Genomic DNA, 144,179 nt, shown 5'->3' with positions numbered 1-144,179 from the left:
ACAGATGTAAGCTGTGCTGATTGCATTAAAATATGCAAAGGAAATTAAAAGTATTACCAAGTGATGTTCTGAAAACAGTTCTTCCTTGCTAGCTGTGAAGACTTCCTTTTGGGAAGAGAAAAGCAAAGGAAATTAATGATTATACTATAATGCCAACCACTGAGTTACAAATAACCCATCTACATGGATAATAAGTATTGAGCCTGCAATTTTTTGTTTCTGGACTGTGTTATATAACTAATAAAAACTTAATAGACACGAGCTCTATAATATGCTAAAATATGATATTAAAAGGGTGAGATCCAGAAGGGAAGCTCCAGCACTGGGTTTCTGCTCCTGCAGTACTTCTGAAGATGCCCTGCATTAAACTTTGGCACAAACACTCTGCTGTGCCACCTGTGAAGCTCAGTTCAATACCTGGATGATTCCCAGCAGAGTTCTGTGGCCATCATCTACCTCACAGTCCTCACATTTCAACTAAAAATTGAAATAAGTGTTTTCCAATTTTACATACAGAATTAATTTTCATTCAAGTTAATTCTTCATTAATATTTATTTTATTAAATTTAAGGTTATATATTTCCTCACTGCTTTTCCCACCGACCATTCAAGTGCCCCATAAGAGAGGCAGAAGTAGAAAATACAGTGAAAATTTTAGATTTTCCACTGTGCTTTATATTAGTCTGAGAAATGGAGGGGAAATATACAACAGTAATATTCAATAAGGTTCACCTTACAATTAATTATACAGACAACTCCTTTCTGTGACTGAATTTGGAAAGGAAGGTGAAGCCAGAGCTGGAAGTTTGAGTCTGCTAGTTTATTATTTAAATATTCCAACCGATTTTAGAATGGTTGCTCATGGAGCAACATTGTATTCCTCAAATTAAATCCCAATTTCAATGAGGAAAAAAGCACAAAATGCATGAAGGTATCCAAGACATGTTTCTAGTTTGAAGATTTATATTTCAGTGTAACCTGAAGCACAGCCCTTCCCCTGCAGCCTTGTCAGTCCCACTGCACACAGATGTGCTCATCCCTTCTTTGGGAAAATAAAAAGGAATTGCAGTTTGCAGGCAAACTGGGGTGACTGTGATAGCACTTTACACACAGTGAGGACAGCTAAAATCTGACAGTAAAACTAACAGCTTTAATGTCCTTTGTTCTGCTCAAGCAATCCTAGAGCATTTTTTTAAGTAACTCAATAAACAAATACATGCATAGACTTTCTAATTGCTTCTACAAGTTCTTCTGATGTCTAATATTGTATTAAACCATGGTAGTAGGATTTCAGTTACTTATGCAAAAATCACATCTGCAATTGATAGAAATATTTATCAGTGTATTCACTAAAATGAAAAAGCATTGAAGCAAGTAATAACATTTAAAACAAGCAGGAAAGCACAAATGAGAATGAAGCATCTGAATAATTACACAATATACAGTGCAGAAAAAATGATATCAAAATTCCACTTCTGTTTCAAATCAATAACACTGAAATGTGACAGGAACTTGATGATGGTGTGTAACTAAAAATTTAATCCAGTCAAAATATCTTTGCAACACACTCATAGACAATCAAATCCTTGCAATTGTTTCTTAATGAAAAGCAATTGGTTTCTGGAAATAATTAGCTTATTTTTATAGCCACAATCAAAGAACATATGGAACTAGACAAGAGTCTTGTTCCCAAGTTAAACATTTCAATTTACAATGTAAAGAGAAATAGAGCACATAGTATTTTATAATCAATTCTTATCAGGTTTAATTTGTGAGTGAATGTGGTGATAAAGTCCTAAAGGTTATTTGCTAAAAGTGCAGAAAAAGGAAATTTAATAATGTGAAATAAAGACCACGTGCACAGCAGGATAATGCTAAGACAGGAAGAATGACTACCGAGAACAATTCTAAAAGAAAGTTTTTTTGTTCCTAAGCCATATTAAAAATGAATGTTAGTGTCCCATCAACTGAAAATCCCTGAGAGAGAATAAGAGATGTTGAAAGGTAGTTCTGTGTTGAATGTTTTGTTCCTGAAAAACATGGAGTGTCATCACCTCACACATTATGTCCTAATGTATAAAGCTGTATTTCCTGCTGACATCAGTTGTGACAATTTCTGTAAAGTTGCCATAAAACCCAAGTGGGAAAACTTTGATTTAGTTCATTACAATCTACAAATCCTGACTAGACTGTCTTGTGTGTTTTTGGAGGAGGAGTGTTTGATTTTTTTTGGTTTTTTTTGTTTTGTTTTGTTTTTGGTGTGGGTTTGCTCTTGTGGGTTTTTTTTTGGTTAAGTTTTACCACTTTCAGGAAGATATGGAAAGAATAAAAGGAAAAACTTTTCAGAGGCAAAGAACCTTTATCTCAGAAAGCAGTGGCAAGACATTAAAAAGAGAGCAAATTTAGGTTAGATACAGAGATACAGCATTTAATTCATATGAGCACACTGGAAATCAGCTCCTGTAGATAATTTAAGAAAGAAAGATTCACATAAGCTGAAGGATAAGCAGGTTTTAAAGATACCATTTATCTGCTCATAGCTCAGATACAGGCACTGCAACTTGCTGCCAAACTCTTGAATGTTCATCTGGGATGGTTTTGGTTGATTTTTTTTTTTTTGGTTGGTTTTTGTTGGTTTTGATTTTGGGATTTTTTTTTGCTAAACCAGATTAAAAATCATGATTGGTAGCAAGACAATGAGTAAACATCATGAATGCATATTTTAGAAGTAACTCTGCCAACAAACACCAAACATTAAGAAACATTTCTCTGTGAGGAAATAACAGTGACATGCTATTGCTGAGAGTTTCTGATGTAGAGAAGTCATGCATAGGAAGCACAGAGGCAGAGATCCCTTGCAGAAGAGAACGAGTTTTTTGATTATTTCTGGCTCACTTGTCTTCTTGATTTTATCTTTAATTCTCTTTCAGAGCCCTACCCTGCGTTTATTATTACTTATGCTGTCCCTGTCAAGATGAAACCCACTCAGATGAAAAAAAAATCCCAAAAAGAAATCTTTCAAAGTATTGCATCTTAACTTCAAATCTCACTCCAACTCTCATGGTTTAATTTTTTCTTCTTCATGAGGAATTGTCAAAGCACTTGACTGGTAGAATCCCTGGTAGAATCTACCATTTGACTGGTAGAACCCGGGGTGGAATTTCAGAGTCACATAGTTGCTCAGATGACTGAAGTCAAGAATTTTATTCAGGAAGACTCCATACCAGAGACTATTCTACAGTGTCAAAGCAAGTAATATTGACAGACTAGTGTTACCTAACTGCTACTGCACCTGCACATCCTCTGAAGTGTGACAGTCATCCATAAGCATATATTCATTCTTTTATGGTATGAATTAAGACAAATATCTGCAATTTATTTCTTTGCAGATGACATTGAATTACTTCATTCTTACCCTGGGCTCAGAATGTTAATTTGAAAATTTACCTTCGAACAGGAGGTGCAAGATAAGTTCCTGGGCATCAAAACTTAATCATATCACTTTTTCCTGAAGGCAACAGAGTCAGAATGAATCTTAAAGGATCTTCCAAGTGATCTTCTCAGTTTGGGCCTCTCTGTTACTAAACTGCTGCTTTTGCTGTGGTGTGGGCAAAGCACAAACGTTCAGGGAGCTCCCTGAAAGCATTTTGTAAAGATTTTTTAAAATGTCTACTGGCTGAACATTTCCTCCTCTTCTAAAAAATGCAGCAACAGGGTGGCAATATGGTGATTAGTTCTACCTTTCTATTTTACAGTAATGATTTATGAAGGGCATTTACTTAACAAGCTCCTTTTGAAGATTTTGTACATGATTGCAAATGACATGTGTGACGTCCAGCAGTCCTTTCTTTTGCATAATGGTCACAGATTATACTAAGGAAGAGTAACATGGAGGTAAAGTGACAGCTCCAGTCTCTTAATGAGAAGTTTATTAAGAAACTAGGACTGATTATCAGTTGCAAATTAACCATAATGTGAGTAATCAGCAGAGACGTCACATTGGTGCAAGAAAAACGATAAACAGAGGAATGTTCATCCCCATGCTAATCAAAAAATACCTACAGCTCATTACAGAATGTCATTCCTAGTAACCTGGGGACACAGGGTTTGAGAAATGTGGTTTTGGAAATTGTAGTTGGCAATATTACTGTGTGTACCTTTAGACTGAATTTATCATGTCAAAGGAATGTGGCTTTTTTTTCTAAAATAGAGATTAAAGATGTCTATGATAAAGCTAGAACTGCGATACATAAGAGCTTGATTTTATTTTTGAACCACTAGACTAGACTAAGATTTTGAAACAGTGAGAGAAAAAAATTGCATTTATTTAAAAAAATCATTTTGCAAGTTTTTTAAGGCAATGGTAAAATGGATGCAAAATTCAAGCCACAGTAATCAGTCACATCATTTGTTCTGAAAAAGATTATAATATTACTTTTAAGTACTATGACTAGTATTTACAAACTGCATACTGGGGCTCAAGCCTCAAACCTGCAAGGAAAATGCCAGTCTAGGAAATAAAGAGTTTGCAATTTTGTATTATCCAAAACACAGCAATAGATATGAACATAATAACAACACAGGTATTGTTATCTGTATGGCAATGTGCCAGCAGCAGGAATTTTGGCACAGACATCTTGGTTTGTTTGCATTGCTCCGCAAGTACACTTTGTTCTGCCATAGGTAATTTCATTACTTTGACTCCAGTCCCCCAGCTCATCTCCTTCTGTATAAATCTTGATTCTCTTTTTCTCTGGCACTGCCCACATCATCTGAAAACACCAGAGGTATCCCTTGATCGCTTTTCTATCCTTTTGCCAGGTTCATTACTGAAAAAGGAGCTCAAACTTCCCTCTCCTAGAGAAACTTTTCCTATTTAACACAGCTCTTTGCCAACACTTCTCCCAGATTTTATTTTCATAACAGGATTCTGCTGAACAAAACTGCTTGACTAACAAATTTTCCTGTGACACATATCCAATAAATGTTTTGGTGGTTTTTTTGAGGCCTTTGGTTTTGTCTTTGCTTTGGGGAGAGGGCTGTTTTTTGCAGTTTGTTTATTTTAGATCACTTTTATTTAGTCACTAATGTATTTAAGATAACAGAATCATATGGCACAACTTATCTTTGGTAAAACTCTCATAATTTTATCCCATTTTTTGTCTGCAGGCATATCTTTATCAATCTTTCCCTCAGAGTTTGTTCCAAAGGCAAAATCAGTGACTGGATCCTGTGTTTTGTAATAGAAATGTTTCAGTTGGATTTTCCATATATGTATATTGAAAAAAAAAATATATATATATACTGTGTTACTTGGAAATACTTTTCACTTCTTTATGTGAAATACTTTTCACTTTTTTTTAATGTTTCTGAGTTTGATAGGGAATAATTTACTGTGTCTTCAGGACCTTTATACAAGCCTCTTTGTGCCAACCATCCAAAATCAAATAACAGATATCCTGAGCATTTCTGCAAGATTAATATCACTAAATAACCTCAAGATTTTTTTCAAAGAGCTTAACTCTGAAGACATGTTTCTGCATTGGCCTACTTTAAATGTCATAATTATTTCAAGTCTGCCTAGGATTTCCATTGTTATCTTTGTTAAAGGGAAATGAACTTTTCCTCTGAAATGACAGCTGTTTGCTCCACAAAGAAATATCAAAATAATATTTTTTCCCAATTGAGGCCAGATGTTTCTGTAAGACACTTAAAAATAAATTTTTAATCCATAAAACAATTTGTCCATGCATATTTCATCCCATTCTAGCTCCAAATCTGCTCATTTTAATCAGTGTTCATCTGTATGATGTTAAGAACATTCAACAGACCCAATATGTGACTTGTATGTGGGACAGATCATTCTTAAAACATAGATGTGAGAGTCTCCAGTGAGTGGAGATCTGATAGGCAGAAAAACATGCAGCTAGCCCTAGGCACTGAAACCAGCTAGATACATGAAATATTTACTGTTTCTTTTTCTATGATGTCTTAATAAATAAAGTGCATTTTAATTGTTGCAAGGTTTTAATTTCGCGATTCTCTTTTGCGTCAGGAATCAGCTGCACTGGCAGCTCTGTGCCAGTGACTCACATTCCCACGTTTGGTGAACCAACTGGGATCAGGAGGAGCTGCCTTGATCCAGAGGTCTCAGGAAAGCAGGAAAACACAAGAGGGAAGCTGGGACACATAACCCACAGGGAGCTTGCAGCCTGTGGACACAGCTGTCCACCATGGGAATCCAAAAGGGCCAAAGGAGCAAGGAGCCAACAGCACTGGGAATATTGCAGAAGGAGTAACTCAGCCAAAAAATTGAGCAAATTTAGTAAGTGTTTCAGTGAGAAAAAAAAATAGCAGTTTACAAATTGTAATACCAAATGTATGGTGATAAAGTGATCTAACATCATGTAGAGATTTTTGTACCAAAAGGTAAGGAGGAATTGGAACATGGGATTCCTTTTAAGGCCTTTGAAGGAATACTATTTTCATTTTCCATAAATAAGGCAGTGCTACAAGTTCCTGCATGCAGAAGGGAGAGAAACCTTGAATTCTCATTCTGTCTGATACCATCCCATCAGAGACTGGTCCAAGCTCAAAGGAGATCCCTTGTGCTCTCCCTCATCCTATGAACATTTCTGAAAATCAAAGTGCAAATTAAACTCAAAGAACAAAGTAAACATAACAGCATTAATGTTAGAAGCCAATGTTTCCTCCATGTCAGGGGTAAACACAGTTCCAGCTTAACTGGTGGCTCTATGAAGGCAAAAAATTTCAAATGACACAGATGCTGATGTTACACCAGGAAGAACTGTTAATGTTTCTAGCAAATTCCTTCAAAGCCTTCTAATATTTTTGCAAACTGATGTAATGTGGATGGCCTGCCACAAGAAAACAGAATTGTCCTATTCAGTGATCTTAATGAGATGTCAAAGGGTTAATAAGAAAATTAATTTATCCTTTTAAGCACAAGAAGTAATTAAAGTCTAAGGGAAATCTGTATCATAATTGAAAATGAGTAAGGAGCAAGTGGGATGTGGAGGAAAAATGAGTTTGGTAATTAAGACAGGAAGTTCAGTATAACAAGAAGGAATAATATATTTGTCACCTATGGCACAATTATATCATGCTGATAAGAAGTGGGAAAGCTTAAGCTGAAGCAGAACAATGGAGTTGGTGAATGAGGAGGTATTAGACAGTGACACTGCATCCTCAGCTAAGGAAACTACTTCAGGGAACAAGAGTAGGTAGGCTCCTGATAGCATCAGGGCTTTCAAATTAATGGAACTAGAATGCATTAAAAGGGATTAAATAGTAATTGTATTAGAACTTATATTAAAGATCCTGAAGTTATTAGTTCTTTGAACTTTAAAAAAAAGGTTCCTGAACTACTCACCAGGAACACCTTGGCCTGATATTTTAATAGGATGGGCCAAAGTTGGCCCTGATATCTTTCCCTCAAAGTCAATAGAGACCCCAGTGGTGGATCTGGATTATTACTTCCTATGTTCCTTATCTGAATTTTTATTCTGAAAGTCTGAACACTTGAAAAGCATCATATCTCTAGAGGCATCCATGAGGTTATAGCCATTCAGAAGGTACTAAAACCTTTTGTATCCTTCCCTTTCCATGGAAATTGATGCCAATGACGCAATAAAGACATGAAAGATATTAATAGGACTGAATTCTAAAGGAAATTCTTGTGTTCAAACACCCAATATTTTTTACTTTGTTTCTTAGGAAGATATACTTAAGTCTTATATAACAAACCTAGAATTAGATCTGCAAGCACTCTTTTGCAGGCAAGGCATTGTTAAAAGAATAAAAATGCAGCAGCATACAATAAAGCCAAGAGGATGTTGCCAGCTATCAGTTTTCTTGCAAATATGAGAGCTGTTGTCCTTTTAGAAATGAGAACATGGTAAGTAGCACTGAAGACCAACACTGTGATAAAGTGTTTGTATATGTTCAAGTCCATTCTCCAAGCTTTTTATTTATATGCATACAATCTACAGATACAATGACCACACTTTTCAGAGGCTTTGGGAAAGTTTTGCATTAGGACTTGTAATCCAGATTTAGTTATTTATAAAGACAGAGAACTTTATTTAACCAGTTGATCACTTTGGAGCGTCTTCCCCTCTATGAAATGTACTGCTGCTGCTTTTGAAATCTGCAGATGCTCTGGGTACACACCTTGTGCCCTACACTGCTCTGCTCAAGGAACATGTAGTATTGCCTCCAAGTTTACTCATGACATGTATTTTGGCTGGGAAGATCAAACTTCATCTTTCCTAAGAGCTGAGGGGTGATTTAGTCTTCTTGACTCTTCTCTGCCCTTATTCTGAGAAAGGAAAGTGCCTCAGGAAAAAGATGCCCATTCTGCCTTTCAAAGATAAACAGGAATAACAAAATAAGAAATGGACTGCTGCTTCTCTGTTTGAGAGCTTGCAGGAGCATCTAAATTAAACACCTCACGTTTCTAAGGAAAACAAGGGCAGCCTTGCCATTCACACTGACACTCATCACCATCAGAGTCCTCTTTCACAAGCATGCACAGCAGGCCAGACTGAGCTGCTGCTGAAGAAAAAAGTGCAGGTACATGAGGAAGAAAGCCTTTGTGATGATATTGTATTTGGCAGAGTTTTTGCTGAGGATAAAACCTTGTTTTCTTCACAGCCTAATTGCATGAAAATTCTTTGTCAGGAATATGCAAAGAATTTCCTGTTCATTTCTCAATCAACTATCTGACTCTGGAACCAAGCACCAACATCCCTCAATTTTGTCTCTTGAATTATCCACCTGATACTACATTCTGTTGATTTTAATGAGAGTAATTTTGAGTTAGCAAAGGTAAATTTGATACAACAGAGAACATGTAGCATGGGTTACTGCCCCTTGTATTGTCACAGAGCAGCTCAAGCATTGGTGCTTGGCTTTATTATCCCTTTTCCTGGCTTTACATTTAAAGCAACTTCTTGCCAAAGGCACTCCAGTCACACGGAACTCTGTGGTGTTTAGAACACCCTATATCATGCTGAATGGAACTACACAAATTTAAAAAAAAAAAAAACAAAACAAAAAAAACCCCACCAAAATCCCCAAAGAGAAACTGAGTCGGTCCCCAAGGGGAATAAAAAGGAAAGACAAAGCAAAAAATGTTCTTGATCTCAGAAGGTAAAACTAAAAACCCAGCACATTATTGGGGAAATAAAGTCTTAAAGTAACCCAAATAATCATTTATTTGACTACAGGAAAGAAAAGGAAAAAAATATATGTGATTAATGCCTCTAGCACTGTCAGTGTGAAATTCATGGTTTGCTGACTACCTAAATTGCCTGGCACACTGCTAACCCTGATCTCAGCTTTATCTAGGCAAGCACTTGTCATTAAAGGGGCAATTAATCTACTATTCTAATTTCAAATGAGGCAATGACAGAAGGAAAAATGAGATGTGTCATTTAAGTGCTTTCACATTCTAAACCAAGCAAATGCCATGATTTCACAATAACAGTAACAGAAAAACTCATAGCAGGCAAATATTCATATTAAAATAGAGGGTCTGTCTTAAATGTGACACACAGACTAGACTGTAAAATAACAGACACCTACTCATTGCTTTAATCATTAAAATGGAGAAAATGGTCTTTGAACAGAAAATATCATCAGGTTTGGGCAGGAACACTGTTTTCCTAATGGCAAAATGTCTCTGGATGTAAAGCTTGCAGTAACTAACTCCAGTCTTACTGGGAAATCTTTATACTTCATTTATGACTGATTAAGATGGGGTGGGAATCTGCTATATAACAGAAAGAAAATTCTGGACAGTCTTTTCCAATTTCATAGAATTTTTGTAATACTATCAGGAAGCAATAATGTTCAAATACAGTCATGGCTTAGTAAAGATGAGGAAATCTGACTTCCATGTCTGGTCCTAAAGGCACTCAGCCAGAGCAAGGAAATGATTTATGATATGTCAATAATTTTTATTAGTTAAAGCAAAAATCAGATAGCAAAAGGTTACTCCTTTCAAAAAGTGTACTTTTTTGCTATAAGTACTATGAAATTTTAGTGGGTGGAAATTTGTGATATAATTCAATACTATTCCTAATAATGGAAATAAAGAATGTATGTTTAGTAAAAGAAAGAAGATTCTATTTTTTTTTTGTAATGGTAAATTTACAAGTGGTCTTTAGTGACAACAGCAGATTACACATTTAAAGCATTTTAGAAAGAGATCACTGTGATTATCTGAGTGTGTCAAAATGATCCAGCTTCTCCCTGACACCACTCTGAGTAGTCACAGAGCAACTTCTGCTGAGAAACCACCAGAAATCAACCTCAGTCCTCTCTTCCTCTCCTCAGGTCTGTGATTTTTTTTCCTGTTGCTCCTCAGTTTGTTCACAGAACTCTCAGCACAGCCATATGTGAACCATAGTGCTTCAACAAACTTAGACTGCAACTTGGTTATGTTTTCCTAATATGCCACTTAAAACTTTAGAAATTAAATTTAGGAGGCATGCTTTCAATAAAACAATTCTGTTCTTTGCGTTATCTTGAAATGCACACGGAAATGAGGAAAGTTAATTTAAATCTTTACGTACATCCATGAAGTTTTGAGATTGTGTCAGGACAGGAGGTGAGGGGATGGCTGCTTTTATCTGGACAAGGGTGGGCAGGATGAGATGTTATCCATGCAAGGTTGTAAGAGCAGAGATTTTATTCTGCCTAGAGGAAATTCTGAACATCCTGGAACAACCTCATTCTGAGCTCTAAAAACTGCTTCAACAAACCACAAAGTCTCTGTTTCAGACAGAAGACAGATCTTTTACCAAGAATCTCATTGACACAGAGGTTGTAACACCTGAGTCCTTAAAAAGACAAACCACAGCCAGGGCCATGCCCAGCTGTGCTCTGGGTTAGGGCTGGAGTTTGCTGCAGTGATGCAGACAGGATATTTGTGTGTGAGAGAAAGGCAGGAAGTCAGAGCATGGTGCTCTCATGCATTAACTGAAAGAACACAAAAAATTGTCTACAAGCTGGAAAAAAAAAACAACATTTGTATGGGAGAGAATTTGAAAAAGAGGACATAAGAGTTCTGTAGATTTGCCCTTAACCCCAATAAAATGGAATGGAAAATTCAATGGGACTTATGCCCTTTACCCTCATTGCTCTTTTAAATTTTCTATCATAGGAAAAAAGGGTACTGCCCAAGATACCCTAAGGAATAACAATTATAAGCACAAATATAGATTTAATTTCATATCTTAAAAGATGCCTAGCTAAAGCAAATCCTCATTTTTAAGTAGATAAACACATTGATTTCATGCTCTGCTTTAAAGGAAAGATAAACTAATCCTTCTGTAGGACATTATATTTGGCAAATCCTCACTTGATCTTTATTTTGTTTCCTGAACAAAATGAGTCATGTGTGTGTAAATGACTCTCAGTTTTAGTTGTTGTTTATCTAAAAGTAAGTCTCTGCAACTTGTTTTTGTTTAGTAAATGATCAATTTTAGTACCCAAGGAGTTCATGGCATCTGAAAAGTGGAACTGTGAGGAGTGATGTACAAATGCAGATGAAGAAACACTCAGGGACAGAAAGGTCTCATCACACTTTATTGCTACTCTGTCTGAATCATAGGATCTGCAAAATTATTTTTTGAACAGTTCTAATAAGTAGTTAGGATACAAAATTATAAGGAAATATTGATAATTATGATTTAATACTGAAACATAAGTAAATTTGGAAAAAATATTTTTAAAGGAGATGGAGCTATATCAGCAACATGCACAAATGCATACATATATGTGTGTCTGTACATGCATATGAACACATATGTGTGTGTATGCACATAAATCCATATCCATGTATGTATATATACAAACAGAGACACACACATTAAGTGGAAAATACGTATTATATGTAAATATACATTTCCTAATGGAAATCCTTTCCTACCATTACAGAATAGAAATTGATATTGCTTTAGCTGGAGTTTTCCGTGTAAGAAAATAATATATTGCATGCACTTTCTTTTATGTTATTCCAGGCTTCCTTCACTACCATCTCTCCTTTCTCTGTCTGAGAGGAAAAAATAATGGCTGTGAGGAAACCACAAATAACAAATGTACAACATGTATTTTCTTCTAGAAAATGGGCAAAAGTGACTGTAAATAAAAGAACAATGTACATACTTAGATATATAGCAGTACTTATTCCCACAATGTGATCTTCCCAAATTTATTATTTCTGCGAGAAAATATGACAGGAGGAAGCCAGCTAGAAATAGATAATGGACTATCTTCAAAGAGGATTCTTTTATTCCTCATAAAAGTAGGTGATAAATGCTTCCAATGTCATTGCTTACTATTTTTCTGCTTTTAGTTTTTCCTTCCAGCATATCTCAAATTAGAGACTAATAGCTCCCCAGGATAAGATACCTTGACACAGCTTCTTTCCATCTCCGGTGCCTGAAGCCATCAAACACCCATTGCCAATATGAAACGGGGAAGGATGTAGATATTTTGCTCCTTGAAAAGGATTGCAATTTTATTTTTAGATTATTAAAAAGAAGGTACTCTTATAATGATATTTTTCTCAGAAATATCTGTTTGTTGTGGTCTCTTGCTTACAAGAATATTTCCTTGCTGGCTCTGGAGCTGCTCTGCTGAACCTCAGAAAATGGAACAGGCAAAAAGTCTGTGTAGGTCTTGCTTGAGGACGAGGATCCACAGGGTTGTAGCAACCTAAGTTTTACTTCCAGAGATGCCAAGTGAACAACTCTCGTCCTGAATTTTCATTTGAAATTAGTAATTAACATGTCATTCTAGTGTTATCCTACATTTTGGAGAATTTTTAACCATGAGCAAAACCTCTTCACAGTGAACAGAGGGAAGGCACACCTGCTTGAAAGTCATTATTAAAGTTTGCACACTGTTCAAAGTCTGTGTTGTCTCTGATGATTCAGATAAATAGGGAAAATGTGCTGTTGAGAGTAAAACTGTATTTCATTGCAGAACTCAATTGCTATGAATCTGCAGGCAAATGTATCTGCAGGCAAATTTACTTGCAATTTTTTTCTCTGTTCCCTGAGTGTTAGATGGGAGCAGGGTTTCTTGCTTTGTAGTATTTTTGCACAGACAAAATTTGTGACTTTGATGTTCATGATGTCATATTTTAAGTCTGCATTTTTTAAGGGCATGAATACACAGAGCCAAAGTATGCAGCAATTATTTTTCCTAGTGATGCCTAAACATTTTTAGTTTATTCATACTTTTTTTTAGCTTTGTAGATTTTTAATAAATAATTGTACGTAGTTTCTAGTACTTTTCCTCACATTTTAGAATAACAACTCTTTCTAACAGGTTCTTGAAATTCTGTTCAGTCTTATTCTTAAGAAGAGAATTTCTGACTAGGACATCTTGTTTTCCAACAGAACTGAAGAGACTTTACAAAAAATAGGGCAAGGAAGCTCCTGGGCCAACTCCAAGGAACTGACCCAAGAGTGGGTTACTGGGGCAACTGATGTCCTATTTGATATACCTGTTAGATAAACTAATTTATTAACCTTATTAAAAATTGTAGCAATCCTGTATCGCACATGCACATCTACCCATATTTGTGCACCTGAATGCTTTCATTAAATAATTGCTTTTTACCTCATCACTCTTAAAATTGTTCAGAAAGTTTTGACTTTTGATTCCAGGCAACACAAGGATTAAATTTTAATACCAAATTCTATTAGAAAATTAAACAGGTGAATAATGTTATGTAAGTGAGCAGGGAACAAGAAGAGAATGAGTGAATGATTATATTTTGTTTCTCTGGGAACTACTGAGTGTTGATTGAAATTTTACTCAAAAGGAAGAGAATCAGGAAATACTGTAGTAAATCCAAAATCATACATCCTTAGACTTCAGGCTTTTTAGAAACAAATGATTCATTAGAAATCTATTTCCAAAGCTCCATGAAGATGCTGCTTTAGGTTACAGGTGGGACAGTTTTGGATTGGTAGGCGGCACCCTTTCCAAGAGCACTTTAAAAAAATGAACACAACCTTTCTTTAATCCAAAACCTTTCTTAAATCCTATAAACTCCAGGAACTTTCAATTGAATAATACATTACTTTTGATAGAAAAGGGTTGTTTTTCTATAGTTGAGACTACGTATGACAAGGGAACTGTGCTCAGATTCCTTGAAAATAAAGATCTGGACTCCAAGGAAGGGTCAACAAAAGCATTCACCTACCAATCACTGACAAGAACTTCAAGTAATAATTAACTATTTTTAAAAACTCCAAAACTGAGTCAAGTTGTGTTTACCATGCTGCCAGAGAGCAGTGTTTTCCTTCTTTGGATGGTTCATCACCATGGAAATCTGTAATTTTGCGCTGCACAATATTGATCACGGGTGACTGATGTCTTCTATACCAGGGCCAGCATGCACCATGATATGGCATCTGCTGCTTTTGATCTCAGAATAAAATATGAGGTTTTTTTTCATAACAGGCACTCTTGCCATCTGCAGTTCTATAGGGAGGTAGTCAGTCTGAATTTCTAGTTTAATTATACCCTTTTAAGAAGATATGATATTTTGAAGGGGAATAAAGAAATTATTCCCACAATCTTTATATTCTACTAGCAATTGGCTTTCTTGATACCTGCTTTCAAGTTATTTCTTCTCCAGGAAAATTTTGATTAATTTCTTTCTTATGACAAAATTTACCTCTCATTCCCTGAGCAGATTTTTAAAAATTCTCCCTGATCAGCTACAGAAAGTTTGTCAAAAGGTTCACAGCATGGTTTGTGTTGGAAGGGACTTTAAGGATCATCTACTTCCATCCACTTCCACTAGACCAAGCTACTGAAAGCCCCATCCAGCCTGACCTTAAACACTTCCAGGAATGAGAATTCACAAATTCTCTGGGCAACCTGTTCCAGCACCTGCCATGTAACTGTTGATTATGGTGACAACTTGAATGAAATCTGGCCTTTATGAAACACATAACTGGAAATAAACTTAAACCAGCCACATCTCTTATAAAAGTAGTCATCCCTCTTTAAACATAAGATCATCAGTAAAGGCAAACACACTTTATGCTTTGAGATGGGAGCCTTACTAAGGATGTAATTCTCTGTAACTTTGATGCCATGTGGCAGCTGGACTAGTGAATTATAAACTTCAAAGGGTTCAGTGTTGCATCCATGCCTAAGCTCCATACACACAGGTTGAAGTGTAATTCTAACATTTCTTTATACATCACTACAAACAATGCTACATGCAGGTAAATCAGGCCTATTCTATTCTGTAATTCACCTTTTAAAATACTTCCAGTCTATTATGTTTTAATGTAAAAAGCTCAAGTAAATTCTACAGATTCCAAAATTTTAAAATATATGTTTCATAAGTTATGGTGATAATGGGGAGATTTGTTTGTTTGTTTGCTTGCTTAGTATTTTTCTATTACAAAGAATGAGAATATCCTAAGATGATTTCTTTGCTTCTTTTTGTTATCTTTACAGAGCCACTTGAGAACAAAATATTTAATGGAACAGCAAGGAAATTTTGCTCTGGAGTAGTAAAAAAGACGTCTGTGACTGTCTTTTCTACTGGAGCATCAGCTTCTGTGTTTACACTTGCTCCCAGGATCTGCAGCTTGGTGATGTGTGCTGCTCAGAAACAGACACATTCTGTTGTTTTTATTGATAGCACTTGAATACTTTTCCACTTCCATATGGCCAAAACACATCACAGATTTCCAGATCCTGCTGAGTGCACTAGGTTGTAGACCTAGCTCTGATTTTGTTTTCCTCATGTCTAAAGCAGCCCAAGCACATTCTCCACATGAATCACGCTGTCCGGGTTGCCTGGCTGAGTTGGAGTGTGACACAGTGTATATATCAAATGCAATTTAGATTCTGTGCTTTGATATGTCATTGGCACTGCAGCTAAGAACAATAGAATTTCCATAACAGGACAGAGGCAATGGGCCATCCAGTCCAGCATCCTGCCTGAGGCAGTGGCTGCACGCTCCAGAGGAAAGCATGTGGCCTTGGCATGCACACAGAATTTAACCATGGGAGGAAATTGCTTTTTGATTCTGTCTGTTGCTCAACTAACGCTACAGAGCATGAGCATTACTTGTCCCTGTAATTGTTATCCTAGTCAGTGGAACTGTGCATGATAGTCTAATTTATAAATGTCTGATTTTTTTTTTTGGAAATGTGCCACACTAAGTTTTGAGGGTTATTGTGAACATGTATGCAGTGTTGCTGAAATGAAGATTAACATTTTGTTTCCATTTATTTATTTTTTAAATGATAAAATATCTATTAGCAGGTGGTGTTGTTGCAGAGACCTGTTTTAGTTCCATGCAACCCAACATATGGGCAATTAATTCTTTAAAGGATGGTTTACTGTCAGGTGCAATCAGTCCCTTTGGTTTAATGAAGCCAATACCAGAAGAGTTGACTCCCTTTCTTAATGATGCATAATTTATAGATTTTTATTTCTTAGTTTTAGCTGCTACTTTTGTTCAATTCCCATGAGTTATCAAGTGTTACTAGCAAAAATGTGAAGTTATGGATGTCATGTGGCAGTTATTTTTCTATGTCAAAGTGGGTGAATTGAAAATTTGTGTTCAACAGACTAATCAATATTTTGCTACACATAGGAATGAACAATAGAACTCTAAACAGAAAGGTTTATTCATCAACTTGTGCTTTCTGACCCATTCCTGTTCTGGAGAAATTAAAAACCATAGAATACTATTATCAGAGCTACAATAATCTTTAGGTTGTACCTATTTTCATCTGCCGTTCCTTTCCTCTGTGAGAGGCTGACTCCTCATCTTGCTGTGTTCTCCCTCTAAAGTCAACACAAGGAAACATCTTCTCTTCCCGCCCCAATTCACTTAGTGATCGAAAGTCACCAGTGGATTGATTTGAAATCAGCACTTGAATGAAAAATGTCATTCCCTTGTGCAGATACCACCATGTAACAACTTTGTGGACAGGTATGGGGCAGGTTGATACCTCCTGAACAGCAGAGCACCTGCAAGAGCACCATGTCGTCCTGGGGCTCACTTTTATTTCAAGAAAAACACTTGTTTGAATAGCAATCTGTTGCAATAGGATTAAAATCCAGCTGTTGGGCTACAACATAAAATATAAACCCAAAATATTTGCAATAAGTCCTCTTTGTATTTAAAAGAGCCATGGAGATGCCAAATTATTTTTCTGCATCAAGTTGAAAGATTGGCAAGAAAAAAAATTACTAATCAAAATGTATGCCAGCAGTTATATCGACACAGGTTAACAAAACAGAGACATGTAAAAAATTAGTGGTTTACTATCTGCCTTAATTCATGCAACTCACAACTGTGAAAATAATTATTATCAATTTCCCTGTGCATTTAGAATTTATAGTTTTCAAGATGATCTAGCATTTAGTAGCATCAATATTTAAATTAATAGAAGAATCAGAGTAATTAAGCTATGTGAAAAACTAAGTTTACAGAACTCATACAAAATATTTGAATTTCATAATCTGCAATAATGGATGTCAGATTGAGTTTATTCTTTCTTTTCTGTCAGTGTCTGGATCAATCTGAATGTCTACCAAATCTTCACAAGACACAGGTTCTCATCAAATGTTGATTTCATGTCATATTTAACAGATAATTTATCAGAATAGAACTGGTGGGGGAGACAAATGATTTGTAGATCTGGTTTGGCCAAGTGTAGGGTAGACATAACTTGGTATATCTAAAGGGATCTTGTTACATGGGAGACACACAAAACTTGTTAGATCTTCTTAAACTGATCACTTCACAAGAAAAAGATGTTTTGTACTACCTTCATAAACAGTAAGGTTTTTGTTAAATTTAGGCTAAATTCTTTGTATCTGTAATAACTTTCATTTAGTTTTTCCTTCTCCTCACTCCTCCCCACAAACTACACAAAGTAAGGTGTGTATCTCGCTTGATCCTTTAAACACACACATGTGTTCCACAAAAAACATATTCAGTTTCACTTACAGCCATTTTTAGGCATAACAAAACTTTATGGGAATATCACTTTTGGAGAAAAATGCACTCTTTCTAATCCTTTTTTAATTATTTATTTCCTTCACCTAATAAATATTAAAAATCTTAGATAATCACTTCAAATGTAGAGTCCCTCCCATGCAATGATGAATTTTCTAGAATCTTTACATTGTAGAGTGGATACACGTGTGATGACATTAGAATATTAGGAAAAGACCATTAAAGGAAGCCCCACATTTCATTTTTTGCTAATGTCATAAATGAGGAGTAGTTCAGAACATGTCAGTAATTTTTTTTATTACTGTTCTTCATAAGATCTCTGAATTTTTGATTACATATTTGCAGGAAAGGCAGAAGTTTATGTGAACAGATATGATGCTTTCAAAGAAAAAGGTATAATTTTTTGATTAATTTTATTCTCATGAAGGGTTATCACTGATCTGAATTACAGTTTAGTTTAAACTTCAGTCTTCTGATATTTACAGAGATGCAGATAATAGACAGTTATCCCCCAGGGTATCACTCTGATTAAATTGTACATTTTTTTATTAGCTTACCCAATGTCAGATTGCATTATAGCAAAACTCTTTGTATATCTGAAGTTAGGTGGTCCCCTGGCTTGAGGCAATTTTGATATTCCACACTTATGGTGCAGAAATAATTTAACCATCAGAGGTTTATTAAAATTTTGTTTTGACCCCATCCCCTTAAACCATATGGAATATCTGTTTTCACAGACAATATTTCAGAGCTGGCATTTTTTATTGCTGCTCTGTGGTATGAAATTTGACTTATGACTTAACATTGAGGGTTTAATGTGATATTTATGGAAGGATCAAACCGTCACATTACTGTTACAATGACCGATTCTGCTTTTTAACAGCTTTCAGACAGTGAAATGTGGCTTTTTTAGTGCAATGTTGACAAAGGGAGCTTCCAGTGAAGCTCATCTAATCTTTAGAGAAGCTCTGAAGTTGCCAGAATTCAAGTGCCATAACTACTTGGACGTTCCACTTCCCCTCTTAGCAGCCATGCTAAAGCTGACCCTCACCACTGACTTGCTCAACAGATAAAATATTTTATTGCCACAATTCATTTCAATATATGTTAGCAGTCATTGTCCACCTCCTTCATCTCCCTCATTCCTCCTTCAACATTCAGAAGGTAAAAATTCTGACCACTGATGGGATTGAGATTGTGTCTTGCCAAATCACCTTCCTCATCATCTCTTCTCTTTCCATTTGGAAGACTTTGAATTCATAACCAGTTTTCAAAAAGGAAAAAAGAAAAAGTAGAAAGGAAAGGATTCGTATGTTCCATGCAACAATGGCATGAGACAACTTTCAATGATCAAACTCTCTCCATGATATTCAGTGGCAATACCCAAGAATCACAATAATCATTAGTGATGTCTTTATTTCAGTGTGGCTAGATTTGTCCATACAATATTTTAAAGCATGGCAAGGAAAATTCTGGCTTCTATGGGTCAGAAAAATGATTTATTTAAATTTGTCTTATTAGCTTTCACAATCATGCTTTGCTCCTGGGTAACAGATTTATTTCATAAACATACTCTACTGTAACACAAACCCTGCCCACCCTGGACTGGTAAATCTCTGAATTTATACTCTCATCAAAGTTCCTTTATTGGTTTAAGGAAAAAAGATTCAGGTATTAAAAATAAAGAAAAATTGTTTTGCCTGTTTTTAAATGTAAGGTTCTGCCACATTTGAAACAGGAGCATCTAAGCATCTCACTGGTCCCCTTTGGTTTTTTTACTTTTATTGTATTCACCCACACTTCCACATGCAATCACAGGTGATCTCACTCTTATTTTTCTACGTTATTGAAAATGGAAAGTTGCTTTAATCTTCAAGTTTAAAACAAAATTATTTTTAGTATAAATTGTATGCACAAAATTCTTTGATCCTCCATGACATCTCTTCATGGAGCATTAACATAACAAAGAATAAAAGCAGCTGGAAGAGAACGGTTCAGAATTTCTTTGCTGGAGAATTTGAAATGAGGCAACTATAGATTCCCAAAGACATGAGAGTGTCATTTACTTTCACAGTTATTAAAATGTCTTTGGATAAGAAGAGAGAAGAGAGGAGAAGAGTATCAGTCTTTCCAGAGGTGGACAGAAGGCAGGTTCCGTGTGTTGTAATTCTGCAATGACATTTTATATTTGCTACCGTCTTACTCTTGACTACTTTAACATATATAGTGATGATTTTTTTTTATTTCTAAGTGGTCTACAGCAGAAAAATATCTCATGTTTTTGTTCTACGTGCAGAAAGTTTCTCAGGAGTCCTGTTCAGTTGCATAGTTTAAAAATGCTAATACAATCTCCTCAGCTTAGCAGCCTTAGTGGCAGAGATATGATGAATAAGGAATCAATAAACAAGTTTGATTTGGTTTCAGATCTTTAGAACAATATTTAGAAGACTTTTAGGACAATGTTTCTGTCTCAATTGTCAGGGTTTTTTCCATTTTTATTCATGGGGTATATCTCAGGTAAATTTATTTTAAAGTTCATCTACAATGAAAATGTGATTTTCCTGTCATTATGTGGTGTATTGAACATGTTGTAAAATGCCTCTATAGTGCAAAAGGTCCTAGTTTTATAATCAAGTGACCTTCAGGAGACCAATATACAAACAATGGATGTGTTGCAAGACAGGTATTTAAGATAGCCAATGAATATTATATTTGAGAAATGGTTATCATAGCAGAATGATAAACTGTACATTTGTATTGGTTTATTATGCATATAGAGCTATGATTATACTTTGGTGTATAGCAAGTCTTATAAATATGCTAAAATGAATATGCTATTTAAATGAATAAATACATTTTTTTGCAGTTGCAGGCTAACCTATTACTAGATACAGTTTATGAATACTGAGTATGTGAGTTTGGACTTAAGGGGAAAGTATGCTAAAGAGTCCAATAGAACATTGCTCTTTCCTGATTTCAGATGTCTAGTCTTTGCTGCCCATTTCATGTTTTACTGATCCCTTTTCTATAATGAGTGAACCTTAGGGTCATTTGGAGGTTAAAACTCACATCTCTAATATAATAAACAAATAAAATACTTTGCAATTTATTCTTCTGTCTCCTGTATGTCTGCATTGAAGCTCACCACACTGTGTTAAAGTGCAGGATTTTCACATCATCAGAGGTAAGGCAAGTAAACTTCATTAAATTTTTCAGTTGAATTTAATATTTGTATATTACAGAAATTCAGGAATATAACCAAGTCATTGCTGTACATCCAGGCAAGATACTTTTAAAACACAGTTTTCTGGGCAGTAAGTGGTATTAAAATAATACTTCTTTTTTTTTTGCTTGAAATAGCCAAATATTTACAAGGGAAGGAGAAAAGGACTTTTCTATGCTCTAGCACAAGCAAGAATCTCTTTGTAGCTAGAATTTCCTATTCTTCTATAAAATGTGTGCATGCAGTTAGTTTTAACACCTCAGTATCTCATTGGAAAACATCTGAGGGGGACAGATGATGATAAGAAAGCAGGTAGGGATGTTTCAGGGAGTTGGCAGGGAAATAGTGTAGTTTTGATGAACTCTGGCATTTCTGACAGTACAGAATTCTTGTGCCTGATGTCAGCCCTTTGCTCTCTGCCATGCAAAAATGCTCCAGGGTGCATGGTGCAGATAAGTTTACTTCTGTGCAGAGGGGAGAATGTTGAATGAATGTAAAGAAAATATGCTCCATGGAAGAGAGATTTCATGCTTTTCCCAATCAAGCTACTCAATAAAACCAATGTAGAAATGGTCAAATTAAATTTCATTTTTTTAAGAATTGAGTTCCAAGCTGTATAAAATAGGATCTTTGGTAGTTTGGACTTAAAGGAGCTTCGTCATCCTAGGACTCTGGGTTCCACACAACATATCCTGCTGTGTTAATGCAAACTGAAACCAATGGCATTTTAATTTAATGTGACAGAATGCAACTTATGATGGCTAAGGAATGGACAAACTGCCATTTGTGATGCTTCTGTGAGGGGATGGCTACCTCTGGCCTAAGTACAGAATGGACAGGTGAAAACAATTTCTGTCATTGCCTATCACAGGGAAATCCAAGAAGGACCATCAGTTTGAATATCTACAGTGAATAAATGTACTTGACCTAGACTACAGTGAACTTTCTTAGAATTTTGTTGAACCTAGCACATTTCATGAGAAAAGGAAAGCACACATCCCATAATGCCTCCTGTACTATTTTTTTCCTTTCACAGGCCATTAACTTAAGGTTTCAACCATGTGAAATTTCATATCAAGATTCTTTGTGAGAAAATACAAAAGAGATTACAGAGTGTAATGTGTTACTTGCAGAGAGAGTTACTGCTCCTACAAAGCACAGTTCAAAGTTCAAATCATCTTTTCTGCAGCTTTCAGGACTTGAGCAGAGAGAAAACCAGTGCCAGGTGGTTTAAATTTGCAATTAGCTGAGGCACCTGCATGTTTGAAATGAGAAAGACCCACATGAGCATGATTTAAATAAGCATAGGTGCCCATGTTTCCCTCTCCAATAAAACTTGCCTCCCTGATCCATAATATATTTTTATCTTTCCTCTGCATAATAGGAAACAGTGTTTCAGAGATTAACAAACTGAATCACTGCAGACAAGGAGTAAATATTTATTTGTACTTAACATTTACACAACCCCTCTCATCCACAATGCAAAAAGATTTTATTATGTTAGATAAGCATTACTACTCTGATGCTGTGAAAAAACAAAGTACCAGTTGTTCACAATAATAATCACAGTAAATAATGGAGCTCAGGTCGTCTGATTTCCCATCCAATCTATAAATACTGAAGGCTTCAGCTATTTCTATATGCTATTATTGCATCCTGAATCCACCAGAGCTTTGTGTCCCAGCTCTCTGGCCTGAGTAGAAACACATAAGAAGATTCCTTCCAAGGAGAGCTAACTGATCAAAAGAAAACACTGAGCTTCTGTAGTAGTTCTTGCTTCTGATTAAGCTTGCAGCAAGAAATCTAATATATTTTTAGTGATACATAGTACCCTTTACCAAGTTCTAAATTAAAAAAAAAAAAAAATTATGTGAATGCACTGGTGCAATAAAATCTCATGTATAGCAACATATTAGGAAATGTATTTTACCAGAGATTCCTGTGTAAAAATCACCTTGATTGTATGAGCTTGAATTACATTCCAAAATAGACGGTTTCCTCTGTTTTTGATGAAATGGAAACAATATATTTTATGCTTGTAAAGTATTTTACAATACACTCTGGTTTGTAAAAAGGCAGAGATGCATAAATGATGAGGTCACAAAACATGCTTAATATCAGAGGGAATATCTGTAAAGGTCTCAACCTGACTTAAAATGATGTAACTGAAAACATTTTAAAACTGAAGCTGTCACATTCATATTTGCAAATACTGCTGAAAGGTGCAAATTAAGTCATTCCACAATGAACAGCTTAATAGGCATACTAATATCAATTTTATACATAGCTATAAAATTTGTACATAGACAAGGCTAAAGTGATCAATATTTGATATGCTGACAAAAGATTTCAGGCAAGACTTTTAAAGGTGAAAATACCTCATTAAAGAGAATTGGGTCACTGATTTATGGTCTTGCTAACAGTGATAAACATCTAGGTTCCATCCTTCTTCAGTACTGGGAAACATATGGTCTATTTTATATTTTGTGTCATTTTTCCTTTGTTCTCTCTTCTGATGCCGAGTAATTACTTTTTTATTTTCAGCCTTTCTTACATCAAGTCCTGATATCCAAGCTACATGAGGCACTAACTATTCATGATTAATCAAAAATGTAGCAAAATTACATATTCAAATGTGGCAAATCACCAGGATCAGCATTTAACCAAACTCAAGGGTCAGATTCAGTTTTGATGACAGTGGATGTGCTGTCCCCAGATTTATGCTGTTACCATTCCCTTTTCTAAAGATATTTTTTAATGTGTCACAAACAAATAAACAGCAAACAAGTTATTTTACTATGAAATCATAGTAATCATTTCATAGGCTATTACCTAGCCTATGAAATCACTAACATCTGGAATAAAGAAACCAAAATATCCACAAATAAAAAAATGGAAAAAGGAAGCATGAAAATAAAAAATGCATTACATAAGCTAATATAATGTGTAAGTTGCATTTTAAGTGAAGCATAGATTTAAACTCCTAGGAAGACATAGGTCTCCTGGAAACTTGTAATGCCCTTCTGAGAAATAAGTGAACAAAAGCTGGAATATGGTGCCCCTCTGCCCAAACAGGAAAGTTTACCACAAGCCAAATACCCCTTCCATTTGTCTTTATAGCCTGCCTGCATTTTGACTTTTGATGCAGGCAAAAACCTCACAATTCCCACAATTATCAAACAAACTTTTTGTTTGCTTCTCCATCTATTTGTTTATGGTATGTCACAATGTTGATCTATAAGAGACTTCTTAGTCACTTCTTAGCTCACTGCTAAACCCAAATTTAAAGTGTGTCAAAAAGCAACAAGGCTGGAGAAAATAATTGTTGCTTAGCCCTGTTGTTCAGGGCTTAGAGGACTCTCTTCCAGTAGTGAAAGCAAAACACAGCAAAGATTAATGTTCACAATGTCTCTAAAATAACCCTGTGTTCTGAGATGTTGTTAAGAATGTGGCAGGTTTCATGTCCTATGAATATTTCTCATAACAGAGCTGGTGTTTTTGGCAATATTTGTCCACACTGGCATAAATGTGAAGCCCTATTGTAGCAAGCCTTGTGCTACTCAGGGCAAAGTTCCTGCAGGTCCATTGTGGTGTGTTCAAAACAAAAATCAGCCCTAGCAGGTGCTCCTAAACAAGGACCTGTGTGCTGAGGAAAAAACCAAAAACGAGGAGAGGAGAGGAGAGGAGAGGAGAGGAGAGGAGAGGAGAGGAGAGGAGAGGAGAGGAGAGGAGAGGAGAGGAGAGGAGAGGAGAGGAGAGGAGAGGAGAGGAGAGGAGAGGAGAGGAGAGGAGAGGAGAGGAGAGGAGAGGAGAGGAGAGGAGAGGAGAGGAGAGGAGAGGAGAGGAGAGGAGAGGAGAGGAGAGGAGAGGAGAGGAGAGGAGAGGAGAGGAGAGGAGAGGAGAGGAGAGGAGAGGAGAGGAGAGGAGAGGAGAGGAGAGGAGAGGAGAGGAGAGGAGAGGAGAGGAGAGGAGAGGAGAGGAGAGGAGAGGAGAGGAGAGGAGAGGAGAGGAGAGGAGAGGAGAGGAGAGGAGAGGAGAGGAGAGGAGAGGAGAGGAGAGGAGAGGAGAGGAATTCTGTATTTTAGTTTAACATTCCAGTTTTGTCACAAAATCACTGTGGTTTCTTCTCAAACATGTGCCATAGATCCTGGGCTTTCTACTACATGAATAAGTATTTCTATCTCTCTCAGCTAAGCCTCACAGATATAAATTTCTAAGCCTGAAAGGCATTCTCATTACACCAGTGTGATACCACTCCTGAGCTAATTACCTCTGCTTTTGGTAGGACCAGTTATTTTGACCAGTTATTAAGATCAATATACATATAATGTTTCTGTTTCTCAGACTAAAATTACTAGTTTCACAATATTTTCCCAAAGTAGACATGTCCTGGATGACTTTGAGCAGATCACAAAGCTAATACAGGAGGAATAAAAGGCCTAGAAAAAAAAACTAACAAGAGATAATCTTTGACATCTGTATGAATGACGCATTGGATGCAATGCAACCAAGTTAGTCTTTTCATTCCTTTCTATTTATCATCATATTAATCCCTTCTTACATGTGTGTGACAGCAATGTGCATAAAAGGAGTAAAATTGAGTCCATGCAACCTGTTTCCTCTGCATGTACAGGGGACACCATGATTTGTGCACTGGCATGGACCAATTATTAGGCAGATCCTGAACTGATGGAGCCAAAGTCTCTGCTCTTGAATGTCCTGCTCCACAATAAGGGCCTGCCAGGGCAGTAAATGTGCATTCTTACCCACCAAAATCATTGAATTTATATATGCAGGGAGAAGAATCTTCATTCACCCATGGTTTTCCTGGGGCCATATCAAGCATTTAGCTGAACACTTGAGTCCCTGTCATGGTGCTGAACCTGGAGTAGAGGAGAAGACAAGGCATCTGCTATCATATTTTTAAGACTGCCTGACATCTCTCCTTGTTGCAAGCCAAGAGTCACTACTTCCAGTGGAAATACCAGCAAATGAAAAAAAGACTTATGGAGAGCCTGCTGCAATGGGGGTGTTGTGGTTTTGTTGTGCTTGAAAGGTTGTAAAACAAGTCATAACCCCTTTGTCAAGGCCAGGATGGCATTTTCTATGTTTGTTCCTGATACCTCAGTGCCAGAGATAAACCCTCTTCAATGCGGACTTGTTAAAGCACTTGTAAGGCCTTAGGGCAACAATCAAGTCTGAGACAGATTGTCAAACACAATTTCTTTCCAAACACTTGTTGATGCCAGACAAACACCAAAGAATAGTCTAAAGTTCTTATTTCTCTTTAATGTCTGAGTACCAACATCTAAAAAACATTCCAAGTAAGCATTTAAGTAATCTTGTGTACCAAGGATGGGATCATCTGCAATTTTACTGGAATTTGTCTATCCTACACACTATGATTATTAGTGAAGTTTTTTCTGAATGTGTTTGACAGCAAAACAAAAAGCAAAATCAAATCTGTTCCGTTAGTTCATATCCTGCCACAAACTTTTTAAATTTACATGTGGGTGGTTGTGCCTATGAGGGTTTAAGGTCTTTCCCTTGGGTGGGGGGTTATATGTACTGTCTTACACATCCTACAGACTCTGTATACTTGTAAATGCAGAGTTTGAAAGCAATGCCTGCCCATCACTCATCAGAACCATTAGCCCTGTGTGACAAGCCCATAAATATACTTGTTTGAAGATAGATATACCCTTTTAGTTCCTAAAACATACTAATAAAAACTACCTCTAACACTGCAAGCCCGTGTTGACACAAAAAATGTGCTGAAAACACAGTGGAATCAAAATCCCAGTGAGAGTCTGAGAAACTTCCATTGACACTTTTACCTTTTATTGCTTTGACTTCATAATGGTAATAAATAGTTTCCAATGTTTTTCCTGAGTTTTGCAGTAGACTTCCAAATAAGGAAGAATAAATATGCCTAAAGACTCCTAAGAGAGCTCTTTAGAAAGGACAAGCCATTGATCCTGTTATGTTTTCATTATTTAGACATTGATCAGAAAAACAAGTGTTCTCACATTTAGATACAAACTGGTGCATAATTCCCACAAATTTATGTAGCGTTCTAGACAGCAAGGCAGAATAAATAAAGATGGTCAAAATGTAAAAGATGGGAAAAATGTAAAAGCTTTTGAATTTTAGATTCTAGATTGCTTTTTGTTACTACTTTAATAAAATTATCTTAATAAAATAATTATGCACATTATTTAGTCATTCTTATTTCTTCAAGAGATACTCACTGTAAAGTTCTTGAAGATTACTTGAAAGGATAGAAAGAATAGTTTTGTTAAAGTGGAAAAGAGAATTATTAGTTATTTTCATGACTTCCAGCTAAAATTAAAATTAATTTTTATAGCAAGAATTTAAATCCCCAGAAATATTTATATCTTTTAGCAGCAGTATGTGATACTTCAGAGATTCACCCAATGTCTTGTAGAAGACTGAGGTTTGATTTACAGAAGGGGTGTGGAGTTAAACTCCCCTTGATATCTGGGTCTCACTGATCAGTGAATGCCTGCATGACATGTTTGTTCTCAGGTGTGCTTATTGCATCATGAGTTCTGGTGAAGCAAAAAGGGCTGAATTCTTCCTCTTTACTGAGCAGACAAAGTGGAAGAAAGAAGAGTTTTGTCCCTGTCAGTTGTCTAAATGTAGAGGCAAATTGTAGATCATAAATGAGCTGTTGTGTTACAGGAAATGATAAGTTCCAATTTTGGTGGCTGGCAACTATGACATCTAATACTAAATTCTAAAAAGAGAAATCAATGTTATTTTAATCAATTGTATTTCCTTTCACATTATCTTATTAAACCACCAATTTTTCAAATAATTTAATTTTCAATTCAATAAAAAAAGTGATTTGTGTCACTAGCTCACGAAGTCATTGATATTAAGAAGAAAATTGTGAAATAGCTGCTATTAGTTAAGTACAGATTTGAAACCAGCTTGAAATTTCATAACATGTTTTGGAATGTTGTGAATATTACTTAATTTTTAACAAGTTGGAATAATGATTTTCTTTTCATCTAAATTGGATCTGCACTGTTTTAAAATCTTAATGGAGGAAAATGATGCAACTTACATTCACTGTTGTACTTATTGCAACACAAATTGTAACAATTGTAAAAATGGATCTAAATTGCAAAATTACAATACCTTCTAACCAATCAATCAGAGTAGGCTGATAAAGATAAATCCAAAATTAGTCAACACAGAAGATAGAAGAATGCTACACTCAGAGTACTGAAGAAATCTTTACTGGTTTTAAAATCTTTGAGAGGAGATATTCAATGACAGAGAGGTGGAGGAAAGTCCAGGTTGACTTCATAGCTGCATAAGCTCTGCCTTTCATATTTCCCATTTAAACTTTTTCCTGCCTTTAGAACAGGTCAAGCTCTGTTCCCTTTGATCTGATAGATACATGAGCACCTAAAGTAATGGTGACTATAACCTTCATTTATCATCACAATAGTTTGCACTTACTGTTATAAAGACATTTTAAAGATTAAGGTTTTTTTCATTTCTGTACATTTTTGTCCCTTATCTTTCATTCAAAAATTCCTATCAAACTTGCAGAAAGAAGTCCTAAAGTCCACCATAGACAAATTGGCAGAAAAAGATCAGAGATACAGACGGATTATTGATATAACCTGTAGAGTAGACACAACTGTATTTTCTGTTTCTAGAGGAAGAAAATTTATTTCATGTTCTTTTACTCAGAATGTTTTACTTCCTTTGTTCCAGGCTATGTAAACTTGTCCTAAGCAAAAAGCCATGGGTGGGTGGAGGTACTGAAACATTTGTTGGTTGGGCACGTTTCTTTTACTTTCTGAAACAGAGACACTTCATTTTGTCTTTGTCTCTGTGCTTTCCAACAACAAAAAAGGCTGATCCTGTCCCTTGTAATCACTGGTATTAATGAATGACCTTCTTTTCATCAGAAACATCTCCCTTCTTATTGAGCACACAGCTGTGAAAGCAAAACACTGACATTTAAAACATGTAAATGTAGGGTGGAGTGAAGCATGGTTTTATCCTAAACCACTTATGTTCAGTTCCAATCTGGTTTAGAGTATTGAAAGTGATTAAAACTGATTATAAATGAGAAGCTTCTACTTCATTCAATCCACCTAATGTAATAGCCTCTATTACACAGGATTTGTACTTTTCAACAATTCCTCATTTTAAATCACCTTGCACATGCTTTTTTGTACAAAGAAGAAAAGAAATGACAAGTCTCCATTTTGCAAAAGGACCTTAGGTTCAGAGATGTCACATGCTCATTTTGCATATAGCTCACATATAAATTTGTGTGACCTAATCTTCCCCATGTATTTACCCTTTGTCATAGGAGAAGATAAAAACCAAGGGTAAAAAGGATCAAACTGGCAGATATTTTTAGCAGTTTGTAAATGGTTTAGAATCAGGCTGTCCTTCTGAGCTCAGGGTCCTAGAAAAAAGGGTGGCACATCTGGTTGTGGCTCACTTGTTCCAAGGGCAGCCTTATGCAGAGCACTGACTACACTTTAGTGGACTATCAGAAAACAGAACAGAAGTCTAGCTTTAGTTTCCTTGTCATTTATTTTCTTCCATGGAATAAAATGACAATGCACTGAATCCTTCAGCTGCAGATCATCAGAAACTTCTTAACTTCAATAAAAGAATTCTCAAGTCACTAAGGCCTTTCATTTTCTCTTTAGTAAATAGCAGGTACAATCAATTTTGGTCCCCATCAAAAACATAATCTCCTAAAATAAAGTAGCTCAAAAATCAGAATCTCAAACCATTTTGTTAGAGATAGCATCATGTTTCCCTTGGGTTTACTGCCATGTCCACTTTCAGTAGTTGATCCCCTGACTTTATCCTCCATGTCATGGTAGTCACAGACTCTTAGATTTCTGCTGTCTCTTTCCAGCATTCCCAAAGCAAATCTAAGGCTTTAGCTCAGAATATATTTTACTATAGGTAATAGAATTTGTATGCTGCAATTCAATGTTTGTTCAGGCTTTTTTTCCAGAATTTTATCTCTTGACCAGAATCCAGATACTTCTGAAGTTTCTGGTGCTTCTTTGTTTCAGATTCAAAGCTGGTATATCTTTCACTGGTATCATCATACAGTCTTTGAATTTCAAAGGGTAAAGGGTCAGCAAATAAAAGAAATTATATGGAGTTTCAAATATGAAAATTAATGTCTGCATATGATCAGTACTAGTTTATATAACTAGTACTGATTATAGTACTAGTTACTATAAATATGTAAAAAAATAATGCATAAATAATTTATGTGTTTTGGAACACAGCAGGTAAATCAGACATGAGTTGGCAGGTGCCTGGAAGACATAGTTAAAAATATCTGCAATAATTGCTTTAGACCCCCAAAAGGGGCACTTTCCTTGTATGTGCTGCCCCTCAGAGAGATGCACATGCTCATACCTGCTGCAAGCTGCAGTCATCATCCACGGCTGAATAATTCACAGGTATAATAAATACGTGTACAATTTCCAGTCCCTGAGAAGCAGGTGCATCTCAAACAGATCTGTGGTGCATCTGTTTGGAGGCAGATGAATCAGTGAGACAGTGCCTCTTGGGCAGGTAACTGCTCTGACCTGCTTGGGAAGGAGGGCACTGCCCAGGGTGCCCGCAGGCAGGGTCTGTTCAGCCTCCAAAGCTGGTGGCGTGGCAGGTTTGTCTAAAATGAGCTACCAGGCATGCAACTGGACTCAGGACTGCAGGGTGCAAACTGGTTCAGGCAACCAGTCAAATCAGACCCTCTTAAAGGTCACAGAGGCTCTATAATAACAAATACCTCATTGCCAAACTGCATAATTCCTTTCCATTTTGCTCTCTTATTTATTTTGTCTGCTTTAGTCTTTCTTCTCACTGCTTCTTTTCCCAACAGTGAATCAAGGCCTGAGCTTAGATAACCTCAGATAGGTCCCCTGTTAGGAAGCCACAGTTTTTTATAGTTTAAACCTATTCTTTCTTCAGTGCCTGGTGCAGAACAGGTCCCAACCCAGGGCCACTGGGACAGGCTCTGAGCTGGTTGCTCGGTGCTGGGGGTCTCTGCCACTTGAGTCCATGGCAGAGAAAAAAAGCACTCCAGAACCCAGGGCATTTCCCTCTTGCCTCCACACATTCAATTGGTATGGCTGGGGACAGAGGGCTGGCACAGGGCTAAATAAATTGGCCTGTGGCTGAAGGGCTCCCCTACATCTGACTTGAAGCCTGTATTTTCTCAATGAATTGCCATAAGCAGAACAAAAGGATTAGCACAAGAGCCGTGTTACGATTTACTCATGACAGGGCCAAGCACAAGATATGACATGGGGTTCCTTGGTGGGTGGCAATCTGACATTAGACATTGCAGAATCAGCAACAAAATTGCATTAAATTTACTCTGCTGGTAAAAGAGTTACCATGTCTGCACCCAGTGAAATGCAAAGCAGCACCCACAATCAAACTTTTAGTGTAAAGTTCCATGTTTTGTTGCTGCATGTATATAGCCCAGTGCCTTTTATTCACTCCTTGTTAAAAGTCAGGAGTGGCTATCTCTCTGCAGCTGATTCCTCATGGTTTATAGACCAGACCAGGAGAAGACTTCATGGATTCCAACTGCATACTGGATCCACTGAGAAAAATTACAGTATGTTATAGTTATTTACATATATATGTGTTTATATATTAAAAAACATTATGTAATGAACCCTTAAAATTTCAAGTTTGACAAATTTAAAAGTTGGTAAATGTTCCTTATGACAAAAATGTTCTTAAAGTGGAAATTGTCAAAGAAAAAGATCAGGTTCACATAGTAACAAAGAAAAGCAAATTATAGAGTTACTGAGTTTCTGTTAGAATTCAGAGAACCATAGAATGGCTTCTAAACTATTTTCCAGCTATAATTTAATGTCTTTGAATTTAAAGAGAAAGCTCTAAGGAAATATTTCAAAATTATTTGTATTAAATATTTAAAATGCTTCAGTCTGAATTTTTGGGTTGAATGGCTCACTCATGGAAATTAAAGAAAAAATAGAATGGCAAAATTTGGATGGTGATCAAGGACAGAAAATCCACCAGGTTTAATTTTCCCAGATTTCTTCCATGAGTTGCCATAAGTACCACTCAGTGGAGGAAGTCACTTGAGAGGCAGGTGAGTGAGATATTTCTCTGTCTGTCCCTCTTGTACTTCTGCATCTGCTCTCCGGGTTTCAGGCCACCTTCAAGTTTTGCATCTGCTCCTGGTGTGGTGCCAGCTCACCTAGCTGGCAGGCCAAAGCTGGTTGTCTTGCGTAGTTTCTCCATGGCAGATTTATTTGGACAAACTGGTGCTTCACAAGTCAAACACATTTTGTTGCGAGGTGGTGGAACACAGAGCAGACTTCCCCTTGCGGAGGTGCAGGTACCAAAGCAAGCCCATCTGCTGTGCCACTGCTCCTGGCTGTGTGTGATTTCAGTCACTCTCCCTCCAAACACTGGCCTGAATACAAATTCATTTTTCACTTCCAGTGGGTTGCAAATGTTCAGAGACCAGTAACTCTAAATTTTTATGGCGTACTGACTTGAAAATGGTGAGGTACCACTGCCTGACAGGAAATTATTTGGGTTGCTTTCTTGTCATTTATGCTTTTATCATATTTTTTCCTTGCATAAACTAGGCATTTAGTTAAAAAAGTTTAGTCTTTCCATACAGAAGCAGCCCCCTCTGTATTTATTTTCACCTGTACCTGCCCCCAGAAGCTAGCAAGCAGAAGGAATATATTATACAGCCAACAGGAAAGGCTTCCAATCAGCTGACAATTTCCTAACACAAAAAGTCCCTCAAATAAAACTCTGATGCAATTTTAATTCAGAGATCCTATGATTTTATTCACACATATTGTGGCATATACCATGCCATGAGTCAGAAGCAGTGTGGCACTTCAAGAGCAGGCAGTAACATGTGCCACTTTTTGACCTCAGCTGCAAAACTTTGTATATAATTCCCCTACACACTTGTATTCTGCATGACAGAATTAATGAATACAAGAATAATAGGCCTCCAAGGTGATTTACATGCATTGATTAAATGTCAGCATTGAAATGCAGTAGTTCTATTGCTACAGATGCTGAGAACAAAGACAGGAGATTGTAACCATTGGTTAAACAAGCTGCTTATCAATTCCTTTTAGCATATAATTACATTTTCTTGCTTTACCAAAAGGAAACTAAAATAATGAAACATTTTGAAAGTAGTGCATAAAGTTATTTAGGTTTGAACTTGCAACACATTATTAATTATTTTACTGTATGCTAATATGTACAATACAGTAAAGGTGGGGAAAATACTCTTGCAACGTAAGAGACAATTCAAGATGTTCATGGGATAACAAGTGATGTATATTGGAGGAAATAAAATTAGAACCTTGCCTCAGTAAAACTGAATAGACAGACTGTAAAAGTGATTATGGCATGGAAAGATTGTGCAATTAAATCCCAGTGAAAAAAGTTAATTTTCTGTGATTATTAATACACATTAAATATCCATCCTAACTATAACAGCACCACATTTAATATTAAAATCTCCCATGAGACTTCACCACCCATGAGTGACAAAAATCCCTCCACAAAGAATTAAAGGGAAAAAAATAATCAATGACTCAAAATGTCAAAATTACTTCACTATGGTGCTACCTCCAAATTTCAGCCCAATGTGTGCACAGTGCATCATATCTTGAATTATCTACATGTGACAAGTTAAGTACAGGTTAAATAGTTCTGCACTATAATGGCCAGACCAACCAGCTTGATCAATGGTAGCAATGAAGTTCTGGGACACCATGGTGTTTATCTGAATCACTCAGGTGAATTCAAAATTATGATTGACACAAGTACATCTGAAAGGATGAAGCTTTGGAATATTCATAGATATACATACAAATGCACTATTCATGGTTTTCTCTAAGTGGTAACATTTAACATTTACAGAGTCAGCAACGTATTTTTTCCTCTATTCACTCTGACTAAATCAGACATTGAGGAGCTTTAATGGATTCTTCCTGTTGCTACAATTACCTTGTTTTGATCAAAGTCAAAATGACAGTATGTCACATCACAAGTCGCAATGACACGGAATACTGAATAGCTGAGACCTACAGGGAACTGAACAAGACAAGCAATGGGTAGAGATACCAAAGGTCTCTGAACCAGCAGAGAAACAGGTGTTAAAACTCTAAGTTTACTTGTAGCACAAAAAGAAGTATATTTGCTCTGGGGGAAAAAAAAAACTACTGGGATTTAAGACAGAGATAACAGATGTGCACATTTTAAAAAGGGAAGGTACACAACACCATTAAAAATGACTCTCTACATTGGTAAAGATTAAGACTCTCTATATTGGTAAAGATTTTCTCTCCAACCTAATACACAATTATTAAAGATCTCCAGCAAGTTATTATGTGATTGAATGTATGTACAACTGAAAATCATAACAGTATGACAGTACTCATGTGTAGAGGATGAAATGTATTCCCATGTATCAGTATTAGAGAAGTTATTCCTGAGTCACTTCAGAAATCGTTCTGTCCCCTGTGCTCCTTCAGATCCTAACATTTCTGAATGATTTTTCTGTTGTTCATCACACTGTGGTGATGAATGACAATGAGAACAAGGGACTGGGAGTTACATCTCCTGTAATATTCAGTAATTTCCTCCTTCAGGATCAAGAAGGGGCCCTGATCCCCAGTTATGAGCGCATTACCAAACCAGACATTTCTTTCTAGTGTCATCAAAACTGTTGGGGGGTTGAGAAGGTGATGGAAAAAGACAGCTTATAAAGACATCAAATAGTTAATTTCCAGTTCTTTGGAAAAAAGAGAGGCTCTCTGAGGCTTATACTGCAACTTCGTATTTATTGAACTTTAAGCTACAACCAACAGGCTGGTTAATAACAATTCATGCAGCTGTCAATCTTTTTGACCAATGTCATCAATATTTCATGCTGCCAAATAACAACAATTAAGAACCAGGGCTGGAAGAAGCGCTTAGGGCAAAAGTGTTTCTTACACTATAATGAAATCGACGTTGTAGGACAGACATTTCCTATGGGCATTCAGAGAAAGGCTTTTCTGTATTTTTCTTTTCAAAACAGCAAGAATCAATGTTCTTTATTACACACTCAAAGTAATCGTGCACTGGACAAATTTACTAATGCTAACTCATAAAACTCAAAGCAGAATATTTTTTTGAATGCATATTAGTTAAGAAAATGAGATTTTTTTAACCTGAAAGTAACGTCTATATTGTTATAAAAAAACTCTTTTTGCAAGAAATTGTACAAACTCTTTTTTCAATGTTCATATTTCATATTAAATGAATCATACCAAAATTTCTGCTTCCAATCATAAACATAATTTTGGAAAAATACCATGACTCCAAATATTCTCCCTTGCTCCTTCTCCCCCAGCTCTTATTGCTGAGCATGACACCACATGGTGTGGGACATCCCTTTCTTTCAAGTGGAGTTGGCTGTGTCCCTGCCCAGCTGTCCTGGCTGTGTCCCCTCCCAACCTCTTGTGTACCTGAACATCCTCACTGACACAGTGGAGTGAGAAGCACAAGAGGCCTTGATACGGTGTCAGAACTTTTCAGCAATAGCTAAAACATCAGTGCGTGTTATCAACACTGTTTTGTCACAAATCCAAAGCCCAGCACCCTAAAAATTGCCACAAAGAAAATCAACTCTATCCCAGTCCAAACCAGAACAGCAGAGACATGGTTCTTTTAATGAAAGTGTGGGTCATGACTGCTGAAAAATCTTCTCTCCCATCTTTCAAATTTGAACTATAAAAAAAGGAGCTATCTGTATTACTGTATGTGGACAGCACAACACTTCAAATATTGTGTTAAGCTTCCAGTTAATAAATACTTGCCAGGTGATTTTATCTCTGAGGAAAGTAAAACCAAAAAATAAAAGGGTATTAAGATCCCTAAGGTGTTCCTGGATAATGAATCCCTGTGTTTATGCTGAAATGAGTTAAGATGATTCGATGTGGCTGAAAACAACAATGTTCCAAATTGGTATCACTGCATATTGTATCTTCTACTAAAGAAAAAAAAAATATGGAGAAAGAACATGAACATTTGGTAGGCTAGCATATAGTTTAGACTGCAAAGCCAAGCTTTTTCACTAATGCTATGTACATTTTGATAAGTGTGCAATTTGTACTTCCTTTCTTTCTGCAGAAAATATCAACATTTCAGGATCATTCTTGGACTATTTTACATCAAGAAAACACACATTGCATGGTACATTAAACTGAAATGTTGGTGCATTGACTCAGCAAAATGCATGATTTGCTCTCTGGACTGGAAGAATAAAACATAAACTTACCAGCACTGTGTGGAACAAGTTTCATACAAAATATTTTGTTATTGGTTGTGGGGTAGAAGAGGGTTTCTCTGTATGTACAGAATTTCTTAGAACATTAAAGGTAATTTAATCTTCTAAGATTAAACACAGACTTGCAATTCAATAGAAATTACATCTTATCTTCTCATTGTGGAGGAGCCAGAGTTCGAGGAAGGGAATGCCAACAAAGCAGTTTTCTTATATAGCAGAATACAATGATCTCAGCACATTCAGAGAATATATATTAAGAATATTTTCTTAACATTCTTTAGATTTGAAAAGATTTGAAAAAGCTTTAGATTTGAAACCCCATTATTAAAAAATGTGCTGGGTCTGAAAAATATGTACATTTGTAAACAGAAAATCTGCCAAAATAAACCTACCAATTTGTAATTAGAAGTGGAACTGAGCGTTTTCAACTCCTGGGGTTTTTTTAAATAAAAGCAATCTCAAAAAGATTATTTTGTTGTTGCATGTAAAGTAGAGGCTGATTTGTGTTTGCTTAAATTGTTTTAAATTCATAAATTATGCCAAGAGCAAAGTCATCTGTAAAAGCTAAAATGACAGTTTCTGAAAGACTAAAAAAACCAAAAACATTAAGGATTCCCCCAGCCTGGGGAAATACATTCTGGCATATTTGAGATGAATTAAGATTAAGATTAAGATTAAGATTAAGATTAAGATTAAGAATTAAGATTTTAAATCCTTTTCTATTTTATCTCAGTCTCCCATAGATTTTTTTCTGATCAATATGTAATTTTAGTCTCCTTGAGAAGTTTAAAACATAGACACCAGTTATTCAGATTTTCAATATAATTAAGATCTGAAGTTGCCTACTACTTTGAGCATGTCAGGAATGTTGTCCTTTAGCTCAAATGTAATTTTTTATTACTTGTTTGTGGAAAATCTAGGAATTATTTAACTGACAGATCTTTCAGATACAGATGAGGCCCCATTCCTGTAGCAATGAAAAAGTGATCAAGGTAATTCATACAATTAAAAATAAAGGCACAGACTGGTTCTGGAATGTGCAGTTTGCAAAACAGTGTCTCCAGGTCACAGGACCATAGTGACAGAGGCAAGCTGTGCCATGTACTGCGCAGTGCAATGTCTCTAATTAAAAAAATAAAACACTCGAGGGTACAAGGTCAGGTACCGAAGAGCTCTTTGGATCTTCCCAGTCACAAGGTGAATCAGCTCTGAGCAATAAGCTCCACTCTGTCTCCTGCTAAGTTCAAACCTTAAGGAGGATCCTGATCTTCTGAAATTGTTGGCAGTGTCCCATTCACACCAACATGCCTGAGATTTTATTTGTGCATTATGAGTTGGTCTTGGTGTCTGTATGGTGTCCTCAGGAATGAGAAATTCTCTGCCCTCTGACAGTGTTTTAGCTCATTCAGAGCAATGCCATTACATGCATCAACCTGTGTGATTCAGGCTTCCTACAGAAATATTTATATTTTAAAGGAAGGGCTCTACAGCATGTGGGGGATCTTGTGATCCAGAATTTACTTGCATGGACAAGTAAGTTCCAAGATATCGTTACCAACTTTCTTTATATGTAAGACCTCAACTTGCTCTGACTAATGGTTGCTATTTTGAGAGAATTGTTGACTGACACAAATGTATTTACTATGCTCAGCGTTTTAGGTCTATCCCAAACTCCTAGGTAACAGCTTATGACCAAAGAATGTCAGTATGATAAAAGAATCCTTCAGCATTCAGGCTACCACAGTTTTCCTGTGCCTTTTCTCTTCACATGTGCTTTTCTATTTTCTCCCACACCTTCCTCATTCTTTTTCTGAGCACCAGCCTGGATCTGGACAGCCTATTAGAGCCAAAGAATAGACTTTGATAATATGTAGAAGTATTTTTACAGAAGTTACTTTTCATTCAGTTGATGTCAGTAATATCTTCTTTCGCCCATGTACCTAAAAAACGTAACACAAAATGCTTCTTTTCCTAGAAAGGACATGTTCATAATAAACCAATTCTTGTTAATTTATATTTTTGCAAAGGTGTCCCTTCTGGATGACCCTTTGGCTGCTGAATATTACAGTTAAGTTGGTACATGCTGTTAAAAATATTGCTCTATTTTGCCTTTAGCAGTCAAGCAGCAAAATATTTCTCAGCATGAAAACAAAATGATAAAGATAAGGCAGTTAATAATTGCAAGATATGCCACTGTATCTCCTGTTATTAAGATGAGTAACATGAGAAGATTTGGAATACATATCCTTAATTATTTTTGCCTGTCTAATGAGGAAAAGACAACCAATGTAAAAAAAATTCACAAACCCGCAAAGTCAGTTTTTATCTTATGGACTTTTTTTTTTTTTTTTTTTTAATTCAGGGCTTTTTCTTTTCACAAAATATCTATAATTCCTAATATTTTTAGTAATTTTATCAATTTTTTAGAAAAATTAACATATGCCAGTGCAGATATTGGGAAAGTTAATGTTATTATATCTGGATTTTTCTGAGGTAACCCCTAAAAAGGGCTTTTCCTAGACAAAAGCTTCATGTACTGTACCTTCAGTGTGACATCAGCACGGCTCTCTTACCCTGCCACAACTTCTGTTCCCATGATGCCTTGAGATAAGGGTGTAGAAAGGACACAAAGAAGAGGAAAAACGAAGTCCTTCAGAAAATGGATGCTTGATTTAAGAATAAGATAATTGCACCCACTTGTATAGTACAAGTAACTTAGCCCAGTGGTCCAGGTAGAACGAGGTGATGTAGCAAAGGTTTAAGGATAGAACTAAGAGTCTTTCTTCATTTCCCCATTTCATTATCAAACAACCACACAATGAATTTTATACAAAAATAATCTCATTTGCTGGACATGAAATAAAAGCTTTGTCTACTGAATGTGTATTGGAAGACTATTGCAGACCCTTTCTCTTTTAACATCTTCTTTTAGTTAGTTCAAAGGCAAAAAAGGATATAAACTGTCTGTAGATGTGTATAACCACAAAGATAATGAACTTTTCACAGGTAATGCTTGAAGGGAGTTGTCTGTCTTCTGTGATGTGTTTAATCAAAATTGTACTCATATTTGATGGAAGAGCCTTTTTGGCACTCTAAATCACCTGTTAGAAAGAATCAAGAAAGTGTGATGGCTGAATTGTTTCAGTTACAGTGTTCTTCAGATGGGATAAACCATTTTGTGAAGAGCAGAGCTCCTGGAAACCGGAGGCTTCCTTCTGCCAGAAGTCTGTCCTCCTGCAGTGCTCAGGCTGCTGCCTCACCTCAGGGCTCATGGGCTCGCAGCCTTTTTGGTGATGGCAGGAAATCCCAGACCCAGCAGAGATCCCTGCTACAGCTGCAGAAAGAACAAAACTAAGCAGGGTTCATCTGGATCTGGCTGCTGGATTACAGCTTTTTAACAATATCTTCCTTAACTGATAAACATTAGCAAATTAATCAGAATGCTCAGCTTCTGGGCTAAGTAACACATACTCCTTCTGCCCAAGACATATATTTGAAGGATATTTGTGGTACCACTACTATTCCAAATCCAGAAAATGTTTTTAAGTAGCAGTATTTTCAAGGAGACAGAATTTTTTTTTGCCTTCATTTTATTTAGAAAAAAAAACCCAACAGTGAATCAAGAATTGAAAGAGAACTTGATACTACATAGCATAAATAATGGAATCATAGAATCATAGAGTGGCTTGGGGTGGAGGGAGATCACTTAGTAATAAATAAATAAATAAAAATTATCTGCGAATCTTTATTTTTTCCTTCTTTGAGCCAAAAGCAGTTTGTTACATTTTGCTTTAAAAACATGGCTGCTGTTGCTAAATCACTAAATTGTATAAAATTGATGAGGTCCTATCAGTTTGCCGGGTGAAAAACATTACTGAGTCCTGATCTGACACTTTGAGTGATTCTGTGATCTCTGTCATCTCCATTGTCATGAGTAACTTGGAAAGAGTTATGCATTGTCCTGCTCTGTTTTCATGTTCTGAGGGCATCCAGATTTTAATCATAAACCTTTAAACAATATCAGACACATCAGAGTCTTTTTTTTTTAACATGAAAACCTAAAATTAATTAGAAAAAAAAAATCCTTGTCCTTACAGAAAACTAGATCCATTCCTCTGAAGATTTTACCAAACAGTAATAGGACATTGCAACTTTATGAGCTGTAAATACATTTCAGCCTGTATAACTCTCCTTGTTATCTATTATTTCCTAGCAGAGACATCAACAGCAGAGCCTATTGCTTAATTATGTTACCAAGTTTTAGTAGCTAATTTCTTTAGCTCACAACATAGATTGTATAGCAATATATTACTTTTATTGTTAGTGAGAGAAAAACCTGCTGTACTGGCCAAACCCTTTTAGCAAGCACCTTTTCATTTACTTTACACTGGTTTAGCATCCAGGATTAAAGTATAATTCAATGTAAAAGGGTCTTTGCTCCTCAGAGAATAGTAACTAGTTAGTCAGTAAATTCAGAGTATTAAAAAAGTTCTGCTGGAACAGACTTAAAAAGGCCATTTGTCTATCACCTTGTCATCAATTATTGTCAGATTCAAAAACCACTAAATTAGGGAGATAAAAAGTAAAGAAAAATTTCTCAAATATGTAAGCTCAGACTCTATTTTTTACCAAATATGACCTTTGCCACATGTATTTTAGGATGTTCATAATTTTCTTTCAGCCCCGTTTCTCAAATTTTTCAGCTGTTTCTAACAGGAAAAGGAATCAACCCCTCCTCAAGTCTCCATTGATCAGGAAGTGAGTAGACTTCTAGAATTGCTTGAGATTGTTTCATAGTCCAGTGTAAAGTAGAAACAGAAGAAATTATTAAATTAGGATTTCTCCTAAGTGAAGCTGGCATTAATTAATACCATTCCTTTTTCTCCCATCTGAAAGTCATCTTCCCCCTGAAATAAGGATCTGTAAATGGACCTGTAAATACACAGTGTGCTGTGTCTGCTTTCATTTTCAAATAAGAACACGAGTGCTACTGCCATAAGACTCAGTATCAGCTCAGTGTCATAAAACTCATTCCACCCTGGCCACAGGCTCAGTGTGTCTTCAGTGCCTTCACAAAGGCAGTCACCTGTACCTTCTTCCAGATGCTTCTATGATGGAATATTCTGAGTTGGAAGGGACCCACAAGGATCACTAAATCTGTATCGAATCGTTGACTGAAGGTAATAACTCAAAAAATTAGTAACCACTTACCTCCCTTTCTCTGAGTTCTCTTTGGACTTTACAATCCAGCCAGAACCCAGAAGAAGTTATTGCTTTTGTTTCCAGAACTGTGTGGGGTTTGTGGCTTGTTTGGGCTTTTCACAGTTAGAGGAAGTATTTCAACAACCTAAAAGTTTTGGAATAATTATCTTTCTTTTTCCTCATGGCAAAGATCTATATTGTAAGTAACCTAGCAAAATATCACTATCTGAAAAAAAAAATCTTAGAAAATTGATCTGGAAAGGAGTTGGGAAAGCGAATTAATTCTCGCTGCTGAGGAAGGATCTGCTGTTCCTGTGTGATTTCTGACAGACATTTCCAGTTTATTTTAGCAAGTATCCATGTTAGAAAGATCACAGCCACCTGAGCAAGCGTCTCCCATGTATAGGTTTGATGGTTTGTTCTCATTTTTAACCTAAATCCTCTTTTCTGCAGTTTAAGTCAGTTTAAATACAGTGAGCTGATACATTTTCCATTGGTGTGGAATTAGTGTCTTCTGTGTTGGGAAATCCCTCAGGCCTGTAGGCATGAGAGGGTTAAGGAGACTATAGACTCTTTTTGGCTGCCCAAATAAAAAAATCGAAAAAGAGGCTTCTTGCTCATTAATTAAGAGTTATATTTCTGTTAATGATGCTGATAATTTATATGCAGTTTTACTCTCCTTCCCTTAAAGCTGTGCAAAAACATGTGAAGGCTTTTTGTGGATGAGCAGGTTAATTAGTTTTCTGATGAACATTCTATAGCTGTCACCTATGGTCCTCACAAAGAACAAAAATGGAGTCATTCTAATAAACAGAATTGAGTTTTTAAAATGAAGTATTAGTAATAACAGTAGATGTATTTTTGCCAACATGTCCATATCAGAGTTTTTTGTTGGGTATGTGAAAACTTCCACTATCTGCAGTAGGCCTCTGCTCTTTGAATCTTCCTGGAATGTGCACTCAAGAAAGGGGGGATGCTAAAAAAATAATGGATGAACTGTTGGACAACCAGCCTGGTCATGCAAGTGGTGGATCAAGAAGTCCAACCCCAAATGGTGTCTTAGTAACAGACATCAAAGTTGCATCTGTGCCTTGGACAGAGCACAGCCCTGTGCCATTCCTCCTATTTTTCAGTGAGAGGAGGGAGCAAGGAGGATGGTTGCTGGATCCTTGGACCCAAATCACCCCCTAAATATGTCTGTTGGAATCTGACCCCATCCTTGGAGCACAAGTGAAGGGACTGGAGTTTAAAGGTGAATCTAAGCAGCTTCCACTTTTTATCTGAAAGGATAAAACATCTTTATTATCATGAGGGGGCAACTTAAGGAAGGAGGAATTTAAAAAGTAATTGGTCTCAGACAGAAGGTTTTGGAGCCCAAAGTTGCAGATCCACTCAGCTAGCAAAAACATCACATTTAGCAAAAGATTTTGTAAAAAAATGCAATTGAATCTCAAGAGGAAGAAAGCTGAAAATGTGGGTGATGATCAACAATAATCTCCTTCCCAAGAAGCCCAGGCCTGAAGGTTTTGGCTTTCTGACCCAGAGTTTGACCACGGTCCAGAGAGCAATTCCTAACTGAGGAATATTCTCAGCAGCACCAAGGAGATTCTTTAAGTAACAGCAATAAAAGCTCATATTTGAATTTTCACTTGTTTACCAAGCTTAGGTAGTTCCACTTAGTGTCAAGCCACCAAGGAACCATCAAAAATAAACAAAATGTAGAACACAAGCCCTGTTTAGTACTACCTAAATGAGAAGCAGGGAATATCTTCTCCCCTCACACCAGGCTGTCCTTAATTCTTTTTTGTCTATCCTTGAATTGTGGGAGAATTTGCTCTCCATTAGGAAAGGATCTGACGTAGTCTTGGATGTCTTCAGCAACACTGGCTCCAGTTCTTTAGAAATGAGATTTCCTGGCCATTGATGACTCAGAAAATTGGATCCCTGTGGGGTTAATGGAAAAATAATTCAATATGTTAAGAAACACACACAATAGAAACAATAATTAGTGTCAGTTTATCAAAATTTTTTCTACCTATCTCAGTGTCCCACTTAACCCAAAGTATGTCTGTCTGTTCAGTAGTAGTGTCTAAATTATTTACCAGTGGACAAAAAATAATATCATGCAGCACAGACCTCAATAAACATAATTTCTTCCAGTGATTTTGCATAGCCCTTTTAAAGGACAAACCAAGGTTAGGTAATAAAAATAATTTTTTTTTGTCAATTCCTTATCCTACATTTCCATGCTTTATTAATTGGGTTAAACTGTAGGCTCATCTAAGCCACATCCCCAAGAGTGGCCACAGGATGATGGGTGAGGTGAGCACTGCAGTATATTGGCAGATCCCAGAAAAAAACCACAAATACTACACCAAAAAACACCAAGGAGAGAGCATGAAGAACTCCTCTTAAGCCCTACAGTTTGTCAGCAAAAATATCTGTATGGTAAAGAAATTTCTGCTGACAACTTAGGATGGGATTTCCTTATTGTCTTACTATTATGTCCCAGTGATTATACATTTTTTTAGTTATCACCAGATCAGAATAGATGAGTGCTTCCCAATCCAGTTCAGGGCATTGATGTTATCCTAAATTTCATCTGCAGTTTGAGGTGAAATGTCTGAGTTTGCAGACTGGGAGCACAATGGGCTCTGCAGACCATTAATGGTATCTAGTTAATTTCTTAAATTACTCCATTTAGATCCACCAGGGTGATCAAGCTGAGCTGTCACTGCTGACCTTGCCAGACAAGGCCAGAAATTGGTGTCCAGAATAAGCCAGGCAGCCATTCTGCTGTCCATCCCCCTCAACATGCTTCTCTACTGTAGGATTGACATATTTCTCTTTATTGTTTTAGGGCCTGAAGGGCCTCCAAGTGCTTTTAAAATTTTAAAGTTTCAGAGCATTTCCATTAAAAGTTAACTATTTTCTTCCCAAATATTAGGTATGTTTCTATTAATTCAATTAATGTAAGTATCAATTGCTTTGAAAACTAATTTCAGATCCAGAACAAAAAGAAATCCACAGTTTTGAAGGATCCTGCACTACATTTCAATTTTGAATGTGTTTAAATTTTTTTATTTGTATAATCTTTGGATGACTTGCCTTTATTTTAAACGTTTCACATATACTTTCAGTATCTGTCATATATTGCTGATGACTTATTTTAAGTAAGAACATTGACAACAATATTCTGTCTCATTGCCTTGCTGTGGTATGATTTTTTTTCAAATCTGTATTTACCTTCTGTTATATTTGCATATACATATTTTGTGGTAAATGCTAATTGGAATTGTCAGAGTTCTCTTTCAGTTTAATTAGCACACAGAAAAGAGTGGAAATCTCTTTTAATTAAAATAACATTTATTAAGACTGCCCAGAATATCATTGCTTTTGGAGTTTTATAGGTAACCATGAGCATTTTGCCTGTCAAATTACAGAACAGGTTGACATATGAAAATTCCTGCAAAGTTAGAAGCCTGGAGTAGGGATGACTTTTGGCTCCTTGATTTATTCCATTTTTACCCATTCCACACAAAGCATGAAAACACCCATTTCTCTGAATGTTTTTTCTTTGATTGCTTCATGTGTCTTTTTTGCTGTGTGCTTTTTGGAGACAAAGACTCAGATTTGGGAAACGTGGTCCCTGTTCCACTATACCCACAGAGAAAGAGAACCAGACCCCTTATTGCTGGCAGCAGAGAGAATGGTGGAAGGATGTTGCTGCTGGGCAGTGAGATGGAGTGGGGATCCATTCTGAATTAGGTGAAGTGCCTGGAAGAGGTGAGAGGTCTGTAGGGCCAAAAGCTGAAGGAAAGGCCGCATTCCAGAGACAGCAAGGAGACAGAGAAAGAAAAACAGAAATTACCGCAAGGTCGATCTGCCCCAGACCTAGGAATTCCTCTGATAAAGAAGAACTGGTGCTAAATGTCACGCGGAATGAATATGTATGAACTTATTCTGAAACTGTATGCATATGCATTTGGGAGGGGGATAAAAGACGACCTGAGGTCTTCAGAGGTACGCATGCCTTGTTGGGGGACTTGCGTCCGGCGCGTGTCGTAAAATAAACATACCGGGCTTTACAACTTTTATAAAGTTGTGAGGTTTCTTCTTTTCTCCGCAAAACAGCAGATTTCTACTTCTTTGGAGCAGATCTGTCAGTGGAGTTTGTTCCTATCAAAAAGGCTGGCAAAGAAGGCAGCTGCTACAGGTATTTTCTGTCATGTGCACGAGTCAAGAATGGGTAAGTTGGTTTCCAGCAATGACATGTGAGGTAGGCTGTGAAACCTACAGACAGATCTTGGACGTGATCCTTTAATCAGTGACATGCATTCTGCAGACTCCCTAGGTGTCTCCCTTCATTTTAGGCAGGCCTTTTCTATTCTGCCAAATTCCCTCATCAGATAGAAATTCACAGGAATGCACAACAGTAAAGCCTTATTTGAGTTACCATGGAGAGGCCAAAAAACCCAATTTCCCAGATAGTACTTCCTATTAGCAATTCAGATCCACAATAAAATATCCCAAACCACAACTGAACTATCAGAAGCCAAACTATCTGCAATGTTTATGAAATCTGCAAAGGCAGTTAATATGACCAAAAAACCAGAAAATAAACATTCTAATGCTTCAAAACTTCTCAAAAGAAATTTTTTCACAGACTGTTAAACTAATCCTGGACAAAAGGTCACATAATCTCAACTGATGCCAAAGAGAATAAAATCCTTATATATGTGCAAAGCAGGGCATTCATCAGTGGAAACAGTCATAGGTAAGGTAGATTAAAATCATAGAAGTCTTAAATAAAAACAAGAACTCACTATTTTTTTAGAGTAAAAATGTCTTTGGAGAGACTTTAAGAGATAGAAACATATGAAGTTACAGGTGTTTCGTTTCATTTTTTAAAAATTTATTTCCGTATTTAAAGCTTTCCTAGAAATCGCCGGAGAACATTAAAATTGCTATCTAAATTATTTTTTTTCTCACTGTGAGAACAAATAAATCAAATATGGAAATAACTTTTCTATGTAAAACATGAAAAAGAAGTTTTTACTTGTTTAAAATAAAGGGTCGGGATAAACTCTCAGTATTTGTTTAAAGCAATTAATTTTTCAGCAATCAAAAACTCCTTTTAATAAAGAAAAAAAAAAGAAAAAAGAGAGATAACATCAGCTTAAACAAAAATAGTTCTGCTGTTTGGGTTGTTGAGTACAATCACAGGCCACAGTCAAAACTCCTAGAGCAATGTGTTATAATGTTATTCAGAGATGTCCTTCAGCCTAATACAGGAGACAAATTCACAGTTCATCTTTCCTCTCCTACTCCATTTGCAATATACTAATCTCCTTTAATAGTGCTTTTAGATAAGCTTATGGAAGCTGATATAATTTAATTCATTCTACCATAGGAATTGTAATAAAAATAATACCTCTTTAGAAAGACCTGGAAATTGTACACTCCAATATCTTATTAACATGTGTATCTACCACAAAATATTACAAATCATGCTCTGAAATTTCTAGTAAACTAACCTGTGCTTTGTACTAAATTGGGTCCTGTGTGGAACACCTATGTTAGATGGGTTGCATAACTGCCCTTGTTTTTTCCTAAAGCTGATGAATTCCTGACTTAAGTAGAAGTTAATTATAAAGTAATTGAATTTAGTTTTATTCAAATAACGCTTTGGAGTTTTACTGGGGCCTATTCCTCAACATCAGTGCTGAGGGTTTTGCTGAGCTCTGTGCTCAGTAATGTTTCCAGGAGCAATCCATGGCCTATGCAGACCCTCTGGGATGGCTTCCCTTTCCTCGCTGTTTGTAACTCAGTGGTGCAGCGGAGTATGTGAGTGCAAGAGAAATGGAACAGTGCTACAAGAATGTTTGAGCTTTAACATCTCTTTTAACAGGCATCTTAAGTAATTTGTAAAAAGCACTTTTATTAAAAAGTCCACACTGCCCAGTCTTTTCTCACAGTGTTACAATAATAGAGGGGAATTCCCTTCAGCAGAAATGTATTCAAAGGGAGGTTGATTTACAGCTCTTTCATTTGCTGCACTGCTAGAGGAGGGCAGAGTGAATGGTTGTTACGGTGTGACAAAGCTGGAAAAAAGAATCAAACCTTGCGCTAAGGTTGGGTTAGCAAGCTCTAGGGCCTTATTTCATTTCAGCAAAATCACTTGGGTTTCTGCTCTGTGGCTCTATGGCTGTCAGGATAAGCCTTTGGGCTGTTAGTGGGGCTGGGGCTCACTGCATGCTCCAGTCCTCCTTGTGCATCCATAAGGAATTTGTGGGCTGCACAAATCACTTACAAACCCTGCTGGGGTAGGGGCTGTCAGGATCAGATGGCCTTTCATGTAGCCAAGTGAAACAGACTTTGCAGGCTTGGAAAAAAGCTGTGGAAAATATGCAAGGCAGCATGGAAACTCTGAACACAGACTATGCTGCAGGAGAACTCAGGGACTGATGAGTTTGCAGAGGGGTTTTTTACCTTTTCAAACTCAGTATGAACTTTTCAGACAATGCCTGGCTAAGCATGGCACTAGCCCTCTTTCCCAAAATCTGATGGGAAAGATCAGTGATGCTGTCTGCTCATCAGGTTCAGAAATTATTCCTGTTTCTGTGTTCACAACTTTACTTTTCCCTGAGCAGAAGAAAATGCTAGTGATAAAATAAAATATTACTGGAAAGTGTGTGCCTGGGTTGAGGGAGTTGGTCTGAAAAGAGCAGGACTCTGCTCCACATGAGGAAGAGAGAAGCACTGTTGTCGCAGACATCTTTTCATAAAAATCCTTTCTTTAGGATTTTCCCTTCTGGGAAGTTGAGGTCCCAGAAAAAGAATGTAAATAATGGTTATCTGCTGCTGTGGAATGCAACAGGTGCACCTGTGACTGACCCATCTTGGATGTGTACAATTAATGGCCAATCAAGGACCGAGCTCTCTCGGACAGAGTCGGAGAGAGCTCCTTTGTTATTCATTCTTTTCTGAGCTTAGCTAGCCTTCTGAGAACTTTTCCTTCTATTTCTTTTTGGTATAGTTGTAGTGTAATATACATATCATAAAATAATAAATCAAGCCTTCTGATAATGGAATCAACATTCTTGTCTCTCTCTCATCCTGAAAACCCTTGTGACCACGGTCACACACTGTAGAATTGGGAACAGAAGTAATTTGCTTGGCTAATGTGGTGATGACTAGGGCAGAGGGAATGGGATCAGTCAGAATGGATAAACCAGTCAGAACGGATAAACACTTGCTCTGCGTGGGAGGTAGTCAGCTGATTTTTCAACATCCTCAATGCAATATATTCAGCAAAAAAAATAGTTGTCAACACATATTTATCATTGAATAGTCCTGGTGGGAAGGAACATCAAAATGTCTAGTCTAATCTTCTGCTCAAAACAGAGACATCTTTGACATCAAAAAAGAAGGGAAACAAAATGCAAACATTCGACAAAAGAAAAGGTCTAAATCTGAACTGTACTCAATTCTGTCATAAAAATCATAAACTTTGGAATTTGATGCAAATACCGAAATTTTTTCTCTAAATTATCTCTCCCTGTGTCATTTCCTCTAACTGTGTTGGAAATTATCTGAAATGTACTGTAGTGACTCCTCTCATTGAGGAAAAAACCTATTGTATAGGTTTACTATTGTATAGCTCCACTAATAGCTATGCTAAAGGATTTTCACAGCTACCACACCTCACATTTCCAAGTTCAGCTTAACAATGGGAATCTGTTTTCCAATTTCCTTCCTGTGCTGTAGCTACTGAGGCTGTGTTGTACTGCAAGAAGTGATACAAGGGAGAAGTTTTCTGCTCTACCCAGGCCTAGGAAGCATTTCAGAAGTGGATTGAATAACACGACATGGATGCAAGCATTAGTGGGGCTGTGGAACTTCTGTGCATTTCCTGATATTGTTGAAGCTTTAGTTCTCAGGACAGGGCTTTCTCTTCCAAAGGAGTCATGCAGAGCTAGACTTCACCAGAAAACAGAAACACTGACCAGAGACTTAGCGCATCCCAGCAGAGAGAAAATGCTGCTTGCACCAGTTTCCACCCCCATTGCCTCATTTCTAAGTGCAATGCTCCCTCATCCGCTTCCTCTCAGGCTGTTGTTTTCCAGCCACAGAGGAAGTTTCATTTGTTTCCAGATCGTTTGTCCTCAATGCTTCTGTAGGCACTTTCAGCTGCCAAGACAGAGCTCAGCTCTGATCCTCAAGTGAAAGGAAGGTGTTTGCACAAAAATTTTCACTTACAGCCCTTGAAGCTAAGAATTATGCAAGACTCTGTATATACCTGCAATCCAAAAAACATTAGTGGCCTTCCCCTTTGCCTAAACCATTCAGAAATTCAGTAAGAAGTGGGAGGGTAGTTCAGAAATATGTCAGCTAAGCAGGACCTTGTTTCAAATGACTAGAGAATGATCAAGGGTGTGGTTGGTGTGTTAGGTGAGGCTATGTCTTTCTGGATTATGACACTCAAAACTCTCAAAACACCTCTAATCTCATTCTTGGTGACTGTCATTTACACATGGAACAATAGAGAAGGGCAGTAAATTTCATTATTCTTTTGGCACTTATGAAGCAGACAAGAAAATAATCATATTCTGACACCTGTCATTTGTGCAAAAGTGCTGATGTACAGGTGTCCATAAAGTAGATGAAAAAACATAAAATATCCTTCCCTAGATGAACTTTAAGTACCCCCAAATTATATCAGTCAGTGACTTGACTTTTATTCTGCATCAGTTTTCATTTCTTAGAAATGAGTGTTTAATTTTTGGTTCTTTATTTTCATTGTCTTTTTATCAGGCCTCCATTTGAGAGCAAAAAAAAAGGTTTAATGGCATACATCAAAATTCTTTTTATCTTTATTTTCCATTTTCTTTTGCCCATTTCTGGGACAGACTCTACCTAAACAGATGCTACTGACTTGCTGAACTGTTCTGCTAAAAGCTCTGCAATTGTAGCTTACTGAAGGTAGGTCCAGTTACCTTTGTTATTGAGTCCCCTTAAAGTTCCATCCTGACTCTAGTTATGATTGAAGGAAAATTAAAGGTAAATATATTGAGTCATGCAATATATTTTGAGTAGTATTAACAAACTCCAGCTTCTCTAGCCCCTTCTCTGCTGGTTTGTGGTGTTGAAGGAGGCTGGAGTGAAGCTGTACCCTGGTACTGTTGTAGGAGGACAGTGGCAGATATATTTCAGGTAGCTGGCTGGTCACTCTGATTCTGGTTTGTGGGCTGTGGTTTTTTGTTTCTTGTTTGTCTCTAACCATCAGCTTCTTATTCTATAGATGAGAGAACTGCCATCTTGTCACTCTCATCTTTAAAACTTTGGTGGATTTGACTTTAAAGTTCTACTTTACAAGGAGAGGGAGATTTCCCAGGAGAGAAAGAAAAGGATCACAGTCTCTCAGCATCAGCCAAAATAAGAAGTGATATCTGTAACTAGGGTATAAGCATTCTCTGACAATTCAGGCTAATGAAGTTTTCTCTGTGAATTGCCACAGAGGCTTTTATGACAGAAAAGAGACCAGCAGTTCCATCACTGCAGTCCCTAAGTATAAAAATGTGCTTTCTCTAACAGTCTAAATTCAGACCTTATTTAAGTGATAAAACCGAGTCAGTGATCACAAGATCTGAACATCTCTTCCTAACTCACTAACACTAAGTGAAAATCACTTCCCAAAAGCCTTAAGATTTAGTGAATAAAAGATAAGTCATGTAGCTCTCTTCTCTCAGCACACACTTTGGTATTGAAACATAAGAACAGGCTGAAAAGTGGAGTTTGAACATGACTTTGCATCATGTATTGCCAAACTTTGAATGGTACCAATGCTCAAAAGTTATCACAAGCTAGGCTAGCACAATCCTTCAGTAATATGGCTTTTGGGGATTTCATCTTAACATCTCAATTTCATTATGAGGAAAAAAGCTTCTCATTTAAGTGAGAATCATGGATTCTTCATTTTCATGAATTTTTTCTTTAATTTAAATAAAAATATCACTGTAGAGGGATCGGGGGAAGGAAGGCAAAATGAACATGACAGCACAACATGGGAAGCAGGAAAGGACAACTCTGCCCTTCTTTGTTTCTAATTCTGAGCTCAGTTAAATCAGTGTAAGTTTGCAGTTCCTTAGAAGTCTCTGCAGATAGGCCACTTTTACAGTAGTCTGAGAGAACTAGGCACTACTTTGCCTAAAGAAGCATATCAGACTTCAGGACTTGAAAACTGAATATCATTAGTTTCCCCTCATTTATTTTACTGTTAGGCTTGAAGTTTGTGTTGAAGTAGCACACATGAAAATAAAACCAGTCAGTTTCTCTTCTGTCCTGTATTTTGACATTATTAGTGAAAAAATTAAGACATATATTACCATGGTAAAAGGTAGGATGTCATCTGCATTTTTCTAAAGAAGAGAAAAATGTGTTTTACCCATTTATTTCTGTGAATATATTTATTATAAGGTGAAAGCTGTAGCTGGCTTATGAAGAAAGAGAATGGGAATGGTGTTATGAGGCACTTTATCCATGGCTTTTAAATAGCAATTATCCCAACATTTCTAATGGATTTATGGAGCTCACCATCCTCCCATTTCTTTGGGCCATAGGCTAGATGTCATCTTTGACCTGTATTTCCTCTCATGAAGGTTTTCTCACTAAGATTTCCACAGACTTATTACCAGTATTCAGCTGATCTATAGAGAACCTTTAGAAAATAGTGGTTTACATTTTTCCAGTCTCTGCCAGTTTGTGTTGTCCCCATTATTTTTGTGTTTATCTCACACATTTCTTGACCTTACCTATGAACTGCTGCTGAGTGACTGGAATTGGGAACTTTGCTTATAGCACCAAGTTTGAATGTTGCCCAGAAGGAGCACTGGGTACCTTGGAGACAGATATATTCAATCACCAGGGAGCAAATCCTCCTCTCTTAGCAATAAGAAAAGCAAACAGCAGTTGTAGAGACTGCTGTAATGAATATCTCCAGAGGAATTTGAAATGCCTGGTCTAACAAAAGTGAATTGGGTTCTCCTCTGTCTTACATCTTTCCCTGTTGTACATATTCAGCAATAAAAGATGGTATTTTTCCTTTCACTGAATACCATGATAGGACAACATACATAGTGCAGTATTTTCCATCATATTAGTGGGAGGGTCTGATACAAAAGAGTGACAGATCCAGCCTGTGTGACATCACCTCAAAATCCTGGTGTAGCAGAAGCTGTGCCTAATGTTCCTTGAGGGAAATTCAGGGAGAAAAAAGAAATTATATGGGATAAAATTGGTAATTTTATATGTCAGTAAAGTGAATGTGATCACTGAAACAAATGTCTCTTTTTTTCTAGACTTTTGTGTAATTCTCATACTAAATTTATTCTATATTTATACAGCATTATATAATCCACATTCTTTTAACAAAGTTTAAGGTCAGATATTTTTAATCTTTATATACCACTATTCCTTATTCTTAAAATTGCATTTGAGCAATTAGCCTGTAGCTTTTATAGAATACAATTTCTATTAAATAGATAAGGATATTAATTTTAATTGTGCAAAAAATAATGTCCCAGCATTCTGATCCTCTCCAGAAAACACAAGTTTATGATTTGCCCTATGGAGCTCAAACAACCATCTCCCCATCTATACCAAATCTCAAAATGTCCTCAGACTAATATTGCTTTTGTAGAAGACCATTTCCTGCAATCAGTCACAGGACCTGTCATGAACCTCCTTTGCTATTTACCAAGCACTAAACAACAGTGATCTAAAGCAGGTAAGTGGCTGCTTCTGAGGCCAGTACAGATAATTCAAAGCAAGATAATAAACTAGCTTGCATCCTCTGATTATGTACATTATAATCACAAGAATATCTGTATGTTAAGTGAAAGGGTTGGTATAAAAATGCAGGGTTAATATGAAAAATAAATGCAAAGGTTAAAGAAGAAAATCTTGGCTGACTGTGCTACAAACATGTCATCAGTGACTATCAAGTTGTGTCCTTTTACTTCCTTTAAGAAGATGTTTCTAATTGGCTTTGGTCACCTTCTGTCTCATTTTGTCTTTTCTATTGCCACTGATAGAGCATTTGCAAAGACTAAAAGGCTGACTGACATTTCTGAAAAGCATGTAATTAGCTGCACATTAGTGAGCTTGCAGACATCAGCTGGAGCAGCTCTGCTTTTTATATATATATTCAAGAGAAGCCAGCCATTGTCATGAGTTTCAGCTTTCTTCCTTGTGGCTGTGGGCACTACAAAATTCTATTTAACTGCAAGTCTGACACATATTTGTGTTAATCTGCAAGTTTTAAATACACATCTATGGAGAGAATGTTCAGGTCAGAACAACTTAACATAAAAAGTTCTTGCTTATTTAAATATCAGCTACAGAAGAGAATTTAGCTGTGGTAACACCTTTCCCACAATGGAACATCGGAATGTCAGGGAATCTCTAGGAGTGGAGACACCAAATGAGAGTTATTAGGAAAAGGTTCTCCACTGAGAGCGTGGTTGGTACCTGAAACAGGCTCCCCAAGGAAGTGGTCACAACACCAAGCCTGCCAGAGATAAAGGAATGTCTGGACAAAACTCTTAGTCATCTCTTTTCAGGTAGTCCTACAGGGAGCAGTGAGTTGGACATGATGATCCCTATAAGTCCTTTCCAACCCAAGTTATTCTTTGAATCTGTTATTCTGTGTTAATAAAAGGATATTTTTTCCAAAGGTTGTTGCATATCATTTCTCTATTATCAATGGTAGCTGTAGTTATAATCACTTTTTTACTTTATTTTCTAATTTGTAACACAGCTGAACCATATGATTTCCATCACACCTAAATGGACATAAAGTCAGTAGAAATTTTCAGAGGAACTGCTTGAATTATTTATTTTTGCCAAGAATAGAGTCAAGCCAGACCTAGGAATTTTTAGTAGTGCTTTCAGGTAATAGAAGCAGATTGTCTCAAAAGACATGTACAAAATGGCCCTGTGTAAATCCTACTTTGCATTTTTCTTGAAAAATCAAATATTAGACTACTTTTTTCAATAATTTTGACATGGATGATGAATTTTTTGAGTAAAATGACCAATTTATGGGTCAGAATTAGAGTAATTTTGTAGACTAGTGGCATTTGGCAGTTCAACAGTACTTTGGGGTATGGAAACTCAAAGTGAAATAATGGGTAATAAACCTTTGAAAGCTCTAACTTGAGAAAGAAATATTTTTACAATTATGTTTTTTTTATACATTAACAGTGGGTTGTTTTTACTAAGTGAGACTCTTCCAAATTTTCAATAAAAAATGAGCAGTGAACAGTGCGTTTAATGAGAGAGCCATGGGATCCATTGAAGAAGAATATATTTGCTTGGTAAAATGAGTGTCATATGCCACCCCAAGCTTTAAACCCTACTACTACAACCACAAACATTTTCTAATTGTGCCCATAAAGAAGGATTGTACAATGGTTCACAATGCCCAACAATATTTTGAGTACAGACTTTGGAAAACACTTGTTTAACAGGTCCATAAATGGAACAAAAAGAAAAAAATTATTTCCCTTTGTCAGCTTTTTGTGTGTCACATCCCTAAATAATTCACAGAATACACCTGGCAGTATGGTATAAGCCATCCACCCTCAGCTTTCCATAAACAATTTCTGGCAGACATTTCTCTAACCTGTTTGAATATTTCCCCAATGGGAGACCTTACACAATTATGCACACAATGAATTCCAGCACCCATCTGTCCCTGCAGCTAGAAATTATTTCCCAATGTCTAACCTAAATCCAATATCTCATCTACTTCACTCATGCGCTTGAGATCTCTCATTTGCTATTTCTCAGAGTGCTGCAATCCCAAAGCATTTTGGGTGGCCTGCAACATTTGCAATAAATCTTGTCACTGGGACACTGAGTGAAGGATTACTGTTCTTTATGTGCTGAAATGAAAATGCAAAGCTTGACATTTATGTCTGTTTCTGCTGTTATCTGCTGTTTCTGCATGGCTTCTAGCACTGTTTCCCAGTCACAGTTATCAGTCTAAAATGTGGCTGTGACTACAATGAGGCTCCTTATGCCTCCATGCAGTCACATAACTTGGAAGACCAGAACTTCTGTTATTTCTGGCATAGAGAATTCTGCTCAGGAAAAGGAAGAGAAGGTATGTCATACAGAAACCTCCAGTATTTCTTACACCAGTTTCTTCAATGTTTGTGTAATTTCTGCCCATGTATTGTATTTGGGTTTTCCCCAGACGAGGGAATGATGAATCTAACTCCGTGTTATCAGAAGGCTAATTTATTATTTTATGATACTATATTAAATTAAAGAATGCTATGCTAAACTACACTAAAGAATACAGAAAGGATACTTACAGAAGTCTAAAAACATAATTATGAAAACTCATTCACTCTCTCCAGAGTCTCAACACACCTTGGTCCCAATTGGCCATTGAGTCAAAGCAACTCACACCAGAATCCAATGAAACAATCACCTGTGAGTAAACAATCTCCAAACGCATTCCAAAGGAGCAAAACACAGGAGAAACAAATCAAATAGTTATTGTTTTCCTTTTTCTCTGGGGCTTCTCAATTTCCCAGGAGAAAAATCCTGGGTGAAGGGATTTTTCAGAAAATATGAATGTGACACCTGTGTAATCTCTACTATTAAGTTTTGTTTGAGGCTTGCCTCACAAGTTATGTGAAGTTGCAAATGTCCTATTATCTGTTACTAGCAGAAGCAAGCCACATTTTATGGTGGTTCTTAGATACAATATCAGTGCATATAATAGCAATTGTATCTGGAAAATCATGTCCCTAAACACGTTTTGTGTGCTTACTATAAAATTTGCAGTGTTTATCTTATTTTGCATATTTCTATAGAAGAAACACTATAGTTAGGCAATTTTTCCATTTGGAAGTGTTAGAGAATGATTTTAATACAAAGCTTTGTATTGTGTATCCATAGGAATTCCAGTTGCCATTAACCTGTTAATGTTATGTCTATCAGCACCTACACTGCACACACCATGGCGTGTGGAGTGATCAGGTGCTTAGGAAATTCATAGATCCTGAGCTGATGACTCTCTGAATCCACTGATCTGCAAAAGCCACACAAAGGACAGTTTAACAGAGTCAAAAATAACATTCAGATTAATTTTTATTTGTTCAATAAAGTGTTGTCATTTTAATGAAATATTACAATTCAAAACTATTTTAAACTTTCAAAACCTAAATTTTTGCATTTTTGCATTCATGAAATATGAAATGGTGTCACAAAAAAGGGCCTATTAGTATATTCATGCTCATCAATTAATTTTCAAGCAGTCTAGGCCTCTTGCAGTCCTAAGCATTGTCACAAGGAAGAAATTCTGTGCAATGCAAATAAAAAGAAAACAGAAAATGTGTTGAGATAGTCTTTGTGCTTCAAGAGCATGGCATTCCAGCTGACATACTCATGATATTAAAACACTCATGCCTCAAGAAGTGCCCTGACTCTCATCAAGTATCTCATTACCACAATTAAGCAGACTTTGCCTTACAGTAGTTAGAGTAATTCTGAGAGTTAACTTCATTCACTAGTCTATTTTAGCAAATTTGTGTTTTATGTGCAAGGAAAATAACTTTCAGCTGGTAAATCTGTGCTCATAGCTGCTAAGTAGCCTATAAACAAACGCACATTCTAAGATGAGACTCTAATAACTGAGTTTAATTTGTCTTAAGTCCCTGAAGTCCTGCAGTACATGTCACATGCCCAGTGGGTGATTCACAGCTTGCTGACTAAAATGAAAAAGAACCCCTGGATTACTGGCGCTAATAAATAACATGACATATTTCTGCCATTAAAAGCTGCTGAAGTGCTGTGGGTAAGAAGGACAAAATCAACCTTTTTATTCTTTAGTACTAATGCACAGGTGTAATGATTTAGCACTGACACCTCTCACACAAGAAGACACCTTTCATTCCTGAGGACCCTTGTGGCTGACTGATGTGATTTTACCATAGGTCTGTCACTAACCAGCCCTGGGCTGAGTGGCATCACTGCTTTAAGAATAAAAAAGGACTTCAGTGCAAAAACGAAAAATAAGGGGTTTTTCCCAGGTGATTATATAGGGGCAGGGAGGGGAGAGGGGACAGAACTTGCTAAATAGTACATAGAAATTTTGAGGTAAGGCCTCAATTTTTCCAAAAAATATGTTTGATAGGAATATTGTAAAAGAGTAAATGAATACCCCAGAGAACTTCAGGTATAGCAAAGTATGAAATGAAATCAGAAAGGGACCAACAGCAGCATTAGACATCCACATTCTTCATCCTTTATACACAATTATTTCTTATCATAGAAAATAAAGCAGTACTTTGTAAAAGGCATAAAAGCCATTTGTTATTTAGCACATTCTGAGGAAGAACAATCATTTCTAGAAATCTTTCTAATGCTAACAAATATGCAAAACTATATTTGTTAGACTGTCTGAAAATATGCATTTTTAAATTTTTTTCAAATATGTAAACAAACCTGACTACCCTTTCTTCCTTTATTGCATAGAAGAAAATCAGCCCAATTATTTCAAGGCTGTATCTTCTCATTAATGTTGCTTCTGAATGTTTGGGTGGTTTTTTGCCTTTTTTTTTTTAATGAAGATAGAGATGAGAATTGTTCTGCTACATATATCAAGGTACTTATAGGATTAGATTGTAGATTGTAGTCTTGCAACTTGTTTCTTTTAACTGCTATAATTTTTATATCATCTTAGAGAAACACTCCATGTATGTATATGTGGTGTATTCATTTTACTAATCTTTTGTTGAGATTTAGAATGGTAGCTGCTACTGCATCTCACATCCAGTATCAGAATTCTCATGTGATTTATTGTAATAAAAAATACTGTACACCACAAGAAATTTTCCTAGTTACAGGAAATGAAAGTTTTACACTAGATGCGCTCCTTGTGAAGGAATCCAAGAAGAGACAACTGTAGCAGTCTAAAAATTGTCTTTGTATTAGATAGAAGTGCAAAAGCCCAGATATTTTTCCACATGAGAGTTCAATTTCCTACCAGCACATTCCTAAGGGAAGGAGTTTCATCCTTGACATCTTAGACTATAGGCTGTCATTAGGATCCCTCTAGGCTTTAAAATGATACAACAGTGAAATGAGAACTGTTTCATGTTGGGCCAACTTTTATGATGAAAAGTTAATAGCAAAGAGCTCATTTCTTCCCATAGAGGGCAGAGTTATTCTCCAAGATCTCATCAGCAGCCCCTCCACTTGTCAGAGGGATGGGAGCTCTGTTATTGCTGTTGCTATAATCATGTTGTTTACAGACTGTTTATAGAGGAGGCAGCCTTGTGGCTGTGTTTCCTCCTTCAACTGGCAGTAGAAGGCACTAACTAAATATACCTAGCTGGATTGGGGTGTGATTGAACCACGTGAACTCACTGGCTCACCTGAATTTGATAAAGTGAGAGCTGCAGCATGGAGAATCCAGATGAGCAGGAGGATAACGTGCAGCTTTGAAATGCCAGTCAGTCCATGTGTTTCCCTGAGAGATGGCTGGCACAGGGCATGGCTGCTTTGCCCCCTCCATCACAGCCTTTCTCCACAGTGCTTCCTCCATCTCCCACTCTGTTCAGCCACCCATGAGCTTCCCTGCCTCACTAGAGGCATTGCTAACTACTACTAGAAAACAGGAGCCTCTCTGCCATGATTCCTTGCTCTTTTGCAGTCCCAAACTTGTCTAAGCTAAGCAGTCCTGTCACACCACAGATCCAATCCTGCTTTCCAAGTGCATTCTCGCCACGCTTGGCTGCTCCTCAGCTGCTTCTGCTCCTCTTTCCTTATTTCAAGAGCCAACAAAAGAGCTGGTTCAGAGCTCCTGGGCTGATTAACATGGAAACCACAAATGTTCCAAGCTTAGGTACAGATTGACATGGGCTGTCCCCACCTGAGGTCAGAGATAAGATGATCCTCCGGGGGTGTCTGCCACTGAAGCAATTTCTTGTCAATGGGAAAGGCAAGCTCAGTATCTTGCTTCCCGAAAAGTTGCAAATGTCACCAAACAGGAGAAATCAGCCTGCTGCACTGCTAATTTCTACTATTACCCCTTCAAAACTTGCAAGACTAGAGCTTATGTTATGTCAAATCAATACTTTTCTTGTGAACACAGAACAAATGCTCTAAATCATTAGTGATTTAAAAAATAAGCTTAATTCCATTTATTATATCAGTTCTTGTATCTTGCATTACTGACAGTATCACAAGACAATTCACTAGACCAGAATGTTGGCTGAGAAAGAAAAGGATTTTATCTTACAGTGCTACTGACAAGGGACTTAGAACAGCTGCAAATATTTTGACAGTGTCCTGCTTCCCAGGAAAGCTTAAAAGAGTATCATTTAACTAAGGGATACTTGCCTGTGATACAGTGCAGTTATATTTGACTTTCAGGGCTTAATCCATCAGTGCAAATTCTGAGACAATTTTTCAGGAGCTGTGGATAAAACCTTTCTCTAAATAATGTTCAAGTAAATATGAAATAGTTCCTCTGTTGTCACAGTTGGAAGTGTAACAGTAGCCACAAGAACAGAACCATTTTTCTTTTCTGTGGTGTAAACATTGGAAAAAGTAATGGCAACTGTGGAATTAGGTATTTCTAAATGCTTGGTGGGTATATGTGTGAAATATTTTTCACTATGGTATCATGAAGAGACACTACTAAAGGCACACATGGCTGGGAGTTTCCTAATTCCCATTAAGGTGTCAGGGAATTACCTTATTTTTGTTTGAAAATATAGACCTTTGTGGAAGGTGACATACCAGTAGAGCTGAGATCTGGTAAGTCACAGCTCTCAGCTCTACTGCTGACCACGGCTAAAGAGAAGGTGATAAAGAGATCTGGGTGTGGAAGCTGGGAGAACACTGAGGAGAAAGGCACCTTTCATGTTCTGAAAGATGGCATGAGCAGAAAGGGAGGACTTTGCTCCACCAGGCAGAGGCCCATGCAAGCCATGCAGAAAGCAACCAACCCCTTAACTCCTGCCCACAACCCTACTGCAGACCTGAAAAGAAGCAGATGGACTTTTAATCTAAACTAATTCCAACTTCCAAAGGTCTCCTCTGTCTGAGTGCAGCACTGAGCAATTTATTCTGCTGAGGGGGGAGGGTGGAGGTTGGGGAAAGGAGGTTTTTAGAAAAGGAAATCCAAGACAATGTATGAAGGCTGGACATTTTTTCCAAAGAAATTATGGCAGAGTCTATTTCCCTATTTTATGATTAATAAAAATTTTTATCTCACATCTAGTAAATTTTTCCTTACACAGAATTTGGCAGAAATATTAATTTATTGAGAAAATATTTGGTGTCCAGAAAGTGAAATAAAATAGACTTTATAACTTCTTTATATCAATTTACTTACAATTGATATGAAGAACTAAGATTTTTGTAATCTGGCTGGCTGTCTAGATAGCATACTTTTGCGTTTTATTTTCTTTGGAATAATGGCAATATTAAATCAATTTCCCACAATGGTTAAAATTCTCTGAAGTCTTTAAAGGACTATTATTATTATTATTATTATTATTATCATCATCATCATCATCATTATTTTCATTATCTGTGCCTTTTTCAAAGCTTTTTAACTTAGTTCCACTTATTACTGAATGTGGCAAGGCAAATAAAGACATCCTTCCCATCTTGGTAAATTTCAAGCTATTTTCCTTACTCCTATGCAATTCCAAAATTCAGAATTGCTGCAAACCAGAGCTTCCAAGGCTCCTAGCTTTCTAATATTATTCAGCAGTACCTAAACAATGTGCATTGTTTTAACACACCACTGAAGAAAGATTTAAGGACCTGGAAAAGATTTTGTTCAAGTTTTAATTTTATTTTTTTTAGGAACAAGTTAGTTTAACTATTAATTGCATTAAGAAACAATAGCAGATTCAGTTTTTCACTTGTTCATTTCCAGTATTGTAGCTTTTGCTTTTTTTTATTACTGTGATCTCTCCTTTCAAGTACAAATTATTGTGTAAGGTGTGAAGGTGTGAAGTTGTGCTGAAGGCTTAGCCTTGCTTCTACCTCATTTGGAAGAAGACACATTTTGCAGTTTTCCTGTCATAATCCCTTCATCCCAGGCCAGGTATCTCCAGTTCTCCTCCTCAGGTAAAGCAATGACTAAAGGGAATGACTAATGCCATAACAAGTCAAGTCAGCAGAATAACAGAGGTCAGCTACTTGCTGGTTTTTGTTTGCTTCAAATAATGTGCAACAATCTCTCCTTTTTAATACAAGATACAAGGATATATTTGCTACCATTACTGATGATGTCAAGTGGAAATCTGGATGCTGAAAGTCAGCCATCTGAATAAATTGGCTTCGTCTGGTATACGTGCATATAAATATTTTCTTTATGTACTGAACAGTCTTAGCAAGCTGTACTGACAGCAAGACACTGGGAAAATGCACACTTTGTTGCCTTTTAGGAAAGCTGGCATAGCCCTTTTTTTCTTTTTTTTTTTTTTTTAGTTTCAAGTAGCTGTACTATTGAGACTTATCTCAGAAAATGCTAGGCAAGAAGATGACAAAGACCTTAAAAAAAAAAAAAAGAGAAAACTAAATTCATGACAAGACATAATAATATGACCAAACCTCCTATGCATATGGAACAGCATTTCACATTTATAGACCTTTAGGAGATTTTAACACAGGTGCTCTGATTTCACAACCCAGGGTACAAAAAAAGAGGTGGCATGTGGGGGAAAAGAATAGAGTAATGAAGTGAAAGAACAATCTCATTCTTACAGCTCTGAGTGATTGCTCTTAGTCAATCTTTGGAGAAGTAAGTATAGAAAGATTCAGAGAGGATTAAATCTGCAGCAGCTGAGGGTGTCTAAAGTGGTTATGACATGAACAAAAAATTTAATTAATTCAATAGATGAAGAACTGCTTAATAGCATAATTACTTGAATTTATTGCAGATATTTCATAATATGTGTGAAATGAACACTTTAACCCTGAAAATACTGAGATTCATTATTCACTTCTTGCTACTGAATAGATGGTTCACTTAATTATTAACAATCTTATATTCTATTATTATTATATTCTATTATCATTATTCTTTAATTTTTAAATATATGTGCCACAATTTACCAAGTCTCTTCATTTCTAAAAAAAAAAGAGATAAAAACTATTTACTTTCTAGAAATGCACATAATGCCTGGGTGATGCTGCGTGGGAGAGTATTATTTCAACTCTAATTTATCCCTCTACACTTATGCAGGAATGGGAATAATGATATGATCATGACATCTTTTGCTGTGAGGTAGCAAAATTTAATTACCATAGACAAATAAAAAAATAATATTTTCCTTGTTCAACAACAACAAAAAAAGTGGCATAACTGGGTTCCCATGAGCTGTGTTTTACTGTAAATACAGAAACATACATGCAGATTTAAATCTCATGTTCCATTTCATTTCTGGTTGCTTTTAAATACTGAACATAGTCAAAAAATTACTGACTCACAGACTTTTAAGGTATAATATTCTATTTTTTCTTCCTCTTAAATGGGTCAGGAGAATGTCAGAGTTACCGCTGCTACTTCATTTCTGTTTCATATCCTTGTTTCAGTATTATCGGTAGATCCCTTGTTCAGATCAGGTTTTCTCATTGTGGTTGAGGTTGACAAAATACCAAAAGATATTTTTCTTTTTCCTGATGATCTTTCATAATCAATAAATTAATCATGCCATCAGAAGGAAGTTTGTTTTTGAACAGCATGTTGTGAACTCAACAAAAATGTATTTTAGAGTTTGCCTTGGGGTTTTTGCACACTCAAAATACTACTAGTTTATGATGCTGTCTCTTCCTCTCAAATTAGATGCAAAGTCTAAACTGAGCTTTGAAGATCTGCATCATTGGATGATTTGGTATATTTTAAGAGAAGCAGCATTCTGAAGGATCAAGGAACTAAAATAAATTAAAGGACACCTGATGTGATAAGTCGGATTTTACTCTGGCTAATTCATCTGTATTAATCAATAAACCTATTACCTGCTTTCCAAAAGCTTTGGGGGCAGATAAAAGAGATATTTACCTGTTGCTGCACTTTCAAAAGCACCCAAATGCCCAGAAACTTTAAAAATTGATTCAAATACTTGGGTTAAACTGGAGAAACGTATACATTCCATCGATTGAGTGGCAAGGCACGTTAACGTGTTGAAGTGTCCAAACTGAGTAGAAAAATATGTGTGTCATCAAAAAGAAAAGTTTTTAGGTAATTGCAAGGAAGCTTTTGTCTTCCTTTATTTAGAGAACTTGTCCATCTGGTAAAGGGTGTAGCTCTGCCTCCAGATTTAACTCCAGGAGCTTCTTGGTTTGTGGGAAATGGGAGTGTCCCCATTTACTTTATTGATTACAAACCTAAATGTTGTTGGATAGCAACCTACATTTTTTTGTTGGTGATGTCAGTATTAGCATTACTATTTTTGTAGCTGATGTCAGTATAATGTCAAACTATTATAATAATTCATCAGCATGGATTTGTACATTAAAGAGTGTTTTGACCTTGCCATTCCATCTTATGGCCAATGTTCAGAAATCATCCAGCAGATGGACAATGGATTTTTGCCATTGAAAGTGAAAAGCCCAGGCCACAATGTGACAGAATAGAACCACTCAGATGCCTGTGGGTTAAAGCCATTAATAAGATAATAATGTATTTATTTCAGTATTATTTCTATGCAGTAGAAACACACACACTTTAAAAATGTAATGCATAATAATGACATCTAATGAAGTTGCCGACAGAGATACATTTTAATGTGTCATGAATTGAGCTACCAATACAATAGTGTGGATTTCCCACTGATAATTGTGAGCTTTGGATCAGGCCTTGCTAACTTCCTATCTGAGAAACTCTAATTTTTGAAAAGATAGCTAAAAGGGCCCGAATGATCTCAAACTACAAATGTAGTTTAACACAGAAACAGATACACTGTGTGGATCAAATTTCTTAGGCACTTGAGTGAGAGAAAGCTCCTTTCTCCCTTCTTGCAGAGCAGTCATGATTCAGGTGAAAATGCTCAAAAGGCAACTCAGTTTCATACGATTCCTGCTTGCACAGGTTCAGGAAGAAAGAGCAGCAAGAGAAATCCCTTACTCTTTGGTGGTGACAGATGCACAGGGACACCAAAAATGCAGCAGCTGTAATGAAAATTCCTCCCAGAAAATTCCTCTGCATCAGGGAAGTGGTGGTGCATCTCTTTCCTGTTTGGCACAGAGCTCTAATGCAGCAGGAACCACATCCAATTAAATAGCACTGCTTCTTAGCCCTAAACAAGGAAGATAGGTTTCAGCACAGAAACATATGTTTCAGAACATATGACCTTCAAACTTAAAATATTCAATATTTACTGGAGGAAAAAAAAGTCTCAGTCATCTACTCCATGTTTTTTAATAGCAACAGCTGATAAATACTCACCTCCTACAAATAGTATAATTGCCAAAAAAGTCAAGGATGTTTAAAAAGATATGACAAAACTTCTTGAATAAAAGACTTCATATATTCAAGTTTTTAAAACCAGTTCTCAATCCATTATCATCAAGATTAATCAACTAATACTCAGATATGAGGAAATACTGAAGAGTCATAATTACACAATGTTAATCAAAGACAGGAAGAGTGATGAGAAAATAAAATAAAGGGAGTAGAGTTTTGTCAGATTTTTTGCCAGACATTTGTGCATACCAGTTTTCATTTGCCTATGTGACCTGACTAAGCATGCAAAAAATGCTTTCAAGTTATAAGTCAACAATAATAACATCAAAGATTTATCAATTACTTAAAATAAATCTCAAAAATTTGCTTTTGAATTACTTTTCCACAAAAAAAAAAAAAAAATGGACAAACATGCTTTCTCAACTCAGGTTAGAGTAAGTAGAGTAAGTCTCTGATTTTCATATTTCAGATCAATGAATATGTTTATATGTTTTTGTTTCTGCAAGAGGAAATCAGTTTTTGTATTGAGGAGTTGGCAAAGATTTAATTTTTTTTAAAGCATCTTCATTTTTTTCCTATACATTTGGAAATATTATTGTCATCCCACATGGATTTTGAGTTAAAAGATGAACTATGGAGGCACCTGCCAAAACAGAGCATCTGAGAAAATATGCTAGATGCTGTCCTTGAAGCCTTGATCCAGAAAAGCTAGAGTCAATGACAGCAGACTGAATAAATAAGCCAAGTGTGACAGCAATTATTCAACATTTCTTAAATAAATCCAAATATTGAAAAAAGTACAACTCTCAAATATATTAATCTTCTGGGAAAAAAAAAAATATATGTCATAACAAAAGGAATTCCACTGCTTCCAGCTGTTAATACATTTTGCTCATCTAATTCCAGTACCATTTTTCATCTTTTTTAATATATATTTCACCATGGCTTCCTTGCAGGGAGCATTCTTGTGTCAGCTGTTTTTATGAAGTATTCTGTTTCACTGACACCTACTCTCCCATCTCAGATCAATTGAGAGTATGAGTAACTTAAAATATTGACAATAAACAAAGATATTAGGATGTACTATCAATATTTTTCTTATAGCTGGTTTCAGTAATTTTCCTCAGAAGAATGTAAATAATCTAACTGAACATAAAATTTCACCTGGCAGACATTTTCAAGTTCAGAGGAAAATAAATGTTCCTCTATTTAACAACAAAGTATGAAGTCTAAGGTGTATTTTCTAGTACATCACTTTCTGGGAAAATAACTAGAGCCACATTAGGCCAAGCTGGGGATTCCCACCTTAACTAATTGTGAATATACTTTGAGCTTGTAAATATGTTCTATGAGAAACAGGTTGACTGGGCAGTCTCTGAGCTTTGAATCTTATTAAATTATCTTGGTTACAGATAAATTCTGGTGTTTTACAAGACCTGGTCACCTAGATGATCAGATCAGAGACACAGTAAGGATGTTCCACAGCTTCCTGTCAGACCACCAGCCCACGTTTTCCTCTGAGAGAAACCATCAGCAGTGATGGTGATGTGTGATTGAGTCTTATTCTGTCAGGGAGTTAGGGCAAGGCCACAGCACAAACTTCAGTATTTGAGAAAATTGGGCATACCTATTGTTCTTGCATGGAATTTTTTGCATGCTTAAAGGCAGGTGTTCCAGTATTTTGTTGATCTGGCAACTGCAGATAATCATTTTCTGGAATTATCTTCCAAGTTTCATGAATGACAACCAGTAGAGAATTCTTTTTGTCACTGGTTTTGCTAGTGAAGGTTTCCTTTTTTCTTTGTCACAGCTCTCTGCTGAACATATTGTGAAAATAATGCCTAGTTTCTAAATGTCCATACTTTATTCCATTCATTACAGACATTCCAAAATAAAATTCTGGAACTGAAATGCACTGTTTCGTGGTTTCTATTTCCAAGTTTTTGAGCTGTTCTGTAGCATATTCTTTTGTATGTTCAAAACTAGCCTATCAAAATATAATGCCAATTTAAGCCACAACCATTATTTATATTAGTAGTGAAGGAGGGAAAACGTAGTGGTAAATTAATCTTTGTGCAGCAAAGAACTCCTTAAAAAGGTTTCCAGCATGCATAGTAATGAACTATTGCTATCTCTCTGCAACAGACATCTTTAAATAACTATGTCCAAAGTTGTTTAAAATCCTTTTCCTAGAATTTCAGTTTCAGTAATGCAGGGAAGGCTGATTCCTCACTTATAACGCTGATCAACACAAGCCTCCTTTTTTATCTTCTGCTTAATATAGGGAACTCATGAATCAGCTATGACTTTTACATGCCTTCCCTCTGACCTTCCCACAGATAATCATAATAACACTGGGCTGCTGAGAATCAATCAGTTTTCATAAAGGCAGCAGCCTTCAGATTAATCTCATATTATTAATTCTGCAAGTTAAAAAGACAAGCAGAAAGACAAGATGGCTCTCAGCGCTATTTACTCCCCTAAAAATATTTCCTGTGGATAATAAACAAACAAATTTCCAATCTGGTGAAGCTGTAAATTTGCAGCCTTCATGAAAATTAATTTAAATGGATGTGACTGTGAGGTTGGGATTGTAAAGATTAGGGAGACTCCTGTAGTTATAATTGCCTGTTCAGTTCATCTGCTGCTCTGTCACTCAAGAGTGGCACAGCTGCATTAACAACTCTAATCATAATCTAATTCTCAGATCAAATTCCCATCTTCAATATATCCTTTAATAAAGCTTCCATACCCCATCTTTTAGCCCTAATTATTGCTTCCTGTCTCCCCTGACAACCAAATTAAAAGGTACATGCAGCAGTTCTACAATAAAAAAATTGCACAGATACAACAACTGTACTGCAAATTCACACTAACCTTGTGAAGGTTGGATGGCTTGTGATAATAACTAGATTTTTTACTGATAGTGCAAGCACTAGAAGATAAGAAATACAAATTTATAATCATGTATTGATTTTTCTTTTTTTCCTGCTAATATGGAAAATTACCTGGGCCAGTTTTTAGATTAGCAAAGCGAGAAAAGACAATTTTATAGGAAAACTGTCTCGATCCCAACATGTAAACTGTTTCACTTCTTAGACTTGGAGCTCTTGACATGCCAGTTGTTGACAGTAGACACTGTACTAGTTAAAGATAAATCCCTTTCACAAACTGAGTGCCAAGTCAGCAAGATACTTAGTCACACAATCCTTTTGGCATATTATTAATGTCAAGACAATAAAACTGTTAACATTTTTTAAAATAGTAAATATCAAAGTCTTTTTTGATCTGGAGCCTCTGAGTGATTCAGGGCCTCATCCATGCAGGATTCTGTTTTGTCTGTGGTACTCTGCAAATAAAGATTTCAATAAGAGGGTTAAACTCTCATCTATGCAAATGTAACAATATGGCACATCCACATTTCTGACCTAGAAATGTATTCCCCTGAAACTTTAATAATGGAGTCATGCAATCATGGTTAAATAGGGAAAATTATTAAAAATTTAACATGGCTGGACATCTATGGGCAACACAAGAGGAGACAACTGCCAGCATCAGTAATGGAGAAAAATATTAATCAATTATCAAAATATTTCAGCTAAGGTAGGCAGGTTTTAAATAAATGAGCTCACTATGATGTTGAGATGGTTTAAAAATGTAGCCCTGGATTTCAAGGGCAGAAAGCAAAGTCTTCAGGAAATGGTTTCATAGATAAGAGAGACCTGCAAGAATGCCAAACCTTAAACATGGTGGATTTTAATTATCCTGATACTGGTATTGATTTCTATAAGAACTGTTCCAGGGCTAAAAAGACAAATGTGCTTGAGAAAGTTGCAAAGGATTTCTTTTCCAAGCAATGTGCTGACCAGTTTTATTGCCTTGGGGCTATCTTAGGAGTGAATGGATTTTGACTAAACCAGGACATTGAGGACAATTTAGTGAAGGCAATGAATCTGAAACAGAAAGTTCAGAAGAATGAAAAGGGTTTATCACTTAAATGGATACAGACTAAAGAACTCTGACCCAGAAAGGAATGTGTTTAGTCATTCTCAGGATACCTAAAAGTGGGAAATGAAAAGTTATAATATTTTAGGTCAGTTCTGAAAATGAAGAGAGTTTTTTCTTCACCTAGATTTCTGTTGTCACATTACAAAGTCAAAAAAATTATGTGAGACACTCCAATATTTAAAATTCCTTTTGCACTGGATCAAACATTTCTGGTGGTCATGAAGACTCTCAGTTTTTGCAGCTGGTGAAATTTTGACTTCTCACTGATTAACAAAAAAAAATTCTCTTTTTCCTTTGTCTGCATTTTTTAAGACTTGAAGGATGATGCTACTGAAGTACACAGTTCACTTAAAGAAGAAAACACACAAGCAGTTGTAGATACATTATTTTTTAAGCATCAAACTGAAGTCAATAGCTCTAATTTCTTTTGTATTTGGTGGTTTTATGATCACCAAGGTCTTTCCAGATGCCAAGCTGTCGTGCTGTCCCAGGGCCAGTATTTGTCAAAGATTATTCAAAAATCTTTGTAAAATCCTAAGCCCTCTCTTTCCATAACATTTATTTGTTGGCAGTAATTATCAGGGAGTTCTTCCATCTTTTTAACATATTTACCTTTACAAGGCTTTGTGGGTGCAGGACTGGGTTACTATTCCCACCTAGTGTTTTGAAAATGGAAACAAAAAAGGAAATGTGATTCATCTCCACTTGTCAAGCAGAAGCATAGTTTTAGAGGAGTCTATAAACTCTCTTAATGATCAATGAGGAGAGAGCAGTTACCTTCAGAGGGCAACTCCATTTATCACAAATAGCACTTGAGCTGAATCATTGGGGAGAGCTCTAGAGCCCCTGGTGTGGGAACTTCAGATTTCCAGTGTTGGATCCTGTGACAAAAGTTCAGTTCCAGAGCCAAGCAACTGCAACCTGAGCAGCCCACTGTGGTGCCATCAGTAAGTGCCACATCAGTAGTGTCATCCCAGGAGTAAGAGCTGCACTGACCATTTTCACTGCTTAGAAACCTAAGTAATATGGGATGGGGAAGGGGAAGAGGGGCTTTTCTGAACACTGAAGAATTGCACCTTATAATTTTTCCTGTAAAAGCAAATCACAATAATTTCATCCCTAAGGGGGTTCAGCTGGGACTCTTTGTATACATATAAAGAAAGAATTAGCTGAAGACTAAAGTCAGAACAGCATGGAAACTTTCTATGGGCTCAGTATCAGATTTTTCCCCTAGCCAGTCAGAGCTTGAATTTAAAGAAAATTCCCAGTCCTGGAGATTGATATCCTTATGACAAAATATTGGCTATTCTGACATGAAAGGCTAAACATAATTTTTCTTTTTTCAGATAAATTCTTTGGCTCAGAGAAATACTTAGAGCTGAAACTTTCTTTGAAATCAGCTTTACATTTTGCTGAAACAGCATTTTAAAAGAAAAATAGAAGTGTCAGAATAACTCCTTAAAATCTCTGCTCTATAAATTTGATATTAAAGCTACACTTATAACTACAGGAACTATTGGATGCTGCAAAAGATTTGGGCAAAGTGGTATGGTTCAGTATCAAGAATGCAAAAGGCTTATCTGTGCCACCTACATTTCTCGTGTTAGCAAAATCAGAGTACAAATTCTGTGAGAAAAGACTTTTATCATGGTTTCTGACACTTATTGTTCTGTTGTTTTTCTTTCTTGCTCTTTTTCCTTGGGATTTTTACTTGGGAATGGTACCACAGCAGATTTATTCATAAATGTGTAAGCCTCACCAACTATGAAAAGTTCCTTCCTACCCTATGGAAGCATAAAAGCATGTCTATACTATTTTTATACCTATTAGGACAAATGGACATCATTCCTGGCTTCAGTTCCTTCCTCATCTTTCTCAGCCTCCAGTTAAAATCACAAAAAACATTTCTTTCCCTGTTACTCATGGCAGGTGAAGTCACACCAGGTAGGACAAGTTTTCAACTATACAAATATAGACATTGAGGTAAGCACTATGCAAAATTTCAAATGCAAATAATCAATGAATTTATATATTATCAGTCACTCCCAAAGGTTATTGATCTAAAAAAAGAGGGAAAGCATGTATTTATTTTGAGCAACCCTCACTACCTACGTCTGCCCATAAATGCATACAAATAAGGAAAAAAAAAGTGTTTTCTATTGTGTATTCTTTAAGAAGACTTTGGGATTAACAACTAAAAGGTAGCTATAGAGGGCTTTGGCACTTGTGAACATATCCACATCAACACCTTTGTAGGCCTAGAACATCTTACTGATAGGAACTATCTGAGCACAAATCTGGCATCCAGGCAGGGCATGAGGCAATCAAAAGCCCTTCAGCCTAAATTCAGCATAGGCTGCACTCCTCCCCAGATCCAGTGCCTCCTCTGTGTCTGGAAGACTTCATATTCTAAAAGCTGCTTGTATATTGCTGAGCCTGTAACTCCCTGCCTTACTTTGAACTTAACATTTCCTTATTAGCAATGATCCCTCTGAGTACCCTATTAACATTATACTTCACAGAGGAACAAGTGTTAACAAAGATAAAGAAACTTGCTAAGAGGTTTAAGAAAAGAAGTTATACCACTTCGGCTTTGATTTTACTATTTATTTTCTCTGCTTCCATTAAGCAAAATCTATACATTTCTTTCTTATTACCCTACTTTTTGCATTTTTATGTTAATTATAAAATGAAGCAGAGTTCAGAGCCACACATTAGAGACAGGTTTGGCTTCTTTGTGCTGCCTTCTGGTTGCACATTTGCCCTGTTTCAGGTGGGGGTAGGGCAGATGTTCCTGCACAAACTTCTGTTTTAGGTACTTTACAGTTTAGCCAATCTCCTGAGTGTTCGTAGATACCAACCAAGTGTTGAGATTGAAAAGATGTGTGTGAAGTTCAAAGTCATGTAAAGTATTACCCAGTTATCAGTAAACCAATTTGTTTGCAGAGAGAACCCCTCCTCTAAGTTGTTTCTGTGTATCCAAGGATGTGGATTCTTGATAAACTCCTGCTGGGAATTGCCATCCTCCTGGCCAAGCTGGACCCTTGTAACAGGAGCAGGAGCCCAGGGAAGGTGGTGTCCAGGGGCTGGTCAGTGACCGGCCGCTGAATGCCACAGCAAAAACACCTGCAGCCTGCCTGAGCTGGGGAACCAGGCACCGACCCTGAGCCCAAGTGTTTAAACAAGGCAAGTGACTTCATCCACTCAATGGACAGATTCAAACTAGGAATTTGACAATGCCTTTAGAAAATAGTCACGTTTAAAAAAACCAAAAATAGCAACATTCATGGTGTGAGACCAAGGATTCATGATCTGTAGGATTTGAAGCATCTCAGAAGCCAGTTTTAAATGACAGAAGTAACGCTAAGTTCCCAGATTCTCATATAGCTATTTTTCTTTGCTTATTTTATTTTTAACATATTTCATGCTTTCTTTGTTTTGTTTGTGATTTACAATTTTTTACGACTTTTTTTTTGGGGGGGAGGGGGTTGTTTTGTTTTGTTTTCAGATTCTTGATTATTCCTATAGTCTCTTCTTGATCTCTTCTACCTCTCATAGTCTTTCTGCAATGAGTTGTCCCCATTGATGCATCCACAGCTAATTGCATATTGGTTTTTATTCAATTAGAGTTAATTCTTGTCTGTGAAGAAGGCTTTTTTCTAGCATGCACTGCATGCAAAACAAAACAAGTTCCTTTTTTTCATGTGTTATTAGTATAGAATGTATGTTTTCCACTGTGACAAGCTTTATTTACCCTGATACATTGAATATCCTGATGATTGTTCAATAAAAGGACGTCCTCCTGCACCTGATTGTTTCTGTTTTGATGACAATGACTATATTTTACTTCTCTGCACTTGGAAAAGCATTGTTTGCATTCATGTTCTTACAGGTATATTAAACAGCTGCCTGGTAGTTCCATAGGCCTATGTTAAAATATGATACCCTTTCTTTTTGAACTTAAAAACCTTGTCCTCTTTATTCTGTCATTTTCAATAAACCACCAATAGTCTGCCTTGTTTGCCAGTGAATAAAACTGTGTGGTTCAATTACAGGAGCTGATGCTCTGAAGGTTAAATCACTTCACTGTATCTCTTGTACTCTGTGTAAGGAAAAGACTTTGATTAACCAAGTCTTTCACATTAGCAATGACATTCTATGTTGAGTATAACATCTTAGGGTGAAAAAGAGCATTTGGATTGCCCTATTTAATATTTGTAGCATTATAATGTTAAGGTTTCATAATTTTTTTCAAACACATTCATAGCCACAATTATTACTTAGGAAAATACTCTCATGGCTACAGCCTTGATTCCCTGAGTTTACAAATGAGTGTTATGCTTAAAATGGTTTTCATGTTGAGGTGTGAAGGGTGGCATTTTCTTATAATAGTATTTACTATTCTCACTACTAGTTTCTGAATGTGAATGAATATTATCCCTTTGCATAATTCTTTCCAGAGCTCTTTTTTCCCCCCTATATTTCATATCAGAAAATTTGGCAAAGGAAGTTCATTCAGGATTTAATAGGTCTACAAATAGCAACCTTATTGCAAAATTTAAGGAATTTGGCTTGTTTTTCCCCTTGAAAAAAAAAAGAAATTTGAGATTAATAGAAAACAATTTTGGATCTATCAGAAGGATTGATAAAACCGCTATCACTTCTTTATGAATACTTACAAGGGATTCAAATAAAAATTGGAAGACACAATCTACTAATTTCAAGATTTTTCATATATAGAGTAAATACTTCCATGGCACATGAAATAAAATTACCTGACAGAAAGATCATCAAAGTCTATAATGCTTCTTTTTCCCCTGACTTCTGTGTAGTTTCCAATCAAGTCCTTAGCTGCCAGGAAGGCAATATCTTTGAAGAGCAGCAGGAAATTATAAAGACACTTCTCACCTTATTCCAAGTATGCCATGTACTTACATTTCTCATTTTAAGATCATGTTGCAATCTTTTCTGTACCACTAGTGTAAGAACATATAAAATGGATCAGAAATGGACTGACAGCTCCTTAGATTTTGTATATATGTGGAGTGATTTCAGAATGACTTCAGCTCTGAATTAGCACATGATCTGGAAGATATCTGAAGGCATGAAACTTCAGAATACTAAATTCTTAGGGAAATTATAGAATGGATTCTAAATTTTTTTACATTCATTTAGTGTTTCATCTCATAATTAGACTGACTGCAGAGGTATTATTTAAATCAATAAAACTGTCTATAGCAAGAGGAATAACAACAGTACCATTCAAAACAAGACCATGCTGATATTCAAATACCCATTACCTTCACAAGAAAAAAATAAAAATACTTTATAGTAAAAAAACCAAACTTATATCTCATTTTTTCTAATAAATGAAGGGTACTCTGAAGGTTGCTAACCTCCAAGCACAATCTTTCTTCCCTTTATTTAAACATTCTAAATTCAGATGTTTCTTTGAAATAAATTTCCCTAATTTTGTCCCTCTTCTGCTTATTTTTTCTCTTCCTAGGAAGAATGGAAGAACTGTTATTGCCCAGGTTTCATGAAAATCTACCAAATTCACCTAGAAATAAGACAAAAAGTATATACAAAATTCTACTCTCAACTTTCTAAGATATACACTAAAAATAAAAAGAAGAAAAAATTATTTGGGGTAAAGGAAAATGCTTCAGCAGTATCCTTTTTATCCTTTTCTCAAAGCAGACACTTTGAGTGCACAGTGGACACTGAAAAAGTGTCCTTCCTGTATCACAGTATCAAAGTTTGAAGTACTACCTCATTGGCCAGTGCAAGATCTAGAGTTTCCCTTCACGACATAAACCATGTTTGCTACCATATGAAAAAGTGAACTTAAAGAAGTGTGGTTTTATTTCTTTGCCTTACAATTATTTCCCAAATCTACAACCATAGTCCTTGTCTGTGGTTTGATGAGATCCAGAGCTTCTCTTGCCTCATAAGGAAGAATAGCTTGAAGGGGAATTAAAGGCTCAGGGCATCAAACACCGCCAGGAAGCCAGCATCACTGGCTTTAAGAGGAAAATGTTCCTGACAAGTAATGAAAGTAGTTAGCAGCTGATGTCTTGGAGGAAAATGGGGCTCCTGAGGGTTGGTGAGCTGTCTGACCTGCTAGGCAAGCTTTTTCTGAGCAGAGCCTTGTATACCTTGGCTGCAGGACTGATGTCCTGATGTCTGGGGCTGTGTTCAGGGGAGCGTGATGAATTGGAAAGGAGTCAAAGCCCCCCACCCTGCCCATCTGCAAGCCAAACCACTGTCCTTGAGATCACAGTCAAGAGTTCTGTCAGCTTAAGAAATGATGCGACTGTTTAATACTCTACTACTTTACTTTAAATTTTGGACAAGGTATTTCTTGTTTTATTTTCTTTTTCCCTTGGGCAGGGGGGTTTTGCTGTTTTTGATGTTGATGCTTTTTATTTTCTGCAAGCAGAATTTTTTTTTTTTTTTTTTTGTAGACTGGAAGATTTTTCTTCTCCTGGAGAAAGCTAAACATAAATGGCTTCAAGGCAATGCTGCTGACATTTGTGGATATCCTGCAGCTCCTAGAATATTACCCATTGTGTTTATAATGTCACTTGTGCAAACATACCACCCATATGAGTGCATTTTCAGTCGTGTAAATCAATTTAGAAACTCACTGTGCATTTTTGTAAAGCCTAGTTCTTATAGGAGGAACTGTAAGCACTTGTCTCAGTTCCATCACATGACAATGGCTTTGTTCCCTGGGATGCTCATTTTCCTTAGGCCTTCCACATAAAACTGAACAAGTGAAAATCCTGTCAGTATGTGGTTGCCTTGCCCTTTCCTGGAACTGTGGGATTTGTACTTCAGTAGCAGTCAACAGGGTGTTATTGTTTCCGAGAAAAAGAAAATTCAGATCTCTTTCACACTGAAAGATATGACCCACTCCTTTTATTAGCATTTTTTGCAGACTAGAATCTGAAATGATAGCAAATACTCAAGAGGTACACTTTGTCTATTATTTCATTGCAAATACAAATAAAAATCAGTTTTCATGCTATATGAACATTAACTAAGAAATTTTGCTTGTATAGTGTTGGAGAAATTTGTTAACTAATGTGATCACTTTAACTTGCACTCCAATTGGAAGCAAAAAAATTATCTTTCTGAAATCTATAAACTTAAATGGAATAAAAAGAATAGTTTTTATTCTTTTTTATTCCATTTATCCATTCATAAGATACATAGATCTTATCAAGATACATCTAAACCACTATTTTTTGTGGTTTAGATGTATTTTGATAAGATCTACATAAGATCTTGTATGTAGGTCTTATCAAGATACATCTAAACCACAAAAATATTCATAATTCAGGGAATTCTAAACAGCTTTCAAAATCCTCTGGGTTTTTTTGCATTAACAAAGTTAGGCTTAACGTAACCATGAGAGCAGGGATGATATCAGTAGGATATCATATATATCTACATGATATGTAGGATATCAATAGATACCATGTTATCATCTCTCTGCTCTCCTGAAGACATCAAATATTAGCCATTAATTACATATCCCATAATAACACAAATTTGAGAAGTTTTCATCCTGTTTGCTGGTGGTCTTCTGTTAAATGCTCAGCTGAAATGGTCCAGGTTTTGCCCTTAAACAGACTCCTGAATCCATATTCAGCTGCAGCTTCTCAGTTATTTCCTCAAATGCTGTGAGAGTCTGGGGACAGGTATCCCAGCAGAGCTGGTGAAGAGGTTATTCTGACTTTCTTGTGTTTGTGTTCAATTTAAGATAAAGTAGTAAACCTTGTCAGGATGCCATTCAATGTTCTAATTCTGCCTATTGAAAAATACTTCTTCAGACAGGAAACTATTTGCCAAAAAAATAAAAATTAAGAAAAGTGTAATGATTCAGATCTTGTGATGATACAGCCTTTAGTGTATGAGGAAACTAATTGCACCACCCTGATCATGTTTTTCTTGCAGGCAGGTGGGGAATATTTCCAATGTTCTCCAATGTAAAATATGGTTTTTGTCCTGGAATGGGGTATGGTGTTGTGACATGCTGCCAAATATTGACAATCCAAAGAAAGGGAAAAATTCTTGCCTGGTAGATATTGTGTCCCACTGAGGTAGCATCAGTTAAATACACAAATTAATTATATATATTTTAATGATGGGTTTAATATTTGGTCACCCCGGCATTTTCTGAGAAAAGATGGTTTTAGTCTTCAAAAGGAGGTTGCTGTTCTTATTACCTCTAAAGATTTGTATAAATGCCATTATTCAGAGCAATAGATACCTGTAACTGTTTATTTTGCCCATGCCACTGTATTTTTATACATTTTGCATTATTGTTTAAAAGAAGCCCCTTTGAGATCATTCACATCTTTCACATTCATAGTAACTGATTCTAAAGTTCTCTTTTCCTTATGGTGAGTGATATTTTAGCACTAACTACAAAATCTAAATTTTTTTTTCACCATTTTGAAGCTAGAGATGGCTTAAAAACTACAGTCTGTAGTTTTATTCTTTTTGATTTTGTAAAATGTCCTCTGGAACTGAGAAAAAATTCATAATGGCCACAATGTTTTACGAGACAAAAAATCTCCAAAAGTCAAAATCAAGACATACATACCTGATTTTAAAACGTATGAAAAGATAATTGCAGCAAGTCTGTGTGCCCATAATTCCTAACAGATCTTCCAACAAGGATGGAAATTCACTGCATCTTAGCAGGTTTTTAGCAGTAAAATTATGCAGGAAAGTTTTTCCTTTGCTATTTAGTGACAATTGGATTTTGCCTTAACATATCACAAAAGTATTTTCGAGAAGGAATAAAAAGCTAAGATTACAAGTATTTGAATTTATTTGAATAATCAGGAATAATTTTTAAGAACTTGTTTTTCTACTTACCAACTGTAGGAGAGTTAGAGTCACTGCAATTTCCTTGTAAAATAGCTAATATTCTGAGATTTTTTTTTAATGTATTTAACTTTGAAAAGAACAATTAAGTTTTTTTTTCAGTTAGCCATAATTATGACTGTTGAGTAAAATTACCCATGCTCCCTATCTCACTGGCCAGAGGAATCCAAAATACATTTTAGAGGTATTTATTTGCAAAATTCTAGTTTCTGCAGTGCCTGAACCAGGTATTTGCTGTAAACTAACACAACTCTAGTGAAGCTGTGTATGTTTTCTGTCAACTGTTGACCCACACTATGTTTATTTTAATCTATTTTAAGCCAGCTCTTGGAGCAAAACTATAAATATTGCAAACTGAGCAAGCAGTACCACATTCTGCATAAACATACACACACACACACGAACTTCATGCATTAAACTTTTATGCCTCCAAAAATCAGTCTCTCATCAGGCTTTCTGGATGTTTCCACCACCAAATTAACGCAGTGGCTGCGGCTGGCACTGTCCCACAGTGTCACCCTGTGTCACTGCCCATGCAGCAGAGCATGCTGAATGCTCCTCCAGTAAGCTGGAGGATGAACTGGAAATGCCATTTCAGATAAGCATCCAGAAGTTCCAGATGCAGGCTTAGCCTGGGAACAGCTGATTATTCCAGTGCAAGCCTGGAGCAGGCACAGGTGACAGTGGGTAAAGGTGAGTGTCAGGGAGCTTGGAGATGTGGCCCCTGAGGAAAAGAGCCTCACCCCAGCTGACCACAGCCCTGTTCCACAAGATGCGAGGAAAGCAGGCATGGGAGCACCCCTGGAGCAGTGTTTAGAATTGTCTTGTCCTGCTGCTCCTTCTTCACCAGCACAGTCACAGCTGAGCATCTTGGTAGGGTGCTAATTCTCACAGCTAAGGAACGGTCATATGGAGAAGCTGGACAGTCCTGTAAAAACCCACACTGGTCAGACCTGATAAAAGGAATCAGGGAGTTGTTGTGGGTGTTATGCAACAAGAGTCAGGCTGGTTATTAGGCTCCTTGCAAAGCCAGTGGTCTTGGTAGCCACATAAATGGACATCCTGCCACTGTTCTGTGCAGAAACACCCACGAGGACAGAGGCCTGAGTACCTTCCTCACTCCTTGGAAAATGAATGGTCACGGAGGCATCATTAAAGCAGCAGAGTCTGAGAGTTTCCACTGAAAACAGATTATTTATAAATGAAGGGCATAAGGGGCTCAAAGGAAGATAAAACTTACCCTCAGAAGCAGAAGGCACAGAGGCTAATTGTTCTGTTCTGCTTAGCCACTGAAACATTTTGCCTGATTTTGGGAAGAACACTTTATTAAAAACTATAGAAAAATTTTCAAAATCCAGGACTGGGGAGAAAAAAATGTTAAGAAAAGAATTTTTTATTGCTAAAAATAGAGAATAAGGGAAGACAAGGGAGATTTAAAAATGATTCTGAGATGCTGGAATTATAATCTCTTGTTATGTGCAATATTTGTCTAGAAATTTTTGTGGATTCTGTTGAATTCCACCCATAGACAGTATTAGACAGTAAAAATCAAATAAGAGGCATCTTTAGCATGTATTTTCATATTAAATTCCATAAAATCTAAGATTTTTAGATATAAGGCTTGGTCTTTCATAGAGCTTGATTCTACATTTACAGAATTTATGGAGATTGCAAATTAAAATCACTTAAAATTTTTCACTTTATTTTAAATCTTATTAGTCTACCTTTTCTCTTTTTTCTTTATCTTCTTCTTCTTCCTGATTTGTATGTGGGGTTTTTGCGGGGATTAGTGGAAGGGGGGACAGGGGGACTGTTTTAGCCAAATCAACTCAGTTTAGAATTTATCCATTTTCTTGGAAGAGCAAGCTTGCTTCATTGACTGTGTAAATAAAAAAATACCAAAATGAGCAGTTTTATAAAATACTAGAAATAATTTAAAATTGATTGTCCGATCTTTTAAATCAAAATTAAGGAAACCTTAGTTTAAACTGCAGAGAATCAATAACATCTGTAAACCCCCAGCAATTTATAACATCTGTTCCCTACAATGCCTGAAGTTTACTTCACAGATTTACTGATAAAACCAGCCAAATCAGGCTGTTTTGCTCAATTCCTAATATAAGTGATCTTGCAAAAACTGTATATTTAAGCTGCTTTTAATTTTGAGGACTAATTTGTGCTGCCATATGCATAATTTCTAAATATGTCATTTAAATACTTTTACATAAAACAGAAGTTTCACCAGGCTATCTGATCTTAAGGGAAAATGCAGGTCCCTGGATGTATTTAGAGCCATTTAACAAGAGCTCAGGTCCTGAGAACTCATCAAGTTCTGCTGCGCATGCTATTGTACTGTACTATAGAAGGATTGCAGCTGGCATTGCTCCTTTTTGAGGAGGTGCAGCAGCAGGAAAACCCTGAATGCAAATTCCCAACTGGCTTGTAGCAGACCCAGCACAGAGGGAATCAGCTGAGGGTTTAAATGCCAAAGTCTTACAAGCCCAGCTTGCAATTGTCTGGACTGACCATTTTATAGGACACAGCTTTGGAGAAGGCATCACTAATACAAAAATATTACAGGTTTTTCATTTTTTCTAGGCCTTTATTTTTGCAGTTTATGGAAGTATAAAAAAACAAGTTTTCAGCAGCTCATTGTGAAGAATTTCTAAATCATTCTCTACATCTCCTGACAAGGCGCTCCAAGTACTTCCACCCTGAAGCAAGCACACAAAAATGCAGTCCAGATTTTCTGTTTGCAAAGCAATTGGAAGACAGTAACAATCAATTGCACAGTCTTAACTTCAGGCATTGCTACCAGTCCCCCTAATTAACAAGAGTCCTCACTCCTGACCTGCTGCCACACGAAAATTCAGAATACAGTACAAAATCCCCAATAAACTGTTTCTATGAGTGGAATAAATAAAGAAGGGGGAGCAGAGCTGAGCTGGGAAGAATCATTAATTCTATATTGAGAGTTAAAGATCATTTTATTTGCTGCAAGGTGTGTAACATCTTTACACTCCTTTTGTTGACTGGTCTTTTAACCACAAAAAAATGCCACTGCCTTCTCTCTACCATGCTGCAAGGCTCAGGAATGCTGTCACATGAGAATCTCGTGTTTGCAGTTTCCCTTTCTGGCAGTTGTTAAAAGAAATTTATAGATCACACATCTTTGGCCAAAATAGATTTTAATAGTAGGTGATGTATTTCTTTCCTATTACATGAGTTTTCATGCTGAAAGCCATTGTTTATTACTGAAAATAGGTTTTTTCTCCTGAGTTCTGAATTATAATCTCACAACCTACTTTTTTTTTTCCAGAATAAGAGAAATTATTAAATTATAATAATTTACATTACCATAATTTACAGTGAAATAATATGTGGTCTACATTTAGCTCTCCAAAAGAATTTACATAAGGAAAAGGAAGTACTGGTAAGGTATCTTATTAGAGCACCTGGATGTCCTGTGTACAACCAGGACCCATTGGAGTCAGCAGCACACACCCACATATTGCAGAAGGTGATTTTCAAATAACAGAGCTTACATTATTCATTAACAGGACCAGCCAAGTTAAAAAAAATCATGGCTCTGCACTGAGGTCATACTGAAATCCCTGTGCAACAGATTTTGATTTTACATATAGAGAAACCACACCAGAATTACATTTTGTTTGGCCTCAAAAAAAAAAATCTGATCTTGCCTGTTGTCTTCCTTAAATAGGCAACTGAAAAGACAAGAGAATTCAATAACAATAAGAGGAAAATAAATGAAACTTCCATGGATTACAATGCCAACACATGTTCTCATTTTTCAGCTGTCCATTCTGCACTGCTCTTCGCTTTGGAGAAAATTGCATTAAAATGAAAGAACTGCTGGTTCCACTAACAGCATCTTGATATATTGCAGTAAAAAAATACTATTACTTTTCTACTTAGCAGGAGCAGCCATCAGAACATTATAGGTGATCTTCTTGGCCAAATATGATCTTAACATGATATACTTAGCGTCTTGCAGAGGGAAGAAATACGTGCAACTCACTGATCTGTCAGCAGCTGCTTTTCACAGGATATAGGTGTATCCTGTTCCCCAGAGCACATCTGTCTCCAGAGTTCTTTGTAAGTTAACATTTTTTCCTTTCTGATCCAAAATATCAGTTGTCACTAAATTAAGACAACACACAGTCTCCCTCAAAATATTAAGGTTTTGAGCATCAAGTGCAAAAAATTTTAATATTAAATATGTGGTCTTTTCAGGGTCCTCCGTGGCAGGAAGGAAATGATGAATCTGACTCCACATTCTTAGAAGGTTAATTTATTATGATATGATATGATAATATATTATATTTATGCTATACTAAAACTACACTAAAGAATAGAGAAAGAATACTTACAGAAGGCTTTACAAGATACTCTTGAAAATCCTGTGACTCTCTAGAGTCCCGACACACCTGACAGTGATTGGTTATTAAGTAAAAACAATTCATAAGTTGGATAAACAGTCTCCAACTACATTCCAAAGCAACAAAACAGGGAAAAGCAAACGAGGTAATATTCCTTTCATTTTTCTCTGAGGCTTCTCAACTTCCCTGGAGAAGAAATCCTAGCAAAAGGATTTTTCAGAAAATATGACAGTAACAAAAATAGAACATTTACACCTTGAAACACTTCTGTTACAGTATTTTGCCTTATTAAATAATCTTGGACTTTGATGGGAGAATCTCTGATGGTGGCAAGCCAGGCACCCAAAGATTCTATGCCTGTGTGCATATCTCAATTCTATCAAAGCATTTTTTAAAATACCTGGTCTCAAGAGCCAAGTCATCTTTGGAAACAGTGAGCCCTCCCACATTATTACACAGCGTGGGGCACTGGAAAGGTGACAGGAGTTAGTCAAAGAAAACCTAGGAAAACTTGTCTAGCAGGCAAGTAAAATTGTACCTGTAAAATGATGACCAGGTAGTACACATGGTTCCTATTACCTGGAATGTTCTTGGATTTCCAGGTAAAAAGATTTAAACAACTATGAAATCAAGGGAATAAATAAACTGATTGTCAGATTAGGGATTGCAGCCCTAAATTGCATTGCAAATTTAAAAACACAGTGACCATATAGTTACAGTGAGATCAGTGAGAAGAATAGTTGGGGTAAAGTGATTTACTCAGAAGTGATTAGCCATGCTGATTACTGATTACTCTACTTCCATAGAATAATGGAATCTTTTTAGGTTGGAAAAGACCTCTAACACCCAAGCTGTCAACCCAGCACTGCCAAGCCCACCACTAAGCCATGTTCCTAAGAGCCACATCCTCAGGTCTTTCAAATACCTCCAGGGACGACAACTCAACCACTTCCCTGGGCAGCCTGTTCAAGTGCATAACAACCCTTTTGGCAAAAGTATTTTTCCTAAAATACAACTGAAACCTCCCTTGAGACCTATACGAATGACAACAAAATGTAACATTTTCTGTGTTGGGTCTTTGTAAATTATTTTCTGAAGCTCATAACTCATCTAAATACAGAATTGTCATTAAAAAAAACTCACAGATATTTCCTCTGGTTTTTTGTATCCATCTACTCAGGCAAATCACTGAGCATTTCTGTCACCCATTCTCGAAGTGATTGTACTATTTTTGCTAAAATTAATGCATTTTTTTCAGAAAAAACCTGAAGATATTTAGCACTGAAGTATTCTGAATAAAAGCATTAAAGTGTAATAATTACAAGCACCTAAAACAGGGCCTAATAAGGGCAATTTTGGGCCTTTATATTTGACATCTTCAATATATAATAATTCTAGGTAGGGTAAAAAAGCTTAAGTGATTTTAAGAAGAAAAGGAATTACTAAAGAAAAAAAAACTGAAGAACGTTTTGAAATTTGAATTAAAACATTTTTAATGACAGTTCCTATCCTTTATCAACTGATTCCTCTAGTCTTAAAGTAAGTGTTTTTATTCACTCCTAAATTAAAAAAAAAAAATAAAAGTAAAAAAAAAAATAAAAAATAAAAAAAAAACACTAAAAAAGCAACCAAACAAAAAATCAACCTCAAGGCTATTATTCTTCCTCAATATAACAAACAGTGCAAAACTCCATAAATAAATTAAAGTATTTGAATTCTGGACACAAAACAACTCAGAAGAAAATACCATGAAAGCTGCATTTTAATTTGTCCCTTCCTTGTCTAGGGAGAACCTTTCAAGGTCGTTTGCAATTAGAAAAGCTTTGAACTCTTTTGTTGAGGGAGAGGAAAAAAAAGAAAATAATTACCTCAGCAGCATTTTGAAAAGACTGTGCAATACATCTGAGTTGAAGAAGGACTTATCTTGAACCATCACTCCAGATCCACATCTTTGGGTCTAGTCACCATTTAAGAGACAAAGAATTAATCGACTTGCCATCATAGCATGAGAAAAGGCTGGTTCTGCTTTCAAATGCTTTTAATCTGATCCTGAGGAAGGTATTTAGGGGGAGCATCTAAATGTGATTTAGGTGTCTCAGCACCTTTGAGGGCAAAAGGACCAGATATTGAAAGGTGCATGGATTACTACTGAAGCAGAAGTTGCTTTCTAGGAGTTAAAGATGAAAAGCTGTCCTGAAAAACAGAAACCTCACAAGGTTCCTCTCAGCATTGTTTGATATCAACACATAATTATAAAATTTCATGCTAATAGCAAAAGGGAATAAAGTGCCCAAATTGCACAAGGATTTGGAAAACAAATATATTGCTACTCTTTTTTCAAAGAGCAATATATTGCTACTATTTTTTCAAAGTCTCTGACTGTGTAAAAAATTATGAACAGATGCAAGGGGAGAATTGAAAATTATACATAAAATTAGGCACATACTTAATTATCAGGGGCCTATATTGGCCCAGGCTACAGCAATTACTTAAGCCCCTGATGATGACCTGTCCCCAGCCCTGTGGTGTTTCATGGAGCAGCAGACACAGCTCTGCTCCTCAGAAGCCTCAAACACACAGAGCCAGAGCCACATCCTTGGAGCCAGCAGAGCCTGGTGACAGCTCTGCCCAGCCTGTGCCAGCCTGGCCTGGGCCAACCCTGCCCACCCATCCCAGGCAAGGCAAAACTCAAGGGTGCCAGCGAAGGAGTGGGCTGAGAGGAGCCTTCTGCATTGAGAATGAAGATGCATATCACAGTCTGAAAATGCTGGAGAGGTTCAATATAATCCCTCGGGCTTTGCTTTTTCCTCTCTTTCAGAGGTGCTTTTTATAGGGTTGGTCTATTTTGTAGGAGTGAAATACAGCAAGCCTGATTTGCATAGGGCTATTTATCACTACAGATCCTCTGCAGAAACTTAGAGAAACCTTGAAAAGCCCTAGGGATGCCTGTTGCCAGCCACAGCAAGCCCCTAAATGCTGTACAGAAGTCCATAACTTGCAGAAATATCAGATGTATTTTACCAGAGTGTTGAGTTAAATGGAGCTGCACACAAGGTGCCCACCAAAGCCACCTGTACCCTTCTCAGCTTGATAGGGAATAGAGAATGTAGTGAAAGGCTCATGGGTGGAGATAAGAGATCACCTACTAGTTTCACCATCATGGGTGAAACAGCCTTGACTTGGGGAAAATTAAGCTATTACCATCAATTCAAAATAGGGTAAGAAGAAACAAACCTAAAACTTTAAGGACCTTCTCCCTACTCCTTCCTTCTTCTCTGGCTTAACTTCAGTCCTCAATTCTGTCCCTCCTGCCCACCAGCAGCACTGGGGGACAGGGAGTGGGATCCCTTCCATGACAGAAAGTTCTCCATTAACTTCTCCAACTTCTCCAACATGAGTCTTTCCCACAGGCTGCAGTTCTTCATTAATGGCTGCAGTGTGGGTCCCCTCCATGCAGGGCAGTCCTTCAGGAGCAGCCCCTGCTCCAGTACGACTCCCTTCATGGGGGCCACCAGTTCCACCAGCCCACCTGGTCTTGCTGTGGGGTCACAGATTCCTTTGGGCATCCTTCTGCTTTGACATGGGATCCTCCACTGGCTTCAGGTGGATCTCCCTATAAATATTAGTGAAAAACCACTGGCATGTGTCATTTTGTGTGCTAAGACATATCACTGTGCAATAGACCTAGCTTAAACCTTCTTAAAATATTTTTTGGCAAAACATAAAATTTCACAGTGTCGAGTTTCTCTTTTCTGTTTTTCAATTGAAAAATAAATTAATATTGATATATTTTAACATAGGCATTAACAGGAGGTTCTGCAGAAAGACAGATTTTGTGATAAGTTAGGCTCAGAGCTAAGAAAGTGGTTAAAATCAGAACCATAGAAGAACAATCAGGATGACATTCCCTTGTCTGCAGTGTGCACTTGAAGTTTTTTCCAGACTGCTCTGCTCTTTCTCTCCAGTATATGCATTCAGAAAAGGAATCCACCTACAACAATGAGTTTGGGAGATTTTCAGTCTTTCATGTGGGGTCTGGTGACTCCTGCTAGACTAATATGAGAAAAACTCCAACATTTAAACAATCAGTTGCACTGTGATACTTATGTAATCAAATTTAAAAAATCACTTTTCTTTGAGAGAGGTAATACAAATAAATAGTTTACAAAGTGAATGCTTTGAATCAACTCACGAGAGTTTAGGTGTGCACCATTGAAATCCCTACTTTCAACGTCTATATCCTTCCCAGGCTTCTAAAAGGCCATTTATTGAATCAAATGGCTGTGGAAGAACAAGTATCTTCTAAATAATGCAAAACACCAAACACTTATTCACAATGGTGAATAATTCTCTTCATAAGAAGCAAGATTGATTTTGCCTTTGATTATCTGTGCCACACAGAAATACTTTTTCCAATTAAGGTTAAAAAGTTAATGCTACAGAGTCAACAACTTGACAAAATAGCACATTAATCAGGAAGTATAAACTCATTGGAATTCCACATATTATGCTTAAGGAGCTATTTCTGGAATGCCAGACAAGTATTGAGATACAGAGACATGTTCTGGAGCACTGATCAGCCAGCCCTTTTAAACCATAACATGTGGATTGCACCAACAGCATGTTGTTAACCAAGGTACTCAAATATTCAGTTTGCCACCTCTTACTTTGTTCAGAAGCAATTAGGAGCCTAAACAGTTGAAATGATTTTCAGAAAAATATTACATTCCACAAAGTATTTTCTTCAAAGTCACATGAATGTATCTATGGTAACAATAGTACCACAATCAGCTCTTCACTGTAGTGATGTGCTTCCTCTCCTGGCACCCAGTGCTGCAGGGACCTTGCTGCACTCCCTGCTGGGATCATTGTCACCACTTTGTCCTGCTGGGACTATTATTGCCAGGTAGGCAAAGTTAATGAAGCTACTTGGATCCTGCTGTGACTGGATCTGGGTTACCTTGGGCACTTAGCTTGGCCAAAAGAAGCATAGGAGCTTAGAGCAGCTTCCCTTTCCTGAAAGGAACAGGAAGGAAGGAAGCAAATAAGAGGATGGGAGGAAGGGATGGCATCTGTTCTTGGGGGTTTTGTGCTTGGTTTAGTGATGAATTCCCAACAAAACCCGCCAGTGCTCTATTCCTCTGAAAATCAGACCACAGACAGCTTGAAGTACTTGTAAATGTTTATAATTGGAATGGTCCCATAGTTGTGGTTTTTATTCAGCAAGTAGGTGAATAAGAGAATGGGAGGAGGGATGGCATCTCTTCTTGGGGATTTTGTGCTTGGTTTACTGATGAATTCCCAGCAGAACCTGCCAGTGCTCTATTCCTCTGAAAATCAGACAGTTTAGAGTACTTCTAAATGTTTATAGTTGGAATGGTCCCATAGTTGTGGTTCTTATGTTCCAGACTGAAGGCAAGTTACAGTTTTCTAGACAGCAAAGCTGTAAAACAGATGAGTTATTGCAAAAGTGACCTGCCAAAAAGATTCATTTCATTTGAGATTCAATTGTTGGCTCCCATCAAAGTGATGGACATTTTCAAAGGACTGTGATAACTTCAGGGTGTTATGTCTTCTCATTCCTACGCATCAAACTCAAAATAAGATGCTGGAGTAATGTTTGAATAACATGTTGTCAGATGAGTGAGACATGAATATATATACAGACAGTTAATATTGGCTGTAATGAAGAAGGATATCAAAAATAAATATTAAGAAATAACCGTTTAATAAAAATGAAGCAATTCATAATTTCGTTGATGGACTAGGAATACAACATACTCTTGGCTTTATACTGATCACAGTGAAGCAAATTAAAGAAATAGTAGACATAATAAAATAATGATAAAACTTACTTTTCAGGTAAAATAATAACTTGGAACACTATCAAGAATATGGTTGTCATTACTTTTCTAATTTTTTTACCTTGCAAAAAGGATATGTATTTTCTTACTGTATAACCAGATATAAGAAGATATAATGAAAAGAAAAATTATGGTCATTAATTTCACTTTGGAAACCTTTTTCCTTTATCCTAGAGTGTAGCTACACAAGGACAATTCATAATTTGGCCTCTGGCAGAGAAATATTCAAAATTAATAAATAGAAATATCTTGTGACACCTGCAGTAGTAATAATCTTGCTAAGAATGTCTCAGAGGATGACAAAGAGGAGATCACAACTCCATTTGTGACAGTATGTCAGTATTTGAAGTGCTGTCTACACCCTATCAGTCATATTTCAGATTTCAGTACATATGGTATTCCAGTATCAGCTCCTCTAAATACTGAAGTAAACTCTGCTCACTGCTACCTAAGGAGTCCTTTTAAAATCAGTGGGATTTTATAGGTTTTACTAAAATAATTTGATTAGTACACCAAAGATAAAAACGACCCTTTTTGCATCATATTAATCAGGACCCTGCCTGTCAAATGGAACTAGAATGTGGTAGCCTGAGACTAAACTAAAGAGAGTTTAGCTGAGATATGAAGTTGCTCATGGAGGATAAGTGTTAAAAAGTGATGGAAAACTCCACAATACTGTCCACTGGGGGTTATTGAAAAGAAAGTACCATCAACTTCCTGAGTCACAGCAGTTGTGTACTAGAAAATCATCTTGAAAAAAAGATGGTTTGTCATCCACTTCAGAACTTCCAAATCATCTAGCAAAATACCAGGCTAAAATATCTTTGACTGAATGTTGTTCAATAAAATCTGACAAGATATGTAACAGTTTTTTCTAAGTATGTTGGTTAAATGCCTCAATATACTTAATGTAAACAATTCACATGCAATGAAATGAGAAATTTGTGTCAAAACCACTTACTGACTTATTAATATTTATAATGTTATTTCATGTTATAGTATCCTGTTATTTAGCTTGGGACTTCCAACTAAGCCATACATTTACTATTTAATGTAATTGTTCATTAATTCATTAGTGAGAAGAGCTTTCTTCTTCCTAATGTGTTTAATCCTTATTTGCTCTTATGACATCCCAACCCTCTTCTACAGAAAAAGACAAAACATTTAGCTAGCTGTCTCAAATGAATAACTGTCTCTGTTTCTCTTGTTGTAGAAAGCTTTGGTATGATTTTTTTCTTTTTGAAATCTTCCTCATATTTTTTATTGAAAAGCAGGTTCCAATCTAGGCATTAATAACCAAACCTAGATTAGCTGACTCATTTCTAGTCCTGGATAGATTTTGTGAAAGTTTGAGATCTCAAAACAAGTAAAATGAAGCAAATCTAGATTTATACTTTATGTACCCCTTCTATGTACTGAAATTAACAATCATGCTGCTGTTAGCCTGTTCTCAGGCAGTCAGACATGATTGCTTCTTTTGTGCAATGTTAAAAAATTAGTTGATGCAGAATACAGATAATCTCTGCAGAGTGACCTAGCCCTCCACACCACTGTGAGTTGCAGCACTCAGCTGTGGCTGGGGTCCTCTCTGTGCTCAAGGGTCAGTGTAGGCAGATCCAGAATAATTTCTCTGTGTGCTTCATACTATCCAGCTCTAGGAGAGGGTGCCCTTGCTCTTGGCAGGCAGGTTAGAACAAGATGATTTGAAGGCCCCTTCCAACCCAAACCTTTCTCTGATTCTGTGTTAGAGCCAGAACCAAACACAAGCAGCCCTGGCTTCCAGATACCATTAGATCACAGCTCTTAAGTGATTAAACTGTGCATGCTAACACATTTCAGCTCAGTTGCTTCAATTTCAATGCTCTGATTTTTCAATTAAAAAAAAAAATAAAAAAAACTAATCCAGGAGTTTCTCCATGTATTCATTTAGACTTGCAAATAGTGAAGAAAATGTAAAAGCTGAAGATTCTCCACTTTGCCGCAATTGACAACTGTGAGAAGGACAAACTGTGCAGGAAGAAGGAAAAAAAAAAAAAGAAAAACCTAAAACAATAGTTGAAGCAATTATGTCTTCCAATAACCCTCTCAACTACTGTCACACCTGCTTTCCATTTATTCTTATTAACAAGTCTAATAGAAAAGATTAAAAGCTAGACACTTGCAGAATCCAAACACTCATTACCAGCTGTTTTGTGCAGATGTCAAAAATTAGGAATTTCAGGTGGGTTGCCTGAACCAGAAACGACCTGATAAATCTTGGGTTAGGTTTTAATCTCCTCATATAAAACACATTGTAAAGAAAAGACCTGCTTTTTTGCAACAAAAATACCATTTTAAGAACCTGCAGTATGATTAATATGGACAAAGGGAGGAAAGAGACAAAAAAAAAAAAAAAAAAGAGGGCCTCAGCAGGAAAGTGCATATCTTCAAGATAGATAAAAACTTTCTGTTTCAAAGGTTTGTATTCCAATGCCATTCCAAGTAAAGCCATTATGTTGTGGTCCATGCTGTGCATTTTCAAATTTAGCAAACAGGTGTTAAATCTGGTATTTGACAGCTATAGCAATGACAAGCATTGTCTTCACAGCTGTGGTATCTGGCAGCCATTGTTACCATAAGAAGTGCTGGCAATTGAAAGAACAATTTGCATTATTTTGCAATTGCATAGAAATTACTATTGTGCAGTCACTGCAGCCATCAGTCAACCCTTTGGGCAGAGTATTCAATATCTTTTGTATCAGTGGAGACAGTAGTCCATTTATCTTGTAAACTGGCACTTTGCATCAACTTGTTACTTAGTGGATTAGGTAAATGTGTGAACATAATCTCTGCAGCTTGGTGAGTTATGAGCTCTCCAGGCTGTTATAGTTAATGATGGAATGAGACTGGAACATCCACTGTGACCTTCCTGTCCAACCTTGGGAGAGCACACTCTCCTGATTGCTGCTTTTTGGTGTAAGGTTCAAAGATGAATGTTCACGTGGAACTGAGAATTTCCGTATCTCCACCCTGAGATTTGTTAGGTCCTGAAAATCAGATCCACAGTTGTGAAGTAAAGGGGTTGCAATACCAATGCCAAGGCAAACTTTTCCTGTTTAGAGAGTTATAGTCAATTCTGGGATGGATTAGGACCTGGCAGAGATTAGGAACTCCCTTGAATACTTTCTGCTTTCCCATTCATTTTTTCATTAGTGGCTTCCTGTGCATTTCAAAAGGACCCCAGTATCACCTCCTTTCTTTCAAAGATCTCTCACAATATTTTTATGCACATTTTCTAACCTAGACCTCCGTTCTAGGCATAAATAAAAATATTTTACACCCAAAACTAGAAGAACTGGAAGTACTGAAGATATTTCTGTTCCATTGTTCTTAGAAATATAAATACTGTTTTTTGAGTATGACTTTTTAAAATCCACGGGGCCACAGAAGTTGTAGTCTCAGCCTTTGTTTTTTACTGAAGTGGAAGACTAAAGAGCACATTTCTAATGATTTGTTCATCAGAAACTGTTCCAATAGAGCTATAATAAAAAAATAAGTATTTTAAAAAGAAAATTTGTAAATCAAACTGTTTGCTTAACTTAATGTTTAAATATATCCTAATAAGCAATGTATTTCCACAGTGAATATTCCATAAATCACTTTCTGGAATTATTTATATTTTTGGAATACACAGCCCCAATACATAAATATTATGTTTAGATTGATTTATTTTAGTATTTATACACAGTCTGTTCTTCAAGCTTCTGGGCTTTTAATTAATCTGGATTTGGGGCATAAATTCTTTATGCTTTGATTAATACCAAGCAGGTTTTATTTAATTAAAGAGACAGACTGGTGAGAGACATTTTAATCAAAAATTTCATATGCATACAGTACATCTGTATTTTTTAATACAAGCTCAGGCACATTAAAACAAGATTTATTCTTTCTCAGCTGTTTTCCTTTTTGAATTATGGCATATTTCTGGTTCATGTGAGGAGTTACCTTCATGCACTCATTTGATCCCCTGCCTCCTCTCTCCTCAGAACAGCAGAGTGAGGAAATAAGATGGAGTGACAGGAATAAACAGGAAAAAAAGGTACAAAAGTAAACTAATCACATGCTGAAAAGAAACTTGTTAGAGATCCCTGAATTTTCTAAAAGCAAAATTGAATGTTATAAAAACCTCTTTTTGAGGAGCAAAGTAATTCTACAAAAATACATGAAATTTCTTATGAATGAAAATTAGAATATTTCGCAAAATTATATCATATAGTCATATCATCATTATCTTTTCAGCCACAGCTAAGAGGTTAATTTTAAAATTGTATACATTAGTTTTTCTATGGAAAACAACTATTTCAGAGTAATAAACATTTGGCTCAAGATTTGTGTCTGCCCACCTTACATATGGTCATTAGTGTAATATCATCTTAACAACTTTTAAGCACAATGTATTTCAGCACATTTATTTACTGCTCAACTCTGTAATATGACAAAACTTTTAGCTTTCAACATCTGTAATATGACAAAACAGTATTTTTAAAGATAGAAAGTGTGGTCTTCACAATTCATAGCATTGTTGTAGTCTTTTCATTTTCCACAGAGCTAGACTCCCAATTAAGAATTAACAGGACTGTATTTAGAGAAGACTGCAGTATTTTTGGAAGGATAAGATCAGTTCAAATGAATATTTGATAAGATCTGTCTTTTCTCCTGGAAGAATTAAAAAAAATCCAGATGCAGCATTTGAAGACATGGATTAATGGCAAACATGATTGTAGTGCTACTAAGTTCATGTTGGACCTGACCTTAGGGGTCTTTTTCACCTTAAGAATGCTATAAATCTGTGATTCTGTGATTCTGTCTTCAATGCCAGTGTTTAGAACTTAACTTACAGAAAGGGAGCAGACAGTGGTTGCAGAAATGTTTATGTCTTCATAAACATTTCTGTTATTTTTCATTATAGATGCAAACATTTGATCAGAGGCAACAAGGAAGAGATCCAGAATGAAGCCCCCTCCAGAGGTTCCAGGAAAACTTGAGGAGAGGTGAGGGCGATGTGCAGTGCAGGACAGCCCTGAGACATAACCATGGGGATCGTCTGTCTCTCCCTACTCTTAATTTCTTGCTTGCTTTCTGAATGTCTGCTGCAATGTTCAACATCTCACATTTTAATAAGGTTTAGCAGTTTGTCATCTTTCAAAGTGTACATTTTGAAGAGGGAAGAGCAAGTTTTTTCAAAGAACTGGTTATTTTAACTTCTACTGAAAGATGCTGTTATAATTATTAGAAGTGTTGAACAGAGTTTTCCCCAGAGAAAAAGATTTAACTTTTTCAAATTCAACCAAGAACAAAAGCTGAAACTTATTGACAGTTTGTTTGCACACCAATTTCTACCTTAGTAAATGCCCAACTTAATTTTTGAGTTTTCTGAAACGTTTTCCCCCTGAACTCACTGATTTGGGAGCAGAAAATATCATAGATGAGGATTCATTAAATGTAGACATGATATTTACACCTAAATTAATTCATTCTATATCCCCTTATAAATAATAAAAGAAAAAATTCTGAAAGCACTGTCTTGCTACTCATCTGTAAAGCGTATTAAAACTAGGTAAGATGTATCTCCAGTGTTCTAATGCAAAAGCTGGTGGATCCCATCCCATGACTGCAGGAGGAAGAACAGAAACCCCTGTTCAAAAAACAATTTGTGCTGTTGCCTTGCCAGGAGACATTTAAAAATGACTTGGTCATAGGAGCAGGTAACTATAGGTATATAACTGAGAGCAGGTAGCAGGATGCACTGTGGGCAGCAACTCACATTTTTACGATTACAGTTTTTGAACAGAACTGCATTTCTTCAAATAAACACCAGGACTTCAAAAATGAGTACATATTAAGATATCTAGTTTCTGAAATTCTGTGCCTATTTCCACCAGCAGCTACTTGTCTCCAAAATAAACATTCTGGAAACAGAGGGAAAATCTCTGTCAGTGTCAGTATATGAACTTTAAAAGCCTTGGAGTTAATATAAATTAACTTTTTAAAATAAAAAAGGCCACAAGTCTTTTTTCTTGTTTTTATTTGTTCTGAAAAGGAGATTCCTCCACACTAAATAATTAAAAGAAGTAAAATATGACCTGGGGAATCCAGCCTGCTTCCTGGGCATTCCTGGAGGTTGCCAGTGCACTTCTAAGAGCTGCACAAAAGCTGACTGAGAAAAGCAGTTCACAATATATGATATTGCAAACAAAAAGAAAAGGAAGGTCACAAATAGAAAAAATTAAAATTGAAAACCTCTGACCTGGATTCCCAAGGTAACAAATAATACCACCTACAAACTAAAATTCCTCTTTTTAATAACAATCAACCATCATTAGTTAAATTAAAAATAAATGCAGGATTAACATATCATACATTATAACATCATTCAAACACAGTTCACATGGGGTCTGCAGATAAAATTGATTAGACCAGCAGTTAAAAAAAAAGGAGAATTAAAAATTACTTTCATTTTTCATTGAATCTGAGAGCAGATGTAGGAAGTTTTGTCTGCCTTCATGAATCACAGTCACCACACTTTCCAGTTTAATGTCCCTAAAATACATTTGTTCCAAGACATTTCTGTGTTCAAGTTGTGCAGTGACTTGTTTTAGAGAAAACAGCCACAGAGCTGCTCTGCATGCCTGTCTCTGACACGCTCTCAAACACTGATTTATTGTGTTTCCTCAGCTGCCTCAAGAATTTCTTCTCACGTTTTGCATCAGTTTATACATGAGCAGCACTCCTAAAATATCATGATGCTCTGGAATCGTCACCAGTGAGATGAGCCACCAGAGCCTCTCAGAATTACAAACAGAGGAGACTCTGTGGCTGTCACTGCTGTTCTGTGCTGGCTGTCACTGCTGCTGTGCTGCTCATTGCTCTCCATGTGTAAGTCTTGGTTTATCTCTACAGCCACCTCCACAACATCTGTACCAATATTTGGTTGTAGGAAAGACTTCATGAACATGGCTACCTACAAGGCAAAGTTTGACTCCAGACAAGATATGAATTATTTATACATTTATATGTCATCTAATACATAATTTCCATCTCATTGTCATCGAGAAGAGCTCTGGGCTACATCTGCATCCTCTGTTTTCAGTAGAGGCTAAAAGTAGAGTGGCTGAACATCTCTCCGCAAGAAAATTATTGTTGAAGTGAGTGATGCACAAATATTGTTGTGTGTTTATTGCATCTCCAGTTTGGGCTTAACCTAGAATTAGAAATATCTTATTGCCTTCTTAGGAATGTTTCTTATCAAATATTGTCAGAAATTATATGATGTGTTTGTGACTTTTCAGAAAGATATGATCCTTGATTTTGAAAAAATTCCTAACCAAGATGGTTGGCAATGGAATCTGAATGTATACTTTTCAATGTAACTTCACTAAAGCTTTTTTAAGTAATGTGTTTTGCATAAATATCTTTAGAAAAATACTATAAACAGTTGAAGGAGAAACTATTCTTTACAGTGAGGGTGGTGAGGCACTGGAACAGGCTGCCCAGAGAAGTTGTGGCTGCCCCACCCCTGGAGTTTTGCAAGGCCAGGTTGGATGGGGCTCTGAGCCACCTGGTCTACGGGAGGTGTCCCTGCCCATGGCAGGGAGATTGCAACAATCCCCTTTAAGGTCTCTTCTAACCCAAACCATTCTATGGTTGTGTGATTCTGTTCTGATGGTTCATGATGAACTGAAAAGCTCAAATAAAGAGTCAGTAAATAATTTGTGTTTCCCAAATGTGATGAGAATCTGCCAAAAGGAAAAATTTTTTACAAGTGTCACGTGGCTGTGTTCCTCAATTTTCCTCATAATTTTCCATGTTGGAAAAAATTCTCTGTGAATGATTAAAAATTTATTTAATAAATATTTCAGTGGAGATTGATTTGTTTTATAAGTACAACTCATATCATATACTGTGATTCATTTGAGAGGGATTAGTTGCCAAATATTTTATAAACAACAAACAGTTGTGCTCTAGTACTTTGTTGAGTACTAGAAACTGCATTTTTTTTTGCTTTTAAAATAATGTGCTATGCATTCTGCAAAGGGAAAACATTAAAAAACTCATGAGGAACTTTCCAGAAAGTTTTCCTAATTTCCACTGAACTTAATGGAATTCTCCATGGAATTAGACCCAAAATTTTTTATAAATTTCATGTACTCAAAAAATTTTAAAAATTTTTTACTATACTCACTTTAAACCACACTCCTCTTAATTGAGACTGTCATCACTAGAAAATCAACTGAGGCTGTTGTGGCACTTCATGTTTAGGTCAGGTTGAGCCATGAAGATCCTGTTAGTTTTACTTTCAGATTCATGCCAAAACCATGATCCATAATTTACCCAAAGTGTACAGCTCTCAGGCATTGCACTTTCTTCACAACTTATGTCTCTGTGATTTCAAAGACTTTGAAGACCATTACATACCAGTATGAGGAATAAGAAAACAGAAGGGTTTTGTTTAGCTGAGAAAAAAAATTTGATTTTTTATCAATCATTAGGGAGCAGTGTTTTATTCTCAGGTGAATGTTTATCGATGGGAACATATTTTGAATATTTTTTAAATATAAAACAGCAAAGTAATGTAACTGTTCTGAGAAGAACAGCACCACAGAACAATTCTGTCTTTATGTATATATGGTTTTTCCACCTTTTTTAGTAGATTAACACTGGAATTTATTGATTGCATTCACAGAGAAGAGGGTTGCAATGTTCCAAACAGCAGTCAGACTTCCTGTCTAGAATGAAATTTTGAATTTCATTAATTACTTTATTACCACAAATTGTTGGAAGAAACATGTGTTCTTGGATGTTAATTAATAGCTCATTATTATTATACAAATTAGCTTGGCAGCACTATGTGCCGGATATTTGTGGAATAATGAATTACATTAAAGGGAAGCCAAGATGGCAAACACTGAAGTGCATGCATCTATTATCTGCTTCTTATAAATGCATAAACCTTTCCTAGGGCATGAAACAGAAATCCTAATGAGAGGCATACTGGAGTTAAAAGGGGGAAAAGAAGAAGAGAAGGGAAAAGGATAAAGAGCAATGCACATCTAGCTTGATGTTCTGAGCATCACACTGAGAAGCAACAGCTCCCACAGGTTTTGCTCTAAATGGGTTGTTATAAAAGATGGGAAAGCTGACAATGTAATGCACAGTGGTGTGAGTCTTGTGTCTGATCTCTGAAATTCACAGTAGCAAAAGTCTCATCTCAACAGCTCTGAGCCTTCCCTTCCCTTCCCTTCCCTTCCCTTCCCTTCCCTTCCCTTCCCTTCCCTTCCCTTCCCTTCCCTTCCCTTCCCTTCCCTTCCCTTCCCTTCCCTTCCCTTCCCTTCCCTTCCCTTCCCTTCCCTTCCCTTCCCTTCCCTTCCCTTCCCTTCCCTTCCCTTCCCTTCCCTTCCCCTCTCCTTTCCCTGTTAATATAAAGAAAATCAGGCTGAATTCATGTATATCAAAAGAAATAAGAGTTATTCACTTGGAGAAGAATAATCATTGTGTTCATTAAGTAAATACACTCTCCAACAGCTCCTTTTTTTTCCCAGTTGAACTAGAAGTCAAAAAGATCTAGCAACTTGGACTTCCCATTCACCCATTCAGATCTTTCCACCAGTCATGTTCTTTTTGTTGATTGTTTTTTTGTTTGTTTTGTTTGTTTTATTTTTTTGTACCAAAGTATCAAAATCTAGAACCCACAGTGTTCAGGCTCCCCAGTTAAAGTGTACAAAATTCCATACATTTGACCTCCAATTCAAACACATTTATATTCCTTTGTGTGTACTCATTCCCAACTGTTTGCCCTGATTTCATTATTTACTTAAAATTAAATGAAAGATTTGTTTGGAGACACTACTTAGATGCCTATTTTTGTGCTATTTTATCTCTGTATTTATATATGGTTCTAACTTTTTATAATTCAAAATTATTATAATTTGGCATTTCTAATGTAATTTCTCTAAGCTTTATGTATCCAGAGTATTTTATTCCCTGCGCTTCTGTTCTTTGTTGTACCTACTTTACAGATTCTCTGCCTTCTCCCAGTAGCAAGAGATTCTGTACAGCCATGTAGATATTATTATCAAATTAATCTGGCCTGAAAGGTATTCCTTATAAGTGTTTCCACCTTCTGTGTGAGGTCAGCTCTCACTAGCTTCATTTAATATTTAATTCAAGAAAGCATTCTGACCCATTGGCTTCCCTAATGGTTTCCCTGACCTTCTCATATTCTACCTTTTGTAAAGCTGTAGTTGCTGGTTTTGTTTTTCTCTTGTTTAGCTTTTTATTTCATTGTTGTTAAATCTCCATTATCTTCTGCTCCAGGGTTGTTTTTTATTTAGGCTTTTCTCTTATCTCTCTAATACTTATGAGAACAAAATTTAAACCCTTTTTCATTTGATTGGTAGAGAAGTCTAGAAGCTTTTATATCAGTATCAGTAATGATATTGCAAATTTTATCTGTAAAATGTTCAAGTATATCATAATAATACAATTTCTAGGATTGTTTATTTCTCTAAATATGCCATGTTCACAAGCAAACCAAACATTCACTATCTATTGCAAATTCCTAACATTGTCTGAAGAACTCCTTGTACTCTCATTAGGAACCAAGTAATTTCTTTTTATCTGTACTGCTTCTTAAGAAAAAATCATGTAAAATGTTACAAAAATCTGTGCACATTCCTATAGCTATAAAAATTTATTCTAAGTATTAAAAATGGGATATTACTTTCAGTTTGGTCAGATGCCTGAGATCACATCAGGTGCAACTGTGCATCCAGGAATAATAGTTTTATTCAAAGTTTGCATTTTATAGTGAGCAGTTCAGCTTATGCTTAAGAGCAGTCTGAAGTAAGGAAAAGAAATGCCACAGCTTTCCCAAAGTATATTTTACAGAATAATCATCTTAGAAAGTTCTCAAAACACCAGCTGTATAGATAGACACGTCAGTGGCATCTCCCTTTGAAAACCAAAAATGTTAGATTTTGTCTAGTTGTATGTTACATTTTCTCTTATTTACTGAGTAACAAACTGAATTGTCAGTGTATCAAATCAGCAGGGCAATAAGAAAATGTCTTTTTATCATTATTTCAGCACCAAACAGTATTCTTCAAAATTTCTTTCTCTCACATTTAGATAGCAAAGGGAGTTAGGATAAAATGTGCCTTAGAGAGATGAAAGGTACAAAAAGTCAACCTGAATGCAGCCTAGGGAATGTGAAGCCTCTGAAATTATCTGATAACTCCAAAGGCTGTAACTAAAGAAATCCTGATATTATCAATAAAAGGGTTGATAACAGTTTCACCTGTCAAAAATGGAGACACTTTCTTTGATGTCACCTTAACATGGACCTTTCATTTAAGTTTTTATTTGCTTGAGGTAAAACTATCTAGGCAATTTCTATCACTTTTTTACTTTGCATTTTTAATTTTCTGTCATTCTAGTTAAATTAACCTAAATGACTGAATCATTATTTTATGAAGTTCAAAGAAGAATAGTTTAACAGAAATATTGGTCTGTGGGGAAGAGATAACCTATAAGTGATAGCCTGAATTTTAAAATTAAAAGAAAAAAAACCAAACCAAAACAAAAACCTCCAAACAAAATGAAATTTAAAAAAAAAAAAAACAAAAAAAAAAAAAAAAAAAAAAAAAAAAAAAAACAAAAAAAAAAAAAAAAAAAAAAAAACAAAAAGAGTGAACCCAGTTCTCTTTGAGTTAGATTTATACAATGGGGAAAAAGCACTGGAATCACTAATCCATCTCAACAGGACAAGGGGAGGAAAATAAGACAAAAAGCTACTTGTGGGTCAAGATAAGGACTGGGAGATCACTTATGAATTACCATCAGGGCAAAACAGGCCTGATTTGGGGAAATTAACTAAATTTATTGTCAATTAAACAGAGTAGGTTAATAAGAAATAAGAACAGATCTAATACCACTCTCCATCATTCCACCCTTTGTGGTTTAACCCCAGCCATGATCTCAACCCTACACAGCCATTCACTTACTATTCCCACTTCCCTGAGTGGGATTGGGAAAAGAATTGGAAGACTAAGATGGAGAAAATTCATGGGTTCAGAAAAAGACAGATTAATAAGTAAAACAAAAGTCATGCACACAAACAAGGCAAAAAAGGAATTCATTCACTGCTTTTATGTTGCAGCAGCTGTCCCCAGGAAAGCAGGGCTCCATCAGTGTAACACTGGTGATGGAAGGTAAATGGCATCCCACTGAACGTTCCTCCCTCTCCCACGTTTATCCACTGAGCAGGACACACATGGTGTGGGACACCCTTTGGGTCTGCTGCTGTCCCCACTGTGTCACCTTCCTTGTGCACCCCCAGGCTCCTCACCCGTGGGGCAGAGTAGGAGGCAGAAATACCTTAATGCTCATACCAGTAAAACACTGGTCTATTGTCAAAATACAGCACCACAAGAGCTTCTATGAGGAAAACAGCCTCAATCCCAAACAAACCCAGCCCATCTCTCTTCTCAGGCTCAACTTCACTCCCAATTCTCCCTCCTCCCCCAAGGGAAGCACAGGGGCATGGAGAATGGGGATTGCAGCATTGTTCATGATGTTCCTTCCTCCTTACCTGTTCAGTGTGGGGTGCTGCTACCCACAGGAGATGGCCCTTCCTGAACTCCTTCAGTGTGGACCTTCCCACATCAAATATGCCACCAAAATGCATTAAAATGCATGAACAGTATATTTCCCAAACTGCTGGTGGTCATCAAAAGATGCAGAAAGTACTTTGAGATATTTTTGTTTGTCTACAACCTCTACTTGTCTGTAACTGCAATGCAAGCTGCTGGATTATGATAAATTTAGTGCTCAAAAATTCAGTCCAGTATAATATATATTCCTTATTTTTTCATGTGTAATAGAAAAAAATTCAGATAAATATTTCCTATTTTAAAGCCGCAAGCAGGGAATGTGTGCTGAAAGCTATCTTTGAAAACTCAGTTGATGTCAGAAGCAAAAGACAGAGCCAGAGACCTGGTTGCTGAAGTTCCAGTCCTGCCTTGTTTCCCTGAAATGGAGAGGCATAAATTCACACTCCATTTGTATTTTAGTTTACATTTAAAAATCTGAGTAAACAGATAAAAACACTAAGAGTATAGTAAACATCAGAATCCCTTATTGAGCACTGCTTAAAACTTGTAAGGTAGCCACCATTAAGTAACTATAGCTTAAAAATTATTCCCTAGTGTTTTTGAACAGGAATTTTCTCATCATTTCCAGCTTGCAACAACATTATACAATTTCTTTGTACAAGTCTCTATGTCAACAATTTTTCTACCAGAAGAGAGTATTATACATTTTTTGAACAGCTTCTAGATCTCAGTATAAAATATCACCTGAACAGATAGTCTTGAGTAGGGTTTAGATGAAAAACAAATTTTCTAAGGGGCTTCCTGATTATGAAAATTCTTTTCAGTAAGAAAGCTGACTTGTCATGTAATTGCCATGTCTTTTAGTATATTTTTACACTGCCAGGTGTTTTCAGGGAATGGATACCAGCAGGTCCTGATTTCTGAGTAATTTAAGTAGTCAGTGATTACAGTCTCCATATGAATAATTATTTAAAATATATTTAATTTCTTACAAAGAAAAGGGGAACTATATTAGTGAAACCAGGAGCTCATTCATAATTTTGGAGGTTATAACAATTAGTATTTAGGCTTTTAGGCAGAATGCACTGCTAGAACATTTTGTAGGCAAGAGTTGAGTTTTGTTTCAGAAAAATTGCAGATTTTGCTGCTTCAGAGCCTGGTTAAATTAAGCCAGATTCAAATCATACAGGTAAAACCAAAGCATGTCTTAGGCTGATTCTTATTATTTACAAAATTCCAGATACCACATTTATTTTATAAGAGAACTTTCTACAGGGGGCTAATACCTTTGATGTTATCACTCCAATATAAAAGTACTTTCATTTTCTGTATTCCTGTATCTGCTGGCATTTGTGAGTCTACAGACAAAAAATAAAATCTTCAAAAAGCATCTTACAGTCACTAAACTTCCTTTCCTTTTTCCAAAAAGCCAAGGGTAAATTCTGCTATTATCTTTTGAGTTCTACTCATGAGTGGACATTTGAAAATCCCAATATAATCATATAACCTGTCTGGACTGAGCTGCATCAGCCAGCCCCATGGGGCCCTCTGCAAAATTGCCTTTCAGGATGCTTTGAACATCTTAGTGCCTGTTGAAATTTCCTTTAAGTGAAAACACAGGAGGTTACTGAGGACCCATCAACTCCATAACCCTGCAGGAGGTGCTGCTGAATTTCTGACTTTACCAAGGAATTTACAAATTTCCTTTCCAAAGTGTTTTTCAGTGCTGATCTTTGAGAGTCCATATGTGTGTGTTTCAATATTTTGAGGAAAAAATTCCAGTTTTTGCTATCTGTAGAAAATATTTTGCTTTTCACTGAATGTAGAATATGGCTTCGTGTTCAGGAATGTTGTTATAGCATTTTGTGGGAAGTTTATTTCAGTTTTCCTATTCTATTGAGGTCTGGGTCTCCAGCTGAAGATAGCTCACCTTCTCACTCCCTGAGTTATTACAACAGCCCTTCTCAGAACTTTTTGGGTTTTTTTAACCCCCTGCCCCTCACAACTTTAGGTTCTTATTTCAATTTAACAGAGAAACTGCTTGCATAATAAGAAATACTGTTAAAAATAAAAACAAAACAATCAGACAACAACAAAACAAAACCAAAGAAAACAAAGACAAAAACAAAGATGACGATATTCTCTAAAACTTCAAAGAGAGATACAAATGTCTTAATTATTTATACTTACAAAATGGGATATGATATATAGAGAAGAATGCAGTTTATGAAGGCAATAGAGTACAGCATTTATGAAGTGTGTTTCTGGAAATTTAATTAAGTGAAAGGAAACCCCAGGTTGATGGGTAGGAGGTGGCATGTAAATCACTTTATGTGTGAAACTGCTAAGATAATTACGATGTCTTATTTCAGGTCCAAAGCTGTAAAATGTTAAATCCTCATGACTCACACTAAAATTAAGAATCTGATTTTACTATCTGCTGAAATTCTTTAGTTGTTGCAATTTGTATAAAGTTTGAATAGAATAAGATTGGTATAATTAGGGTGACACATTTTAAGGCACTGTCTTTTGTTTCATGAGTAAAGGCACACTGGTCCTCTGAATCCACTGAGAAGAAATTAAGCATAGTTACCATTAATCAAAGCCTGTTTAAAGCCTATAACTCTGCCTGAAGAACTCTAGTATTTTAATAAAAATCGCAAAGCTCAAATTGTAATTTGCAAGCTGAAATTTATATATTAGATTTGCCTGTGCAAATACATTGTTTCAACCTGGAAAATGCCATGTGAGGAAGAACACTTACAGAAAAAGAAAGGCATTGATGAAAGAGTAAATACATCACAGAATCATAGAAAGGACCCACAAGAATCACTGAGTGCAACCTTGGGCCTTCATAGGAAAACTCAAAAAACCCATATCAAATGCCCAAGACCATTGTCCAAATGCTTCTTGAACCCTGTTAGGCACTGTGACCACTGTAGGGAGATAGAACATAAGTAAATAAAGGTAGTATAGAAAGTAATCTTGCCCCCTAAAGAGTGCAGATGGGTTAATTATTAAAGATTAGGAACAGGCCTGATTTTAACAGGCCACAGCTGTAGCCAGTAAGAAGAGTGTTATAAAAGAGTGGATGGGTTGGTTGAGGGAACTGGAGTCAGTTGGCTGCTGTGGGGATAAGGAAGAGTCAGTGCCTGGAGGAGATGCCTATGAGAAACATCAAGGAGGTACAAAACTCTTGCAATAACGAGACAACAGTATGAAGCCTTTGCGATATAATGACAACACCCAATCACCCTCTGGGTGAAGAGTCTTTTTTTTCTTTAAATTCAACCTAAGCCTCCCCTGACACAACTTCAGGCCATTCCCCCCTGATTCTGTCACTGTCACCACAGAGCAGAGATCAGTGCCTGCCCCTCACAGGGATGTATGACTGCAGTGAGGGCTCCCCTCAGTCCCCTCTTCTCCAGGCTGAGCAGAACAAGCAACCTCAGCTGCTCCTCACACAGCTTCTCCTCAAGGCCCTACACCATCTTTGTTGCCCTCCTTTTGGATATTCTATCATAGTTTAATGTCTTTTTTACACTGTGGAGCCCAAACCTGCACTCAATATCCAAGGTGAGGCCTTCTCCAGAGCAGAGTGGGACAATCCCTCCCTTGCCTGGCTGTGCCTGATGCCCCCGGGATAGGGTTGGCCCTCTTAGCTGCCAAGGCACTGCAGGCTCATATTTAACTTTCTACCAACCAGGACCCACAGGTCCCCTTCCACAACATTGCTCTCCAGTTTCTCATATATATCCAAACTATTTCTGCCACAAAGTATAGTATTTTCCAGTTTTAAGAAGTAGAAAAGCATTCATATTTAAGCACCAATAGTTCCCCATATTTGTCTTTAAATAAAATATCTTTCTATTTCCAACCAAGAGAGATGCTCGCTCTATGTCTAATGCAAATATGAAATGTTTTATATTTACCATATGCTATAGTGTTACAACAGAAATGCAGTTATTCTGTTTCACTCTCTCCTTTTGTCCATATATTTTCAAACAGATTTTCACTTGCTATAGAACAAGTAGACAGAGCAACCAATCTCTGACAGCAATGTTGCACTGTACATGACTCAGCCATTATCTGAAATGACAGCAAAAGTTAAGTAACTAACTTGTTAATTTTAAGAATCACTGGAAAAGTCAAAACAACATCTGCTTGGTCTGCCTTACCCTGACAGAATATACTGATGCATTCCTGTTGTCTGTTTCCCTAAGAATCTTTTATGAATATGAATCTTCATTGTATGAAACTCTGTCACCTTAGATTTCAAAAGATATTCTGTTGCCTTGACAGAATAGTTACACAGTCCAGAGATTTTTATGTGCCATTTCTAACATATTTCTCTTATTATAATAGAATTCAACCAACCAGCTTAGATGCTATATACTGGACATAATTTTATAGAATAAGTTATTGGCACTTCTAGCTATAAGGGAATGTATCTTTTCTTCACTTAATCCATTAGTTCCTGAAAATTATCAAAATAATTACTCATAACTGCTCTCTTGGTGCAAGAATTTGTTTTTTACTCGTGTAAAGCAGATATCAGAGACTGAAGCAAAGGAATGATGTAGCCACTCTGTGTTCATCAAAGGGATTGGATAAGGCTGAGTAAAACCCTTACATAACAGTTCACTATGTGCTCAAAGTCAAATAGGTGCAATTCATCCCAATAAAGTGCGAAGAGGCTTATTAGCATTACTGTGTTTTAGTTACATTTGCAACTGAAAGCGATAATTTCACAACTGTTGTGTAACTGAGATTATTTGCTGTTGGCAAAGTTAAATAGTAGCCTCACAATTCTTTCACTGATTTTACTGATACTTTAATTTTTTCTAATAAACTTTGGACTTTTTGCTTAAATTCTGAAATAATAAATTGAATTACTGAAACTAAGAAATTTTACCATCTTTTGTAGCTATGGCTTTACTTTATTACTAGGTGTATACGTAAGTATTATTGAAATAGGTACCAATAAAATAAATGGTTTGTTTTATAGCACCTTACCAAGCACAACTCTGTGTTTAATATAGCTTCACAAGCACCAGACAGCTCATAGATTCTTAAGGCAAACAAGGGTCATTTGAACATGTTCCTATTGTTAAAGCCGCACTAAAATGAGCTGAGGGAGGTGGAGAAGTATTTCCATGAAACAAGCAGTCACACACATTTTACCCACCTTGTCAGCATGTCCCTTAAGGGTGCTCAGTGGTAGGGATGCTAGTCCATTTGGTATCTTCATCACATACATCCACATGGAAAATATAGATCATATTTCCATTTACCACTTTTATTCAAAGATTTTTCCAGAAATAATTCATAGACTTCTCATTTAGGTCTGACCTTCACCAGGAATGAATATATAAATATATGTTTCCCACAAGACCATAGCTGGAATGATTTTAGCAAGATTCTTTGATTTGGTTTTGCCAAAAAATGCCCTGAAATGCAATGGAACACTGTGCTATGGGACACCTCTCATCTACACTCTCCACAACATTTTTCTATCAATAGTGACATCATTCTTATGAAGTCTCTAGCTGCTGACTGATATATGTGCATTTAGCCCAAAAAGCAAATTAATCATTCTGTTCTACAATTATACAACTTCTGTAACAATGCAGACAGTAACTACATTTACAGTCTCATGTACTAGATGACTGGGAAAATAAAAGTTTGTTATTGCTACATTTTCCTTCAAGGGAAATAATGATTTTCAGCTGTGTTCAGTAACATAAACAAAAGTTAACACAAAATCTTTCCCTAGAGATCCAGGCAGTGTAAACAGCTTCCAGCCAGCATCCACCCTGGTTTTTACTCACCACCACAGGGCACCTGGAGGTGAAAGAGGCTTTTTGGATCTATTCAGGACCAGTCATCATCAAAGCACATATATGTGATTTGGGAGAAGTGGGGTACAGTTAGAGTCGACATTACATAATGTTCCCTTGAATTTTAGAGAGAGAATTACTAGCCTTAGTATCACTGGTTGGTTTTGGTTTTTTTTGTCTGTGGATTTTCCAGTTGGCAAGTGTAAGAAGTGTTGAAGAAGTATTTCTCTTCTCCCTTCCCCTGCTGCCCTGACTCCTTTATTTCCTTATTTATCACAAGGGACATCATGATTTCTCATGTTGGAGAGGGAAAAAAAGCAGCACTGTTGAGGCAAACAGACTAAATTTTTTTGATGGAAGCTGTAGCAAACAATGTCTAGCCTTGCTATCTCTCATACAACATTCTCAACGTTCCTTATCAAGTGTTTTACCTACTCTGTGGGAAGACACACTCTATCAGAGCACAGTTGCTTCTATCAAAGCTACCAGAGCTCAAAATACCTTCTTTTTCCCATGAACACTTTCTGCCACCCACCAGATTTGCCAATGTTCCCAGCAGAGATTGATCTCAGCAGAGTTGCCTCGGTCTCTCATAAAGGGACAATAGTTCTAGCTGAGTTCTGACATCCTAATGGCTGCCAGTTGGGCCTTTTTCTCCATTTCACAGGAAATTTTCACACCTCTGAGTGTGCCATTTTTCAGCTGAGTTTGACTTATAGCTCACAGATGGAGAGAGACTCCTGATAAAAACTCTCTTTAGAAGACAGTGCAAGAAAACACATTTCTGCATTGTGACAGGTTAATATTCTACACATTGATTTGTTCATAGCTCTCAGGGTGTGATGCCAAAGCCTTTAGTAAATTGGAGTCAACTTCTTTGAGAGTAGTATAAGGGAATATATTCTCACCAGAGAAAAAGGGAAATGAAAAAGTTGTTTTAAAAGGCTCCCACCTGCACAAAAAGTAGCAATGTAACCATATTACTACGTCAGCAACTCAGATCCCAAAGGACGGTTGTTCACAGCCATAGTAAAGAATGAGACACTGAATTTTTTTTCAAAAGAATTAATCAGCAAAGTATATTTTCATATTAATTAATAACTCTTTGCACAAATTGATGTATTTAATAAAAACTGCCAGAATTTCAGTCTTTGTTTCTCAATCATTATCCTTACAGTATCAATAGAAACAACTGAAAACATGAAGCCAGTCAAAACTAAAGGTTCACTCCACATGATAAAAATATGACAATGAAAAGTAAATACAAAATTCAGAAAAGTTTCTTCAATCCTGAGTGGCACTATAACACATATAAACAAATAATCTACAGAATACACTTCTGGGAATTTTGTCACCACTCTTATTTCATTGTTTAGACTACATTCTAAACAATGCAACCCATGTAAATTCTTCTTTTTCTTCTTTTTTTTTTCTCTTCTTTTTCTTTTTTTCTTCTCCTTTTTAGCTAGCATCCAGAATCCTTATACCCTGTCCATCTCCAGTTCAAAACTCCTGTTTTCCTGACCCTCTCAGTCACTGCTACTCTTCACTGATGATTACAGCCAAGCAGCTCCAGTGCACTCTCATTGCCTCAGTGCCTGTGTTCTCACTGATTAGCTGAGCAAGAAAATAAAATCTTCATCATATGGCAGCAATTCTTGTTAATTCGTGTCAGTCTTACAGGTCTGGCTGTCATCACTCCTCTCACACCTGCTTAAGTGCATGATAGAAGGTGCATCAGCAGAGCCCATTTCTGAAATTGTACAGATGTTTTCTTTACCATCAATATCTAAAGAAAAGGGATGGAAAGGTCTTTCAAGTATGAAGCTGGGTTTTGGCAATTTCAAATCTGAGTTTTGGCTTGGCAGCAATCTCTCAAAAATCAGTTGGAAAACTACTAATCCCAAAATTTTTGGATTAAGCACAGCTCTGTGACAACAAGGCTTTATACAAGAGGCAGAGTTTGGGATTTTTTCCCTTTGGTTGTGTCTTTTGGGTTTTTTGTTGGTTTTTTTTGTTCTGTTTTGTTTTTCATTGGGAAATTTCCCTTCTCACTAAGACAAGAAAAGCAATGGAAAATGTCTTATTTTAATGACTCTGTGCATATGCACACTCTTCACACACTAGTGCATGTAAGGTAAGAGGAATAAGCTGGTTATTTTGCTGTGGATAAGTATAAAGTAATTTACCAGAATTAAATTTTTACATACATGAGATAAAACGCACACTTTCTCAAAACAGTGCTATTTTTATTAGTTCAATAATAGTTGTCTAGTCATGTGGAAATTATCTACTAGTGAACACTTTCAAAAATTAATTTCAGTTTTTGCTTTATCTAGATATCTTTCTGCTGCTTCTTTAAATATATTTTTCCTATTCCATTTAGACAGTTCCTATTCAGTACTATGTTGTTGCTTGAATGGGCACCAAGTTATTTTGAGGCTTAAGTTTAATGAATTTTTTATGATATCTTGTTTTTCAGTAACCTGTCAAATAAACTTTACTGACTCTGTGCTATTCTGTGGGAGGTTGCTGCAAAGTGGCTGGGAACACCTTAGTCATTTCTGTAGCAGACAAAACTCTTCAAGTTACTTTCTGTGGAAGACTGGAGTTTGGGGTTTGTTAGAGAGCACTGAATTTGGAAATTCTGATCCTATTGGGAATTCTACTCTATATTGAAGGAGCTGGCAGAAGTGCTCACTGACCCACACTCACATATCAGCAGTCTTGGATAGCTAGAAGGTGATAAATGTGATTCACATCAGCAAGTAGGGCCAGAAGAAGATTTCCAGGGAAATACCAACCTGTCAGTCTGACCTCAGTGCAGGAAAGATCATGGAACTGATCATCCTGGGTGCCTCACATGTCCCAGACAGAACTATAAGGGAATCAGGCCCAGCAAGCATGGGCTTAGGAAAGGCAGGTCCTGCTTGAGACCAACCTCACCTGCTCCTATGGCTGTGGTCCACTTTGTGGTTGAGGGCAAGCTGGGGATGCATCTACCTGGACCTTAGTAAAGCCTCTGATGCCATTTCCCAAAGCATTCTCCTGCAGAAACTGTCTGGGTATATTTTTTCCTGGATAGAAAATTGCCTGGATGGTCAAGCCCAGAGAGTGGTGGTGAAAGGAATTAAATCCACTTGGTGGCTGGTCAGAAGTGTGCTCCCAAGGGTCAGTATTGGGGCCAGTCCTGATTAATATCTTATTAATTTATCTTTTGAAAAGACATGTAAATATGGCACCTAAGGACTTGGTTTAGTGGTGGACAGGGAAGTGCTGGGTTAGTGGTGGGACTAAAAGACCTTAAAGGTCTTTTCCAACTCAATTTTGTCATTCTATGATTATCTTTCATGCATTGCATGTACAAGGTTCTTTGTTGCAGATTCAACCCAGGAGTTAAACATTAACCTAGACTTCAAAAGTGGGAGATATTTCAGGAGAAAATCCATTTCATTGTCTTACTCTGATATTTCCATGACCGCCTCTAATGGACATTTGTCTATCCTGTTCTGAAAAATGCTCTACTAAAGCCTATTAACTTTCCTCTTTTTTTTGTCTTTTTGTCTCATTAACCTAACAATAAGAAAGATCACCTTTAAGCTTTTTTTCTTTACCAAAATTATGTTCAACTTTTCTTCCTAACATGTATTGAGACCATAAAACATAAGTTTGAACACTGAATACAGATGCTTTCAAAGAGTCATGCCATCTCCTAAAAAGTACAAGTACCCAATCAAAGCAATTAACTGCATATAGCTTTGTAGTTAATCCAGTTGTAAAATAATAAGAATGAAAAAGTAAGTTTAAAGAAATGCTTGATTATTTGTCATTGTGTGCAAGTACCTTCTGGATTTTACATATTCCTGGGAATCCTGAGGTAGAGTTGCCTGTTTTGGAAACAAAAATATTGATTTGATGAGCAATTCAGTATAATTTGCTATATCAAGTAAAAATAAGGGGAAACAAAGTCTAAGTCTACATCTAAAGGAAACCAAACAGTGAAATATTACTTTTGTATCAGTTAGCTAGACTACCTTGGGATTTGTTGGTGGCAATGAATATGTCAGGAGTCCCAGACCTGCTGAAAGTTTTATCCCCTCCATCCTCCACCAGGCAGAACCCAGGAGCAGGGAGGGAGTCTGGCTTTCCTGTGAGCAGTGTAATGCTGAAGGCTGTGGGCTGGTAGCATTTCTGCAATCTCGCATTCACAGATATTCACTAGCTGTTAAGTGTGTTTCTTTTAATCACTTGCTCATCAAGAACTTGCCTTAATCAAATCAAAAATCAGAAATAATGCTGTATCTGGCATTTAGTTGAAATGCATTGCTCTTAGATTTCATTCTAATTTGTAAATTGCTATCCAAAACTGTTACATAATATTTAAAATAAAGTCACAAGAGGGCCTATCAACACAAATGTCCTAAATCAGTAAGTTTGAAAAGCTCGATTCTAATTTGGCTCATTAAGTCATGAAAGCAAATGAAATGAAGGCATTTGATTTCTGTATTTGAGATCAACAGAGGAATTTTCATTAATAAGAAAAAAATGTTTTATTATGATCAACTAATACCTTGGTCCATCACCACACTAAAAATGTCATAAAAGAGATTTGGTTTTTAAAAAACTTGTAGTGACAAAATTTTAGACTTAGTGCAGCAGTTTCTGCTTGGCCTGCAGTGTTTTCCAAGCCCCTACAACTCTTTTAGTTTCACAGAGGTGGATATCTGAATTCAAAGTCTACCTAACTAAAATAAAGGAAAAAATAATAATGACTATGTTTGATTACACTTTGAATTTTTGGAAAAATTTGCAATCCATACCCACGATTGAATCTTATTAAATAATTAAATGACTTTTAAAAAGACTAAGCATTATAGCACATGTTTAACATTTAATCAGCTTCAGTGTATTGCTACAGCAGCATCAAACCTGTCATGATAGATTCTGAAGTTTCATTTCTTTAAGTTATGGCTGCAATTACTTATTCAGTCTAAGTATTTTAGTACCCTTTGGCTGTGAAAGTCTTTTTTGATTAAAGGACATATGTCCCTTTTTTCATTGCTTTTTATCACTTTTATCGATTTTAAAGATTTTCTAAATTATTTCAAAGTTAGTTTAGTGCACTAAGTACAACGCCTCTATTTTGCTAGGGTGTGTGGGAATTTCCATCATGTGAGATGTTTTCCCCCTAAACCTAGAAGCTCTTGTCCATTCATACACCTATTTAATATCTCTTTTTATATGTAGGATCTTCCTGAAGAGATATTAGTTTGATAACTTGAAAATTAGCTTCCTCTTTTAATAAAGTAACACATAACTTGTTGAGGGAATGAAAAGATGAGGGCTTTCACCGAGAGTACTGCTACAGGACAAGTTCTTTTCTAAGAATCCAGACATTAAAAACATTCCAGATCTGGCATGCTGCAGTTCTGGCATGACAAGGCCCAGTGAACACTCCTGTGACATGCACAGTGAACGCTCCTGTGACATGCAGCATCCTTCAAAATTTACAACTCATTACATTGCTGTGCTCAAAATCTTGCTATCCAAGAATCAGAAAGGTTGAAGTTGGAAGGGACTGCTGGAAATTGTCTGGTCTGGGCTCCAGCAGGGACACCTGCAGTCAGTTGCTCAGAATCATGTTCAGACAGCTTGTGAATATCCCTGAGGATGGAGACTCCACAACCTCTCTGGGCACCTTCTGCCAGTGCTCGGTCACCCTCACAGTGAAAAAATATCTCCTGTTGACCAGAGGAAACCTCCCTTGTCTCAGTTTGTGCCCATTGCCTCTGGTCCTGCCTCTGGGCACCACCAAACAGAGCCTGGCTCCATCCTCTGCACTCTCCCTGCAGGTATTTACAAACATTCAAAAGTCACCTCTGAGCCTTCTCCAGGCTAAACAGTGCCAGCTCTCACGGCCTTTCCCTGCAGGAGCCATGCCTCAGTGCATTGATCACCTCAGGGGCAGTCCCTCTGCTGGACTCTCCCGTTCTCTGGAGCTCTCCAGCTCTCTCTGTGTCTCTCTCTTGTGTGGGGGAGCCCAGAGCTGAGCACAGCCCCAGGTGTGGCTTCACCAGTGCTGAGAAAGGGGACAGGATCACCTCTCACCTGATAGCAAAGCTCCTTCTAATGCAGGCCAGGACACCTTCTTGCCTTGACTTCTCTGTGGCAAGCCTGTTAGAAAGGCTGTTTCCCTGACATTTCAAGTTACAAAATTCAGAGAATACTATAATGTAAGCTATCATTGTTCCAGTGATTGCGCTGATATATGTATGATATGATATTATATGATATATGATATGATATGATATGGTATGATAGATATGATGTGATGTGATAGTGTTAAACATATGAATTTAACATTGCTAAGTTTCAACCCCAATCCTTCCATCCTCTCCTGCCCCTGCCAACTGATTTCTTTTTGTGGGTGGATTATTGTGAAAAGCAGTGAGCCTTAATCAAAATTTGGGTTTTCAAAAATCCTTTAGAGTAAATTCAGAGGATGTTTGGGAAACTTGTTTCTAATGTCTTCCCAAAAGTTCTGCAGGGTTGTTATGCAGCTTCCAGGAAACCACACAGTTTCTGTTAATATTTTTTAAATTAATCGTCATATCACTTACACTTTTATAGGAAAATCCATTGATCAAAAAAGTCATGGCAAAGGCTAAAAGGGACTTTTTGTTTCTAGTTCATTAGACTGAAAGACAATAACAAAATGTTTTGATGCATTTGACTTAGAATGACATAATTTAAAAAAGTAATTTCATCAAAAGTAAGCCACAGAAGCATAATTTTTGTAGTATGGCTGGCCTTTGATAATCACAAAGTTAGACTTCATACCTCAATACAGGAAATGTTAAAGCATTCCCCCTTGCTTTTCAGGCACCAGCCTAGCAAAGCAATCAGTTTCAATAAGAACTCCCTGTTCAGTGAAGCATTAAGGAAAAGTCCAACAGGCTCAAGTCCAACCATGTTCAACAAAACACAGCAGCATATGTTAAACTGTCAGGAGGACGTCAGCACATGCCAGGAAAATGCCTTGCTGACTACAGATGAGCTGTTGAGTTTGGATGACAGCTGTCCAGAACAAAACACTTTGAAGACCACGTGTAAGTGAGCTCGTGTGAGGTGATGAGCGCTTCCATGTTTCAGTGGGAGATGAAGGTACTCAGCAGAGTGGCAGATCATGCCCATGAAGCATATTTCTTTTGGAAAAGAAGGTGAGCCTGACAGCCTTGTCTGCCTGCCACAGCTTTCTCAGCCTGGATACTTTAGAGCTCATGACTGTGGGATGATTTTCTGCACTGCAATAAGAAATGCACAAACCATAACTCAGGAGCAAACTGCTGATTTGAGCTGATGTTTATTTATATTTTCACAATTCTTTTTTGCTGAAAAATGGGTGCTGCTGGACTTTTTCACTTTGACTGTACAATAAAAGCTGTTCTGTGTGTTTTGTAATTTTCACCCCAAGAAACATGAATTCCTGTAATTTCATCATTGCACCATTAATACATAATACCTTCTGGTAACCCATGGTAACAGTACTTTTTGTTTTACATAGCAGGTGTTGAGGACATGGCAAATGGCTGGCTGGCTGTTCAGTTTAGACCACCTAATGGAGCTTTTAGGGCTAGTCAACATTTTCATTTAAATTATGCCAAGATATTGTACATGCATCTCACACAGTGAGCTTTGCTGGAAAGCTGCAGGGATTCAATAAACCCTACATTACACAATCTGTTTCTGCAGACAATTTTAATACCAAGGGTCTAGGCTGCTTTTATGTTTGTCCTGTTTAGCTTGGGATTTTTACATATGTTAAACAAGTAGACTGCATGGGCCAAAGTCACTGCTCCTACAGCTCAGTCTTAGTCAATCAATTTATTCCAGGGATGAACTGGCTCACTGTGACCAGTGAACCAGCAGTTTGGGGTTTTTTCTATAGAAAAGTATATATCTGAATCTTGAAAACATTTCTGCTTATGAAAGGGGAGTCAGTGAGACTAATTAAGCAACCTACGTCATGTAAAAATTTCAGAAACTCATTATGCAGTACTAGGAACTTGCCACAAGAAGAATCACTAAGGTCAAGATGAGTCACAAAAATTTGACTATAAGGAAATGTATTTCTTATATTTTTTTGATCAAAATGAGTTCCTGCTGTCTTTTCTCATTCTGTCAAAATTAATTTCTGAGTCTGTGTCACCACCAAAATAAGTGCATTTTCCTGAACACATTGTAAAGAGTGCAGAGGTCTTCCTTCTGTTACTTTCTGCTCCAGAGATGAGAGAATGAGGAGGAGGGAAGTGTTCAGCCACAGAAGGAAGGCTGAAACTAGTTATCTTCAGCTAGAATGGTCTTTTAGCTGCTCCCATTTTTTTAAAGTGCTTCAATCCTTGCAATTCTGTTCATGGAAAAAAAAATGCTAGGCAGCAAATTTGCACGGAACTCACGTAGTCTGGGACAACTAGAGCTGTATAAGTAATTCCTAAAAGTATTAGTTGCCTTTTTAAAATCTAACTCTAAAAATATTGTAACTTTATTGGTCTTGAAAAATTATTTGGCAGCTTATGTTCCTGTGTTGGTATTAGTTCCTTTCAAATGGCTGCAGCTGCAGGTTCAGCATAACTTCAGTGTGGGCTTCCAGAGCCATCAGGGTGAGATATAAGGAACTGCTCCATTCCAAGGTGCATCTCAGGCTCACTGCAAATCACAAACCTGAGGAAGCTTCATGATTTGGTAAATATACGATATCAAATGAAAAATATGGTAGTCTTTTGTCCTTAAAGAACTTTGATTCAATGTTGTTTCATTCTGATTTCAGGTTGTTGGTTTCTTCTGTGTGTGGTTTTTGTTATTATTTGATTGTTCATTTTTATTTCAAAAAGGCAATACTCAGTTGTCTAATTAGGGGCTTTTAGATCAGATTTACCCAATGGCTAACTTCATTAGATTAAGTCCGAACATAAGTAATTATTTGATATCTAGCTTTTACTGTAAATATACAAAACCCTACTGAAATAAAATGTAAGGTTAAATCTGATAGAATTTATGTAGCATAAATCAATGACTTCTGTTTCTGCCATACTCCAATACATAGTCTTACCTAGAGAGTAATGATATTAAAGACTGCCACAACTTTGAGGAATAATACAAAAACTCATTGATTTCCTGCTATTGTTAATAAGCTTTCAGAGACTTCAAAGCATCATGATTTTTCCTAAAGAGCAGCCTAAGTATGCATTGTCACCAAGTCACAGATTAACAGGTAGAGATGGCACAAGGCTTGTGTAACAGAAAGCAGAAGAATACACATTTGCCTCCTCTCTGGTTAAGGATGTTTCAGAGGCTGATGAAAAAGTAACTTTTGTTTGGTTGTTTATTTGTTTGTTTTTGTGGAGTTGCAGAAAGAATGTGTGAAGGAACTCTCTTTGAACACTTCTAGAAAGAGTTTTTCAATAAAAAGGTGTTGTGTGTCAGTGGTGCACTGTTTCATTAATTTTTTGAAAAATATGGGAGTATCACATGCTATTTTTTCCGTCTATATTAGGACTTCTTTCTTGTCACTACCCATGAAGAAAGACATGCCAACTCCAAGATGTTTTATCATCTGCCTGGTTTTCTTTAGTAGTTCAGCAGATGGAACCGTTTTGCTCTGTGATGCTCATATACACAAATATATGCATTTTATAGATGCTTTGAAAGGTCTCTTGGTTATTTATAGGTTACTCATATACTCATACTCTTGAGAAAGAGAAGACAGGAGGGGTTTGCAATGCTTCACACTCCTTACACTGATAATTTAGATAATAAGTCTGGGCTCGGCACGTTTTCATAATACTACAGAAGAAGAAATTATTATACTTTGCCTGGCCAGCGTCAGCTGTGTTTTCTTGTATTTTCAGCTTATGGCAGTGTTGAATTACTTTACTTGGTTTAGTCTTAAAATTAAAATTTAAATCACAGTGCATTATCTGGCATGTGCTGTGGACAGTGCATATATATGTATATACAGCACAAATGTGGTGCAGGGTGCACCAGCAATTGCTATAGCAATAGCATCAGCTGATACATGCACGTGTCTGTCATGTGAGCCATTATGCCATCCACATCCTCGACTGACTTTTTATTTGGCCCAGTTATAGGGCCAGCATCTAAAAGGAAAGCTTTCCCTAACCACCCACAAACAGTGCAGTCCTGTAACCTGTCTCCATTCATGGTGGTTTAGTGAGGAACTCATGCACAGCCAGAACTGGCATGTGGACAGAGGACATCTTTCACCATTCTGTTCAGTTCACCTGCTCTGCTGAAGTACACACCCTTGAATTTCGAGATGTAAGGATGTATTTTTAAAAGCAGTTATCTTATTTTGCTCACTATTTCTATTGAAAGGAATTTTTTTCCAACTTCCAGCTTAAATCCATTGAAACCAGTCTGTAAAAGTATTATCAGCATTGTCGAAAAATAATTCTATCAATTATTCCTTGCAGGAGTTTAATTCCTCCCTGTGGAATTTAATCCCTCTATGCAGCTGTAGGCAGCACATCCTCTCCATATCACGAGGCTAAACAAGGAATAGATCTTTATTTCCTTACAAGAAGTTGTGATTTCTTGGCTGGTGTGATTTCCATCATCCCTCGTGCCCTGAGAGCCAGCACTGTGCCAGCTGCCCCTTGGGGAGCTCAGGGAAATCTCCATCCCATTTCTGCCTTGGACACCCTGCTTTGTCCACTGACCTCACCAACACTCCTTAGGCTTTTCCTTACATCTTTGTCATAAGTTGTCATAGGAGTTCTTTGTCATAACATTTCTTGAAGCAGCCTGGTAAATACTCTATAAACTGCTACCAAAGGTAAGAAAAAGTGATCCTTCACAGGATAATTCTAAAATGCAATAATTTGTGATGAAGTGTTCATATCACGACACAAATACACGCAGCTGCCGAAAACTGAACTGTGTTTATGAAAAAAAATCTTAGTCTGATTCAGATACACATTATGGTATTCCTATTTTGGTTTAGGGCTATTAAAATGTTATTAAAACTTCAGGACAACTTTGATCAAATCTGTGCTTGCTTCATTAACATTTGTTCCACTACTGAGGGAAAGAAAGGAGCTCTTTTGAATTACTGTTTAAGTAGCCTTTCACTGAATTGTCTTCCTCATAATGTGCTGATTTTGGGGGGAGATTTTAACTGCACTATCTATTATGAAAAAGACAAGAACCATTTAGAATCTCATCTTCCATCTATGAAATTCTCCTTTCTTACACATTTATGGTTAAACTGATGGGGTAGAAGAACTTTAATCCATAAAATAGGCAATATACTTGACTCACGACCAATGCTAACCTTCTTTTCAGAAAGAGAAGATAGGTTTTGCACTTATAAGAAACATCTAATTCTGTTAAAAATTAGCTATATCCATTCCAATAGCTTTTCTTTTGTTGATCAGAGCATAGTTGTTCTTGATTTTGTTTCATCTTCCTTACAACTGTTAACATGTATGATGATCTGATGACATGTATTTTCAAAATTATTTTTCCATCTGAAATAAATGTGAATGCTTTTGCACAGAAATAATATGTTTTCAAGACCTCAATTTGTTCTTAAAAATCAATTCCAATTTAACCTGTTTGTATTCTCATTTGGCTAAACCTATTTTACACCATCTTGATATGAAAAGCAAGCCTTCAGGCTATATAAAATAAATGAGAATTTAAGGCCATGTGTTAGCGCTTTGCTGAATCAAGACTCAGTTACTAGACCATTACTGTGTTATCATTATATTGTATTACAGGGATTACAGGGTTAACAAACCCATCATAGCTGATGTCAATCAGTTCTTAAGTTCCAAACATTAAAAGGTCATATCTTTAAAAAGTGATAAGAAATCACTGGTGTTTCAGTCATGTTTGATTATGTGAATTAATAATTCAATAATTAGGTTATTTAAACAAATAAAACAAGAATAAGAAATAAAAATATTCTTCCTTTTAGCAAATGATCTTAGATACTTGCTAACACCTTCTGAAACTTTAAAAGAATGTGAAAGACTGAATGGAGGCTGTTAGTGTTTCACATGTCACAGAAAACTGAAATCTTCATCAAGCTCAATATTGAAGAGAGGACTCATGGGAAGATATTGAGTTCAGTGCTTCTGTTATGCCATAAAGTAAGGAACACATTTTCTTTTATAACTTTACAAAGCTGTGCATGATGAACTTACATAAGAATTCTTCCTCTTACTGGGAAAGATGTTTGCTGCAAATGGCAGAATGGGAGAAACTTGTATGAATCTAGCACAAGGATTTTGAGAATTAATTCTAGGCATTGTGAAAAAGGCAATGATGCGATAAATGAAAAATATTTCTCCTTTTCTTTTACTGTATCCTGAGGTTCGCCATAGAAAAGAAAATGGAGAATTTAGATGAAAACAGAAATGAAAGTGTTTCTGTGAAATATTTTCACTTGCAATGAGTGGTAAGACATTTCTAGTATATTATTTAAAGTGTTTCATTTGTCTTTCATCTTTAGAAAATGTAAGTCTGGAAATGGTCAAACTAATATTTTCTAAAATATATATTTTGGAGCAGGTTTGGTTTTGGCCCTTAGTATTATGTTGTGCAATTTACATTATGATGAATACATGTAAGTTCAACACAATCATTTGGCAGTTTGGCTCTCAAATTGTGAGCTTCTTCTATGCCTGTGCTGTAATTGTACAAGTAGAATTACTGCAAGGAATATCTCAAGCTTGTTACAGAGAGGTGTGAGAAAAGAAGCTACTTTTTTTTGCAAAAAAAGAAAAAAATAATCAACCAACCACAACAACACCTCCAAAAAAACAAAAGCAAAAAACCATCACCACTGACACCCTGAGTGTCTTTCTGCCCTTCTCCAGCATGGGCTCCAGAGCCATCTGGGAAAGGAGTGTGAGGATAAGAGGGCACAAGACATTCTTCTTTTTGCCCAGAACCACTGGATTTTCTCAAGCACTCTTGTCTACTGTCCAGGTTGGCCACGCAGGTTGTGCATTTCTTAAAGAGTTCTTTGTCATAACAAATGAAATGAGAAGGACACAGGATTGTTGTCCGTGAAAATGGGAGCTGGAACATTGTCCTGAAGTAAATTATATAAGGTGGTAAAGTCTCACTGGGAATGACCTAAAACATTCCCCAAAAAAGGTGTTGCTTTAGCTAAGATCTTCTTGATCAAAGATAGAGTAATTTCAAAATAATGTACTCTGATAGAGATTCTATCTCTTAGAACTAGAAAAAATGTTTGATCTTCTTTGCTTTTTCTTGCTTTAAAACCCAAAAATTTCAGTTTAGGTTTCAATTTATGCTGTAAGTACAGGGAAAAGAACATATCTGTTTGTATTCTGCCACATCAATAAAAGCAGAAAATATGTATTTTTAGATTAAGGAATAACATTCTTTTTATATCAAAATCTCTGGGACTTTGGGAATTGGGTTTCAATGGAGAAGAATGTAGTCCCTAATAAACCAAAAGGGAGACACATCTTTGTCAGGAATGCTTTATTTAGTGTTTGCAGAAGTGTCATTATACAGTGGGAGAGAAGTGTGCTTTTTTCATTCCTTGCATCCATCTGCATTTCTTGTTCTTGTGGGACTCCAGGAGTTAGAGCAACAGCTCAAAGGCAAAACAACATAAGGCCTGACTGGAAGTAAACATTGCATAGGGAAGTATTTTTCCATGAGAATAGTGTTGAAACACTCAGCCCCAAAATATTTGCTGAAGGAAATGTAAAAGGAAAGTAATAGCTAAACAAGCAAAGACACTTGTAAAGCAGGGAATGCACTGACCTATGGCATGGGGAAAGTTATAAGGCAAATGAGCAGAACTTCAACTACTGAAAATCAGTGTAAGCCCAAAGTTGGGAAGCTCATGCAGTAATTAAGAAAGTGCATTAATTTTTCCTGCATATTACCTAAATTCTAGGGACATCACTGCATTTTCAAAATGCACTGCTTAAAAAAATGATCTTTTTTTTTAAGATCATTTAAAAAGACAGCCTGTTTCATTTGATACCCTCCACAAAATGAAAGAGTGCAAGAGCAGACTGAGGGGAATATGGCAGGGAGGGGAACCCTTTAAGGTATCAAATAGTGATGAGCTGGGGAAAAAAATACTTTGGAGAGGGATAGTCTGAAAAAAATCTTCCCATCATAGTAGCTTCATGTCTGTACAGCCCACACTGCTTCGGAGTCCCAGGGCTAGTTTCTGCTCCTGAATCATTCCTCCAGGCATGAGTAGAGACCTGATTTCTTGTGAGACTCAATGCAGTGGATTTCATTTGAACCATGCATGTTTGTAGCAATCCTTTGCTTCATGTTGACTTTATTTTTTAAAGGCAAACGGCCACCTCCCCCAAACTCCCCTTTTTGACAATCATGGCATTCAAAAGAGGGGAAAATCTATACTTCCTCTCTTGGCTGAAAAATACTAATGTGTGAACTTTGAAAAATGAATTGAACTCAACTTCAAATTTCTATTTGGAAAAGCTCTGCTGCTGCTAAACATATTTCCTGCTTTTTGGTGGGATGGTAAAAGAAAACAGAAAACAATTCCTCAATGTCTAACGTATAATTTGTAAACAGGCTAAACTGCTTGTATTTTGTGTTCCTGTTTCATAATTCTTCTGCATTTGTATTCAAAGGCAACTCTTCAATGTCTTACCAGGGGTAAGATTTTGTCTTAAAATATTAATAAGGGAAAAACACATATCCCAAAGAAAGGTGTTGGTAACTTTACATTACTTCTCTTAAACAGTATGATGAAACCATTTGTTAATAGTATTAAAATGAGAACAATTCAACCCAATGATTACTGAAAATGGCCTCAAGCAGGACTGAAATATTGATTCAGTGGGAAGTTAGGTGCTCTTCATTATTTCACCTTTCAATAGCAGCACAAACCACTTACTGCTTTGTTAAATTAGCCAGGGTAGGATGAGGACAAACCAAAATCCTGAAAAAATGAAGCAAACCAAAAAATACTAACCTTCTTCCCATTATTAAATATAATTTACGTTCTATCTTTTTACTATTTTGTTATATTAAGGGCATTCTTCTGACTAAGAGAAGGAGAAGTCTAAATCAAAAGTGCCAACCTCTAAAGGTCTTTTTTTCCAAAGGCAAGCTTGGATTTCTCAGTTGATCTACTTTACAGCAAGTTTGGCAGATGATCTGTTTGCGCTGGCAGAAGAACTGGTGGTATTTTTGCTAAATTTGTTTGAGCTATGACAGAACAACTGATTCCTTGCTGGCATGCTATTGTCAACAGAAGAGTTTTGCAGAAAGGTGATCCTGCTTTTATACCAACAGAATTTTGACATGAAAACACTGTCTACACCTTCTCACTTCATCTGAGATCTGAATGACAGTAAAAGCAACCAATAGTTCAGAAGAATAATAGATTAATAATTTAATGTTCTTCTTAAAACTTAGATTACATCTGAAAAAAAAATTACTGTATCCCATGTGGTTGATTGTTTTTTATCTGGTTTTGTTTTGCTTTTTAAATGTCCAGCTTCAACTGAACCCTTCTAAGATCTTGGTTTGTATAAATCTCTCAGCCCAAGGGTTGCCCAAGAAAAAATTCATGTGGAGTGAAGTAGAATTTATGTTTCATTAGCTTGCAGTTCTCATATTTCTATTTTAATGCATGTTCTTTTTTTATCATTATAAGAAAACATCACACAATTCCCAACCCTGTATGACCTATGCTATTGATTATTTTCTATATCTTCATCCAAGTACCTCTTACTACCCTTCTGTACAAAGCACACGAGGGAGATTAGAGATATTTTCCTTATATCAGCTTCTCCAAAGCCCTCATGGGAAATTATGGTTGGCCATTTCCAACTACAGTGATTTCTGCCACCCTTTTGTGAATAATGCTGTTTCAAAAATTTTACAGAGGCAGAAACGAACCACCATTATTCCAAAACTGCTTCCAACAGTTTTTTAATTAAAAATAAACTCTATAGTTTTTTTTGTTTATTAAAAGGTATTCATGTTTTAATAATTTCTTACAGCATATGCATTCAGTAATTTTCTTGAGAATCCAAGAGATACATGAACACAGACAAGCTATTTACATGCTGTGTATTAAATATTGAACAAGTTCCTATTTACTTTGTCAGGTTGATGAAAGTGTGGCTGTCATCTGTCTGCTAGACAGAAAGCCCTGGCACCCTAACTTGAAAAATATGTTCATCACAAGTGGACAAATAGTGGTTCTCCCTAAATCATTCAGAGTCAGATTCTTACAGAGCCCAGAACTGATGGAGTGAATGTTTGCAGTCATCCTCAGATGTCTGTTCTTTTTTGGGAAATGTGTTATTAAATGGGAAAAAAAATGAAAACCCAAACAAAACAAAGCAGTTCTTTCCTCACCACATTCTGGTAAGGAAATAAAATTGATGTGCTCTCTGGCATGCTGTGTCTAAAAAGCTGAAGAAACAGGGGCAGCAGCAGATTGATTTCAAAATGTATGTTAACTACTAATTTGTGTCAGGATATTTTATCTCCTCCTTCTTCTATTCCCCACAATCTTTTTTTCACAGCATGCTCACACAGCAGAAGATAATAATTAAACTACTGTGCATTGTCTGTCACTGACACACATTACAAAATTATGAAATAAGACTGAAGAATAGCCAAAATTAAGTTTGAGGAGCTCAGGGTTTTTTTCATTAGTTTTACTGTGAATTTAGGTCATTTAAAAGGTGACATTTTATTAAAGCTGAACAGAGTACTGCAATTTCTCTTCTACAAAGGATTCAGAAGTTTTGAAATTTGTTTTCCTCTCAACTTGAAACAGATTTTTTTTCCTGTTAAAAAAAAAGTCTGATATTAAAATATATAAATATATATATTTTAAATCAGTCCACTCTGATAATTTGAAAACAAATTTTTTGTGATGCATTGAAAGAGAGACAGAAACCCTCAATGGAGAAGTTTACCACTTCTGTCCTCTGAATTTCTCAGACTGCAGTATTTTTAACTCAAGTGGACTACTCTGACAGCTAGATGTTGGAAGTCCTAGGATTCCCATCTGAGCACATAATAATAAATCATGGAAGTCCAGGGAGGAAAAGAGAAAAGTCTATTTGAGAAGAGGTGAAATAGGCTAATTGGCTTGTTGAATATCTCTCAAAAAGGGTCTTGTCAACATTTCTCTTTCCTACTGGGAGTTTGACCAGGAGGCCTCATCTGTGTGGGGAAGAGGAGCAGTGTCCTTCCTCCTTGGTGGTGGGCTGCAATACTCTTTTTGCTGATGACTGGAATAACTGTGGTGTCCCTAGGGTTCATCCCAGTTTTTAGTGTCCACAAATAGGACCTTTAAGGGATATAGCATGTTCACAATGCATGTTTCTAATTGTGGATGCAATTCAGCAGTCTATAATGAATATATTTCAGCAAATTAAATTTCAGTGGCAAATGTAATTTTTTTGCTTCAGTCTCCTCTGCAAATTTCTCCATCTTTTCATACATTGGAATCCACAATAGTACTGATTGCTTAAAAGTATGTTTACATAGTTCTCATTGTATACCACACAAAAATGCATTTAGCAAAGTCTTCACGCCTGGAATAGTTAAGCCAACATTTGAGCATCTCCAAGTACATATTTAGAAAAGATCTGCAAGCAAGGAGTCCATTTTTGGTTTCACAGACAGCAAACCAAGGCACAAAAAATATCATGCTCATACATATGTAAATGCTGCAGAAAATTCTGGGATTAAATTTAAGTATTCTCAGAGCTTTCAAAAACTCTGGGCTAGATTATCAAATAACTCTTGCAGTTTTGGCATGGTTTCCCAGTTCCAAACAAAGAAGAGAAGTGTCTCTATAGTCACTTCAGGACATCACACAATATTCTGTTTAATTATTCTACTATCCCTTGATATCAGGAGAAAAAGTTGTCATCAAGGGCTTCCAAACAAAACAGGACTTTGAAAAGAAATGTTTGAACTGTGGTAGTGACTCGGCACAGTGGATGCTCTTCCTGGCTTCCAGGATGATGGACATTTGCTTGTTTTTGTCTCCCAGTACTGGACAAGACAGGGTGAAGATGAAGAGTGAGTATTTTAAGCTTCCCAGGGAAAACACCATGCTTGTACCGTTTTTTAATGAAACAAAATATACATGCTGTAGGAACCTAAAATTCAGAGTTTAACTTTGAGTGTAGCACAGTGTATTGATATCCTCTTGAGCTGTTATAATACCAGAATGTTAAAAATTTATCTGGGCCTTGATTTCAGTGTGTGAGCACGGAATTGTCTTTTGTTCCTTCTTGCCTCATCATAGCTCATTTGTAAGTATTACAGATAATCACCAAACAAAATGCCAAACTCTTAGCTCATTGTCTGCGTTCTTTGTTCCATAATTATATATGAAAACTAAACTCATGGTTAGAGACTGCAGTACCCTGTTATCAGTGCAACCAAACACAGAAGGGAGATTTATAGCATGCCTGGTGTTACAAATTACTTACACACGAAAGGAAGAAGAAATAGCTAATAGTCGGACTAGCTATTAAATGTACAGCTATTCTTTCATGGCTAGGATCCCATATAGGACTATCCACCACAGTTCAAAGCTTTCACCCACCAGTGTGTTATTTACTTTCACATTTGTCATGTGTTCATGCTCTTTTCCCTCTCCTGAGAAAAGTATGAGCAGTGCATGTTTTGGTTCCACATTTTAATTGCCTTAGGGAAAGAATCTGACACAGATACCAAAACATTTGAATTCATCTTTCTCCAACTGTTCTTGGAAAAGAAACTAACATGTTTATAAAATACAGGACAGATTTGGCAACTGTTACATGGATGGTGCCTTCCCACAGATCATACAGTGCCTCAGTCTATTAATGACCTAAACTCTGTTCAGCAGTGCCCTTGGAAAACTTCTGCTGTTAGCAAATGCTGAATCAGAAACACTCCCAAAACAAATCTGGTGTAAATTAACTTAATTATCTTAAGCTTCCAGGAGCCTGGGGATTTGCAACAAAGTATTTATATAAGCTGAAAAACAAGAAGCAAGTAAAAAAATTAGCACATCTTCCCATATGAGCAATAAACAAATCTTAATCATTCAAGTCTTATGTATGTATAACTAATAAGGATGTTAATACATATTGCAGGCTGAAACAGAATTATTTACTTCTTACCAGAGTTAATAAAAGGTCCCAGGGTCAAGTCCTGGTTCTTTGAAGTCAAGGGGAGCTGTATATAATTCAGTGGACATGAGTATTATCTTTCTGCCTGCACCATCTCTCATAGTTTCCATTGACCTGTCATTTCTATTGACTTTAGCAAAAGAATTTTTCCCTATTTCTTAATAAACCAGGTAGCAAGATCTAATAACTCTCCCCATACCTATATTGTGTGTTTATTTTGTCTAAGTGTACCTGTGTGCTGTTACTCATTTGCCTCTTTCTATACAGCTGGAGATGCAAGAGGCTGAACCAAGCTGGAGCTTCATTTTACGCACAGTGGGGACAGACTGTGGGACATTTTTCCAGCCAGCATCAATGTCATAAATGGGAATCATAACTGCCACAGAGCAGGTAAATAAGGAGTTGCATTTCCCTTACTTTTGTTATAATGGGAAGCAACATAATAGAAAACAGGAGAATCATTTGTGTATCCATCTGGGATGTACAGCCTGAAGAAGGGTCTCTCAGCTAAGCAAGTGCCCATCATGTGATGTGATATGATAAAGATGCTGGTTTTTTTTTTTCCTTGTGAGAACATTACAATTACAATATTTTCAGATGTCTCAATATCTTTCTTCCCTCAAAACATTTAACTTCCTGAAAATAAGTAAAAAACCTCCAAGCCTGAAAGATCAAGGTAAAGTGTTCTCATAACCCCTATCAGATTTTGCGTAAATAGCTCCAAATCAAACCAATGCAAAAAAGAAAGTTAATTTTATGAGACTGGGGAAGGAAATATTAAGGTGAGATATTTGTAATAAACGTGTCATTCTATTGCTTCACTCCAAAACCTAGAGTCAGATTAACCTACTAAGAAATAATAACCCGTGGTTTGGGGAATGTTTTCTTGGGCCTGTTGAGCTGTTTGTGGGAGTTTTCTGCATTTTGGAGCAGACTAAAGGGATGGCTATCTTTCTATCTGAATGATGTTTCATGGAAGAAAGAGAGGGCTTGGGTATATTTGCATTTTCTGAATTGGCCTCTATCATGCACTTTAATTCTCACTGTATTTCTCTAACAGTCATGCCCTATCTTTGTGAGTGACAAAGGCCATTAGTTGAACAACCATAACAATTCATTACCTTAATTAAGGTGACTATTTAATATGTCAAAGTCTAAATTTCCTAATAGATATAATTAACATGGTATTTTGCACTCCTTGAATATTCCCAGTATCCCTCCAGCATAAGGTTTCTGATCCAGCCAGAAGATGAAGGGTTTTCTGATATCAATGTTTGAATAGTCTCAAAAGTAACCTTAATAACCTATTCCATCCCTCACTGCCCATTCATTAGTCCTGCTTTTATCTCCTATCTTTTTTGTCACCTCTTGGAACAATGAGGAAGAAATTGATACTCTACCATGGAGAATAGAGTATTGCTTCCTGTCCACTAGTATGTGTGCATTTCATGGATATCTATCACAATATTTCTTCTCCTAAAAAGCAAATGGTGCAGTCATATCATTATTCATTTCTCATTTGTAAAATATCATAAAGTGTCCATGTGCAAGGTCCTGCAGCTGGGTTGGGATGAAGGGATTGAGGGCAGCCCTGCAGGAAAATGACTCGGCTTTGCCTTTAGATGAGAAATTGACCCTGAGGCAGTAACAGATGGTTACAGCCCAGAAAGCCAACCCTATCCTGGGCTATCCTGTATGTAAAGAAGTGGCCAGCATGTCAAGGCAGGTGATCCTGACCCTCTTCTGTCTATTGTGACTCCCCACCTGGATCACTCTCGCCATTGCTGGGGTCCTCAGCAGATGTAGATCTCTTGGAGTGGGGTCAGTGCAGGGCCATGAACACGGTCAGTGGGCTGGAGCACCTCTTTATGAAACCCCCAGGCTGAGAGCTGGGAGTTCTCAGCCTGCAGAAGAGAAAGGTCTGGGGAGATCCTCTTGCAGCCTTTCAATAATTAAAGGGGACTTGTAGAAAAAATGGAGAGAAACTTTTTACAGAACCACTTGCAATAGGGCAAAGCAGGTCTTAAACAAAGAGAAGTTAAACTAGATATAAGGAAGAAGTTTTTTTGCAACGAGGGTGGTGAAACACTGAAATTAGTTGCCCAGCCAGATGGTAATTATCACATCCCTGAAACATTCAAGATCAGGTTGTAAAGGACTCTGACTAACTTGATCTACTTGGAAATGCTCCTGCTTATTGCTGGGGGCAGAGTTGGACTAGATGATCCTTAAAAATCCCTTCCAATCCAAAGTATTCTATGATAATAAGATCATTTTAGCGTATTCCTTTGACCCATACATCCAGACCTGCACCTGTAATCAGGATTCAACTCCTGTGTTGGCACTTGTGAATATTTACACAAACAAATATGCATGTATTATGTATTTTTGTGTTTGTGTAGTTTATGGTACAGCTGAGGCTGAAGGAGGTTTACAAGCGCACAAAAAATATTTTCGTCTGAAAGATCCAAAGTCAAAATACGTTTCTTTTAAACAAATATGTTATTTCAAGCAAACCCTTGATTTTGTCATTGAAGTACTTTTAGGGAAATTATACTGAACTCACAGATTATGTCTGCACAGGCATCCTCTTTAACTAGTATCAGAACTCTTACAAAGTCATTTTTACTTTCAAAGAGGCTGGCCAGCACCTACCTCACTTATTTGTCCAAACAACTGACTATGCCTTCATTTCACAACACTCTGAGCTGATGCTCATCCAAAAATTGAAGGTTTTTACCAAAAAATTAAACAGCTTACATTTGTATAGTGCTGCCCATCTGGTAATCTCAAAATGCAGAAAAGCATTAATTAAGCCTCAGAAATTTTTGGAAGATAATGAAGCTAAATATATTTCTTAAGTAAATAATCCTTCCTTTATTTCACTTCCAGATATGCATGGGTCCACTTAATTTAATATTTCAGACAATAATTTTCCTGCATTCCCATCTTGGATAAGCTCTTTTTGGTCTATATAAATGCATCAGTTAGTATGGAACTGCACAAGAGGTACATTAGCAGTAGAGGGAAAGTTTTTCTTCTTACACAAAGATGATTTCCCAGCCACCATTTCAGTGGCTCAGTAAAAATCCTTTTACCTTTTCTGTATTGGTTAGTAATATGCCTGTCCTTCATCTTTGGTATCTAATGAAAAAAAAAAACATTTTATAAGAAAATAATAATCCTTATATGAGCTAGTCCAGCCCACATTTCACCCCGAATGTTTTTGCCAGGAGCTGCCCATCCAAAGCAATCACTTGGGCATGTCAGTCTGCAATCTGTTGAAAGTCTGATTCTTTCTTCTTTGAAACTGTAATAGTAGTCACTTTGTAATATTCCTTAAATGATTTAGCAATTCCAAAATTTTTGGAATTGTTCAACTCCACAATAAATTAAGTCCCTGGTCTTCTCAAGAGCAGATTTTTAAATATTTGGATCTATGTAATTGACGTAAACCACCTCCTGGTTTCATAACTGGTTTGGGGGAATCTCATTTGACTTTGTTTTTGTTTTCTAGAGCTCAAATTAAGCTAGATTTTCTCAATTTGAGTTAAAATTTTGACTTAAGCATATTCACTGGCATTTCTCCAAAAGGGTCTTTAAAAGACATCAGCAAAATATTTAGCAATATCAAAGAACCTCCAGATCACCTCTACAATGTCAATTTTTGCCAATTCACCCTGAAACACTGCGTAAAACAGCATCTGTTTGCTCTGCTCAGAGTCAGCTAGGAGATAAGAGATTGGCTGGGATACTGAAGGTGATTCTTGAGCTGATTGATAGAGATCACAGAGGCTTAGTTCAGGGACTACAGCCAGGTTTAAGTGACAGAAGTGCTCTCAAAGTTATCCACTCAACAGAATCCTTTAAAGGACTGTAATTGTTTTGCTTTATAGACAGTAGAAAACTTATATCTAAACATGTGTGGATCTTCCTATTGTCTCTGATGAATACATTGGGATTTTGAATATAAGAAACAAAAATCAGTTTTTAAACAAGTAAGTCTAACATGCTGAATGACAATGGAATCAGATGCTACCATAAGAGAACAGCAAAAGGAACCAAACTTTGGAACCCAAGTATCTTACTTAAATAAAGATCAATGGTAGGCAATATTTAAAACTCAGAACCTAGAGAAATCAAAGCAGGAGTATTTCACTGTCATTTAGCAGGGAACAGAATAAATTAAAACAGTTACTTATTATTTTTCTTTATTTGCAGAAGAGCTGAGTTTGAGGGATAGTTCAGATTGAAATGGATTGAAGAAAGAGGAAAGCCAGAAAGTTATTATGGGAAGAAGTTACACACTACAAGTCCTAGGAGACAAAGGAAGGCTGAGGTACCTTTGAAGAAACTCAACTTTAGAGGCAACTGTTTTTCAAGCCTCACTTCATTTGTGCAGATAAAGAGATTGCTGAATTGCCTTTTCCACTTTGTCTTGCTTAAGAATTTTATTCTTTTACTGTGATGGACATAAGGGTATAATTTATCTGCAAAGGCAAACAGAAGGATGGCACATATTTTGGAATCAGTCAGTAAACACCACCTGAGAAAAGGCAGGTTGGGGGCATGTGCATGTCAGTGCCACATCAGTGAAAATCTCATTGTGTAAAGAGAGGGATCTGCTTCAACCCAGGATCTCATTGATTTATTTAGTGATAGTGATACAGTCTGTGCCTGTGATGTGCTTTTCAGCTTTGTGAGCCCCTCAGATGTGTGATGACAATTCATCCTGGAAATCTTGGCTTGGATGAATCATTCAGTTCTTTCTCTTCATTTAAATGTACAGAACAAGGCACATTCTTTCTCCATGTCCATTGCCCTCTGGGTTTGCTCTGCCTCATGCACACTGAAAATCTTCTTTGTGTCTTTATCTAAAGCCTCCGTTGAGCACATCAGAGCTCACTACAAGCCTTGCATATGCATATATCCCACTGACTCACAGATTTTCTTCTCTTTATGGGTCATTACAGATTTTCCTCCCTCACACAGATCTGCTGTGTGGTCTCCTTTCCAGTAACCCCTCCCCATCCACAAGTTACCCCAGCCTTTCCAGATATGTCCTTGCCTGGCGGAACAGAGGTTTCCTGGGGACCTGCTGTCCCCTCCTGTTCCTGGGCACACAGTACAAGTAAGCTGTGCTGAGGTCTCTGAGCAGGGCACTGGAGTGTGTGTCCTGTTATCCTGCAGGCCACAGCAGGAACAGCTTCCCCCAAAACTCCATTCATCAGCTGTGTGAGAAAGGCAGAGTATCCAGAGGCATTGAGTTCAGATTTGCTGTATAGTTGGTCTAATGTCCAGGAAATAGATGATGGCTGTGTCCATTTTGAGTTAAAATTCAAACATCTGTTATAGGAATTCATAAACATAATTAAATGGAAATTCCAGGGTATTTTCCCAGTCTAGTAAAAATAGGTAAGTGCATTAGGTCAGCAAACACCTGCCTTTACCAGACAGGAATAAGATATAAAGAATCTCTGTTTTTCAGATAAAAGATCACAGCTGATTATTGCTGAAATATCTTAGAATTTGCAAAAATTTTTCTTTTAACTTTCACCTCACAGAGAACCTCACACACCCTTTAAGTGGTTCCCTTTTGTTCTAGGATAATTTCAGAAGTGCACATGAGCTGGCACCATACTATTGTGTAATTGCTGCAATTAATTTTTCCAGTCTGTTTGGGCCCTACTGACAAGAAGACAAGCTGTTTTATTTCTTTCCTCTTTGAGGATATCACAGCATGAGGAGAAAAACACCAGGCATAATGAGACAGAATTATATTATAAATCCTCAGAGGGAAATATATTTTCCCAAAATTCTTGGCACAGAACTTTGCAGAATGACCTAGTTGGTAAGAGGCAAGAAACAAAAAGTTAAGTAGCACAGTGAAAACAAAATCCTGCCCTAAGTAACATTAAACTGAAAAAAACCCTGCAATTATCACTGAGGCATTTTCCCCTTCACATTTCTCCCGTCTTTCACGCAGATATCCTTAAATTATGGAATGTCTGATTTCATTTTCCAGTGATTGGTGTAGGAGTACAATCCACTCTCTTTTTTTGGCTTACTTTAGATTTGTATACTCCTTACACATGAGATTCTTAATCTAGAACCAGCCTGCCCAAAATGTATTTAATTTCCAAATGCCAGCATGGCAATAATAACTTCTCATGAAGTCTAGAAAAATTTACTTTTCAGTAAATAATATACATACCTCCAGTCATGTAGTTGTATTCCAAATAACAAGGGTATTTTCATTATACCCACTGCCACAAATTTATTGCTAAATTGTAATTTGACTTCTGCAATAAGACTGCACATAAAATGATCTCACATGAATATTCTGCAGGCTGCTTGAAATGCATTTTTTAAATGTCTCTTAAAACAAAAAGTGCATTTGGGTGAATTAATTAATAGCAATAGAATAGTGGTGGAAATACAAACATTCCTCCTATTTCTGTTTTAAATACATTTTCAAAATGAAAGATATCAGGATTTCCCTCACCATTATCTGTAAAGGTCAGTTAGAAAAAAGAATCAAATTTAGGCTGATGAAAAATTGAAGATAATAAAGGTTACCTCCTGTTAAGCACTCAGGTAAAGCTCAGAGATGTAGTTTGTCCAATATTCCCATTGAAGGGATTCTACTGCTCATAAATGCAATGCCAAAACTAATGATTTGAAGAACACAAGGGCAAACCCAGGAGTTATTAAAAAACCTCAAACATTCATAGCTGAGATGACCAACAAGAAAAATACTTCCACCTGTCAGACACATGGTGGGACTCTTGGGGCTGTCCTGTGCCAGGAGTTGGACTTTATTAATCTTTATGGGTCCCTTGCAACACAGGATAATCTGTGACTCTACTTGTTTGTATAGAATAAATAAGATTCTATTTGTTTATGTGGAATAAATTGATTGTCACGTTTTTTCCCAGCTTCACTGTTGATCTTGGATTGGATGGATCCTACCCTTAGATGGTGCAGGGATAATGTCTCCTGCTCAGTATCCAACACAAGAGATGTTAATCAGGTTTATGGATTTAATGTGTATGTGACTCAGCTAAAAATACAAAGGATTTATGGCATATTTGATCTAAGAAGTAGAGTGATTGTCATTAATAGTGATATCACTTAATGCATTTCCAGCAAAGTTAACACTTATTGTTTTGTCTTAAGTATAAGTCTGAGGATGAAAAAATTCAATTTTTTTACGGAATACATAACGCAAAATAACATCCAGTGAGGGAGGGCAATTGCTAAGTCCACAAATTTGTGTAAGTTTCTAACTCAATTTTAGATAAACTTCATTCTCATGAAACTGATTACCTTCAAACTGCTGGAGGTCAAGAAGGTCCGTGGCAGAATTAAGCTTTGATAAAGACTCAATGAGGTGACATTCAGTCAAAAATCATTTGTCTTTTTTTCAAAAATTAATATTGGTCCTGAAGTCTGTAAAACTGAAAATAGAGAAAAAACATTACAGATGTAAAACCGTGGCAGGGAAGCAAAGAAAAGCAGGGAGCTTCCTCTAGAACCTGAGTCTAGATCTTTGCAGAAGCTCGGGGTTGTGTCTCAGAGGGTTCAGGGAAAAAAAAGAGTATTATCCTCAGAAGGCACCATTTAGAATTGACTGCATCACAGAGGCCTCTGTTTTGAGCTAAACTAAAGCTGCTAAACAAAAACCCCCTTGGAAAGGCCAGTCAGGTGAAGCTGCTTTATAACCAATTTTTAATTTTTATTCTGTCTTTTCCATTTGCTGGCAGTTTTACATATTCTAGTTTATGACCTAATAAATCCAGCTTTTTAAGTGATACCGATCTTTATTTTCTCTGGTGAAGTCACTATAAGACAAAAACTGAAGCAAATCTTTGTCTTTCACATTGATCCCTTAATTACAAGCAAGCCTTCTGGAAGAAGCAGGGTTTTGGTCACTCTTCACCTGGAGTAATCTTTAAAGGCTTTTCTTGATTTGAGAATGGTTCATTGCAATACAGTTACCACCTACTGCCAGGGTAAAAGTCCAGCACACATCTGTCTTTTGAAAATTGAATGATATCTGTAACTTACCTAGTGGTAAGGATAGAGAAGCATCAGAAAATATCACCAGAAGCATTTGCAGAGTCTCTGCCATATAAGTTTTTGAAAACATGCAAATGCCTGTTAAGAATATTTCTGGTATAAATGACCCTGCTTTGGGCTAAGAATGGGCTAAATTCTATCTCTGCCAGGATGCTGTTTCTTCACATTTCTCCGTATCAGACATTCTGAAAGATCAGCACACATCTGTATACACATCCCCCTTCAGATTACTTTACTCTGTGTGACTTATACAGAAAAAGCCAGTCTAAAATGCTGAAATAAGAAAATAGTACATAAGCTGTTTATCATTTAGCTTACTCAAACCTCCAAGATATAAATAGGACAAAAGACCCATGGATAATTAACCTTCAGGAAGGCATAAAAAAGGCCAAGGACAACATCACTGAATTGAAGGATTCTTAACTCCTCCAGGTCAGTATCTATCTCTCCGCAGCTCTCTCAAGCATCATTAAGAGGATGAAAGACATGATGCAATATTTAGAGTCCTGATTCTGTAAAATATCCTATTGTCTCTCTAGCTTAGTCTTATCACCTCATACTCAATTATTAAAAAAAAAAAATCCTGTGAGTGAACTCCTCCCTCCCATATGCATATTGTTTTCACAAAGCTTTTCCATAATCTCTGAACTCCTTTGGTGTTAGCCCTATGACAGATAACCAGCTTCCGCAGAGATTTCTTCTCAGCTAAGATCATAGAGCTTAAGTTTGTCATATCCTACATAACTAAGCCTTCCAGCTAAAGTATATTTATAAAGCTCCAGGCAGACTAGATCCTTTCTTGTATTGTCAACAGATTCATTAAACATGATCATCTATTTATTTCACAGAGTGAGGCTGGGAAGTCTCAGAATGTACTTTGTCCTTTCATATAATCATACTATCTTTCTAGCATTAGTGAAGGATTATTTTTTAAATTTTATATGTAGCTTTAAAAAATTTCATAAAACATCTTGAAAAATAGCAATAAGTAAATAAAGAAAATCCAGAAGGAGGTTACAAAATAGAGGGCAAAATAAAAAGATGGCTTCAGAAAGAATAGAAACAAGGGAGTTTTTTGTAAAGTATCTGTCTTGGAGGCAAGAGAATTTAGTTCTATTTCTTGTCTCTACTGCTGGCCAGCTGTGTGTTAGAAACCTCAGCTGGCTCTTCCCTTGCCTCAGTGTAGATCTCAGCAGCACACCGCCTCCCTTCTGGGTCATAATGGCCACTCCCTGCTAAGTGGAATATGGAATTCCATCCAATCAACTCACTAGCATTCACTAGAACAGAACCCAGTTGCAAAATCCAAGACTGGCTTGTCCTACAGCATCCCTCTATTAATTTTTCTGAGTCTCTCTGAGCTTCTGGCAATTATCAGTTCATGCTGCCTTACTCATAGGGTTACTTGGAAATTTGTCATCTGGGCTGGTTTTTTATCTCAGTGTCTTGGAAAAGCTGCAGCTATGGACCTCCTAATATATATTTTACAGCCTTATATGGATATTTATCCTTATATAGATATTTACAGTTATTTATTATATAAATATTTACTTGTGTGTGAGCTAGATAGGAGAGCCCACATTGCAGGGATCAGAGGTCCCTTCTGAATGAGTCTGTCACCCAACACACCATCCTATCAAGCCCTCTATGCTATGCACTGGTTTTTTGTTGAGGGTTGTTTTTTCCCTTCTCAATCTCCCCAGTTGATTTAAAGTATAATAATCCGTTTACAATATAAGGTTGGCATTTACTAATTGTGTGTTTAGAATAATTTCTTCACTTTATCAGGTTTTTGAAGACAGAAAATCCAACCAGACTTCATGAGCCTTGCACATGAGCAGGAATATGGCATTTTTCTCATGTCCAATGTTATTTTCAGTGAAGCACTGATTAAATCTATTTATGTATGCCCACAAATGTCCATCAATCTCGTTACAATAAAACCCTGTTAAACCTCTCAATTTTCTTCTTTGTCTGTAAGCATTTTTTCCTCTTTCAAATATAATTTCAATATATCAAACACCATCTTTTTATAGCTTTTTTAAATAGCTAACCCAGGATTGCCTTGCGTTTTTCATATGGGGAACATAACAAATAATTTTGCTTTAGCAAATCTCTATTTTTTAAAGCAACCTTAGACAAATAATTTTATATAAATTATTTTTTCCTTATTGCTCTTGCAGAACCTTAATAACTGCTTCCCCTTTTAACACCTTTTACAATCTGACAAATAGACTTTCTAAAAATGGTGTATTTTCCCCAGGTGAAAATGTGCTTTTCCTTCCTCTGAAGTCATAAATAACAATGTGAAAAAGACTAATTTTTTTTTTTCCACGACAAATTTGAAGGTCATCTTGTTTAAATGTTGAAATAGATTGGAGCTGAGGAAAAAAAAAAAAATGGTGACTATTTCACCATATGAAAAAAAATATCTTATGGTCACAGCCTGTACATAAATTAGGGTAATCTAACCCAGTGTGAGATAATAACACAGGTCAAAAATTTTCAGCTATCACCTCAGGTATAAATCTGATTAATCTAACTCAAGCTGGAACATAACTTTTGGGAAGTCATACACTATGGGCCACTGCATTATACTCCCAAGTGCAAGATCTTTAGGGCAGAGACCTCTCACTGCACAGACAGTGCTCAGTGCAACCAAATCTTGGAAAATTTCAAACTTTCCTTGACATTAGGACACAGCCTGTTTTTTACCTAGATTTAGTAAGCTTATATTTTCTGTCAGACTTTATCAACTTTGACTTCTTATTCAGGATTCACTGGTGGTGTATATCCAGAATGGACATGTTGCCACTCTGAGGATACAAAACCACCTTGGCTTTGGTGAACTCTTGGGTAATTTGCCACACCAGAAAGGAAAATATTGTACTATTAATTGGCCAACCATAATGTTCTTCAGCCACCTTGAACAAGCCACTATTAATAAAACTGGACATTACCATGGCACATTTCTGCCTTCTTCCTATGCAAAGTGTCAGTAACTGGGGTTTTCCCCAGACTCAATGATATTGCATCTGTACAACTTTTATAATTACTTCAACATTCACCTAAGCTCCCTTTCATTTCCCTAATTTCAATATGATTTGGGGAAAACGTATGGAAAAATAACTGAAAAAAACCTCTGGTATGATGGAGAAAGATTAAAAATTAGAGCCTGCATTTATAAGCATGTCTGCAAGTATGATAAACATTCATTAGACCTTTGTGACTGCAGTTTGAAAGTTTGAATAGATCAGAAAGGGTCTATTTGGTCCAAAATGCTATTTCAAGCAGAAAAAAAGATATTACTGACACTTCTGAATCCAACAAAGAGATATATTCTCAAAATGATGTTAGAAATATAATGCAATCATTATTTAATTGAAATTTATTCAGAATTCTAGTTTGTTTTCAAACTGAAAGCTTTTTTTTTTGTAAGATTTGCCTGGATCTAATTTTAAAATTTTTGTTCTAGATTTTTGGCCCTCGTTTTTTTTCCAGGTTTTATTTGCTGAGAGAGGTTAAATATATGGTTTTTTGCTCTGCTTGGTTTCAGTTTGGTCAGTGAATTCAAATTTTGTAAATATTCAGAGTGCTAGCTAAACACCATTTAAGGCGTATGTGTTTCTCTTTGTGCAAGGGCAACAGGGCGCTGGAAAGTATTCTGGTTTTGTCAAAATGCTTTCTAAGTGTGGTTCACAGGGAGTTACCTCACCTTGTGTATGAAACAGGTGGCTCACATCAATTTTTTTGGGAACCTGTTGTGTAAGGATTGCATACAGTGATTTCAGTGGCAATTGTTTGTGTGCTACAACACAGAGGCACAAGGCCATGGGAGCCATAAATTCTGTGTCCTGCAGGATGGAATTATCAACACTGCAGGAACTTGTTCCAACTCAGAGGAATGCATTCTGCAGGAAAGAAGATACATATTTTAAGTCCAAAGATATGTGTGTGTAGGTTAGATTTATATAATTAGGCTCCATGTTTATAATTTTCATACTGAGCAAATACATGTTTAAATCTGATGGTAACATTAAAACACAGGTTAGAATTTTCTTACACTGAAATAATATAATCTTCATAAATTAAGTCTTAATGTCATACAATTAAAAGCAAAGCATAATAATCTAAAATTCTCTCCTATTCATTGAGTCTTTAAAGTGATTACAGGTTTCTTACCCAATACATTGACCATGCCCACTGCATGACACTAACATATTAGCCAAAGAACATTTATTATAGCTTTTTACAGACCCATGCAACTTTGATTTAAAGTCATGCATTCTAATATGTTTTGACAAGTAAATTGCTTGCCTTTTTTCCTTGATAGCCAACCATATAAATAATGCATGCATAGTAATAGCTAGAGCAATAATGTAAAAGTCAAGTAAGGAGACACATGCAGCATGTTAATGATAAAGGTGCTCTACCCATTTCAAACAGAAAGGAAAAATAAACAGCTGTAAAATATATGAAAGAGAGGATCCAATCCTCAAAAAAACAGGTTTTAAATGACCATGGTAAGTTCTAATGATTACTGGAAAGGCATTTAATAAAGTCCATCATAAACAAAAACATTTTGGGAACCTGAAATCCGTTCTCTTCTCAAGGGGCCAGTGATTCAGCATGCAGAAGCACTTCACCAGCATCTTCCCCACAGGAAAATCCATGGTTTGACTAGACATGGAGGCTAACAGGAAGCTTTCTAGTCTCTATCTGAAGACCTAGAGAGAAAGAGACGTCAATAATTTGCCAAATCTTATTAGTTGGGTGAGACACCAAATAACTTAGGTGGCCAACTCTGAGAATTATATGGGAATGAAACTATTTTTATTGTGCAAAACTTTTATTTTTGTGGTCTGTCATTCCTCTTTAAAAATAACCTTTTACATTTGAACCGGGGGAATGAAATACTGCAAGCCTCTCAGAAGAGCTTGGACATTTTCTGACAGACTCCCTTTTCCATACCTTAGGGGTCTGACCACAGAGTCATCGTGAATTATTTAGACTTTAATGATTGCTACAACCAGGTTAGACAAGCATTGCCAATTCAGCCCTTTTCTGTAAGCTACAAATCAGTTGCAGACCTGGCCTGATTTTTTTGTAGCTGTCACTCATGAGACATTCACTGGGAAATACAGTCAAATTTTGAAGTCTCTCCTTTGGAATGATCACGTTCATGGCTAGAAACAACCTTACATTGTTACTTCCCAAGAGCTATGGCACCTACTGGAAACGCATAGAAGTAATTATACACTGTCATAGACATTTAGATTTCTTTCTTTCAATTAATTTTCTTAGCATAGTGAAATGTAACTTGGTGAACATTTGTATGTTTTTCACAGAAAACTGATATATTTTCATCAAGTCATTCCTAAAAAGTAGTCAAAACAGAGAAGACCCCAATTTAAGATGCTGTAAATGTGTTCAAGCAGAATCCTGTAGGTGAGTTTTCCATTCTCAGAAACACAAGCAGTAAAGGAATTCAGCCAATGGTTCCTAGTTTTACAGGGGGGGTTGTATTATTTCATCCATTTAGAAGAAGTTCTTTGCTATCAGATTTTATTTTAACCATGGGAACACAATTCATATTGAAAAGGTAAGTTTTCCACTCACTTTTAAAAAATATTTGATGTTTTTTCTTCCTTTCAGGAAAGTCTTGGATTAAATCATTTGTATAAAAGCAATGTTCTATCATTTAAACTCTAAGATGTGGTTTTTATTACAGGAATTTTGGTACCCATTCTTTCCATAATTGGTCCTTTTTAATAAAGGAATATAAAAGAATGTGGTTTAAAATGCAATTATTATTTAAATAACACAACAGATGCAGAGACATTGTCTTTTGTTTTATATTTTTAGTAGCTGCCAGGACTCATTTCTGATCAGTTTATCAGCATGTCATTTAAATTCTCATATTTTCTCAGACAAACTCTATGATTGGCCACTTAAATACCCTCATTTTATTCTTTTAAACAATTGCTATAAAGAGAAAGTTTTTGCTATTTCAGCAAATGATTTGAACATGAATTATGCAATATGGGTGCTGCAGCTATAAATAATAGGAAAGAACTGATAGGAAAGTTTAAAATATATAATTTTATTGAAATCATGTTGAAACACACATACAGCACATTATTCATAATAATGATATTTTAGCAGAAAGAAAGCTTGTGCATTGCAAATATAACCCATCCTTCTCCCTCCGAAGGACAAGGAGCAGGGTGCAAGATGAAAAGGCTCTAACCTGGAGCAGTCTCACATGGACATAAAGTGTGAAACCAAAGTGAAAGAACACAAGAGTGTGTGATTGTTCTAAGAATTAAATATCAGAGTTTTATAAATACCACAAATGTGCTTTCTGAAAGTATTTGCTGCCTTCTGACAATCTTTTACAACAAGAGGTCTTGTGTGAGTGTATTTTCATGTCGTTCCTCTTTGGATTCTCCTGAAAAGTTTATTTTAACGTCATTTACTCTGTAGGCTATGACTACAGCAGCAACTTTCCCAACCTAAATTTTGACTTGCTAACTACAGAATAAAATAAATTGATCAGACATTGGATTTCACTGTTGTTTAGCTATGGCAACATCAAGGGACAACTTATGCTGTTGTCATTACATTGTCTAATAAGGAAGAAACATTTTTGCTGAACATAATCAACAGTAGATCTCACCACGCAGCTATCTCAGATTAATAAGGTTTTTGGTTAGGGTTATAGAGAAAACTATAAAAGTGAGCTCCTAACACACTGCTATTTAGTTAGTAAGATTTTCTCTTTGTCTAGCATTAAGATTGCAGATATATTTTTATGAATGAGAATTTATTTTTGCAATGAAGGAAAATTTGCATATTGTCTGTTTGTCAGATTTGTGACTGAAGAAAGTGCAGCGTTTCAAAAGAGAAATTTTATTGGTCTTTAGGAAAAAACTTAACTTGAAAAGAGAATTTTTTTTTTTTTTTTTTGCAGGGGCCTCTTGACTGACACTAGAACTGAAATTAGCTTCAAACTTTTTATCTTTTCTAATAAAGTTAAAATTTAAAAGACAAAGGGAAGAATAAATTTTTAACAGTCTTAATAGTGAAGACATTTCAAATTTTATGATGTGGATCTTAAGTGGCCAAGAGCAAAATATTTGAGATAATATTTCTAAAAGTAGAAGAATTTGCAGTGAGATGAGAAACAGGTGCTGAATTCTCCTAGGACTGAGGGCTGCAGGAGGATCAGAAGTTACTGAGAATCACCCAGACCTTAGAAGTACTGGACTCTGAATCAGTGGAAGAGCTTGGGTTTTAGAGGTATCAAAATACCTGTCAGCCAACCCACCTACTGTTAAATCAATCAAATAACAACAACAGCAATAATAAAAATCCATTTTCTTACCATTGGGCATAGTATAGCTGAGATCTAATCGATTAAATTTAACTGATGCTTCTGATAACAATTATTTAACATTCTAAAGGTCTAAGAACATATATGAAACAAATTGGTCAGAAAATGAAAATTGCAGCATGGTCAAAAAGGTTTTGTTGTGATTACAACCCAGTGAATGCAAATACTCTTTGTAAATAACAAAGCCCTTAGGAAGTGTTTAAGAAGCCTCCTGTTACGTGGCAAATTATGGGGTAAAAGAATAAAAAAAGAAAACTAACTGAATAGGCATAAGAGGAACAAAATTTCCATATCAATTTGCTGAAGTAATGGGAGATCAAACTGAGCTTACTGTACCAGGGAAGAGGAAAATAGCCTCTGTTGTGGGTGACATCTGTGGAGGAAGAAAAATAATGGAGAAAAGTATTTTTCGTTCTGGAAAGCACAAGGCCCACTAAAGCACACACATTGGTTCCTGTATTTTAGCACTGTGCAAAACCTCTACTACTTGTGTTAGCCAGAGCCTGCTCAGAATCTAAAATTTTTACAGGCATGTGACAATGGATCTAGCAAGTTCCGCTAGATTTGTTTTTGCCCAAATTACTTTCCCAGTACAGTATTATTACAAGGTTTTTCTTTTTGTTTTTTTAAGAATTACTGATTACAGGATGAAAGAAAAAAAGCCAAACCAAGCCAATTATTAACTTTGTTGAATTTGACATTATAGTTTTCATTTCCACTAAGACTTTCAGTATAAGGGTCGAGCAAAGGTTTAGGATTGTGGCATAGATGCCTCTGCAAAAACTCAGCCAAATAAAATTCGCGGCTGATTATGGGATGTAAATAAAGCACAAATGACACACTTGATACCTTTCTGAGGGGCTTTGTGGGGACAGTCTGGCCTTGTCTTGAAGGAAAGACAGACAGAGAATTTACAGTGTCCTTCTAGAGCAGACAGAAAATCCTTAAAATTACTACAAGGTGGGGAGTCCATTCTGATGTCAGCAGCACAGCTTCATTTAAGGTTGTCTGCCTTGGGGGAGGTAAGGACATGAGTCAAACCCACCAGGAACAGTCACTGCTACTGAGAAATATGAGGGTTTCAGTGGCAGAGCTCATGCAACTGAGTTACTCCTCTGGAATGAACGTTGTGGTGCAGCAGGATGACAAAAGCCACCCAGGCACGTCATGGAAAGCTGTTTGCCCAACAAGGAGAGCAGTGGGATCTTTCTTTGAAGCTGACACAAAATGCTAGGAAAGCTTTAACCAAGCTCCGTCCGTATGAGCTGGCAAAATATTAAAATGTAAACATCTACAAAAAGTCCTTAAATTAACCCACATGCTAAAATACTCATTTCAAGTATTACTATGATTGTCTATTACAAAAACTGTCCCTGTCTTATCCTCAAGGATTTGAATAGGAAGTGTTTTACCAGAATGGTTAGCTCTGCTGTGAAACTCTGGCAGCAGGTGAAATCTTTTGATGCTCTGATAATTGTCAAGCTATAACACAGCTGAAGACAACATATTCTTTGAGAATGGTAATGTGTAATTCTGGGCCATTGATTGCTTATAATTTCAATTGGTAAACAGATAGTGCTCAGCTGGGGTAGCCCATTGAGCAGTTCTAAAAGGTAGGTCTTGCATGAAAAAATAAAAAACAACAATGGTACTAAGAACTATTTGCATTAATAATTATTATTAATAATTAGTGATAATATTTATTATTATTTAACAGGCATAGTTAATCTTCAGTAACTTTTTAAAAAGTCCAAACAGTAATCACAGAAAAAAGGAGCGCTGCTTCAAACTCTTCAAAACCCAGAGCAATGATTTAAAAAAAAAGTAAAAGAAATCAAGCCAGGCAGCATTCTGTGCACTTGTAAACTTTGATTGAAGATCATAGTCTTTGTATTTAATTCCTTATTATTTGTCTTTCAGAGGCAATATAATCTGTGCTGGCATCTGTTTCATTTGACAGCCTAATGTAGTCTCCACAGACTTACTTCAACAATGCTTTGCTGAGATTTGACAGTGTGGGTGTCATCCCCAGTGACATGCACAGCCACTGCTGAGTCTGCAATTTGACATTTAAGTGGGCTCAGCTGAGAATAGATACCTAAGATGTTTATTTTCATTCACATTCTATTTTGACATTGTATCATTTTAGTAGGCCCAAATTCTTCCCTAAGTAGGTTATTCCCAGCTGGGGAGAAAAAGTTCTTTGAGTTGGATGTGAAATTTGATGTCTATTGGAGAAAATATAACTAGCACTTCAAAAATGAAGAAGCATGAGAAGAGAAATATTTTCTGGTAAAATGAAGTTTCCCTTTAACATGTAGAATGTGCAACACCTCACAAAGGATATATGGGGTTTTATTTTGCTTTAGCATTTGTGCATACGAGGAAAAGCCAGCTGAAATGAGTGACATTGTTAGAATCAAAAGTAAATTGTGATGTCAGAAATAGGGTCCAT

The sequence above is a fragment of the Ammospiza caudacuta genome, chromosome 1, assembly GCF_027887145.1.
Source record: "Ammospiza caudacuta isolate bAmmCau1 chromosome 1, bAmmCau1.pri, whole genome shotgun sequence".
In the NCBI taxonomy this organism is placed as follows: domain Eukaryota; kingdom Metazoa; phylum Chordata; class Aves; order Passeriformes; family Passerellidae; genus Ammospiza; species Ammospiza caudacuta.
The sequence above is the reverse complement of the archived record's forward strand: the minus strand, read 5'-3'. Positions refer to the sequence as shown.